This window comes from Balaenoptera acutorostrata, chromosome 18 (genome assembly GCF_949987535.1).
Source record: "Balaenoptera acutorostrata chromosome 18, mBalAcu1.1, whole genome shotgun sequence".
Classification (NCBI taxonomy): Eukaryota; Metazoa; Chordata; class Mammalia; order Artiodactyla; family Balaenopteridae; genus Balaenoptera; species Balaenoptera acutorostrata.
Genome location: NC_080081.1, coordinates 24,679,997 through 24,824,175, shown reverse-complemented (window position 1 = coordinate 24,824,175; position 144,179 = coordinate 24,679,997). Strand labels below are relative to the sequence as shown.

At 34.3% G+C, this 144,179-nt stretch overlaps 1 pseudogene; it reads left to right on the top strand.

Annotated features, from left to right (window-relative positions):
- The first annotated feature begins 32,671 nt into the window (after positions 1-32,671).
- Positions 32,672-142,412, top strand: LOC103019739 (protein enabled homolog; annotated as a pseudogene).
- Positions 142,413-144,179: the final 1,767 nt, after the last annotated feature.

Below are 144,179 nucleotides of genomic sequence, written 5' to 3'. Positions count from 1 at the left end.
TCAGTAGTCACAGAAGCACTACTTCACACTTACAGGATTTGGTGGAACACAATTTATAAAACACTGTTTGTTCTAAGGCCAGTTGTGATTATCGATGATGATTTTTGTAATCATTAGTTCAGATGAGTGCTTCTCACCATTTAATATGCATTCAAATCACCTGGGGATCCTGATAAAATGTACATTTAGATTAAGTAAGTCTGGGTGGGTGCTGAGATTCTACATATAATGAGCTCTCAGGGTACTAATGTGGACCACTGAGAGAAACAAGGGTCTTTATCATTTAGATCAAAATTCCTTTGTTTTACATAAACATTATAACATTTTTTAGGCCAACCCCCATTTATATCACTAAATTACAATAGATTGTATTTTTACTTAAGGTACTTTTATACTTATCATTCCTTAAGCACATTAAGAACTGAATATTGGGGTAAGGAAGTCTGGTGTGTATGTGCTGGCAATCATTAGAGAACACTGTCTATAATACAAAGAAAGCTCTAGATAATATCTATAAAGAAGATTAATGATGGCCTACAAAGAATATGCTGTAATTATCACACATTAGTTGATTTATATGAGAATACACTTAAACACTGACTTGTATTACTAATTTTCAGAAAAAGGGAAAAAATGATACATTAAGTCAATATTAAATATTTCTCATCACTTGAATGTTGAAAATATGGTACTGCCACCTCTTGGTAAGAGGTATAGTAGCAAGATAAGGGCTGTTTAAATGATTAAAATTTTTTAAAGTAATATATTTTCATTGTTTTATGTACTCATAGTTGATGACATCAGATTTAAGTCAGTTCTCTAGAGATAAATCAAGAATTTAGACTCACTTGTGAATATCCTTCCTGGTGTTGACGTATTTTGGTAAACAGTTCCTTAGTGTAAAATATTTTGCTAACCTGTTCCTCTTTATTCTGATGTCACTAACACAAAAGATAATGGGAACTTATTTATTCAGTAAAAAGTAGTATCAGTACTCATTTTCATTATGAGCAAATTGAGACTATTTTCTTCTTTTCCCTTCACATAAAATTGAGTCATTTGGGGTCAATCTGGATAGCAAATGAAAGAAGAAAGAAATAACCAGTCACATTATTCTTAAAAGAGATGAGACTTTACTACTTGGTAACATCCTAGGATTCAGTAATCTTTTAATATGATATTCATATGACTTCATGGACTAATTCATCAATTTAGTTAGGCAAAACAAAACAAAAATCAGTTAAGTTTTTTTGTCTTTTTCAGAACAAGAATTGCAATTAAAACTGTCTACCAAAGGTGGAAAAGCCAAAGCATTGGCTACTGTAGGAATGTTGAGTCTCTGATACTCAAAACATATTTGTTTGAATAGTGGATGAGAAATAAAATGGAAAGATTATACCCTTGGTACAAACTGATACCATATGCAAATTTAGGGGGGAGTTGCCAGATCTTATTTTTTTAGAGAAATATAGCCATTTAATTTTTATGTAAAATTTTCTGTTTTGTAAATGATATGTTCCTGTTTTCTTTTTTTTAAACCTATAGGCTACTGGTTTGCAACCTACCATATAAAATACAGAATCTTAAAACAGGATGTTTTGTTAGAGATCATGTCTTCCTTCTAACAATTTTACAAATGAATATCCTAAAATCAAATTGATTTGACCACGGTGTCAGTCAAAGTTCCTGGATTAGAAGGTAAATCTAATGATCTTTAGTATGATATCCATTGATAAAGTATACTGAAAAACACTTCAAGGCTACCCTTACAGTACAAACTTTAGAATAAAATCTAATTAGATTATATCAGTTTTCTTCCTTTATCATATCCCATAATACTGTACCTAGTATACATTATAGAACACAGGTTATGTACACATCTATTCATGAATTCTTCAAAAGATTTTACAAACTTTCTTCTTTTCCTTAGATGTTTTTCATTATTCATGTCATATAGTGAATGACGGTGTTTGTTGAATATATTAAAATACTATAACATATTGATAATATTAACATGTCAATTCTTTGTTTATTTCTTACGAGGAACTCAATGTGTATTACGAAACTAGCACATTAATCTTGCATTATCTCTTTGAAGTAATGGAAAACCAGTATTATTTGACACATAATTTAACTTACAGATACAAGAGAGAAGCTGAAGTATATTTTCCAAGTAACAAATAGAAAGCTAGTGATAAAGTGATTACACTTGGTGATAGTTAATTTAATGCAGCAAATTCACTGGACCATGGGGTGCCCAGATGTTTGGTCAAATATTATTCTGGGGTTTCTGTGATTGTGTTTTGGGATGTGATTAACGTTTAAATAGGTAGACTGAGAAAAACAGATTGCTCTCTTCAATGTGGATGGGCCTCATCCAATCAGGTGAAGGCCAGAACAGAATAGTCCCCTGACCCACCCCCCCAGTAACAGTGAATTCTGCCCCAATGGCCTTATACTCTTGGTTCTGTTTCTCTGGAGAACACTGAACAAGACCTGCTTCTTAAAAACTGTGCCTTTTAACGGAATGAGTGATGTCTCACGTAATTTTAATTGTATTTTTTATAAGGTTGTGGTTAATACCACCTCAACCATTTATTCTTCCAATAAAAATATGGTGAGTGGTTATGATCACTGAAAGATACTGTTACCTGATTAATACTCTTCAACTTTCCAAGTAAATATTAATGAACAGTCAAAAGGGGTGTAAAATTCAAATAATTGTAGGGAATTTGGAATATGATCAGAAACACTGAGAAATTTCCACCTTTCTTACATTACAGCAAATTCTCTGGTAAAACACTGGACCACAGTGAGAAAGACAGTATATTAACATCTAGTCACTCCTTTGAATTTTCCTCAATTTAAACAATTGTTTCCTCAATTTAAACAATTGTTTAAATTCCTTAAGAAGTTTTCAAGTATTCTTTAAACTTCTTAAGGAATTTAAACCATTGTTTCTCAATATACTCCCTCGTCTCTCTATCTGTAACCTATTGCTCTTACTGAATTGAGCACTCATAACCAGGTACTTTAAAAATAATGCTTTTTCTTTAAAAAGAGATGTATTCATCAGATGTCATGAACTAAGAAGGCAAAAGAGGAAGTGCTTGAATCATCAGCTGGCCACCTACTCTATACTACAATACATTTACAACCAGAGATTTTCCCTTTGGACAGGTTTGGCTAGTGACAGATAAGATGGCAGTGACCAATTTGGTCAATAATCCTTGCTTGATATCTGTTTTCAGTTTTTTATTCTTAGGTGGGCAGTTATTGTAATAGAATTGGACAACAAAAGACCATACGTGCAGGAAATATGCATTTTTCCAACATTTTCATATCCTTGCTAGAGCTTAGTCATGTCCGTATCAACTGATACAAAATGTATTATTGAATAATCTCTTTTATATGTTAAACCAAAACATACTTAGTATTTGTACTATAGTTGACTTTATTTTCTGAGAAGTATTAATCATAATTATATTAATAATATTGTGTAGGAAATTTTCCATTATGTGATTGCTTTCCCTTATCTCTAAGGTGATTATAATCAGAATTCACACACAATGGACCATATTTATGAATTGAATATCTTCTGAGAAGGGTCAGGGGAGGTTGCTACCTTTCTATCACTCTACCTACATGCTTTTAGTCCTGAGTTTCTTTCCAAAATAGCTAGAATCACTTTACCTCCAACTTTATTCCATAGCTGTTTCCTACTGTACATTCACTATAGATTATTACTACCTATGACATGATATGGTGGGAGACAGAAGTGGAAAGCAGTGGGTCTATATAAATGAATAGGTGCACATATTACAAGAAAGTTAATAAACTCAGTATACTCTGAAGGTTATTATATTTTGTTCATTCTCAGGAGACAGAAAACCACAAAAACCTTTAGAATATTTAAAATAAACTACATGCTTCCATGTAAGAAGACCACGCATCAGGATCAAAGATCCTTACAGAGACTTGCACAGCTACAGATGTATATTAGTAAATATTCAAATTTAGGAAAAAGTTTGTGTACATCAATGTCCTACAGCTTACGGTTTAAAAGGAGGAATTAATATTAAACAGTTAGAAAATGTGGGGAAGCAAAAGCAATCTGTAGATGTTCACAAGATAAAACATATCTCTAATCATTCAAAAATATATCAACAGATAATCAAAAACAACAGTCTATGAAAAACATATTCAACTTCAAAGAATGCCCGTTGAACATGTAAGACATAGAAGATAAACATTCTTCAAAAATCCCCACTACAGACTGTGATTCAAATAGCAAACTGAACTTAGACAGATAACACTTGCCCCATTCCAAAAGCCAATTTTAAATATTCAATGCAACAATAAAAATAGTAAAAAAGTCTAACAACATCCACATTGCAGAGCCTTTTGCCATTTGCATACCCAGTCATTTGTAGAAAATTTTTGATATAAGCAAGAAAAGACAAGATGAAAATAAAAACACACTAATAAAACAGGGAAAGAAGCCCACATGGAAGAAAAATGCTCAAAGGGCAAAACATGGAAAGCACTAGGATCCCCCCCTGAAGATAAATAAACATGAGCAAGAAGAAAAGATGGGTTGTTGGTATCGATAACATATCTCAATCCTATGTTAGTGCAATAGAGTAATTGGCCATAGTAGTCCGTCCCAGGGTATTCTGTAGTAACAATCTTAAAATCTCATGGCTTAGCACTGCAAAAGTTTATTTCTCACTCAGACTAGGAGTATATCATGTTGGCAGCATGTTTAGCTCATTATGGTTATTCTGGGATCCCAGCTGATATAGCTTCATCTTAATATTCGCTTTCAAGATCACCTTGGCAGAAGAAAAAGAATATGATAATTTATTTTCAGGCTTTGAAAAATTCCAGTGGAAATGACACACGTCACTTCTGCTAACATTTCACTGAACAAAGTAATCATACTATTGTGCTCTATTTTATACCTTACGCTATTCTGTTTTTCTGTATTCCACCTTAGTTTGGAGTTAAGTTTCCAAATACACTTGTAGAACAGACATTATAGCAGTGGTCAGAGTGTTTGTTTTACATAACAATTGTCTCAGAGTATTTTAAGGCATATTTTAGAACCTGTTTTAGTTAAGTCTGAGTGTTGCCTGCAGACTGCACGTCTAAAAAGCACCACAGGTGGTATTTATGTAGGTGGTCTGGGTACCAAACTTTGAGTGAATGAAAAAACAAGTGACTAACCTTTAATGATATCTCAGAGATCCCATCCTCTTTGTCTCTCCTCACTTGCTCTACTTGCAGGGAGGAAGCCAGATAGGAATCAAGACAGAAAATTTCTGCATGGTAACGTTAATTGAAGCTTTTAAACAAAGGGGCTAAGGGGAGAAAACTTTTTGTTATTGGGACTCCTAAAACCCCTTTCTAAAAATTCTTTTCTCTCTTTGCTCTGAAAAGCTTTCAAGAAAATGGAATCTTATCCATCAAAAGTAGTTTCCTCTCCTACTTGTGAAGACTCAATGTTAGCAGGATGGAAGAGGAGATGAAGGAACTACTAGGAAGGTCAGTTAGCATGATTCTATAATAGGCAAAATATGTTTTTCAAACTTCTTGACGTTCTACATTATCTCAAAAGACACTGGTAAGGGATTAGGATCAAATTGCAAGCTCAGTATAAATAGCATCCATTCACTGATTTTTTTTTTTCTCATAACAAATAATGCAAATAACCTCAGAAGCTTAAACTGGTATGTTAGTTTAGTCTATTCAGGATGGTATGATAAAACTCTATAGACTGGGTGGCTTATAAATAACAGAAATTTATTTCTCATAGTTCTAGAGCCTGGAAGTCCAAGATCAAGGCACTGGCAGATCTACTGTCTGGTGGGAGCCCACTTCCTGGTTCACAGACTGCTCTCTTTTCACTATATCTTCACACTGAGGAAGGGACAAGGGAGCTCTCTGTGATCTCTTTCATAAGGGCACTAATTTCACTCTTAAGAGTTCTACCCTCATGACCTATCACTTCCCAAAGTCCCCACCTTCTAATAACATCACACTGGGTTTAGGAATTAACATGGATTTGGGGGGAACTGAAACATTCCATCTATAGCAACCAGTGGAAGTCTGACCATGCCAGATTTGTGAATGAGAATTCTCGGCTTTGAGATTCTAGTCATATTCATCTTAACTAAAATGCCTTCTTATTGATTTATAATTTAAGGGGCTCCACTATATTTTTATTCTTGTTTTCCTTCTCTTCTTAAAAAAAATCACCTATTTTAATTTCTCGGCAAGAGGGTCATCTTTCTGTCCATTCTCCAGCTAGTTATCTAGCTTTCCACCACATTATTAAATCAACTGTCTTTACATATTTTCTTTCCACTTCTTTCTATAGCAATCTATAGTCCTACCTCTCCTAGGCTTTTATCAAGCTCTTTGTCCTTAGTTGGTTAATTTTTTCCTACTGAACTGTTTATTTTCTCATATTTTTAGGTGTTTAAAGCATTCCCATTGTACTACTATCTTAATGAGTACTTCTGGATTTTTACATAGGCATATTTTACACTAAACTTATATAAAATTATATTTACATCAGTATCATGTTCCATACTGAATACATCTTTGATGCACATTTTACTCTACAATACTGTAAGAAATTAGTCATCTCCAAATATCAAGTATGAATTTTTTCACACAACTGAATGAAAAGAAACTGTTGGTCTATTTGCTCCTTCATCCATGCTTCTCTAACCCACTGTATTCATACATTTACCTGTTTGTCTAACAATCATTCATTGACCACTCACAATGCTAGGTGCTGAATAGATAGAGTAAAATAATATGAGTTATGCAAGCAGTTCAGAATTACTAAAGTTTAACTTTCTTTTTTTAAAATTTTTATTGAAGTATAGTTGATTTAAAACATCATTTTAGTTTCAGGTGTACAGCATAGCTACTCAACATTTTTATAGCTTATCCTCCATTTAAAATCACCACAAAATAATGGTTATATTTCACTGTACTCCTCCCCCCTGTAGCCTGTCCATTTTATGCACAGTAGTTTGTACCTCTCAATTAAATTTAAACACTATTTAGAGAATAGCACTGTTTAAGTATGAACAGCACATAGGGTTTAGGAGATGAAATGATAAGTGACTGAAAAGTAGTTACAGCCTAGAATAGAAATGTTCTTAATTTCTCAGTAATGAGCTTATTATCCCCAAAGTATTTTAACATTGAACTACTTCAAAGAGACACCATGATCATATCTGAATTTTAATAAAAATCACCCTAGTAACTCTATGAAAAATAGGTTCAAGAGGATTAAATCAAGATAGAAAATAAATTGAGAAAAATATTAATTAACCATGATAGAAATTATGAGCTCCTGAACAAAGAAGTAGAAATGATTCACGTAAGTTTATAAATTCGAAGGGAGCAAGAAATGACCCAGATTGGTAACAAATTGGATGAGGAATGCAGAAAGAATAAGGACTCTTAGTGGCATGCCTCCTAATTCTCTAGTTCCTCAGACTGCATAGCTTAAGTCATAAGAGTGAAATGAAGAAAGAGAACTGAATACACACATTTCAGGCTGTGTGAGATAATGTACTAGGAATTCTGTGTGTACGTGTATGTGGGTATATATATGTTATCATATCTATTACTCATAGAGCTGCAACAGCTACCTAATGAGCCTCTCTTCCCCCCTTCCCAAAGGTGGCATGGGGCGGAGGGACGGGAAGGCACGTTTATGGATCACCGTATGGTGAAAAATGCTACTAAGATGCTTCTGAAAATATATTCTCTGTGGTGTTGGGGGAAGCCATCCACAGAGAGGACTGTCACCTCAGAATGCAAAACAGTCACCTGAGAGCCAGGTGAGGAGCCTCACTTGTGGCAATCTTTTGTGAAGCCATTAAAGAAAGTGTTGGGGGGACTGCAGAAAATCAACTGCTTTTGGAACTAGGAGCTGGCGAATCTATCTTCTGTCAACAGCTGGGACTGGAAGAAGTCACACCGTACCTCAGCCCATAACTGAAGAAACATCCACAAGCAGGAGCTTAGCACAGAACTAACTGTACTATGGCGGATTCTAGCATTGGAGGAAGCTTTGCCCTTGAGGAGACTGGCAATTGAGACAAAATGGAGAGCAGAGAAGAAAAGCCTTTTTCCCCTCCAGTGTCCTTCCAGTACCCTCTACCAACAATATTAACATTGTGCCAGCGTCCATATGAAAAATACGGACAAAGGGTGACCCTGACTGAGGATGCAGTGCTGGAGTTGTCCACATTTAGGCAGTACCAGAATGTCAGGCAAACATATATGTAAACCAGGCTCGAGGGTCTTTTTAATCCTTAGTCAATTAGTCATAAGAAACACTCCAGGAAGCCACAGACATGGATTGTGGGAGAGGAGACTATACAACAGCAATTAGTATTGAAAATGTCTGAGTTACCTGCTCATGCAACTTGTAACTTCTGGACCTGCTTGAGCTTTGTCATAATTTGTTTTACTTTATATATTTGTTTATTATTTAGTCTAACCACCTTTTAGCAGCTTGTTGCATAGGAAGCTTCCAAGTCGGTTTTCCAAGAACTCCAGAAGGAGGCTTTCCAGCAAGTTTCCACAGCACTCCCATGCCGGTTTCCCAGTGAGTTGCAACTCTCACCTCAGCCAGCTTTTCAGTAAGTGTTTTTGACATTATGTGCTTATTTACTACTTGCCAGCTCCTGGCCTACAACATTATAGATAACTTCTTTGCCATCCAGTAAAAGATGTTCTCCTATTCTCTTATGAGATCCAAATTTCAGACTTGGGGGTAGAGGTCTTCCAAATTTGTTCCTTCCTTTGTACTCATCCTCAGTCATGGAGACTGTGTTTTTTCTCAATGACCACTACTCTTGTATATTTAAGAGTTTCTTTATTTCTTAATATTTAACCTGTTTTAAAGTAGATAATACATATTTAAACTTTCAATGTTCAAATTATGTGGTTATTTCATGATTGGACCCTAAATGATACATCATCTTTTCCCTTGAGGTCCTTTATCCTCTCTAGAATTTCCTGAAACATACCAAATTGTTACTGAATACCAAATATATAGCAGGAACTGTGTCCAGTGTTGTTGAGAGATCAGTAATAAACCAAAATTACATAGTTTTCCTCCTCTTTTTGTGTCAAGTATAGTGATAGAGGTGGTGGTGGTAAAGGAGGAGGAGAAAAACAAGGAGAAGGAGAAGAAGAGGAAGGAGAAGGAGGAGAAGGAGAAGGAGGAGAAGGAGAAGGAGAAGAAGGAGAAGGAGAAGAAGAAGAAGAAGAAGGAGAAGGAGGAGAAGGAGGAGAAGGAGAAGGAGGAGAAGGAGAAGAAAAAGAAGAAGGAGAAGGAGGAGAAGAAGAAGACAAAAAAGAAGGAGAAGGAGAAGGAGAAAAGAAGAAAAAGAAGAAGGAGAAGAAGAAGAAAATAACATTGTGTGACAAGAGGAATTACTATACACTTTATAGTGAGGAGATAAACTCCTAAGGTGTTAATATTAACTAGACTTGGAAACTCTATTATCATATAGATATCTGGAAGGAAAGCTATTATGAATCACCTTTTAACCAAAAAAACAAAAACCTTCTGAGTTTACTGCTTTTTAAAATCTGAAATCAGAAGACTTCTGTCTAAACCAATGAGCTATGTAAGATTCAAGAGTATTGTTTAATTTTATTTAGAATTGTGTCCCAGCAGCTGCACATCTAGGTGTAGACCATTCTTATCCAACAAGACATTGCTTTTGGTTTACCGTAATTTGGAGAAATTTTGATCCATTAGAAACCCTTCTGTGCTCCCTGTAGATAATATATATTTTTACCTCTACACCTTTCCCAGACATCAGAGTATATTTCCCCCCATCTGATTGTCTGGAGAAGTTCAATAATAACTAGCAAATATGCTCTTTCATATTACTGAATAAGATAAAGTATACACTAACCGGGGCTAATTGATGGGAGGAGATACATGAGGGAAAGTCATTATTTGGTCATGGAACCAAAACATCAGTTTTTTCAGATCGCAGTGGTTAAAGAGCAGATGGTCAACCAGTGCCTGAGATGATCAGGGACAATGGATAGCAGCTGAAGATATTAGCAGGGGCTTCTGTCTGATACTCTACTCTGGCCCACCTTCACTGACATAGTCTACTGAAACTGGATTACCCACCATAAACCAGCTTAATGAGAGATTCTACACATTCCATTAATTTAGGTGAATTCTCCATATACATTTACATTCATTAAGCTAAACTAGAATCCTAGAGAGTTTGGAGTTAACTAATTTAACCCACATAAAAGTATTACTGTAGCTATCATTTAGAATTTGGGCTACAACCCAGGTTTCATTGACTCCAAGGGCTATACTCTTTCTACTGCATTTCATTTGTAAAATAAGATTTTCAAGTATAATAGTGGGGATGGAATTAACAAATGCATGAATACCTTCATCCAAGAAGGGGCAGAAAAGAGGAAGGAGAGTATACAGATGACTTGGAAGTAGAGAGACGTGTTTGGAGAGACTCTATCATGTGTACTCATAAAGTACTTGAAAGCTCAAGATTGAATCAGACAGATTTAGAGTGCACAAGATTCTCTAGCCATGGGATCTAGAGAATGTTACTTAACTTCTTTAAATAGAATTACTAAACTTCTTTCAGCTTAAATTTATGTAAGGTGAGGATAATAACAATAACTATTTAATAAGGACATTGTAAGAATTATGTCATTGCTTCCTAACTTTTACTTTACTGCACACAGAGAAGATGATAATATGTTTATGTCCCAATGGGTAAAACACAGAAGCCTGCTCAGGTTCCTTCAGGTTCCTGTCACCTCAAAGGCTGAAAATAGTATTAACATAGAATACCTAGAACTTTCTATGACACCTTAATTGAGAAGGCATTATTTAGATAAAGAATGCATAGGCATATTACCATGTTTCAACACAGTAGGTTATCAGTGAATAATAGCTACTATTATAGAAAATTTTTCCCTGTGATTAAGTGGGTCAAAATTTTCTGCTTCATGTTAATATTCAGGATACTATAAAGTGTATTCAGTAAAGTGAAGAATTCCTCTCTCTTTGGAAGATCACATCAAACCCCATATTTATTGAGTTTAACTTAGGACAAACACATCCCTCAGGTACATTCAATTTTCAGTGACAATCTAAGTCCCAGTAATTTAGGTATTGGCATGATACCTGAATTCATCTTTGGGATACGTGGTCCTAGAAAAAAATTTTTTCCGTAAACATTTTCTCATCTTATTTCTTCATTTTGACTCCTATAATGATTTTTGATGATGAAACAACTAGAGCAGCAATATATCTTCCCTCCTTTTTTTTTTTTCCTTTTTAATGTATTTTCTATATATTTTTCTTTTTTCCTGCAGGAGTTCAGGATTTCTGCATGTTTTTAAAGAATTCTGAAACTCTCAATGCATCTGATGAAAGCTGTGTGTGTGTGTGTGTGTGTGTATTCTCTTCAGTTTTTTTTCTTTATAAAATGTTGAATGCATTAAGCAGACACCATGGTAACATAGTTGTTGAAAACTTCTGTTCTGACAATTTAACGAGCTTTAATACTTCTCTTAGTAAATCTTCTCTTCATCTTGATGTTCATCATTTATTTTAAAATGATGTTAAATATGATTCTATGATTCTCACATATTATACATTGGGATGATTATGGTAGATAAAATTGGTAAGGCAGATAAGGAGATGGAGGGTCATATAAGTATTGAGTAATATGCTTTTCGTTAGATCACTAAATGTTGATTATTACATACAGGATTAATCCTTGGATGGATAACCTTTCAATTCACACACAGCCCCCCAAATTAAATGTTCTACTTAATTCAAGTTCATCTCAATACTGTATTGAGATGAATACTGTAATCTCATGTAATTCTCACAATTACTTTATATGGCTTGAATTTATCTCATATGTTACTTGTCTGTTTGTTTGCAACATAAATTTAATATTCTATTTCCTCCACAAACAACACTTAAATAATGCCAATCTAAAATAGCATCACTCAATTTATTACACCACTTATAAAAACTCACATTTCATTTAACTTCAACTATAATGACTAATGAATCCATGAATCTCTTTTCCTTCCTCAATAAAAATAAGAAATTTTTAATTTTTAAGATTGCTATTTATTCATTTTCGCAGGAGTGGCAGGCTCCCTCCTGCACATTTGATAAAACACTTCTGTGAAATACAAAAACCTTCATGTCATGAAAAAAAATCTATAGAGACTTCATATTATCAGCATTTTAAAAGCAATTCCATAATAACCAACAGCTATTTCTGTTTAAAAAAGAAGGAAGATTGAAATACAGTAAATTAAAAGATTGATTGCAAGGTAAATTCCTGTTTGGGGAAATTAGTAGAGCAAATGCTTAAACTTGCTTTCAAAAGAAGATAAGGAAATGGAATGTTGGCACATGAATATAGACTTCTGCAACAAAAAGCTAATTGGTGTATCTTGAAAGCATCAGAAAACAGAAAACTCCACAAGTTAGGACTACTGACTAAATAATGCTTCTAGTTCTCTTTCCTGGAAAATAACAGACTTTTTCTTCCATGTGATGCTCTGATATCTGAATAATTTCTGTAAGGAAATCTCTCTACAAAATGATTATCTGAGTGTTAATTTTTTTTTCTTAACTTGAATGTTTCCATATTTCCTTCAAAAAGGTATATGTACTTGCCTTAGTAAAACTAAATAGTTTGAAGATTGTAAAAATCCAGAAGCACTGAATTTCTCTTCATGATTGTAATTCAGTCCTAAATATAAATATCAAATCCTTTTTTATTAATCAGACTTTGTAGGCATTGGCTGTTTTGAAATCTGGAGAGAATGGGCCTTATCTAGGGAATATCTGAAAAAAGTTCCCTTTGCAGTTGATGTGCACATTTGGTTTAGCAGATGTTCTTTGTTGAGTCACAAATGACTTAAATCCTAGCACTGCCTAACATTCTTCTTTCTTTCAGTCACTCTTTTCACAGCCTGGGTTAATACTAATAGATGCTTCAGAAGAAGTAAATAGATGGAGAGAAACTGATTAATGTTTAAAAATAAGACTGCTTGGGGCCTCATTATTTTATGTACAAACTAAAAATATTAGCACATGTATTTAAAATAAAGTATAAATCCAAACAGTTTAAGATTAAAGATTTAAAAGCAATTAATTCAAATCATTTTTTGTTGTTTAGATATGAGACTTTAGTTATATAATTTTTTGACATAAATTGATAAGAAGGTATTAAGTCACTTCCAAATGACACAGTTATAAAAATTTCAAATATTCAAAATAAAGAATGAAAAAACAATAACAATAAATGCAAACTCCATATAGAGTAAACACACAGTAAGGGCCAATATATTATTATTTAGGTAGTAACTACTCAATAGTAACTACTATGAACTGAATTGTATCTCCTCAAATTCATATGGTGAAGTCCTACCTCTCCACCCATGTGACTGTATCTAGAGGTAGGACTTTTAGGAGGTAATTACATAAGGTTAAATGAGGTAATAAGAGGGAACCCTAATCTGATAGGAGTGTGTCCTCTTATAAGAAGAGGACAAGAGCCATCTCTCCCTCCCTGTGCCATGGGAGGTCACAGTGAAAAGTTAGCCTTCTGCAAACCAGGAAGAGAGCCCTAACCAAAACCCAACCATGCTGACCCCAGATCTCAGACTTAACAGCCTCTGTAACTGAGAAAAAATAAATTTCTATTGATTAGGCCATCTAATCTATGGTATTTTGTTATGGCAATCAGAGCTGACTAACATAATGACAAATAAATTATTTAAATACTCATCAAGTACAGTATATAGTTATTAAAATCTTGTATAAAATAAATATTACCTTATTCAGATTGATATTTTTAATATACCATGTCATGTGAAAAAGAAAAGAAATATCACTCTTTTAAAAATAATTCCTGCATATTATCTTCAAAGTTTTATTTAAATGATGGCTTTTCTGAGACATATATAAACATTGTTATTTATCTATAGGTATCAAGAAAAAGTTACTAATTACAATATCAATGATTTGTCATGAAATATGGGGAAGGAATAAAGGAAGTTGAATTTCTCTACAGAATGAAAGAATAAAATATGAACCCCTAGGAAGGAAATTAAACAAGGATTCACAATGGAACTAACCTGAGAAGCCAAGAGAGACCAAGGTATTGGCAAGATAAATGGCAGATATCTGTTCTCTATATAGTGGTCAAGGAATTAGCTAAGCTTCTTGTTTGATTTTAAAGAAAGTGAGGATTATAATAGTAGGTCAAGAAGAAATAGTCACATAACTCACCAATGAGAGTACTACTGGGGAACATGAGAAATTAGGTTCCTGTGAATATTTAAGAAAAAAATCATTGAAGACAGTCTTGACTTTCATAATCCTCAGAATTCTGGGTGTGATACAAAGTTATATTTATCACCAAAAAATCGGAAAGCCCAAATGCTATCTAGGATACATGTTAAGTTATCCATTAAACATTCAAAATATATTTATTTTTTGAATCCAATAAAAAATTCTGTCTTTGCTGCTGAGTATATAAAGCATATACACATACATGCATTGAATTGTATGGTCTTGACTATCAACAGAACCTATATCTTCTCAACAGTGTGCCTTGAATAATTTATATAACCTAAGAAGATCAGAGAAATCACCTAAATAAATAAATTATATGGTTCTCTTCTATACTGGTGAAGAGATTGGAAGAAGATTAATATAGCGGCTGTAGTAGCTCATGTCAGTCAGTAAGCAGAAAATTCTCATCAGAATACCACCTCAATTTCCTCTACATTACTAAAGCCCCAGAAGTGAACACTAGTGAAAAATCATAGTAATATGTGCTGGGAGGCTAGGATTCAATTGGGAAGCATTAAATAGAACAATGCCGTCATGAATATGTTCTAAAAGTCATAAATGAACCAGTCAAAATTGATAGTTCTAGTGCCTTAAACATAACATTATAATAAATTAACACATTTTTCACCCAGAGTACTCATTTCAAGATCTAATCTATATTAAAATATATGACTTTATGTATACATATATAATAATCCCATTTTAAAACATATTGAATCTAGGAAACATTTATCAAGCACTAACTATAACAACTGCCTTTGATCCAAAACCTTAACACTTATTAAACCAATTTAATTTAACATCATACCCATAATGGCAAGAAAGCAATGAAGTTGTATGAACCTTTCCTTCCTACAGATAGCAATTATAAAAACTGAATACAATATGAAAAATAATTAAATACAACCATACAGTATCTAAATAAGACAGAAATTGGAGCTTCTAACAAAATTGCCAAATCTATATAGAATTCAATATTTAATATATACCTCATATTTTTTTAAAAAAATTTATTTTATATTGGAGTATAGTTGATTTACAATGTTGTGTTAGTTTCAGGTGTACAGCAAATTGATTCAGTTATACATATACATGTATCTATTCTTTTCCAGATTCTTTTATACCTCATATTAATATATAGGGTGACTAGACCAAAAAAAAAAAAGATATGCAAGATATGAATGACAATGCCAGCATCATAACCTAATTGATATATGTGAGACATTATACTTAACGACTACAGGTTAAACATTATTTCCAGCACATATGGAGTGTTCCCAAAAATAGACCACATATTGATTCATAAAACAAATCTCAATAGATATTAAAAAAGGGTTTCTTTCAAACTATGTTCCCTGATCAGAACATAAACTAGAAATAAAAAAAATACACATAGAAGAGCCCCAAATATATAGATATTAAATAGCTCATTTCTAAACAGCACATGTATCAACATATAACACAAAAGGGAATTACACAGTATTTTGAGTCAAATGATATTATAAGTCTAGCATATCAAACTATATGTGAAACTGCTAAAGAAATGTTTAAAGGGCAATTTTTACGTTAAATGTAAATATCAGAAAAGAAGAAATGTCTGAAATCAATGCTGTAAACCTACAACCATAGGAGAGTAGTAAAAGAACAGCAAACAAAAAATATCCTAAGTAGAAGAAAGGGTATTATAAAGATAAAGAGCAGAAACCAACAAAATAGAAAACAGGCAAAAATACAAAATATAGAGCTGCCCCATATAATTCAGAACACTCAGTTAAATTTGGATTTCAGATAAAGTACATTTTTAAGTATGTCGCAAATATTACATGAAACATAATTATGCATGCAAAATATTCATTATCACTCTGATTTCAAAATTAATTGGGTTCTTGTATTTTTATTTGTTAAATCTGACAACCTTAAGATAAAAATCAATAACACTAAAAGTTGTTTTTGAAAAAAATCAAAACTGATAAACCTCATAATCTATTGATCAAGAAAAGAGGCAAGTGACAAATCGCCATTACTAGCAATTATAGAGGGTATACTACTCAAGATCTTTTAGATATTAAGATAATAAAAAGGGGTCATTATAAATAACACCAATTACATGAAATGAAAAAGTTACTTGGAAGTTGCATATTACTGAAAGTGACAAAATAAAATATAGATACTCTTATAAGAAGAGGCCAGATAGCGTGCTAACTCTCTGCCATATGAGGACACAGAGAGAAGGCTGCCATCCTTAAAGCACGAAGAGGGCCCTCCCCAAGAACCTGACCACAGTGGCCAGATCTTGGATTTCTAGCCTCTAAGACTGTGAGAAATAAATGTTTCTTGTTTAAGCTACCCAGTCTGTGGTAATTTGTTACAGCTGCCTGAACTGACTAAGATACTTACCATTTCCATCATGATTGTCTAACTTGTGGCTTCAGGGACTTGGAGTGTGGAGAGCAAAATAATCGATTCCTTTTTATCCCTGTAGCTCCTTCCTGTTAAAATTAAATTCCGTCCAGGCCCTGCTGACTTATGTGGTTCTAGGTGTGAGTCCTTCACAGTCTCTTCTGTGGCCCTTTTGCTGCAAGGCTCCAGGAAGTGAGATTTCCCTTCTGGTTTAAATTCTTCCATAGCTGCTAAGGTTTCCTCCAAATTAGAAGCCCTTTTTGGTAAGGTAACTACAAAACAGTTCAGGTCTTGCTAGCATTTTCTCCTTGACCCAAAATAAACTCACAGAAAATATGCCCCAGACTTGAAAACAGAAATTCAGGCTGCCACATCTGCACCTCTCTCTAAATCTATCCATCTATCTGCCTATCCATCTCTCTATCTGTCTACTGCTGAGGTAGCAGGAGGAACAGCTTAGTCATTCACTATTTCAGCCATCATCCTATCAGGGTCTGAATGGTCTTTTCCCATCTTGCAGGCATCTTCGACCTCACTCAGATCTCTGGAGACCATTTCATTTAACTTAGGCAAGGAACAGGGGTTGGGTGTAGCATGCTGGATATACCATTCCTTTCCCTATGGCATGGGAAGAAATGACTTCATACCATGGCTACTAAACTTCCACCAGGTAGAAAACTCTAATGCTTCTGTGTCTCACTTCCTGTGCGGAGAATAAGCTTAAGGGGTAATAATTCATGTTCTTGTACCAATTCAATATTATTCTCCAATTTATACATATATAGACATACTTGTGCATCTTCATCTGATTATAGTAAACAACACAAAATATGCATCAAGTTGCAGAGTCTTAAGTGTTTAAATGCATGAGTAGTGCATTATAATGTTTTTGTTTTGTATTTTTTCATATTTTCTTTTCATTTTCAGAATTTTACAAATTCTCTACAATTATCACATAATAGTTTAGAATCAGAAAAAAAGTAAATAAAATGTAAGCACAATTTATTTACCCATTGTTAAATAAATTATTTAGCATATTGCCTCCCAATTATGATTTTAAGATATATTGGATTATATAATTAAATTTACATTATACTTGTATATAATTAATTATAATATCATATATACTTTTTACTCTCCAAATGGATACAAATAATATATGGTGGTCTTAAATCATGTAATTAGAAAGAATGTGTCCACTAGTTTTATCAGAAAGACTTTCACAGTCTAAGTGGCTTTTAGAGTAATTTACAGATGAAATTTTTACTTAAAAAAAAATACATTTCACAATTTAATCACAGATTAATACTTAGCAAAATGTCTTGTAAACACATCATGTTAAACTAATTTTTATTCCATGACTAAAAAAGTTAAAGTGTGTTTTGTTAATAAACATAGTAATAATGAGTAATGCTAGCTGTTCAGTGGTTCAAAGTATTCCCGAAAATTTACAATCAATTTGAATTCAAATGAAAGAACATCAAGAAAATGATGGCAAACTTAGTTTCAGTGGCACAATAAAATAATATTCTCTTTGTCTAATTTCAGATCACATGTCAAAATTATATATAACTCTACTCATTTTCTTACTCCTTATAATAAAATTTGCGGCATTGATGAATACAGAATTCAACCATTAAGATCTGACAGTTCCCAGGACAGATTACTCAGACTGCTTTTTTAACACATTAACTTTGATCTTTTGTTATTATTCTTTTTTTATGCATTTTTTTCAAGGATTTTTCTTCCTGCAAATTTCTTCTGCTGCATTTCTCTCAGCTGAATATATAAGTTTTTCCTTCCTTTAACCTAGTACAACCCATTGTTTTCAAAATGTCATGTACAATTAAAATTACCAAGAAGCATAATCCAGGCAATAAAAGGAATTGAATGCTCAGGAACATTGAAAAGATGGACAAAAATCCAAAAATCTGGTAGCATATATCCTGCTTAGTTTAATGGTCTTTGGTTTTCCTTTGTTTTTCCTTAACAATACTGGCTTTATGCCAAATATATATATTGTTGACTTCATGAAAATAATTTCAACTTTATTCTACTGGTAACATCAATATCAATAAATGCTTTAAATAAAATGGTAACTCCTTTAGAGGTATATTATAAAGTTTATATTAATTTATAATTGTGATTATGTTTCTTATTGGACAAAAGAATGTCCAAAGAAATCCAAAAGAAAATTAACAATACATGTTAATAAATAATAAAATATATGGGTATTGATTCATAAGAATATTTTAAGGAACATAATAATGTAAAATATAAAAATAGTGTCAAGATGCTCTTTTATACAAAAATCTAAATGCCATTGATTTTTTCCTTTTTCCAAAGTAGTGTAATTGTATCCAAGTATATAATCTAATTATTGAGGAAAATAAATATTGATGCCTCTTTCTGATAAAGCCAAGATGCTTGGTAAGTCTCACTGCCATGAGTAACTAAATGGAGGTGAATTTTTCCACATAACGATAATGAAATTTGACTTACTGAGGCACCTATGAATTCAGAAAGAAAATGAAGTACCTACAAATATATGGTGAAAAAAAAAAAAGCAATATTTAGTGGTAATCTGAGACCAAAGAGGTACGACCATCAACAAAGTCTTAACTTTATTTTGCTGAAAGTCTTATCATACCATGTATTTCTCCTCCATACTCAACATCTTGAGACAAATATGACATATAGAAGATTTTTGTTGATGTGATTTGTTTAGGGAAATGGAGAAACTGAGTATCTTCGTGGCTCTGGAAGATGAAAGCAGCTGTAAAAGAGTTCAGCTAGAGATTGGTAATTTAATGAAAAGAGCAAATTAGAGCTAGATGTGACAGATTAAATGTAAACATTCTCAGAGATTTTGATATGCAGGAGATATATATTTTCCAACAAGAGTGGAATTTAGGCTAAAGTGAAGATATTCAAGAAACACTGAGGTTATCTGTGTTGCAGGCTCAAACATTCAGTGACCATAAAATAAGTAACAAAGAATAGAGGCAATACAATGAAATGATAATAATGAAACCAGAATTTAAATGCATACATTCAGAGTGAACAATTCCAGTATATGTGAAAAGGAAAATTAAAAGCACCCTATGTATATATACATATACACAGACACACAGACACACACACACACACACACCTCTTTCACTTTCTTAGTACAGTACAGTATGCCAAAAACAGTAGCTTGATAATGGTCTATTTCTTCCATAAAATTTTAATTTGGCTGTTACCCAGATTTCTCTTCTCAAGGACAACTAGTCTATGTATACTTAATTTGAAAGAGTACCATTTAGATTCATGACCAAAACATCTCTTTCTGAGAGACCATTTAGTATATTTTTAATATTTCTAATCCATACTAGCCAAGAGAGATCTGGACACCATCCACCATTTAGTAAATGCAAAAGAACAGTTTGGATTGACCCTTAAATATCTGTTGTCCAGGTTACACGGCCAACAATGTTACCAAAATGAGAAATAATGCTTCTTTCAGTTCAGAATTGGTTATATTTCAAGTTTACTTCAATATTAAATTGAGGGAAGTTATGTTAAAAGTCTGTCCTATTTGGGGCATTTGTTCCATTGTTATTTTCCATAAATCTTGAAGTCATATTGACCTTATTCAGTGTCTAAGAGGGAACTCTCCAAGAGTCATCTTTGAATAGCTTTCTCTTCTTTTTGAGTATCTAGTGTTACTTATTAGGTTTTAGAAAGCTCTTCTTGTCTGCAAATATCCTTTCCTTTCTTTTTGTGGATAATACTTTAAATTCTTTTTATTCTCCTCTATCTGATATTAAGTATTAGTGTGAAGCCAAAAAAATTGAGTGATTAACTTTCATCAGAAATTAAAGTAGGCTTCAACATTAAGTTCCACATGTGAACTGAAAAATATCTCCAGTGAGTTCTAACAAATAACTAAGCCTTGTGCCCACAATGTGCCTTGAATGATTTGTTTTCCAAAGTAGCTGTGAAAATTTTATTTCTGAGTCTAAGCTTTTCTGGCTCAATTTTAAATTGTATTTTCTATTTTATTATTTATATTGGAAATACTTTTGATTTAGTTCATAATCTTCCTGCAAAAGATACACTGTACATTTGTACTTCTTCATACATTATACATAACAATAAGCAAAATTTACAGCAGTGTAAGCAAAAGAATAGTTCGCTTTACTGCAATATACAAAATTCAGCCAATTCAGCAAAAGCCTTGAAACTCTAGTGGAAACATTTTTACAGGCTGCATATGTGTTAAAATAAGATCTTCAAATATATGTGCATATACATTTTTTTTCCTTCAGAGAAAATTGAATAGTTTAATAAATTGAAAGTGGCAAGCAGAAACACAGTGCTTCTGTTTTGCAGTAATGGTATTTAGTATGGCAGCTCCAAGTCTAAGCTTCCACAGCATTTGTCCATATAAGGACTGGAGCTATTTCAGTTGAGTGTATAGTTGTCATACAAGGAAATTACTGAACAACAGACTAGTCAGTCTAAGAAAGCCTTATGTGTCCCTCAGCTTGTCTAAACTTTAGATAGGTTTCTTCCTGACAATAGTCCCCCGACCTTCCTTTCTTAGAGCATACATTTTAGAAAACTTGCAATTGTAAATTATTTGTTCACTCTTTATAGGTGTAAATCTTCTCACAACCTCTTGCCAGATTTATAAACACAGGCATATCTTTCTCAAGGATTTGGGAACCATCTCTTCGAAATCTAATCATCAAGAAAGCCCGTCCATCACCCAATTTCTAAGGGAGGGTAGGAGTCAAATTTAGATTAAGTACCAGTAAGCAAACACAGATGGCATAAGCACAGTGACCAACCTCCCTCTCCCCTAACATCCTCCTGTACTTTTCCATGAGCTCATCCCAGTGTAAAAATCCTCCTGCCTTTTGTGTTAGTAGAGTTGAGTTCAATCCCTCTGCCCTACTGCAACAGTATCAAATAAATTCTTCACTGCCTGTTTAACTCCATCCAGTGAAATTTTTCTTTAACAAGTCTTTGTTTAAAATCTCTATGTATAATAACCTGTGAGGAGTCTATTTCTATAAAACCTTAACTTCAGGAATGGTCTAGTCAGATTATATTTGAGTGTGATAATTTGGGGCTTTCCTAATTGCCTAAGCAATTAGTAATGATTAGGAACATTTTTTTCATTTATTTAAATATTTTATTTTCAACAGCCCTTGCCAGTCACTCCTTGGTTTTATTCTCCGACCAGAACAACAACAAAAGACATCTACAGTATAGTCAGCACTTGTATTCTGAAATATCATTCCACATGTAACAACTGTCTTGGGCTCCCTCCTTGGCAAATTTATGACAAGGGCTAGACTTCTGTCAGTTCTCCGCACAAAAGCCCCATTCAGATGTCCTTGGTCCTCTTTGCTCTTAAAGGGAGAAAGAGTCTCTAAAAAAGCGTAATTTAGTTTCAACAAGTTTTAGATCTTATACTTATTTGGGGTCATATATGCTGATGAGAATTTTATGTAAGCTCTAAAAATTATTCTCTGAAAAACGAGCCTATACCTAGACAACTGAAATTCTGTTTAAATTTCAGATGGTTGATGGAGCGCCTGGGCTGGGAAATACATGTTACCTAACACAATTCCACTTCCAACAGCAACTCCTCTCCATCCTGAATTAATGGAATAGTGTAGCTACTCTGTGCCCCAACACTGGCTCCTGTTCTCTCTGCTGTTACTGCTTCATGTTCCTCAACTTCTTATGTAACCGAAGATGTTATTTCTATACTAATCTGCTTAAAACCTCTCCTATAAATTCAGAGATAGTTTACCTGTAATCTTATATTCCCAAGTCAATGACATTTTCAACCAAAAGTGAGTTAAATTATACTTGGAATTACTAGAACTGTTGCTTTAAAAAATCTTCACCAGGTTTTTATCTCTACTTTAACTGAGTTCATTCTTAAATGGTCATTAAGTATTTTCTAATATCTTTTCTATGATTATCTTCTCTATTGCACCGTTTTTCCTCATATTCACTACCTCTTAAAGAATCTGCCAAGAGTTGCTTTATTCACATAGCTAGAATACTACTATTCCATAAAAAAAAACTGCTATTTTGTCTTTACCTTCTGCATTTAGTAAATTACTATCAACATTACCAAAAGATCCTCACCAAATTCCCACAAATTGTGTGGCCCGACAGTTTCTTTTCTCTTATCATCAAACCTGTCAGAGAGTTTGCTAAGTTCTTGCCTAAGTATTATATTTCAACCTCGTTAATCTTCGGCCAAGTGGTCACCTTTTACCCACAGATTCATTTCTAGGGATTTAAGACAGATCGCTAGAGAACTGACTGACAAAACTGGTTATGAGCATTCTGTGATAATGGTTATCTTATCCCTGGACTCAGGAAGAGAAAATATGTTCAGTGAATCCATTGGTTCAGAACTGACATCTATCTTCGTTTCCTTGCTCTTGTTTTATGTTAGTACATATCTTTGCAATTTAAAAATGTCTCTAGTCATGTTTCCTGAAAAGCATTTTTAAAACTCCACAGTCCAATTGATCTAAATGGGAAAATTTCTCTCCTTACTTGCATCATACTGGAAAATCAACTTATTCCAAAATAGAGAGATTGACATCAAGTTCTGTTTTCTTTTATATTCTAGAGATTTAACAGAAAGTGTAAACAGGTATTAAAATGCCATTTAAATATTTTATATTGGTAGCCTTAAATAATCATAAATCATGCTGCATTTTCTACTGCATTCTTGACAGAGACACACAGAAGATTCACAAATCCAGAACAACTTTTGCTTTCTATACTATGGAGGACAAACTTCAAGGTGATCCATATGATCCCTGTCTCCTGGTCTTCACACTACTGTATAAATCTTCCCCTTGAGTGTGGGAAGACATATGACTTGCTTTAACCAATGGCAAAGGTGATAAGATGCATATGATTACATTTACACGATTACAGATGATTGCTAAGATTGTGGTACCCATCTGGTTAGCATCTCTCTCTCTCTCTTTCTCTCTCTCCCTTTCGCTCTTTCACTTGCTTCCTATCTCCCTCTTCCTCTCTCTTTCTCTTACTGGTTTTGAACTAGGAAGCTGCCACGTGTCTTATAACTACAAGGAAATAAATTATGCCAACAATGTGAGAGAACTCAGAGGCGGACTTTTCATCACTAAAGCCTCCAAGTGAGAATGAAGTCCAGCTAATGCCTTGATTGCAGCCTTGTGAGTCCTGAAGGAGATAACGCAGTTAAGTCTCTCCTGGACTATGGAAACTGTGAAATAATAAATGTGTGTTGTGTTAAGCAGCTACAATTACCATAATTTATTACACAGCAATGGAAAATGAATACACCTATAAATGCTACTTTTTTTGTCGCTGTTGTTTTTCGATTTCACTTACTAACATCATCATACATTCATTTATGTGGGCTTAAAACATGTCACCCTAATTTCTTCTCTTCTACCATTACCATCAATACCCAGTCATTCTATAGATACTATTTATTACATCTCAGTGAGATTACTCCCTTGACTATCCAATCAAGTAATATAACATTTCCAGAACCCAGAAATTTTCCTTATGCAGATTTCTCTTCTAGAAAAACACTAATATGATTTCAATGACCATAGACTATCTTTGCTTCCAGAACTTCAAAACAATGGAATTCTACATTATGTACTCTTTTGTGTTTTATTTCTTTCTCTCAGCATGTTTTCAAGATTTACCTATATTTGCAGTTCGTTTTTTAATTTTACTCATTCACTCACTGATGTATTTTTTTTGTTATTCACAGTTTTCGACTAATACAGATAAAGCATTTTTGAACATTCATGCATTTGTGTTTTTGTGGACGATTGTGTTTTCATTACTCTTGGCCTCATATCTAGGAATAAGATTGATGAATCATATGTTAAATGTACGCTTAACGTTATAAAAAACTGACAATTTCCTAATATGGTGTAATATTTTACACGACAATCAGAAATGAATAAAATTTCCAGTTAAACTGATCATTGTCAGAACTTGATATTGTTATTGGATTTGATTTTAACATCCAGGTGGGATACCCTGTCTTGTTGCACACAGATTTTATTTGATGGTCATATATAAACTTCTAGTAAATCTACACTGCATATCTTTCTAGTTCTCCTTTCTACTAGCCAAATACATTCATTCATGGTCCAACCACACATTCTATACATGATTTCAATATTTGGTTTTATTATGTCTTTGATTGATTTATTTTCTTTCCATATGATTGCCTAATTTTCATCTTCCTGTCAAATGCAAATGAATTATCAAATAGCAAGTCCACGTTTCTTGGGAATTCTTCCTTTGTTGACCAAATAAAAATAAATAACTCCATCATAGCCTTAAAGCAGTAATTTTTAAAGTATCATACCAAGATCCGCAGCATAAGCATAACTTGAGACCATGTTAGAAATTCAAATTGAGAACTCTGAGGGTGGGGCCAATCAATCTAATTTAAACAATTCCTCCAGATAATTCCAATGCTTGTTAAAGTTTGACAGCCTCTTTCCTTTTTTTATAAAATTACTACCTGATATTTTGTATGGCAGTTTATGAATCTGTTTTATTCAATAGACAATGAGCTTATTAAAACTAGGGACTACAGTTATTCATTTTTGTACCTCTCATAACACCAAGGACGAAGCTTTGTACAGCATAGAAAATCAATGATTGCTTGCTGAATTAAATCATACTGAAAGGTGAAACAAATTATTTTTTTTCGCTTTATCGAGTACTGAATAAATGAAGTTTGTTTTAAAATCAATGTCCTTTGCTTAAACTTTATTCTTAGTTAATCCCTCAAAATAAATGCAATCAGGAATATCAAAAGACATATGTTTACTTTTGATATTTAACTGAGACATTTTAAAACTAGAAATTTCCTCTCTTTTTTATCTTTACTCATTAAGTCTGACTCTTTCGGAAGGGGAGGTACCTATATTCAGAGACAGTAAATATTAAAAAAAAAGAATTTTACTTTATAAAGAGCAATTTTATGTCCTTTTCTTTTTTTTTTTAAATTTATTTATATATATATATATATATATATATATATATTTTTTTTTTTTGGCTGTGTTGGGTCCTCGTCTCTGTGCGAGGGCTTTCTCCAGTTGCGGCCAGCGGGGGCCACTCCTCATCGCGGTGCGCGGGCCTCTCACCGTCGCGGCCTCTCCCGCTGCGGAGCACAGGCTCCAGACGCGCAGGCTCAGCAGTTGTGGCTCACGGGCCCAGCTGCTCCGCAGCATGTGGGATCTTCCCAGACCAGGGCTCGAACCCGTGTCCCCTGCATTGGCAGGCAGATCCTCAACCGCTGCGCCACCAGGGAAGCCCTGTCCTTTTCTTTTGAAGGCAATTGCTGTCTCCTCCTTGGAATAATTCTTTTAGTTAATCAGGGTTGTGGTGTTATTATATTCATCCTCTTCATTGTTGTTGATTAGTTGGTTGGTTTTCAGAAGGAATCCAATTTATCTGATTATTTACATAGGAGGAATAATTGGTATACCCTGACTCCACTGAAGGCTCAAGTGTATACTCTTTAATAATTCTCTTAGCCATAAAAAAGAATGAAATAATGCCATTTGCAGCAATATGGATGGACCTAGAGATTATCATGCTAAGTGAAGTACATCAGAAGGAAAAAGACAAATACCACATGGTATCGCTTATAGGTGGAATCTAAAATATGACACAAATGAACCTATCTATGAAACAGAAACAGACTCACAGACATAGAGAACAGACTTATGGTTGCCAAAAGGGAGGAGTTATCAGGGAGGGATGGATTGGGAGTCTGGGGTTAGCAGATGCAAACTATTATATATAGGATGAATAAACAACAAGGTCCTACTGTATAGCACAGGGAACTATATTTAACATCCTGTGATAAATCATAATGGAAAAGAATATGAAAAAGAATGTGTATATACATATATGCATAACTGAGTCACTTTGCTGTACAGCAGAAATTAACACAACATTGTAAATCAATGATACTTCAATAAAAATAAAAAACCTTCTTTCCCATTACTATTTGAAGACCACTTTTAAAGGTGCGTGATCTTGCCAGAGTTCTGAATTATTACAGTTATGATTCTACTGACATCTCCCATTACAGGAAAATGTCACACTCAAAATAACAAGGTCTTCTATTTTTTATGTACATGCTGTAGACAAGCAGTAATCAAAACACCTTTTAAGTTAATTTTTTTCTCATCACACCCCATTTTAGTTCAGATGTTATAGCACTATGTTAGTAAGCATATAGTTCCTATTAGATTTAAGTATTTCTGCACACAAACTCATATAATGTAAATTTGTTGACTCTTTCAATGGATTCTTCCAGCTGAGGCTAATTTTTAAAAGTGAAAATTAGAAAAAATGTTTAGTTTAGTAACAGACTGCATCTATGCACTGCTGTGATGAATCTCATTTACTTCTGAGGAATTTTTTTTTTTATCATTAAAAAAATCTACATAAGTGATTCATTTTATTCAAGTTCTTATTCTGGCCAAAAAGAAAAAAATTGAGGCTAAATCTGGCATCTCACTAAAGGTTGAAATAAACCATCTATGGTTCATGATGCTATAATTGGCACTAAAATTAGGTATGCATCAGAAGCACAGGGCTACAAGATGACCAGACTTACTGAGTCAATACCTAAGTAGATAATACCGCTACAAACAAGATAACTGATAATGAAATCAATATGTTCTGTAACAAAAAATACTGATACTAGGCTTCCCTGGTGGCGCAGTGGTTGAGAATCTGCCTGCTAATGTAGGGGACACGGGTTCGAGCCCTGGTCTGGGAAGATCCCACATGCCGCGGAGCAACTAGGCCCGTGAGCCACAACGACTGAGCCTGCACGTCTGGAGCCTGTGCTCCGCAACAAGAGAGGTCACGATAGTGAGAGGCCCGCGCACCGCGATGAAGAGTGGCCCCCGCTTGCCGCAACTAGAGAAAGCCCTCGCACAGAAACGAAGACTCAACACAGCCAAAAAAATAAATAAATAAATAAATAATAATTAAAGGTGCTAATAATTAAAAAAAACAAAAACAGTAGGCAGGTACCTAAGTTACCAAGCTCCACTAGACTCTGCCCAATAGAGTGTAGAATCAGACTTCATAAAAAAAAAAAAAATACTGATACAAATCAATATGCCAACAAAGCATTTGTGTGCACTGCATTTGGCACTGTTGCAATTAGAGTACTTATGATATATTAGAACTACTGTATTACTGTGATGGACTAATTTTTTTAAAGTTTCACATTATCTACATTTTACATGTATATAAAAATATTATATATATACACATATATATATTTGTTGATACACTCTTTAACTTAATCCTAATGTTAATAAGCCACTGGTTAAATAAATCTGAAATAAGTTTCTTTGTAACCAGTACCCACGAAACATGACAGGCAGTATTTCAACAATAAGTTCACAAGTCAATCATTCAATAGTTTGCAAATCAATCAAAAATGTTTGGTCATTTGATTATTTTATTTTTAAAGTACTGCTCCATAACTACCTCTTATGGGTGTTCTGGATGGCACTAAGGAAGCATTATGTGTTGTCCTAGACCTCAAGTATTTACACCTTGTCTTGGAGGTCCTAAGGAACAGAAACAAAGTAATAGAATGGATATATTTCAATTCCTAAGGCAACTGATTCAGAATTGAAAATGTGATGACAATAGATAAGTTAAACTTAGTTTCTAATCCTCAATAAAACCTTAAACATGTCTTATACTTTAATAAATATGTATCTTATTTTGGAAGTTTTTGTCTTCATCAATCAATGTAATGTTAAACACAGGTGCATCAATGTTTCAGAAAAAAACTGGAAATTTTAATTTTTAAAAATGTACTTTTTCAGCTTCTGTCTCAAGCTACCTCTTCAACAATAAAGCACACAACAAGGTGAGCTTTTCGTATGTCCTCAGTTCATATTTTCTAGCATTGTGTTTAGAACATACACAGTGATAATTATAGCCAGTTACCTGGTTTCCTACCTACACTGACTTGATCGAAGTAAGAGAAGCAACAGCTCTCAAACTTGTAGGCTTCACATAATGTGGTTACCAAATAAATGAACTGATACAGATATAAATAAAAATTTCCTTCCTTTGTTCACATCCTTGGCCCAACCCAGCTTAATACCCAGTGACCCCTCAAGCCCTGTGCTTTGGCTCTCGCCATCATCAGACCATTCAAATGTGGTGAACTGCATGGACTTTTTTATTATAGCTTAGTGAAGAAAGTTGCTGTCTGGCATTACTTTCTGGTTTTACTGTCCATGAACTTTTAGTTGGTTCTGTTGTTTCTATTTTTTGTTGTTGTTGTTTGTTTTTAACAGGCACCCTTTTAAAAATAAATATAATTATTTCTAAAACTCCCTTAGTCCCATTTTTATATTATACTTTATTCTGTCAAATATGCAATTATCAAGGCTTCAAGGAGCTTGTCAGGGTCCTGGGGAAGACAGACATCTGATTCTATGCTACGAGGTGGTTAAAATTATATGGAAGATCAAAAAAGGGACTATTAAATCTACTTATTGACATAGAAAAAATCAATATTTTCTTCTAAGGAAAGTATTTTTAAATAGCTGAGCTTTGCAAGTTTGTGTGTATGTGTTATAGTTGCCAATGTTGGGTTTGTGAAACAGTTACCAATGTTGTGACTTGAAGAAATAATTTTAATCCCATTCGAATATATATTACCCTCCACATCACAAGAAATTTGTATGTATTGATTACATAACATAGATATGCCATTTGTGAATGTGAATGTTTTCACAGTATTTTGTTTAGAATGTTGTAAATATGTAGAGTTTTAAAACATTTAAATGTATAGAATTTTTAGAAACTATTATAAAATATTTGTAGAGTATATCAGTGTTATTCTTACATGTGTAATTTATATTCATTCTTTAAACATATATTTATTGAGCAGGTACTTGTGTGAAGCACTATTTTATTTGTCTTGTGGGCATTAGATTTGGATATTGGGGTTTTGTGGGAGAAATACAGATAATGAATTTATGAATGCATTTCCATTTACGATCATCATAACTAGTTAAAAGAAAATAAATCAGTAAGAAGTAATAAAGAGTGGAGGGAATGTGTATTTATTCTAAATGTGATGCTGAGACAGGGACAACAGAAAGTAGTTACACAGAAACTTTGATATTATGCAAATTTAAAGCCTTGAGGCAGAGGAAATCTTAATATGTACAAGAAACTGAACATGGGCCATATGAGTAAGGAATGCAGAGACCAGGTGGCAGTAAAAAACAAGGCTGAACAAAGTCATTTAAGCAATGAAAAAATGGTCAAATTTTCTTCTAACTGCAACAGGAACCTTTCTGAGGGCTTAAGGAAGTGGGTGATATTACTCAATTTGTATTATAAAAAGACAATTTACTGGGCCATATGAATAAATTCAGCCTGATAAAACTTTATGTCCTTCTGCCATTATCTCTCTCTTAATATCCATTCTCACACATATGCCGCAGCTAAATGTCTGCATAAATTAGAAAAATCATGCAGTTGTTTTGGATTATGGGCACCTCTTCATAAGTCAATGTTTGTAGTTCACTTTTCGAGACCTGCTTGGGCTTGAGTCTCCTTACAGGTAGAAGCACAGAAGGGTGGTGAGGGTTGGTCCTGAAGAAAACCTGCAGTGTCTTGTTAGGCAGCTACCTCAGGGAAGGTCATTACAGATTATTCAGGCAAAAGTGAGTCAACAAACAGGGTTGAAAGAGCTGTTTCTACTGGCCAAGGAGACGCAGCAGAATTTAGGGGTCCAATGGTCCCAGCTTCATCAGAATCTGCCCATGTCTCTATTCTGACTTTCAGGATCCCATTTCTTCCCAATCAATGCCCTCAACTTAACAGAAGATACCCTGTATGGTTGGGAGATTCAAATTAGATTGTAATTCAGTCACTTTTATGATGAGACTCTAGATTTGGTTTTGAGAAACTTCAGCTCTGTGGCTATGGGAGATAAAGGTTTCTTTCGGGACAGATATAAAACCTTTCAGGTCATATATGTTGAGCTTGAACTGGGAATTTTAAGCCTTGAGTTCATTCTTTTCTTTCCCAACTTATCCCCGTACAATTATGAGCAACCAGCCAATCTCATTATACTAGTTAGTTTGACAAAATTGTTCTAAGATATCAGATATATGGTCAACCAGAACCTCACTTGCATAAGTACTGATATTTGATTAAGAGTATTCAATGATGATACAACACAAAACAGAAAACACACACACACACACACACACACACACACCCCACAAAAACTCTCTTTTAAATACACAATGCTAGGTCAACTGAATATCCACACTGGACAAAAAAGATAAGAGAAAAAATCTGAGATGAGTGTTTGATCACTGCCTTAAATCATATGTATAAACGAATTCCAGTAAGACTGTAGACCTAGATGTGAAAGGCAAAACAATAAAGCTATTAGAAGACAGCATAGCTAAATATCTTCAGGACTGTGGTGCAGTCTCCCAACGACACAAAGGAACTACCCATAAGAGGAAAGACGGATAAACCAGACTACATTAATTCTAAGAACTGTTCATTTATAGCCACTGTTAAAATGCTGGGAACAGAAACCACAGAAATAGGAAGAATCTATTTTTCAGTACATTAGTATTCAAAATATATAGAGAACTACAAAGCAGTAAGAAAAATAGGGACAAAAAGAAATATCTAAATGACTAACAAATCTATGAAGTGGTGCTCAACCTAAATAGTCATAGGGGTACTGCAAATTAAAACCACAGTGAGAGAGTTCTGCACAACCAGAATGCCTAAAATTGAGAGAAGCAGTAAAAAGCTAAAACAAAAGAAAACTGACAATACGAAATATTGTAAAGGATGGAATTTTCATACACTGCTCTTGAGAGTGTAAATTAGTACAATCTCCATAAAAAGTCTTTCACATATTCTACTAAAGATAAACATGCATTTATTTTATGAGCCAGCATATTCACCCTGAGAATGTGTCCATCAGAAAAGCCGTCACTCTCTACAAAATACATGCACGTGAATGTTTTTGAAATATTATTCAGAAGACTCCCAAAAGACATCTCTCATGTCCATTTGTAGAATGGATAAACAAATTGGGATATAGTTATATAATGAAATGTTGTAAAGCAATGAAAATAAATCAATTATACCTATACATAACAACATGAATACCTTTCACAAGCATAATGTTAACCCAAGAAGCCAGGTGTAAAAAGTACATCCTGCATGATTCCTTTTGTATATAATTCAAAACATGCATTAGCAGTGATGACAATGATTACTTTGGGGGATGGGGGAGGTAGTAGTGATGAGGAAGGGCACAAAAGGAGGTGTTTGACATACTGTAATATGCTTGGCCTAGGTAATATTTACATAAGCGTGCTCACTTTTTGATAATTCAATGAGCTATATACATGCGTGCCTTTTATCTTTTTCTGGATGTGTCTTGTACTTCAACTTAAAAAGTTAAATGAAAATACTCATGCTAACCATGGAAAAGAAATAGGTCCTTAACGCTTTAAAAGATAGTTCAGTGAAAACAATCAAGATTACATTTGCATGTATTTATCCAATAGAAAAAAGGGAAGATTTTGAAGAATACCTCATTCAAATCGTATTTTTGGGAAAAAAAAAAAAAAAAAAGAGAGAGAGAGAGAATTCAGTGATGATATTTTGCCTATCTCTGTTGCTGCTTCACATTATGGACTCTCAGTGCCTTCTTTACCACTGGAAATAGAATCATGAATGCCTTTAAATCTCATCAGAGTAGAGAACCAATTCCGGAAACCTTGGAACCAATTTAGAACACTCATCCTTAAGATTCTGTTCTCCAGAACCACTCTCAGTATCAAAATATGTGTCACCAGGGTTCTTGAGCGAGAAACAGAAGGGTATGTCTCTGTGTGTGCACGTGTTTGATACCTATTTATATATTCAATTATGTATCTTTAAATGTTTACCTTTTACAAATTCAAGCAGTATATACATGTTACATATATTAAATGTTATAAAGTGTATAAAATATATAGTATAAACATATATATAACAGTTAAAAGCCGCACCTTTACAGACGACTTGCACGGGCTGGTGGACCGACCGTGAGGCGCGCGCGACGGCAGCTGAGGCTTCACGAGCGGCGGAGACGCAGACGCTACGCTACGCAGGCCACGTCACGCAGTCGGGCCCGGATCCCGGCTCCGGGCGCGCGAGGAGACCGCTGTGAACGCGCCTTAGCCACAGGCGGGATAGTGCGTCTGGCCCCAGCACCAGCCCTCTGCCTGCCGTGGCCACTCCCGGGGCAGGAGCTGAGGGCCCTAGCCGAGCCCCGCCAGATCCAGAGAGTGCGAAGCCCTCGGAGCCCAGGTAGGCCGAGCCGACCCGGCGCCAGGCCGGTCTAACTGGGAGAGGGTCGCGATGGGAAGTGATGGGCCTGGGGGCCACGCGCGCCTCGTGTCCACTTCACGCTGTGTTGTAACAACCCTCTAAGCATTCTTTTCCGCATAGTTGGAAACACAAATGTAATGCAAGAATAAAAAAAAAAAAATTGGGGGCGAAGAAAAAAATATATATATACATGCATATACATATGTATGTGTTCATGTATGAATGTCTGCTTATACTTTTATTTTTGATAAAATATATATTGAGCCTTTTTGTCATGGGCACCGTGTACCAAGTGAAAACGTCAGGCCAGTACAATGTCTTTTGAATGCTTGCGTGAGAGTTGAAAAAACAGTCAGCAAGCAGGTGATTACATAAAGTGTATCAGTTTGTAGGCTGGGGGAATAGTATGCTCTGAAAGCTCAGTGGACAGCCATAAAAAACAGACCAAAGATGTCAGGATATAACGCATTGATCTCTGCTTTTCCTAGATCCCTACAACCTACTTTTACCTAAGGGCATCCTTACTCTAGTTGTTCTATCACCTTGGAAACTGCTTCCCCTAAATAATTGCATAATTCACTCCTTTAGTTCATGCAGGCTTCTGCTGAGATATTCATCTCATCAGAGTGCTTTTGCCGGCCACCCTATCTCTTCATGATTCTTTACTCACCTTACCCTAATTTTTTTTTCTTCATTACACATGATGTCACTTACTCCTTTGTATGCTTTTGTGTAAGACCCAATAGAGCATGAACCCTATCTGTATTATCTATTGATGTATTTATTCTTAGTTTCTGCAATAAATCTTGACACAGCGTTGGCACTCAAAACAAGTTTGTTGAACAGATGAATCAATATATATAATTTAAAATTTGGAATATGAGTATAAATTAACCTGAGGTGGAGAAAAGGGTGGAGTGAATTTCAGGCAGACAAAAAACTTGAGCCCATAGCCAGACATTCTAGAAAATGTACTTTGAAGCAACTGAACAATATTGAGTAACTGGAGTACTGAATGTAAAGCTAAGGATGGAGGCAACAGGCAAGAGGCAAGGCTGAAGTAATCATCGGTATTAGTTTGGGCAGAAGGGATTGGAAGGGAAAAGACTGAGGCAGATAGGCCAGTTGGGAGATGTGGCAGTAATCTGCATGGCAGATGATGGGAGTTGACAGGGAGGTATGGTAAGGTGGAAATTGCACATATAACAATGTTCAGGAAATAGAATTACATACTTTGAAATTAATTTGATTTGGAGGTAAGGAAGAGAACCAGATCAAGAATAAAATTTAAATTTCTTGTGTGCAAAATGATGTTATAAAGAGGAGAAGAAACAGGGCAAGAGGTGTGGATTGTGAGTAGTGATTAGAATAGTGGACATTATGAGTTTGAGGTGCCTGTGGAATATCTAACTGGACTCGTCCAGTAAGAAATTTGCTATATGAAGCCGAAGATTGTGCAAGACCTTGGAGCTGGAGATAGACATTTGAAAGCCCGGAAGTGATCATCGATGCCATAGAAATGAATGAGATATATCAGAGAGAATGAATGGAATAAAGTGGACGTGGAGACTCTGGAGATGGGGAGGGAAATAGGCTCCACAGTATGAGTGAAGATTGATTTTATCATAGAGTGAGGAATGTCTCATTATTCATGGGAACTGAAGATATTTTTATCTTATGGCTTCTATTTTTTTAATATTGGCACTATTCTATATAGTTATGTGATATGCACTAGTCTCACTTAAAATTTTCCTTCTGTCATAACACATTCATATAAAGCACATTCATATAAACCCAGGTGTTTAATGTAGACTTCTTATTATTGAAAATTATGTGACTAAGGACAGGCATCCTTGTATTATTTGTGTCTTGATTTGGCTTTTCCCAGAACCAGACCCAGAGAAAAGAAAATGTGTGAAAGTAGTTTATTTGGGGGGGGGGGTGTGCAGGTGACATCAGTATGGGAGTGAAGAAGTTAGTAAGGAGAGGAGCTACAGTTAATAATGGGTGCACTGTCCATCCTGTTACCATTATGCCTGTCTGAAACTTAATTTCAAGGGGGAAATTCTGGAAAATGGTGTAAAACACATTCCTCAAAATTATACCATCTTAAGAGAGATGTTGTATGTACATAAAAACTCCCATCAGACATTAGTTGAGAGATGATCTTGGAGGTGTTAATTTCTTAACTACCACCAGTCTGCAGTGCACATGGGCAGAGGACCTAAGAGTGGAGAATGCCTCTAGGCAAAGAGATGCTGATGTCAGCACAACACAAGCAAGTGGCAAGACCTAAACTGTCTGGACTGGTCACTGAAGAGCTACAAATAGTTTAAGTCTTTCAGTATTTTGTAATTCATAAGTAGAACCATCCTACTAGCCTGTCACAAATATTTTGTATATAATTGGTTGAATATTTTCAAAATTAATTTTAGATTCAGTAATTATTAAGGCCAATTTTATGCTTTTCTTATGTCTTCAAGCGTGCAAGAGTGACTGTGTATTATATAACCAAAACACTCTCCAGAATGCATATTACCCTTTAAAATTTAGTTGAAATATTAGTGAAATAATAGCACATCTTAGGTTAATTATTCTAAAGAAACACATTTTATACATCTTAGGTTAATTATTCTAAGGAAACACATTTTACACATTTTACAGCAATAACCAACATATAAATTCCCTTATACTTGAAATGTTTTGACTACTTTAGAATTACTAAAATGAAGTAAAATTTAGAATAAATTTGCTGTTTCCATAGTTGTTTTATTCCGAGTGTGCCTATTAGCCTAATTTTCTACCCTTCTCAAATCTTCTATGAATTTGACTAATCACAAATATAGTTATTGAATGTATTTTTAAAAATTCTTTATTTATTTTATTTAATTTTTTTGGCTGCCTTGGGTCTTCATTGCTGTGCGTGGGCTTTCTCTAGTTGTGGTGAGTGGGCACTACTCTTTGCTGCGGTGCGCAGTGTATTTTCAGTTGATTATATAAAAGGGATCTCATATAGTGCCTGTATATTTTATATTTGCTTTCTGCTGCTGTGTTCATTTATCGGTTCTATTTTTAGCATAAATTTCTATTATATTTAGTTTGTTTCCTAAAAGCATCTTGCCACATGGTTTTTGTTTATGTTGTTATATCTTATTTGATCAACCTCATTTTGTACAGGAAATATAAAAATTATTGGGAAAGTGTGGAAACAAATCTTTAACAGCAATTTCCTAAAAACCAGTTTTTCATCTACAATCAATATGGAACTAATCGTTTTATGTTTTATACCCTTTAAGGTATGTTTATATTTAAAAAGTATACATTTGAACATAGCCTTGAAAAAGCTCCATCTCCTAAAATATGGAGTAATTTTTATGTTTATTATTTTACCTAATATACAATAGATTCTGTAAAACATTTATTAAGATGATAATCAAAAATTTTATATTTATTTAGGTACTAAGATTGTCTTTAAATTATTTGTATTTGGAATCTTTAGAACTATATTATACAGAAAAAGAGTATTATTTTAGGTTTATAAATTTTCCTGTGTACCACCAAAATTTTGGTAAGGGATCATTACTGTAAAAAAAATTTTTTTTATTGAGGTCTAATTGATATACCAAAAAATGTACATATTTAATGCATGCAATTTGATGAGTTTGGACACATGCATACACCCTTGTGACAATCATTACAATCAAGGTAATAAGCATATCCATCACCTCCAACTGTTTCCTCTTGCCGTGTGTGTGTGTGTGTGTGTGTGTGTGTGTGTGTGTGTATTAAGAATACCTACTATGAGATCTACCCTACTGACAAATGTTTCAGGCCCACAATAGATTACCATTAACTGTAGGCACTACATTGTACAGTAGATCTCCAGAATCACTCATTTACATAATTGAAACTTTATACCCATTTAACAGCAACTCCTTGTTCCCCCTACCCCAGCCTCTGGCAACCAGCATTCTACTCTATGCTTCTATGAGTTTGGTTACTTTAGATTCCTCATATACATGGAATCATGCAGCGTTTGTCCTTCCTTCTGTTACTGGCTTATTTTACTTAACATAATGCCAAGTTCATCCATGTTGTCTCAAATGGCAGGGTTTCCTTCTCTTAAGGATGAATAACACTCCATTGTACATATATGCCACGTGTACTTTATCCGTTCACCCATCAATGGACATTTAGGTTGTTTCCTAAATTTGGCTCTTGTGACTAATGCTCCAGTGAACATGGAGTGCAGATATCTCCTCAAATCCTAATTTCAATTATTTTGGATATGTAGTCGGAAATGTGATTTGTGGATCAAATGGTGATTCTATTTTTATTTTTTTTTGAGGGACCTCTATGCACCACAGCAACTGCACCAATTTACATTCCCTCCAAGAGTTCCAGTTTCTCCATATCCTTGTCAATACTTCTTATCTTTTGTCTTTTTGATAATAGCCATCCCGATAGGTGTGAGGTGATAGCTCATTTTGGTTTTAATTTGCATTTCCCTGATGATTACTGATGTTGAATATCTTTTCATATACCTGTTGGCCATTTGTGTGTCTTCTTTGGTGAAATATCTGTTCTGGTCCTTTACCCATTTTTCAATCAGTTTATTTGGTTTTTTTTTGTTTGCTATTGAGTTGTCTAAGTTTTATACATTTTTTGATATAAATCGCTTATCAGATAATATGGTTAGCAAATACTGTCTTCTATTCCATAGGTTGCTTTTTCATTCTGTTGATTGTTTCCTTGATGCTGCAGAAGCTTTTTAGTTGATGCCGTCCCACTTATTAATTTTTGCTTTTGTTTCCTGTGCTGTTGGCGTCATATCCAAGAAAGTATTGCCAAGACCAGTGTCCAAAAGCTTTTCCCCTATGTTTCCTTCTAGGAGTTTTACAGTTTCAGGTCTTACATTGCAAGTCTGTAATGCAAATTGAACTTATTTTTGTGTATGGTGTAAAATAAGGTTCCAATTTTTTTCTTTTTTTTGCATGTGGATACCCAGTTTTCCCAACACTATTTGTTGAAGAGACTATCCTTTTCCCATTGTGTATTCCTGGCACGCTTTTTGAGGATCAGTTGACTGTACATATGGTTTTATTTCTGGGGTCTGTATTCTATTCCATTGGCCTCTATGTCTGTCTTTATGCCAGTACCATACTTTTAAAATTACTGTAGCACTGTAATATATTTTGAAATCAGGAAATGTGATGCCTCTAGCTTTGTTCTTCTTTCTCAAGATTTCTTTGGCTATTTGAGGTCTTTTGTGGTTCTGTATGAATTTTAGAATTGTTTTTCTGTTTCTATAAAAAATGTCATTGGGATTTTGATGGCTATAGCACTGAACCTATAGATTCAATATGATAACCACATTAACAGACCAAAGGATAAAAATTACACAGTCATCTCAATAGATGCAGAAAAAGCATTTGACAAAATTCAGTATCAATTCATGATAAAAACTCTCAATAAATTAGGTGTAGAAGGAATTTACCTCAACATAATTGAGTCATGTATAACAGGTCCACAGCTAACAGAATATTCAGCCATGAAATATCTTTGAAAATTTGAAATCTTTTCCTCTAAGATCTGGAGCAACTCATGGATGCATACTCTACAGCTTCTAATCAACATAGTACTGGATGTCCTAGGTAGAGTAAGAAAAAAAAGGCATGCAAATTGGAAAGGAAAAAGTAGAATTTTGTCTGTTTGCATGTAGCATGATCTTATATATAGAAAACCCTGAAGACTCCACACACACACACACACACACACACACACACACACACACACACACACACACACAAACTGCTAGAACTAACAGATGAATTCAGTAAAGTTTCAGGATAAAAAATCAACATAGAAAAATGCTTTGCATTTCAAATACTGTAACAGTGAACTATCTGTAAAGAAATTTAAGAGGTCAGTTCAAAATATGATCATACTAATACTGAGAAGTCAGTAAGCTATTAAACTGTAAACTGAATTTTTAAAAATATACTTAAGAATATATTCATTAATTAATATTATGCTGGGCAATTTTTGCTATGATTATATTATAGCAAAATGCTGTTGCCTTCAGAAAGTCATAATTAAGGAATGAACCATACAACTGAGTGAATCACACAAATAATCTTACATAATTAGACATGCTTCTTGTGGTTAAGTGTCAGTTTTTCAGTTCAGTCTGTTTTCTTAGCCTATGGTTCCATCATAGACTTCTTAAACATAGTTCTGATCATTCGGAAATTCCTTGTGATTTATATTTCATTGGATTTGACTCATGAGTATTAGCTGTAGATGTTCAGAATGGAAATGAAACATAACGAAATATAGAGAACTTTCATAATATAGCAATTACAATTCTATATATTAATAATTAAAATATCAAATTATATTCAAACCGTTGAACTAGAGAAGACATAAGAAAGGAGTGTATTTATAGTAATCATCAGAATATGGTATGTTTTTGTTATTAATTGTAGAGTGGTATTTTCCATCTTGGACATCAATTGAATGGATATAAATTGTAGCATTGTTTATAATAGGTTAATAAACAAAGACCTCTGTTGAACATTGAGCACTTAAATAAGGCGTGAATAGAAGACATGGAATCTTCAATTTAGGTTATAGTTAGAAATGTTAACAATTTCCATATATGTGGATAGTTTAAATAGAATATGAAGTTAAACAATGCCTGAGATGTTCCTCAAATATTTTTTTAGCACTGTACCAGATAATTTTAAGATTATAACATTAAAGATGTTTCTCAAGTTTGCCATGAGTCTACTCCTCTTACTACTTCTCACTCCTTGGGGCTGTGGCTGGTAGCTTTTGACATCACTTCCAATGACCCCACCTCTTCGAACTCATGTTCTTCTTTAAGCTTAGTCCATTATTTGTGAGCTGGGCCTAGTGATTTGGTTCTAATGAATAGAGTATGGAAATTAATGGGTTATCATTTCTGGTATGAGCTTAACTGTGACTTTCAACTTGCTTGCACTCATTTTCTCTTGCTGGTATTCTTTCTTGCTCTCTTGCTTGATCACTTGATGAAGCAAGCCATGTTGTAAGGTAGTGTATGTAGACGAAAATGAGTCAAGAAACTGAGAGACAGTTATAGCCAAACCGCATGAAGAACTGAGGTCTCAGTTTAACAGCCTGTGAGTGACTGAAAGCTGCCAACAACCACATGAGTGAGTTAGGAAGTGAATCCTTCCCAGGGGAGACTTGAAGTGAATGTACATTTGTGAGAGACCTAGAGCCAAATGTATCAACTATACCACTTCAGATTCCTAACTTACAAACATTGTGAAATAATAAATGTTGTAAGCCACTATGCTTTGGGATAATTTGTTATTGTAGCAATCAACAACTAATATATAGGCATGGGCTAATTTATTTATTCCCAAGGATTAATTTCGCATCAGTTTATTTATAAACTAAAATTCAAGTTATACGACTCTGATGTCTGTTGAAATTCACACCCATATTTCAAAATTCTCATTTTATGTCTACATTTGATACCTCTTAGGAGCCACAATACCAATCTAAACAAAATTGAACTCATCCTTTTTTCACAAAATTTATTTTCTCTCTTAAACCTTAGTTCATGAAATGATACCTTAATCAAACCAGTTTCCCATTATAGTGTTTCAGATTTAGAAGTCATTCTTAGACCTCTCCCACCCTCTCATGAATCTACCATATGATTTTAAAAAATATATTGTTTATTTTATTCTACTTTAAAATGCTTCTGGAGTCCTTTTTATAACTCCTGTTTATACCTGAGTTTAAAATATTGTCAATTTGAAAATGAATTGCTATACAAGTTGCATGAGGAGTATCCATTTTTGGTATGGCAATGAAAATTATATTTTAAAAATAAACATCTGCTCACAATTTGTTTCCTAACACTTAAAAAACCTCTCATTTCTTTCAGGTAAAAGTTAGACCTTTAATTTGGATTTAAAGGATCTGATAAAAATGTCCTTGTTAACTCTAATGTATCAATTTATTGTTTGTTTTAGACATAAGCTCATTGAAACTGCCACAGTTTTCTATATTATTTATTTCTTTATCCTCAGGCATAATTCTATTTCTTTTCAATAAATTCATGAAAGAATGAACAAATGAATGATTAAACATAGTATTGCACATTATAGCCTTCTTAATATTAGGATTATGTTAAGAAACACTCTACTCTGTAAAACACATTGACTTGTAAGGACAGAAATGTGTGAATTTTAGTCGCAACTTTGCTGTTAATCTCATGTCTTTGACATTCAGAAAAATATTCTATAGATAATCACACTGGTTCACTACACTGATATTTCACTGTAATTGAACCTGGTGAGCTAGAAGAATAAGCATTCCAGATTCATTAGTAAGACACATGAATGCAAGAGGGTGGAGAGACACAAAAATGAAAAAACAACAAGAAGGGAGTTAAAACAAGAGAGTACACAGTAAGAACGTTTAACATACGTTAACATTGAGGATGAGTCAATATTTGACCATATGCTTCAGGCAACTGGCCACAGGTCAAACTGTGTATTCTAATATATGACAGTCTCTCCAGGTAACTCTGTGTATCAGCTTACTTAATGAGTTGAACATCATGTGGCCACCACTGCTAAGAGAAAAATCCTGAGATCTCAATACTCCACTAATGTTTGCAAGTGCTATTGCTTGGCAGAGGGAAAAAAAAATCAATAACTCACTCACTGGATTAGCTTTCCTGCACCATTATGCCAAAGTCTGGAGTGCAGTGAGGTTCTGCCACATTCTCCATCTACCTTTATGATACATTGCACAGTCAAAAAGAGCCATGGAGATAGATCTTTATGCTTCTCTTCAGTATCTTTTTGTATAAATCCAACGAGAAGAAATTTTGAGGGCTTTTGTAATGTGAGTAAGAGCAAAATATTTTTACCACCAAATTATCTTCTATTTTAATGGAAATAGGGTGAATGATATATAGGTGGATATTAATTTGTCACCTCTACTCTGCTTAGATTTACATTTTGTCTACTATACCTTTACATATCACCAAGATACGTACCCTGACAAATATAGAAGATCATTTTAAAATCATTAATATAGATTATACTAATTTATTTGAAAAACCTTTGCATTCAAAATACGAAAAGAAATACACAAATTGTATGATATCAACTTACAAGTTTAAATTTGGCAATGTTGTCTTTAAATTTATGAATTATCAACTCGCATTAATTTTCCACCATTGCTAATTAAATTCCTTTTAAAATGTAACAATCAGGAAGAAAATCGCCAACTTTTCATGCTGGTTGGAGTTTAACATATTCGGAAAGCTAAAGTAGAGGAAACACACAGATGGAAGCTGCAGGTGTAGCCATCTTCCTAGCCTTATTTTGTGATAATCATGGGATTGATTTCTAAACTGGATGGTGTCAAGAATGGTAAAGGGCCTGAGATTTACCTGGTTTGCAAACTAGCAAATAAGCCTGCCATGGTTTTATGTTTGCTGACAGAAAACATGAGACACCCATAACAGAGAAAAAGGACTTTGTTACTCGGATACAGCAAGAAGCATAAACTTCATAATTATATCAGTTCCTCTCCCCGTCCCCAATCCACTTCCTGAGCACATAACGCAGGTGGGTAGAGCTGGGTGCAGCAGTGGGCTTGTGTCGCAGATGGAAACCCCAAGATTATAAAACCTCAGTCTTTCATAATGAACTGCAAGCAAACCTACCCAATCTGTTACCCAGAGGGAGAGCTTATCTTTATTAAACTGAATAGCAAACACTTCTGCCCTCATTATCTCTATCTTCCAAAGCTGTTCACTATGCTACACCCTTAAAAGTAATCCAGGAAGAAAAATTAAAAGGTTGTCAGTGTCTCTACTTTGCAGTGTCTCTACATGCAGGTTTTGATGAAGTATGAGAGACACCATGAACAGGAAGGAACAGCGAAAAAGGCAGTTGACTGTGTCGTGTGAATGCATGGTGAGAGATGGGGATAGAGGTAGGGCTTGGCCAAAAATGTATCTGTATTTTCAACTGCCAATCTTTGAATTTCTGTCATAAACTAATCAGTTATTAAACATTTACTGACCACACACTATGTAAAATTACCTTAAATTATAATTTCTTACTTTAAAGAAAGCATATTTTGTTAAAAATTAACAAAATTCAGCGAACTGGTGCCTGCCGTTAACACACGTGTTTTAGTTGTCATTTTATCTTCTAATGTGGTTCTAAGCTGAGAACAAGTTTTAAAAATGGGGATAATGAAAGGAGAGATTCTGACAGAGGTGACTTCTCAGAGAGTCCAAGTGTCTCCAAGGAGTAGTGAGCAGTCAAAAAAGTATTACACCTGAGAGAAAGTGTTGTATGAACTCAGAAGAACATTGGAATGAAGGTAGGAAAATGTTCCAATCAAGCCTCTAATTTGAATTGTCCTGTGGTTTGCCCTCATCACTTAAGCTGGTTGCTTTCTTAAGAAAGGCTAGGCTAACAAATCACTTTAATTGCATTTTGGTTGAAATTACATTACTGTAACTTCACATATGTAATTGATTACGTCATCTAAGAAGACTATTCTCACTAAAAATCAAAAGAACAATTTCTCCAAGCAACAGTGATAATGTATTTATGGCATAATTATTCAGACCTCAGTCTCTGGAATTAGATATTCTTGGCTTTAACCCATTACCACTTACTAGCTCTATAACTTAGATAAGTAGCCTAATTTTTGAGTCTCATTTTGTTCCTTTGTAAAACAGGAATTTGTACTTAATGCAAAAATTCGTTGTGAATATTTAACAAGTTTATGCATGCAAAGAACACGGTGTTATACTGGAATGATTCTATAATTCTATTCTCTTAATAAATAAGCAGTACTTCCATAATTAGCATTATTATTATTTTAAAGAGCAGAGGAGTAACGCTGGGTTAACTACCTCTGAGAAAAATAGAACAAACGAATATTATAAAGTAAAAATAATACTTACAGAAACTAGAGAGAAACCTGGAAGGATGAAATATATACTGTATAGATAATTCCATAGATTTGGAGGTAAGGTAGTAAAATTTCTGAGAATAAAAATGCTAAGATCTTGTTTCAGTTACCTAATTGAAATCAGTTGCATCAAAAGGCATCCACAAGAAAGTATATATAACAGGGAACTGGAAATACGTTATTCAGGATGACAAAGTTTTTGAAACATGTCTGGCTTAGGATCCTAAAGAAATGAAATATGAAAAGTAAGAAGATGAGGGTTATGTCTCCCAAAATAAAAATATAGTCTCCTTTACTGTTATTTATGAGGCCATATCTGATCTTCACCCAGTTTCAGTGTCCACACCATTTCAAGTTTGTTGCAAATCCATAGGATTTGGATTAGAAGAGCCCACTGCAAAGTACTCTGCTTTCCTTCCCTCAGCTGTCTAAATTTTAGGCAGAGTTTTAGCAACAATATTGTTAAAGGATTAAATAGTTAGAGATCTTATGTGACTTAATACTCATTATCAACATCAGAAAAGCTTTGGATATGTCAATGTGTGATCTTAAAGATAAGTAATATTAATAATCACTTTACACATTGAGAAAATTCAATTCAGAAATCACAACCATTGCATGTGTGAACCCTAGATCTAAAAAGACTCTGCGTCCATGCTGCAGTCCTTCTATTATTCCATAATCACCCCTCATCAGAATACTTAAAATGACATGGTCAAGTATACCAGTGATGGAGGAAGTTCTGAGAGAATCAATGTATAGCCAAAAAGAGCCATAATGAGAAGTGTTCATGGACTCAGAGGACCCTGCTGTAGCCACCTAGACAATCAGCAGCATGTGTGCTTTATTCACCTTTGTGCCTCCACACATACTATCACAGGGCTTTGCCTATCTAGGTGTTCAATAAAATGCTCACTGAATTGATTTGCTCTGTTTGAAATTCCAATTAAGTTGTCAACACCACTTATATTTCTTTATCTCAGAACCTCCAGAGGTTCCTCAGAATCAGATAGCAATGAAACTGATTCTGGTTGGAAAGGAAGTTATATGCCTTGCTTTAAGATGTTTGTTCTAATATCTGTTCATCTGTGTCTCATGAAATCAAACAAAAGAGCTTTGTATTCCCTGTTGCCAGTATTCAGCATTAGTGCTCTCAGAAAAATAGTACAGAGTGAAGATCCAGTTTTTAAGTAATGGTAATTATAATGGAGGTTCCTGGAAGAACTCTGTATATGTTCCCATTTTGTAAAATTTTTATTTCATTTATAATCTCACTTGTGCTCCCCACCAATCTACTGCTGATTGGTTGATTGACTCATTTATTCCACAAACACTATTGAGTATTTACTCATTACTAGCTAGTCAGCTTGGGTGCTGGGAATTAAGTGATTAACAGTCTTTGGCTTCAAGAAGCTGGGGATCTCATAAAAGAGATATACTTTAAAATTTGTGCCATTAGATTATAGCTATAACAAAGAGACTTACCTAGTGTGAGATTTATGGAAGACTTCCTAGGAAAGCAAATTTAAGGAGCTAAGATGAGGAGAAATTAACCCATAAAAAAAAGAAGAGAAAGCATGCCTGACAGAGGAGGACTTGAAATCCTGAGAATGTGAATAAGCCTATGTAGTATTTGTTAGGAAAAGATAGTAGCTGACTGAAAAGAGTGAAGTAAATTTAGAGATGAAGTCATAGCCAGTTGATGCAAGGTTTTGTAGTCTAAAGGAGAAGGCATTGGAAAGTTTCAAGCAGGAAAGCTCCCTTATCCAAATCATATTTTAAAATACTTCTCTGATATTTAGTGATGAACCAAATGAAGGGCTGCAGGAGAGGAAAGAGCAGATGAGTTAACAGGGTACTGCAGGGATTTTTTTGTTGTCTTTTATTGAAATATATTTGATACATAACATTGTGTAAGTTTAAGTTGTACAACATGTTGATTTGATACATTTATATACTGCAGTATGATTGTCATTGTAGTGTGTTAAATAGCACCTCTATCAGGTCACATAATAATCATCTCTTTTTTGTGGTGGGAATGATTAAGATCTAGTTTCTCATCAAGTTTAATTTTTATAATATAATATTGTTATCTATAATCACTATACTGTGCATTAGATCACCAGGACTTATATATCTACTAGTTGCAAGTTTGTACCCTTAAACAACATCTCTCTTATTTCCCCACCTGGTAACCACCATTTTATTCTGTTTTTAGAGTTCAGTTGTTTTTTTTTTTTTAATTCATACATAAGTCATATCATACAGTATTTGTCTATCTCTGGCTTATCTCACTTAGCATAGTATCTGTCCTCAAGTCCCATCCATGCTGTCACAAATGGCAAGTTGTTCTTTTTTCTCATGAATACTATTTCACTGTATGTATATATACAACATCTTTTTTATCCATGTATCTGCTGATGGACACTTAGGTTTTCCCATATTGTGAGTAATAATAATATTGCAGTAAACATGTGAATGCATATATTTCTTCAATACCCTGTTTTTATTTCCTTTGGGTATATACGTAGAAGTAAAATTGCTGGATCATACGGTAGCTCTATTTTTAATTTTTTGAAGAATCTTCATATTGTTTTCCATAGTTGCCGAGGTTTAAGCTGAAGAGAATGGTGACTCTCACTAATGTCATGGCGCTGTAGATGAATAACAGAGATTTGATCAATATTTCAGGAGTGGAATCAAACAGTTGGTGATTGATTTTGAGGAGGGAGAGAGACAGACAGACACACACAGAAAGTCACTCTCAGATTGTAGGTACAAATATCTAAGTGGAGAGTACTCTTGCCTGAGATTTGGATGGTTTTTCAGGTATGTGTGTGTGGGGGGGGGGTAGGGAATGGGCAGGAGAAAATCAGTGGTGTCCCATGAATTGATTTAAGGATTCTGCCTTTGTATTTCTATTGGGAACAAAGAAGCTCATAGTAAGTGAATAACTGAATATATGAGAAAGGAATTTAGAAGAGCAGGCAGGATAGGAGATTTAAAATTGAGCATTGTCAAAAAATAAGTCAATGCATGTTCCAGATAATTTGAAAATTTAAAGTGCTTTTCTTTTTTCTTCAATTATTAATTTTTGATCCTAATATTAAGCATGTTAAATTGCTCAAATTTCCAAATTCCTTTGACAGATCAATCAGTTAATACTTATTTAAGCTACCTAATAAATATTATGTATAACAGGAACAAAAGAGGAGTAAGATTCAAAGATAAAGAAGTTATTCTGTCTGGCCTCCTAAATTTATATATATGTGTTTGTGTGTGTGTGTGTGTGTGTGTGTGTGTGTGTTTGTGTGTTGGTGTGTGATATCTATATCTATGCATATATCTATATATCTATATCTGTATATCTAAGTATGTAATCTATATATTTCTATCTATAAAGATATTGGTGAATCCCAGTGTATAGAAAATATGATAAATTCAAGCTTTTCACATTTAATGTGTAGAATTCAGATGAAGGAACTTGAGTGGGCTGATTTCAACTGCAAAGCCTTTATGTTTTCTGTGATTTATCGGTGTGGAATTGGTTTTGAAGAAAAAAAGTGCTCAAGTTGTTTTGAAAAAGCTATTTTTACCCTGTATGCTCTTTTGACAAAAAAAGAGAAAGAAAGTGATTTAAAACCTTTTAAATGATGCATCTATTGCAATATAATAAGAGGCATCATACTGTTAAGAATAGCATCAAATCCCATATCAGGTCAGCTATTACCTTTTCATTCAGTTCTAAATGACCTTATGGAATGGGCTACCATACTGTGCAGAGTCACATACAGTAATCTAGCTTTAAAATGCTGATTGTATTTCACTCTCCTTGAATTAAATGTCACTTGTATGCCATTGAATTGCTAAAAAATGATTGCTAACAAAAATATTCATATTAATGAGAAATTAATATGTTAATGAGAAAAGGATATGTTATAATTTGTGTCTGGGATAAACTTTTCATTACCATGCAGTGTATTTCTCATGTCGTTATCACTTATTTGTACATAATGTATTGTAAATATCATGCCATTTTTGGTTTCTAAAAATGACTCTTTTAAGGAAACATTTTAAAGTTCTTTAAATCCTGCAACCTTTTGGGGGGCACTATATAGTTCAATCATTATATCTTCTAAGGGAAGAAAAATAATACAATGTCAGGTGGGAAATTATTATATATAAGTATGTTTCACTGTAGTGATTTTTCTTTTATTTCAAGTATATTTTCTTAGAGTTTCAGGTTTGAGTCTCTTGTATGTGCTTTAATATCAATAACTATGGCAACAAGATTTTAAATGCTGTATGTAGTATAAGTAAAGGGAAAAATGGAGAGAATAAAACCTTAAAAGAACATATCAGTCCTTTTACTGCCATTGTGAATCACAAAAATAATTTTCAGAATTGCGCTGTCACTTACGCAGGTGATGTATCTTGTACGTCACAAAGAAGTTTTGTTTTAGTTTTAACTTTAGTTTTTATTTTTTACTATATAAGTTTCCAGTTTACAGGATTATAATTCAGCATCTGTATACACTACAAAGTAATCACCACCACCAAGTCTAGTTTCCATCTATTACCATACAGTTGACCCCTTTCACCTATTTTGCCCACTCCCAACCCCTCCAATTTGTTTATAATTATCTGTACTTCTTTTTGACCTTTATGTTTCATGTTACAATTTTGTGTGATGACTGGCATTAAATACATACACACACAGATTCCATTTCCTGAATAGTGATAGGAGGAGATCTGTGAAACCAATTCCCAGTAGAACAAATATAACTGAGGAAAGTTATATTAAAGAAATTAAAATCACTGGAAATTATCCTAAAGATATAAAGCAAATGAATAAATATTCAAGAAAATCTACTAGGGAATTCCCTGGTGGTCCTGTGGTTAGGACTCAACGCTTTCACTGCCATGGGCACGGGTTCAATCCCTGGTCTAAGATCCCGCAAGCTGCTCGAGGCAGCAATAAGTAAGTAAGTAAATAAATAAATAATTTTGATTTAAAAAAAAAAGAAAATCTACTAAATATCAGGAAGAAAAAAAGAAAGACTGTATAACTTGAGCCATGGTCTGTTCCCAGTCTCCAGGCTGAACCCCTGTTCCATTCTGGGCAGCTGTGGCCAAAATGGAAGGTCTCTCTTTCCACCCAGATCCTAGTTAAGAGCTATAGAATCTCTCCAGAAGTGTGCTATCACCAGCATTTTCTCACAACCCTAGCTTCTTGTTGCTTAAGCAAACCCCAGACAAAACCTTGCCCCAGTGCAAAAACCTGCCACTGTACCTCATTCAGGTGAGGAAGACTCAAAGTACTTCAGCTACCCTCACTTGGGCTTACAGGTTGGAGGTACCACACAGAGAGAGTCAAGCTGAGAAGACCAGAGGCTATAGCCACTTTCTAGCATCCATTTATATCCTAGGCATGTCATTTTAAGAGAAGCAAGCAAGTGTTCCCAACCCCATCTTCAGAGCTCAGAATTTTTTCCCAGTGAAAGATTTAGGCCATAAGAACAGAGGTCACCAGAGTTCTCCCAAAAGGAACTGGCTTTATTTTGAACAGCACGTGGGCAATATTTAGCCTAGGGCCCCTTCAAAAACAAGAGAGCTTTTAATGGTAAACAACCAAGGAAAAGGTTAATATCTTCATGAGAATGAGCTAAGCTTTAGATCAACTAGTTTACCACAGACAACAAGGTAAAAAGACAGCCTCCTGGAACCAGGAAAAACAAAAAAACTTTCAAACTTTCAAGATAGCCTCAAAAACTACCTCTGCAAAGGAACCCAAGTGAAGTTGGATCGCTGTGTATTAATTTTATGCTCCAGGGAATTGATAGAAACAATATAACAATCAGCTATCAGTTTTGCTCTCTCACCCACCTCTTACCTCCTGCTGTGTGGCTGGGTTCCTAACAGGCCCCGGGCTGGTACTGGTCCACGGCCCAGGGGTTGGGGACCCTTGAGTTACAAGGCAGAGGAAACAGGTGCCACAAAAAGAGATCAGCCAGTTCACTAAACAAATGAACAGGTAAACAACAGCAAAATTAGCAAGTCCCAGAGGCACCGTAAAAATATTAAAGGAAACTTATCAGGCTGAAAGCAATAAACCCAAAGGGGGAAATTCAAATCCACAGCAAATAGTGAACACCAGTGAAAGTAATTATGTAACACAAAAGACAAACAAATGTATAATGTTTCTCCTTTCTTCTCTTAGCTGATTTTTAAAAAGAATCGTGTGCAACAATTTGTATATAATTATATGGATCCATAGTACATACAAATATAATATATTTTATAATAAGAACATAAAGGAGGAGGTAGAAGCAAAGCTGTACTGGAGTAAGGAAATGATACCATATGATAAGTCAAGCCATAGATACAAATGAAAAGAACCAAAATGATATATGAGCAGGTTAATGCAACAACCTCTATAAATATGTACTTACTCTCGATTTTCTATATAAACTTCTGTCAGTGATATACAATTATATAAAATAATAACTGCCATAATGTATGGCAGACAAATCCAGCTATATCAGTTAATACCATTAAATTTTGAATGGATTAAACAATCTAATTAAAGGCAGATTTTCAGGCTGAATAGAAAACAAACAGGATCCATATATAGGAGATCCTCCTAAAGTGTGTCTCTCCATAGGAGACACACTTTAAATCCAAATATACAATTAGGTTGAAAGTAAAAGGATATAAAAAGATGTCATAGCAAGCAGAAACCATAAGAAAGCTGGAATGGCTATACTAGTATCAGATAATATAGACTTTAAAATAAACATTTCATCTTTGTGCAAAGCTTTTTTAAAAATTAAGTTTGAAAGAGTATATTACATCAGAAAGAATACTGTAGCAAAAGTCTCATTGTAGGGATAATTTAAACCCCAAACATTAGATACATGGAGTGTTTTTTTTTCTGGTTTACTGTAAGTCATCATTTAGTTTTCTTCCTTCCTTCCTTTACTTTTTTCTTTCTTCCTTCTTTTACTTTTTTCTTTCTTTCTCTCTCTCCCACTCCCTCCCCCTCCCCCCTCCCCACTTCCCTTTCCCTTCCCTTCCCCTTCCCTTCCCTTCCCCTCCCTCCCTCCTTCCCTCCCTCCCTCCCTTCCTTCCTTCTTTCTCTCTTTTTTCTTTCTTTTTCTTCTGCCTTACATTTTTATGCTTAAACCTATATATCTAAAATTCAAAATTCTGAATCTCAGCTTTGAAAATACATATTTTATCATTTTATATAAAGACTTTTAATACATTACTTTTCATATCTTCATGAATTTTATATATTTGAATATCAAATATATAAACATTTTTCATATAAAAGTCTAATCTAGTATTGTTCACATATGAGTAGAACATTGATTAATCAATAAAAATGATTATTTTGTTCAGTATATCATTTAAAAATACTTTATGCATATATGTTAATTTGAAGAAAAATTAAAAACAAGTTAGCAATTACTATGTTTCAAGTATTGTCACAATAGTTTAACATTAATTCATTTAATTTTTACAGCAATCTTGTATGTTAGTTTACTTTTATTTCACAAATGAGGAGCCTGTAGTATGGTGAAATTAAATTACACACCTGTGGTCACAGAATTAGCAGCTGGTAGAACTAGAATTTGAACTCAGAGGTCTGGTTTCAAAATCTGAGATCTAATTTAAAAGTGCTAATTTTCTCAATAAGTAGTCACATTATTTTAAGATGGCATTACATTGCTCTAGAAATATAACCTTTTTGGCCTATTAGAGGAAAGGTTGTGTTACATGATCTAAATAGTTTTTAATCCAGATGGCTTCTTTTTCACCATGTGAAAACTATAATCACTATAAGTGGTTTATCATTTATAAACATTAAACTGTGTCTTTTTTTTAACATCTATATAAACTGTGTCTTTTCATTTAATTCTGCAATATAAGTTTGATTTTGACCTGACATACTGTCACAGAGGATTAATAAATAACAGTAGTAAATGTATGTTGAATGCCTACTATCCTCAAGCCACCAATATGGTTTGAACCAAAAGATACCAAATTTTATGATGAAATTTAAATCATTTCATTGCAATAAAGTCAACTGTTCATTTAGAAATATAAAATTTGAAGAGTATTGCGTGTCTATATCAAGGAAGTTATTTTAAAATTAGTTATCAAAGAAATATTAATTTAAATTGTCATTTCTTTTTATTACATAGTTAGAAATAAATACCCAATTCCATAAAATCAGTGGTCCATGCTCTAAAAAAAAAGACTAGGTAGAAAAAAAAATGCATTGTCATTTTTGGATGGCACTGAGGTATACATTGACTGTTACACAAAAGCACTCATGAAATAGAATTGTATCTTCTTATTCTAGCATTAAATAACTTCTTTTGATGAATGCCAAAATCAAGTTAGAAGAAAATATTAGACTTCTTTTAGAAGATGAGGTAGAATTAAACAAAATCCACTTAAGGATTTTACAGTATCTAATTTCTTCTTAATGTTCTTCTCCTATAATTATATACATGTAAAAAATATTATATAGTATATAAGATAAGGTGTTGAATTTCAGATTAGTAAAAAATAATCTGTAAATTTGCTAACTTCATATTTGAAATTTAAATGAAATTTTCTAAGACTATGGGTTTGACTAATTCATCAGAGGACTTATTTTAAAAGTAATGTTTTAATTTTTTGATTACACAGTTCAAGTGTTATATAGTATAAATTTTACTTTACCAGGGAACCCAATTTTACCAAAACATAGCCTGGTTAATTTTCTTTCCCAATTAGAATTCTCTAAGTATTCATTGTCAAGGATTCAAAAATTAATTATACCATTTTTACAATATTTGTTTTTCATATAGCTCTGTTACTTAGTATTCTCACAATGATATCAACTACTCATTTATCTAATTTATGTTTGTTCAATTTATTATAACATTTTATTAACATAATCACTCTATAAGTACACTAAATGACCAAGACTTTTATAATCTTAATTGGTGTATAATATGTTTCGTGTAGAAGCTTTAGTTTGCATTATTGGAAAAATGATATATTTTGTATTTCATAAATAATTTTACTTTTTATTTTAAATTAATAGCAACACTGGCATATCACTTCTATTCTGTTGTGATATTTTACTGTTTTTGTTTAAATAAATGTTTAGTAATTTAGCACTATCTCATAAAAATATCTTAGAAAAAATGTTCATCTATAATACAGTAAATACATCTAAAATAAATTTGTGTCCTCTAAAATGCATATTATATGGAAATTTAAAGCATATTGGAATGTTGAACAAAACAATGTCCACAAGCAGATTGAGTCAAAAGCCTTGAGGGTGAGAAAATTATTTTTATCTAGGTGTGACTGATGAAATAAGTTAATGAATAGATTTTAAAAACAGTTCATGACTACTTGTCGACATTATTCAAATTTATTTATTAATTAATTTACCATTTAGTATTAAAGGTAAGGACCTGGAGAAGAGAACTCAAATACACTTCTGTTAACTGGTACATGTTCATTACCTTCTAAAAATTTAAGGGGAAAGTAATGCTATATAAGGCCCAAAAATCAGGAGAAATAAAAAAGACAAATATGTGTGTGTGTGTGTATATATATACATATATATTTGACTTCTTTAATGACTTTTACTAGATGCTTTTGACTTCTTTTTTAGTTGATGTAAATTAATTTTTGAATAACTGCATTTACCAGTTCCTAACAAAGACTGATAAATTTACATTTGAGCTGTGAAAAAAAGTTCCAACTTTTACTAACAACAACAGCAGCAAAAAGCAAACAATACAAAATAGGACAAAACTATAGTTTTCAATGGTTGGGAAAATATAATCAATATGTTAAACCCCTGTAAAACATTTATCTATATTGATTATCTATATTGATATATCACAGTTGTTGAAAGGGGAGAAATGCTGGTGTGCAATGATATGAGTTTTATATTCAATATTAGAAGGTATAATATTATTTAAAGACAGACTATGTTAAGATAAAGATGCATATTGTAAATCTTAAGCAATCACTCACACACATGCACACCTGCCCATGCACGCACACAGACCCACATGCACACACACAAGCAGGTTTAGCCAGTAAAGATATTTAACCCAATACAAAGCAGAGAAGAAATACAAAAAGTACAAAGAACAAATTGATAAATAGAAAACAATTACCAAGATGGCATGTTTAAACCCAAATACATAGATAATTCAATTATAAGCACATTGTCCAAATGCACCATTTAAAAGGCATATATTGTCAACGGTATGCTGCATACAAGAAGTACATCTTAAGTACAAAGATATATATATATATATATATATACAGCTTAAAAGAAAAGGATGGAAAAGTAATTCATGCAAACACTTATCAGATAAATTCTCAATTGGCAGTATTACAAAAATAAAACTAAACTTTAGGAAAAGAACTGTTACCAGAGGGCTTCCCTGGTGGCACAGTGGTTAAGAATCCGCCTGTCAATGCAGGGGACACAGGTTCGATCCCTGGTCTGGAAAGATCCCACATGCCGTGGAGCAACTAAACCTGTGTGCCACAACTACTGAGCCTGCACTCTAGAGCCCGCGAGCCACACCTACTGAGCCTGCGTGCTGCAACTACTGAGCCCACGTGCCTAGAGCCCGTGCTCCACAACAAGAGAAGCCACCACAATGAGAAGCCCACGCACCACAACGAAGAGTAGCCCCCACTCGCCACAACTAGAGAAAGCCTGTGCGCAGCAATGAAGACCCAACGCAGCCAAAAAAAAAAAAACAAAAAAAAAAACTGTTACCAGAGATAAAGGGATATTTCATAATTACAAAAGGGTCAGTTCTTCAAGAAGATTTTAAAAGTCGTAAATGTATATGCATCTATTAATACAGCTTCAAAATATGTGAAGCAAGAACTGACAGAAAATGAAGTGGAAATGAATTTCAACAGGAATCTCTCAGTAATTGTTAGTATAAGAAGACAGAACATCTTTGAAAATATAAAAGACTTAAAGTAAGGTAATTGAAATAATGTAACCACTCCAAAACAGTAGAAAATCAGTTTTCTCAAGTTCATTTGGAACATTCAAATATGTCTGAATAGATTTGAGGGATGAAATCCTATAAATCATGTTCTTTGACCACAGTAGAATTGGATTTTAAAAAATACACTGTTAAATACCCCTCAGATTTAAAAAAGATAATAAAATGGGAAATTTTAAAAATTAAAAACATATCTTACCAAAATTTGGAAGATAGAGCTAAAACAATGCTTGGAGTGAAATGTATAGTTTTAAAGGCTTATATTGGAAAATAGTAAGGTCTAAAATGTATGATCTAAGTTTCTATCTAAAGATGCTAGTAAAGAAGTGCAAATTAAATCCAAAACATGTAGGAGAAGGATATAATAAGATAAAAAGAGCAAGCAATAAAGTAGAAAATAAGCAAAAGATGAAATCAATGAATCAAAAATCTGTTTTATGAAAAATTCTATAAAATTGATGAACATCTACCTAGATTGATTATGCAATAAAAGAGTGAATATGCAGATATCCAGTGTCAAGAATAAAGATGGATACATTATTAGGGATCCACAGATATTTTAGGAGAAGAAGAAATTATGAACAATTTTATGCCATACATTCAACTCAGAGATGAAATATAGTTTATTTGAAATATGCTAAAACTGACTTAAAAAAAATAAGATATCTCAGTAGACTATATGTACTAAGGAAAAGAAATTTATATTTGAAACCCTTCCCAACAAGAAAACTCCTGACTCAAGTGGCTTCTCTGATAAGCCCTTTCAAAAATTTAGGGAAAAGTAATATCAATCCTACACAAACTCTTCTAGAAATAAAAGATAGAAGAAGGCATTACCACTTATTTTATAAGGTCAGCATTATCCCGATAACCAAATCAGACAAGAGCATTGTGAAAAAAAAGAACTATATACCACCACTCTATGCCATGAGAACCTAGACTCAAAAATGAAAAAAAAAAATATATATATATATGTACATGTATATACATACCCACACATTAGCAAAGGGAATCCAAATGCATGTGCATATTTAAAAGATAATTTAAATGAAACATATTAAAGTATATTTTAAGACATCATGATCATGTGAGATTTATTCCAATAATGGATCACTGTTTTAGCATTCAAAACTCTGTCAATATAATTCACTACTAAACAGATTACCAGAGAAACATTTAAATAAATTTATCTTATTCATGATGAAAATGCTCAAACAGTGAGCAATAAAGGAAGCTTTCTCAATCCAACAATGAATATCACAAAAAAAAGAGAGGAAGAGAAAGACAGAAAGGAGGAGAGGGTTAGAGAGAGAAAAGAAGGGAGGAAGGAACACATAAAGGGAGGATGAAAGAAAAAAAGAAAGGAGGTGGGAGAAAGGAAGGGAGGAGAGAGGGAGGGAAAATGGAAAAAACTGTGTATAAGGCAAGGATGCACTCTCACCTCTTTTATTTAACACGGTATTAGGGATTCTCCCTAGAGCAACAAGGCAATCAAAGATGTAAAACATACACTGAACAAAAAACTAAGAAGTAAACATCTCTTTATTTGCATGTGGCATTATTGTATATGAAGAAAATCCTGAATAATATACAAAAAATAATAAAAATAATAACAGATTAGAGAAGTCATTTATAAATTATTTGTATTACCATATACTAGAAAATAACAATTGGAAACAATTGGGAAATGGAATCAAAATAAAATATACCATTCAAATTATCACCCCAAAATATGAAATATTTAGGGAAAAGTTTTAACAAAATATGTGCATGACCTCTGCACTGGTAACTGCAAAACTTGGCTTTGAGACATTTAAAAGTCCTAAATTAATATATGGAAAAATGTTATTCCTGGGTTGGCTGATTTGATACTATTAAGATGTTAATTCACACCATATTGCTGAATGAATTCAACATAATTCTAGTTAAAACCCCATCAGACTTTTATTTTGTAGAAATATACAAGCTGATTCTAAAATAAATGAGCAGTTGCAAAGGACGTGGAATAGCTAAAACAATTTGGAAAACGAAGAACCCAGTTGGAGGATGTACACTATGTGATTAAAACATAATAAATCTACAGTAGTTAAGATGCTGTGATATGGTTTGAGGATATACATGTAGATCAATAGGATAAATTAGAGTCCACAGATGGACTCATCATGTATCAGTGATATTCAACACTTTTGCCATGGTAATTCAGTGGAAGGAGTGGCTAGTTTTTTCAATCTTGCTGATGAAGCAACTTGATATCCACATGGGAGAAAAAAAAAAAACTTTGCTACCTCACAATATGAATGAAAATTAAATTTAAATGATTTATGGAACCTGAAAAGTGAAAGCTAAATCTATGATATTTCTAGATTGAAAGATAGAAGAAAATCTTTGTGATCCTGAGACAGGCAAAACACATGGCCAATTGGAAAAAAAATGATAAATTGGACTTCAAATAAACTAAAAATTTCTGATTTTCATAAATGCCATTAAAAAGGAAAAGGAACGTGCAGACTGGAAGACAATATTTGTAATACTGATACCTGATAAATGACTTGGATCTGAAATATATAAGGACTCATAACTATAATAAGAAGGCAAACTACCCAATTAAAAATGGGCAAAGAATTTGTACATCAAAGAACATGTGCTAATGGCAAGTAAGCACTGGAATGCTGCCTACCATAATTGGTCATTAGGGAAATGCAAGTTAAAATCACAGTTATCAGTAGATACCACCACACACTGCTAGAATAGAGAAATTTAAAAAGGCAGAAAACCAAGTGTTGGTAAGCATATAAATTAACTCAAACTCATACATTGCTGATGGAAATCTAAAACAGTGTGACCACTTTGAAAAGTATTTTGGCAATTCCTTATACAATTAAACATATACTTACCATAAGCCTAGTAATTGGAGTCTTGAATATTTACCTAAGATAAATGAAAGTATATATTCTTACAAATATCTGTATAAACATTTTATTGTCGTTTTTCTCATAATAGCTGAAAATTGTAAACAACGAAAATGTCAACAGATGAATGATCAACTTTCGATCTATCCATATAATGTAATAATACCAATACAAAGAATGATCTATTGATGCATGAAATTAGAAGAAAGATTCTCAAAATCATTGTTCTAAGTGACAAAACACAAATACAAAAGGCTATTTACTGTGTCTTTCCATTTATATAGAACACTTAAAAGAGGCAAATCTCATTTATAGGGACACAAAGCTCATTGTGCCATGGATGGAGAGAGAACCACCAACAGTAATAGATGGCTGTATTCTGTATCTTGATTGTGGTGATAGTTACTTGAGTGTATATATGTGTGTTAAAATTCATTGATGTGTATTCTTAAAATGGATGCATTTAGTTGTGTTGCAATTCATAGTAATATTTATTTCAATAAAAGGCAGTTATAAAAATGAGAAGGAAAACTCAAGAAGTATTTGTCTACTTTTTTTCCGAGCTCCACCAGCAGAGGTTTCTCCAAATAATCTCTAGGGTCTTCTTAAAGTATGTAAAGGATAGACTTTACCACATTTGAAAGTTTCCATTTTAAGGTTGCACCCAGAGAGGCAAAATGTACTGCATGCTGACTTACTTTTCTTTCTTATCTTTCTTTTTAATTTAATTTAAGTTTTATTTTATATTGGAGTATAGTTGATTTACAATGTTGTGTTCGTTTCAGGTGTACAACAAAGTGATTCAGTTATATATATACATATATCCATTCTTTTTCAGATTCTTTTCCCATATAGTTTATTACAGAATATAGAGTTCCCTGTGCTATACAGTAGATCCTTGTTGATTATCTATTTTATATATGTAGTGTGTGTATGTTAATCTCAAACTCTTAATTTATCCTGCCCCCCCCAACCTTTCACCTTTAGTAACCATAAGTTTGTTTTCAAACTCTGTGAGTCTGTTTCTGGTTTGTAAATAAGTTCATTTGTATCATTTTCTTTTTTTAGATTCCACATATAAGTGATATCCTTATCTCTCTTTAGTTCAGCTTCCTTATTCTCTGCAGGAGCCAGAAGACAAACAAACTAAAAAGCAAATAAAGCAAAATAAAAACATGTAAGAGAAAAAGAAAATTCACAGTACCATGGCCTAGTATAACACATTTGTTAAAGGGACTTTCAAGTTGATACATAAGAATATAATTTTGCTCTAAAGTTACTCTCTGAACCAGGTTTTTCTTGCCACTAGATGGAGTTCCATAATCTCCACTTCCTGGCATTTGAGCTCCAATCACATGCTCATTTAAGCAATTACAATAACTACTCCATTGTCATAATCATAACAAATCAAAAGCTTTTTTCCTTGAGGCTCAAACTGCAAAGACTGCACTGGAGAGTGACATAGGAGGAAAGAAACTGGGCTTGGATAGAGGGTTTCACTCTGTTTTCTCTAACTTTATGTATTTCTCCCCTCCCTTCAAGGGCTGCTTCTGTTCTCTACAAATATAGAACAAGAAGGAGAACAGAGATGTAAGTGTAGCAAATATCTTTGTGCAAGGACATATGTGATGATTCCTTCTGAATTGCATTTCAGTTATTCTTAATCCCTTAGAACACTTGTGTGGTTTTCTCAAATGTGTCTCTTTAAGATCTCCCAACTCCAATTTGATAGGGGCAGTACCTCTCATCCAGCTGGGAGCTAATGATTTCCCATTCAACTCTGGACATCCAGTGGACCACCTTCTGCTAGGGTTACAAAACCCTCTCTTGTCTGATGTTTTAATAAGGTCTAAGGAAACTTCAGTTATATTCTTTTATGTATACCTCGTTTTGCCCAGACAGAGGTGAGGGTACATTTCCAGTCTTACCTTCTAAGCTTTCATGGGTCACTTAAGTCAGCGTCTTGCCTGTAGAATTTCATGGCAATACCCACTAAAATTGCAGGGCTCACATAAGTTTTCCAATGATCCCCTGAAAGTCCTCCCATTTGGTTGACAGTAAAAAGAAAGCACCTGTATTAGGGTTGCCCAGAGAAGCAGAACCAATAAAATAAATATGGATCTATAGAAGGAGATTTATTATGAGGTTTCACAATTTGGAGGCTGAGAAGTCCCATGATATGCTATCTGGAAGCTGGATGGCCAGGAAAACTGGTAGTATAAATCCAGTCAAATCTCAAAGGCCTGAGAACCATCAAAGCCAATGACGTCAGTCCTGTCCTGTGTTCAAAGGCCCAGGAGCGCTGAAGTCTGAGGGCAGCAGAAAATGGATGTCCCAGCTCAAGCAGAGAGCAAATTTTCCCTTCTTCTGCCTTTTTGTTCTGTTAAGGCCCTCAGAGAATTGGCTGAGGCACACCTGCACTGGTGAGGGCAGTCTTCTTCATTCTATCTGTCCAAATGCTAATCCCTTCCAGAAACACCCTCACAGACACTCCAGCAATAATTTTTTATCTGCTGTCTGGATATCCCTTACTCCAGTCAAGTTGATACATAAAATTAACAATCAGAACATCCCTACAGCTTCCCCATCTAAGTGGGGTAAGAAGAGATCTAGAGGACAGTGACAATGTTACTTAAAAAGAATGAACCCCCAAATAAATGCACACATACATAGGCAATTAATTTATGACAGAGGAGCTAAGAGTATACCATGGGGAAGGATAGTCTTTTCAATAAATGATGCTGATAAAACTGGACAACCACATGCAAATGAACGAAACTGCATCCCTATCTTACACCATACACAACAATCAAAATGGATTAAAACAAACCCACAGCCAGCATCGTTCTCAATGGTAAAAAACTGAAACCATTTCCACTAAGATCAGGAGCAAGGCAAGGTTGCCCACTCTCACCACTATTATTCAACATAGTTTTGGAAGTTTTAGCCACAGCAGTCAGAGAAGAAAAAAATAAAAGAAATCCAAATCCGAAAAGAAGTAAAACTGTCACTGTTTGCAGATGACATGATACTATACATAGAGAATCCTAAAGACACTACCAGAAAACTACTAGAGCTAATCAATAAATTTGGTAAAGTACCAGGACACAAAATTAATGCACAGAAATCTCTTGCATTCCTATACACTAATGATGAAAAATCTGAAGGAGATATTAAGGAAACACTCCCATTTACCATTGCAACAAAAAGAATAAAATACCTAGGAATAAACCTACCTAAGGAGACAAAAGACCTGTATGCAGAAAAGTATAAGACACTATGAAAGAAATTAAAGATGATGCAAACAGATGGAGAGATATACCATGTTCTTGGATTGGAAGAATCAACATTGTGAAAATGACTATTCTACCCAAAGCAATCTGCAGATTCAATGCAATCCCTATCAAACTACCAATGGCATTTTTCACAGAACTAGAACAAAAAATTTCACGATTTGTAGGGAAACACAAAAGACCCTGAATAGCCAAAGCAATCTTGAGAAAGAAAAACAGAGCTGGAGGAATCAGACTCCCAGACTTCAGACTATACTACAAAGCTACAGTAATCAAGACAGTATGGTACTGGCACAAAAACAGAAATATAGATCAATGGAACAGGATAGAAAGCCCAGAGATAAATCCACACACATATGGTCACCTTATTTTTGATAAAGGAGGCAAGAATATGCAATGGAGGAAAGACAGCCTCTTCAATAAGTGGTGCTGGGACAACTGGAAAGCTACATGTAAAAGAATGAGATTAGAACACCCCCTAACATCATAAAAAATAAACTCAAAGTGGATTAAAGACCTAAATGTAAGGCCAGACACTATAAAACTCTTAGAGGAAAACATAGACAGAACACTCTATGACATAAATCACAGCAAGATCCTTTTTGACCCACCTCCTAGAGAAATGGAAATAAAAAAAATAAACAAATGGGACCTAATGAAACTTAAAAGTTTTTGCACAGCAAAGGAAACCATAAACAAGATGAAAAGACAACCCTCAGAATGGGAGAAAATATTTGCAAAAGAAGCAACTGACAGAGGATTAATCTCCAAAATTTACAAGCAGCTCATGCAGCTCAATATCAAAAAAACAAACAACCCAATCCAAGGCAGAAGACCTAAATAGACATTTCCCCAAAGAAGTATACAGATTGCCAACAAATACATGAAAGGATGCTCAACATCACTAATCATTAGAGAAATGCAAATCAAAACTACAACGAGGTATCTCCTCACACCAGTAAGAATGGCCATCATCACAAAATCTACAAACAGTAAATGCTGGAGAGGGTGTGGAGGAAAGGGAACCCTCTTGCACTGTTGGTGGGAATGTAAACTGATACAGCCACTATGGAGAACTGTATGGAGGTTCCTTAAAAAACTAAAAATAGAACTACTATACGACCCGGCAATCCCACTACTGGGCATATACCCTGAGAAAACCATAATTCAAAAATCGTCATGTGCCACAATGTTCATTGCAGCTCTATTTTCACTAGCCAGGACATGGAAGCAACCTACGTGTTCATTGACAGATGAATGGATAAAGAAGATGTGGCACATATATACAATGGAATATTACTCAGCCATAAAAAGAAACGAAACTGAGTTATTTGTTGTGAGATGGATGGACCTAGAGTCTGTCATACAGAGTGAAGTAAGTCAGAAAGAGAAAAACAAATACCATATGCTAACACATATATATGGAATCTAAAAAAAAAAAAAAAAATGGTTCTGAAGAACCTAGGGACAGGACAGGAATAAAGATGCAGACGTAGAGAATGGACTTGAGGACATGAGGAGGGGGAAGGGTAATCTGGGACAAAGAGAGAGAGTGGCATGGACTTATATATACTACCAAATGTAAAATAGATAGCTAGTGGGAAGCAGCTGCATCACACAGGGAGATTAGCTTGGTGCTTTGTGACCACCTAGAGGTGTGGGATAGGGAGGGTGGGAGGGAGACGCAAGAGTGAGGAGATATGGGGATATATGTATATGTATAGCTGATTCACTTTGTTATACAGCAGAAACTAACACACCAATGTAAAGCAATTATACTCCAATAAAGATGTTAAAAAAAAAAGATTAAAGACTTGAAAATAAGATTTGAAAACATAAAACCCCTAGAAGAAAACATAGTGGGTAAGCTTCTTGACATTGGTCTTGGCAGTGTTTTGTTTTGTTTTTTCTTTTTAGATTTGGAACCAAAAGTAAAGGCATCAAAAGCAAAAATAAACAAGTGGGACTACATCAAACTAAAAAGTTTTTTCACGGGAAAGAAAACTATAAACAGAATGAAAAGGCAACCTCTGGAATGGGAGAAAATATTTGCAATTCATGTATCTAAGATATTAATATCCAAAATGTATACAGAACTCATACAATTCAATAACAACAAAAATATTTGATTAAAAAATTGGCAGAGGAAGTGAGTAGAAATTTTTACAAATAATACATACAGATGGCCAACAGGTACACGAAAAGGTGATCCATATTACTAATCATCAAGAATATGCAAATCAAAACCACAGTGAGTTATCTTCTCACACCTGTTAGAATGACTGTCTTCAAAAAGACAAGAGATAATAAGTGTTGGTGAGGACGTGGTGTGCACTGTTGGTAGGAATGTAAATTGGTGCAGCCACAATGGAAAACAGTATGGAGGTTCCTCAGAAAGTTAAATACAGAACTTCCATATGATCCAGCAATTCCACTTCAGCGTAGATATCCAAAGAAAATGAAATCACTGTATCAAAGAGATTTCTGCACTTCCATGTTCATTGCAGCATTATTTGCAATAAAAGACACGGAAACAACCTAAATGTCCATCAGTGGATGAATGGATAAAGAATACGTGGCACATACACACACACACACACACACACATACACACACACTGGAATGTTATTCATCCATAAAAAAGAAGGAAATCCTACCATTTGTGACAACATGAATGAACACTGAGGGCATTATACTCAGTGAAATCAGTCAGACAGAGAAAGACAAATACTGTATGATCTCATTTATATGTGGAATCTAAAAATAAAATGTGTTGGGTGTTAACTGGACTTATTGTGATCATTTCACAATATATACATATATCAAATCATTGCATTGTACACCTTAAACTAATAAGTCAGTTATATCTCAATAAAACTCGGTCGGGGGAGCCTCACAGGATTTTTAAAAAAATGCTATGGAAAGAAAAAAATGATCTTGTTCAATTTACTCAGTTTTCACACTTCTATACCTTCAATAAGGGTCACGGAACCGGTTTTCCACATTTCTCTTTGTAAGTCAATCAATTGGTCATCTGGCAGGTCAGTTTGGAACTAAAGGTGTGTTGTTTGTTTTTTTTTTTTCCTCTGCAACTTTTAATATCTCACATGAAATAGAATAAGCTCACTTTCTGGAGAAAGAGCCTCATGAAGAGTTTGTGCTACTACCACTCAAGTTATAATAAAGGACCTATTGGTATAGGACTAGCCATAGTGCACATGATGACATGCTGTTATCATTTTTAAATGGTGACTGTTCTGAACAGCTAAATTGTTTTAATTTGGGGTACATTAGGCAAAGAAAGGATTTCTTTTCCTGGAACATATAACAGCAATATAATAAATAAGTGATGCAAAAATCAATATCAAATCGATAGAATCATAATATGCTTATTGTAGCTACTTTTATTTTAAATAATTCAAAATATTTTAATCACTCTAAAATGATTTCTGTTTGGATAATAGAGTTTACCGACCCCTGTCTAGTATATCTAATGCAATCAAGTATCCTTTGGGAGATAGTTTACAGTTGAATACTGGTAATTTACAGATGAATAAATGATCTCAAAGATGTTAAATGACTTGTACCAAGCTACAAAGCTAGTAAGTGTAAGTGGTGGGCCTGGATATCAACTCTAATGACTCTTAGTCCAATATCCTATTCACAAGATTGCAGATGACAATGTTTATTAGCACAATTTCTTTAAACATGAAAATTTGAAATAGAAAAAAATCCTGCAAATAACAAATACATATTTTAAGAGGCCATCAATATTTTCAGATACTCAGAAAATAGAACTGACACTTACAATATGAAATTAAAATGGACATTATCTGGCCTGCAAGTAACTGGCAGTTTAACTATTTAGTAAGGAAGAAAAAAGGTATATGATCACTTAAGGAGATATGAATTTTATTAAGATATGCATTAGTTAGAACTGTGAAAGTCCTTTGAGATTTGAGTTTAAAAATTGTAGTTACAACTGCTAATGTGTTTTTTTCTTGCTAATATTTTGAGATCTTATCTTCTCAAATTTAAAATGGTACATGCTTCAGTTTTTATTTAAAAGTTCCCTTATTTTGTAATTTCTTAAAACCTAAATTCAAATGAGTTTATTTCTCCATTTAGCAATTTCATAAAAGAAATGTTATATTAATTTCTCCATAACACAACATAATATTGAGTAATAAGAGATTTTTCATTAATTAGGAAAGCACTGTAGTAGTTCTAGTATGGAATTAGAAAATGTTTGTCATATCATTTTAAAATGACATGAAGTGATAGTAATTAGATAACACAGACTTTGTTATAATTTTTCATTAAGAAATAATAATTATTCATGTTAACAGAAGCCAAATTGCATAGAAGATACTGTGTTTTGACAGCTGTATTTGTTTGCTAGCATTCCCATAATGAAATACCACAGACTGGATGACTTAAACAACAGAAATTTATTTTCTCACAGTTGTAGAATCTGAAAGTTTAAGATTAAAGTGTTGGCAGGTTTGGTTCCTCCCGAGGCCTCTTTTCTTGGCTAGTAGATGGTGGTTTTCTTGCTGTGTTCATGCACAGCCTTTTCTCTGTGCATATGTGTCCCTATTGTCTCTTCCACTTATAAGAAAACCAGTCTTATTGGTTAGGGCCCCATCCTTAAGATTTCATTTAACCTAATTTCCTCTTTAAAGGCCTCATCTCCAAGTACATTCACATTTGAGGTACTAAGGATTAGAACTTTAGCATTTGAATTTGAGGGGGGGCACAATTCAGTCCATAACAGTAAACTTTATATTTTACTGTCTTCACTTTAGGCTGTGATACACCCCAATTAATAGGTTATTTTATTTTTTATTATAATCCCAACATGATTCTTAAAAGGTTCCCTTTGTCAAATCAATTGATTTACTCTAAAAAAAAATTCATTCAGCCATTTATTAAGCATTAATTTGGTGCCTAACTCAATGTTATTAATTATTATGACAATATAAATCATAGATCACCTCCATTGGAAGACATTCCTAAATGATGACAAAAAATATACAAGTTTTTAAGAATTATTTCAGGCAAGATATGATGTGTAGAAAATTGATGATATTGTTTTACTGTCTGTAAAATTCAGCAAAGATGAAGATGAACAGAGTCAAAGGCCATTCTGAAGAATAAATAATGGCAGATGTGATCATTAAATTGTATTTCAAATCTAATAAACTGTTTGGCTTGATGAAGCCTGGAATCTGATTATAAATGTTAGGCTTTTCACCTTCTGCTGTCTAATGCTGCTAGAAAGTTCATGTAAGAATATATGGTGTTTATCTTAGTGAAGAACTGTAGAATTCAGTTTTGGGGAAATTACTGGGAAGCAAAAGATTAAGGAAGATTGAATTATATATATTTAATTATTTGAAATGCATTGAGGTTCAAATTTAAGACTCGCCATTCTGAAGAGAAAAACTAAGATAGAGGTTTCTGTACTAATTCTTGATGATAGCTTTGGGATTGGCTAAAATGAATATTGAAATTTGTAGGAGAGAGGACCAGAATAGAATATCATCTTATGCAGACATATGTGGTTGTATTTTTTTTTCTTTTATCAAGCCTTTACTATACTTTCAGTATTATTACAAGAGATTTAAATTCATATATTCAAAAATTTGTAAGGAAATTTTGTCTTACATTGGTAAATAGATAAATCTCTTTTAAGCTTTTTTTTCTTTTGTCTGTGGAATATTTATAACTGTTTTTAGAAATAAGATATTTTTTGATATCTCCACTTATTTGTGACTTGCAATTTATTCTAGACAGGTAATATAGATAAGTGATGTTCATTGTTTAATAACGTGAGGACTTTTGTGGCCCAGCTTGTGTTCATTTTATTGTGAGTATTCCATATCAAAAATAATAAGTTTTTACCTTCAAAACATGATAAATATTAATCCATTAATTTTATGTATCCAGTGTTACTCTGAAGAAGGCCATTTCTTAATTTTTAATAATTGCTTTTCATTTCTATAAGTCCTCAGAACTGTTTCTTGATGCTTTAGAAACTGACTCTACCAAGTTTCTGTTTGGACTTTTTTCTTCTTTATTCTGTTTGACACTATAGGTGCCTTTTCAAGCTGATGTTTTGTATATTTTTAAAATTAAATTTGGGCGACTTTGAGTTTTCATTTCTTCAAATATTTCTGCCAGAATATCTATCAAGGATGAGGATGACATAAATATCTAGAGATTTGAAGAGATTTACATGAGTATGATACTCTGATGCCTCTTGGAGAATTCTTTAAGGCTTCAGGTTTGGGTTTTTTTTGTTTTTTTTTAAATTAAACTAGTGGAAAATCTGGCTTCCAGAAAACAGATGCCAAATCCAGGAGAACAAGGAAATGAAGTCTGAGAGTAAAAGCTAAGAAGTAGGCCTGGAAAGCAAAAGAACGAATCAGAACAGGAATCCAGAGAATTAGGAGAATAGTGTGTTCAAAAAGCAACTGCATTCTATATAACTACTAGTATGATAAAGAACTTAGGTTAGATTATTTCAGACATTAATTTTATTACTGTTCTTACTCTACATTTTTCCCCATGCAGTAATACTTCCCTTCCCAGCTTTCAGTTCCTCCCGGTAGGTTTAAAAAAAAACAACAGGAAACCTGCCAAGTTGAGTCCTGCCTCTCCCTTTGAGCCAACAAAATTCCTTCTCTTTTACATGAGATTAAAAATTATTTCAAAATTATTAGTGTCTAATACACATGAATTAATAAATATCTTAATGGTTCATTTAGGAAATGATTTACGTCTGTGATTACCAGTAACTTCAATGTAGATCATTGACACTCTATACTATATTTTTTATGTAATATATGTACATATTCATATGCATAATTATTGAAGTTTTTGCAGGCCACAGACTTCAAGGTACAATATTGCCTCAAAAAATTTTTTGTAATGAATTAACAGATGTGAATATGTGAATAAACATTGCATGCTCATACTTGGGGCATACTCAACAATATCTAGGATAAGTATTGGGGCTTTATTTCTCAGAATTACAAACTCAGTAGCCTCAACTTTTTATAGGTCAAGAAAAAAGTTATGATTATAGAATATTGATTTTTAGAAGATAATGCTTTCTCTAATAAGTACAATTGAAAGCAAGTCTGTCGGAAATTGGCCAGCTTCTTTTTACTTCTAATTTTGTGCTGTTTAAATTTTTTTGTGCTATATGCTTATGGCCATAATTGAGGTAAAAAATTACTGAGAAAATTTCTGGTGGTGTCCTTTTCATTTCTGACATTTTGTAGTTAACTGAAATAAATGATGTAAAATTCAGGGGAGGATGTCTTTGTCATGTTTCCAAGGCTGTGGAACTCTCTGTTCCTGCAGTTCTAAGGCTTAATATAAGAGCATTTAGGAAGAAATTCAAAAGATAGCTCTTCATCAGTATTCTGCATCTACTAAGCCAAGCTAATTCTTATTTTGGCTTAGACTTTGTCTATATAAAGACACAGGATCTAAAAACTGAATTTATGTGGAAGTAAAACATATATCCATTTACAATGATATATATATATACACACACATAAATATGTACATATCATATGTATATATTTATATATAATAAAGAAGATATGTTTAAATATTTATACATTTCTAGTATAACACATTCAAATTTACAAAACATGATGCTCATTTAACTGGGATTGATAGATTCTAGACTTTTAAATTGAAGGCATATATTCGTCTCTTAGATGTTCTTATTAGTGTCAACTGATTCATATGGACCATGCTGATTAATAAGCAAACCAAACAGCTGAGAAGATGATCATTAAAATCGTTTTCACTTCTCTCCTGAATTTGGATAAACCTGTATTATTTTTCACATTTCTTTTATTTTGGGCAAAGGACAGTAGAAAAAATGTAATCTAATATTAAAAATTCAAAGAGTACTCATTTATTTTTGCTTAAAGTAGTAATGATCTCAATACACAAACAAATACAAACAAAACAGAAAACATACTTCTTATCCTGCTTTAAGAGGCAATAAAAGGCAATGGAATGGGTGTGGGTTTCAGAGACAGATGTTCAAGTACAAATCCCAGGTTCACTATTTTACGAGATATGACTTTGAGCCATATAACTAACTCTTATGCCTCAGTATCCTACACAGTAAAGCAAAGAATAACATCTACCTCAAGGGATGGGGTTAGGAGTAAATAAATTCATTTCTGCAAAGCATGTTGCAAAGAGCTACACCCAAAATAAGCACTTGATGAATGTTAACATTTGTTACATTGTTCATCTTTAAGGATGAAACATATTCATTCATTTATACAGTCTGCAAATATAAATTAAGCTTCAATGATGTAAGCATATTATTTGGTATTGAGAGTATAAGGGCAGTTCAGTCAAGGTTCTTTTTTTTGTCCTAGTAAAATTTAGCTAAACTAACTACAAATATACATGAATGTATATAAAGTAGATGTGTAAGTATTTGAAGGTGCATGATATAGCAGCTATTCTAGGAGGTAACTGAAAAAACTGTTTAGGTTTGGGGAGTGTGGATGAAATGCATTGCACCTGAGGTTATCACTGTGACCAGCTGCTGAGGCTAGTGCTGTATAAGCCCGTGCTGCTGCAGTGTCAGTACTACCATCTCTGGGGGACTTGTAACAACAAAAGCCCTGAATAATTTATTTTAACTATCCTTTTTTTTTTTACTCCATCAAATTTCACAGTTTCAGAATGGAACATCTGATTGGCTGAGGTAATGAGCCCAAGATTTAACAACCAGGGTATTGGGAAAGATACTATTATTTTCTGCTTAATTGGAAGAGATAGAAATAAAACTAGTATTTGTAAGAAAGTGCTAGAGGTATAAATATAGAAGTGTGAATTCTTTTGAGGCATCAAGAATAAGTGAGATAATTCTAACTGGGACAAAGAATGTTTCATATGAAGCAAGTCGAGCCAATTACATTTATAGATGTTTAGAAGAAGTGGGTTTGGGACTTCCCTGGCAGTCCAGTGGTTAAGACTCCGTGCTCCTAATGCAAGAGGGCACGGGTTCCATCCCTGGTCTGGGGACTAAGATCCCGCATGCCACACTGTGCGGCCAAAAAAAAAAAAAAAAAAAAGAAAAAGTGGGTTCAAAGTGTGTTCTATGCAAGAGAGAGAGGGTGATCAAAGCAAGGGTTAGATGCAAACTATGCTGTGTATGCCTAAAATTGAATAGAACTATTTCCACTGGATCCCAATGTGGCCTGTGTGTGTGTGTGTGTGTGTACACTAAGGATGGGGATGTGTGTATGATGACGGTTGAGCATGAAGTGTTAGCAAAACCAAAAAATAATGAGTTATATGTGTAAATAAAAGACAGACTTTATCCCAGACTATTGAGAAGCAACTGAAGATTTTATAGATGACATACATCAAAATAGTTAAATTTTAATAGGGCCATTCAGTTAGTAAGTTGGAGAACAAATTTAGGCACAGAAGGCTAGAGGAACAGTTCAAAGGAAGAGATGACATGTGTCTATGAAAGACAGTAAAGGAGAAAAATTAAAGAAAATTTTAGTAAAAATATTTTTGGATTTTATTAATATGACTTTAATAACTAGTATATGCTGGTAGTTAGAAAATCAGATGTATTCATAGGTTTGAGATTCAGGAATTTACAGAATTGTAGTGTGATTCAAGAGAGAAACAAGAAGGCAAGCATGTTTCCAGAGAATGTTCAGTATGGAACATTTTGAGTTTAGATATTTATTGTATAGGCACATTTCATATATAGACACGAAAAGGAGAATAACTTTTTTCCCTAGAAAAATATATGTTTATAAATCAATAGCATTTAGGAGATCATTTAAATCCTCCTCCAATTGACTGAACCCAATGAGAATTCTACTGGCAAGTGAGCCCAAAGGAGGCTGTCCTCAAATGTCAGCTTCCCTCCTGGATCAGCCCCCCTTGGCTCAGTGCAGAGAAAAGAAGCATTGAGAATGGCTTGTGACCAAGGACAAAAGCAAATGGGCTTGCCCAAATATCCATGTGGCATCCAGATGAGTTACTACCCATACAATCACCAATTACATACTATCTAAGGATACAATTTCAGAGTAATCCAAGGTTCTCTTTTCCTCATTATCTCCCTTATCTGTATACCAGTTATCTATGAACACAACATATCCAGAAGCCGGACACTTCTTGTTATCGCCACAACAAACACTGATTTCAAGGAATCATAATCCTTCATCTGTGTTACTAATGTAACATCCTAACTGGTCAGCCTGCAAACACTATTGCCAGTCAAGCAGTGTGTTTGTTCCTTACCCTTCCCCCAGGGCAATTCAAAGCAGTATCTTTCATTTTAAAAATCCCTCAGTAGCTTTAAATCACATCTACAGAAAAAGCCAAAGTCCTATGTTTGTTTGTTTGTTTGTTTGTTTATCAACCTATTTATTTTTGGCGGTCTACCTGCTATCTACTTCTACAGTATCATTCAGTACCATTCTCCTCCTTGTCAACTACAGTTCAGCCACATTCTTCTTTCTTTCCTTCAACTATTCTGATCCCTTCCTGGCTCAGTATCTCTAAGCTTGCTGGTTGTTTTCTTCCTGGAATTCCCTCCCTGTATCTTCATAGGGGGCACTCCTCATTCAGCTGGTCTCTGTTCAGAGGTCTCTTTCTTGAGAAGTTTCTCTAAATCCCCTTCCAAAACAATCCCATCCCATTCCATTTACTCCTATTTTTTTGACCCTGATTATTTTCTTCATAGTACAGCAGTATATGAAATATTATGTATGATATGCTTACTGGTTTAATGTGTGTTATACTCTGCATTGCTCCCTGCTGAATCACAAAATTTACAACGTTTGGAACGTAATAGGGGCTTATTTAATAATTATTATGGTAAATGAATGTATGATAATCATCACAGTTACTTTACTGGCAGGCAGGTAGAAGCTAAACCAGTGACTATGTGCTAGATGCTATTTGATATTAAACATAAATAGATCACCATCTGAATATTTTTTTTAATGAAATAGTAGAGAGAAGTAACTCTCTACTATTGAAATACTAATGAAATAACTAGAGGGTAGAAAGAGCAGAGTACACACTTGTCTGATCTTGCTCTCTTCCATACCTGATTACTCACTCTTTCCTCCTGATTTACTCAGTATTTTGTGCGACCTGCTTACACTGTTAAGTTCCTTGAGCCAGGGGCCCTATCTACCTACCTATCTATCTAGAATGACCTGAATAACAAGTTATAGCCAATAAATAAATTCACATTTGATTATATCATATAAACATAATCTACATTTATATCTGAGTTTCCTTTGAGTGGCTAAAATTACATTTAAAAATGAAGAGCTAAGAAAAATTTACCTAAATCACTTTTACACTATGATCAGACCAACTACCTTGAGGATCTATTAATTTATAGTTTAAAAGGGAGCATGGAATTAGGAATGTAAGATGGAATAAGGTTTAGGAATATAAAATGATGGAAGATACAGAGGTCACCAGAATCTGTGATTTGTTCTCTATTTACTGCTCCTAAAATGGATTTCCTACATGTGTTCAGCACTTATGTTCAGAAATGTTCTTGTGTCAGTTATCACCATGTAGCCACTGGAATGCTCCCAGGAGAGAGATGATAATTTCTAACTTTGATGTGTGGACCTTCATGAGGAAGCAAATGTGTCTGTTTGATGTGTAATTTTTAGGACTAGAGTCAGTTGAAATTACTGATAAGTCTGTTTTCAAAAGACAGTAGTATACATTTTTGTTGCAGAAAATTTTAGAAAATATGTTCTTGTGGAAGGAAGAAAATAAAAACTACTAACCATGAAACAAGGTATTTTGAATGCACATTTCAGAGCATTGTAGGTAATGAGTTCCGACTGGGAAAACTCTGTAAGACTGTGAAGTTTCAGTGCAAACAGCTAAGAGAAATTATCTGAACATTTACAGGATTTTAAGCAGAGCTATCAATACTTTGGCTTTCTCCTATGAAGCAGAATATTCTCACCCCAAATGCTATTTTCATATCTGATTTTGGTCTTGGAATAGAAGTTGCCTTCTAATTGATTGGGCATTGAACAGTCTGTTACTTCACGGGTAACTATTTTTGACCTGAAACAGACTGCCAGATATTTTCCCAGCAAAGATGGGTTTATTCAGGATCAGCAGAGAATGACAGTTTGGGGCCAACAACCATGATGAGCCATGTGCAAGTCCCCAGAAGGCAACAAAAAGAGAACACTTTTATTGGGAGAAAGAGAAAGTTGGGAGAGCTCTAGTAAACAGAGTTCATGGCTTTTCATTGGCTGAGTCTCTGCCAGGAAGGAGAGGTCTTTCTTTTCCCTTTTGGGCTCTGCTGTCATCCTAGGGCATGAGAGCTCCCCCTTCTGGTCTCTCAACTCTAATTAATTGAGGTCTCTTAATTTTTTACATTTTCTTCTTTTGATCAAGTTCTTTCTTGGAAACCTCGCTGATTAGGTGTCAGGTTTTCTAGTTTCAGCTGCTTTCTGTCCCTCAAAAGGGAAGGATCTTCCCTGGGTGTAGTGTCTCACTTCAGAGAGAAAGTTCACAGATTGGAAACCTATTAAGGTCACATTCAGGTAACAATGAGGGGCAGGAGAGAGAACTCTCTGGCACTTTTTATCTGAAGTTCATATGTTCTCAGGATCAAAGACATTTGAAATCATCTGAATTATGTCATCATCAAAGATTTGGTGACAAACATCCAGCTAGTATTGGGAAAGCTGTCTCATCAGATGTCATTTGCTTCAGTTTGGGAAATCTTTACTTTTAGGTTACCAGATAATGTGCAGGTCTAGTCAAGGTTTGGTGCTTTCTTTTGGTGTGTCACGTGAATCCAAGAGTCTGTTTCTTAGAATTGGGTGGCACAAGGGTTTGTTAGCAGTACTTCAACCAGCAAGGTTGAAGGGGTTTTTCCAATAGATAAAATCTCCAGGTTGCAAGGGATGAAGCTCAAGGCCTTCATCTCCTGAGGGCACACTGTGAAAAGACTGCTGTACCAAAACATGGTTATTTTTAATAGAAGCCATTAGGTCTTTGCAGTATTGGAGTCTCTCTCCTTTTATTCGTGTGGGTCAAAAGAAGCAGGTGCCAAGTACAGTGGGTATCCTCTATCTCAAAGGGTGAGAGTTTATGAGTTCCAAAAAGGTAGACCTGAGATTTAGAAGGACCAACAGCAATGATTTTGGCCAAAGTATTTGAGGGCCTCTACAAAGTATGCCAAATGAGTCTTAATAATGCCATTATTGCATTAGGTTAAAGCAAAGGATCGAGAATGGTTGGCACAATGAAAGTGTGTAAAACTAGCCAAACAGTGCAGACTTGTCAGAGCACCTGGCCAGTAAAATGGGTTCCTTGATCTATGGAGTTTGAGAGGAGTTACCCAGGTAGGAATAATCTTTACCAATGGGACCTTAGCCACAGAAGAGGCAGTAGCCTGTCTGCAAGGGAAGGCTTCAGTCCAGTGTGGAAACATACAGACCATGACTAAAGCATATTTATATCCATGAAACAGAGGAAGTTGTGTGAATACATTTGCCAGACCTTCAGTGGTCCATTAGGCAGTTTAAAATGACTGGAAGCAGTTTTCCCTGGGTTGTAGTTCGGACAAGTGGGACAAGTGAGGTAGGCACTTTTTCCAGCTTTGTTAATGTTTCCCCATCATATTGATTCATGAAGGCTACCATTTTGTCAGTAGACTAATTGTTTAATGCATGGACAGTAGTGAAGAGTGGGAATTTTAGTCTCTGATAAGACTGGGTTGTTATTTGGTCCAAACCAGAGCTTCCTCTTTCTATCAGACCAACAATTGTTGAATTCCCAATCTTGTTTTTCCTTTTCTGAGGCCAATTATTGGGCTTCTTTAGCCAGTTTTTCTAAATTATTATTTGGGGAAATAGCCCTTTGGACCATGACAGAGGTTTGGCTGCTGTTGATCCCTTAAAGGGTAGCATTCCTTGCAGAAATATCAGCAAGGTGTGATTACCCTTAGCTTCCATAGAATCAAGTTTAGAATGCCCTGGAATCTTAATGATAGCTAAAGCAGTGATTTAAAGTATTGCATCCAATAATTCCTGAACATAGGGACCATTTTTAATTGTATTTCCACTGGAAGTAAGGAAGACACATTGCTTCCACAATATTCCAAAATCATGAACTACTCCAAAAGCATATATACTATTACTATAAATATTGGCAGTTTTGTTCTTGACTAAAATATAAGCTCATAAAAGACTGTATAATTCAGCCTGTTGTGCTGAAGTAGCAATATGTAGAGATGATTCCTTAACAACATCCAAAGGATTTGTAATAGCATTTCCAGGACAATATTTACCATTGTCACTTTTAAATAAGAACCATCAGTGGGCCATGAGAAGTCAACATTACCCAGTGGAATTTCCTGTAGATCATCACAAGGAGTCAGGAGGTAGTTTGTTAGTGTTAATGAGTCGTAAGGGACTTCATCAGTGATGTGGAGGGAAGTAGCCAGATTAAGGTTATTATGAAGTAAAAGAGTTATGTGAGGAACAGTTAGTAAAAGACCTTTGTAAGAGATGAGGCAGCTGGCTGAGAAATGCTGACTGTGATGAGAAATCAGGAGAGCTTCTACTGCATGAGGTACAAAAATGGTTAGAAGAGATCCCATGATTTTCTCTGTGGCTTTAACTAAAAGGGCAGTGGCTGTAATGGCTCTAAGGCAAGGGTATATCCCCATGCCATAGGGTCCAGTTGCTGCCTATAATACCCTATCGGTTGATAGTGGTCCCTGTGTTTTTGGGTGAGTACCCCAAGGGCATTCCCTTCCTTTTCATGTACTAGAAGGAAAAAGGGAATCTGATCATTGGGATGCCAGAGGGCAGGTGAGTTCATCAGACTCTCCTTTAAGGTCTTGAAGCTGTGTTATCTGGTTTTTCCCATAAAATTGGGTTGGGATTGTTATTGTTGAGTAAAACATATAGAGGTTTGCCCATAAGAGAGAAATTTGGAATCCAATTTCAGCAATAACCAACTGGCCTGAGAAAACCCCACAGTTGGCACTTAGTTTTGGGTTTTAAGACACCATGAAATCTATTTGGATGTAGGTGTAGCACTTGTTCTGATATCCAATGCCCTAAATATTGAACCTGAGTTTGGGCAAACTGCAGTTTTCTTGGCATCCTTATGTCCCTTTAAGGCTAAAAGCTTTAGCAACTGGACGCTGTCCTCCTGTGAGGAAGCTTGAGAAGGAGAGCAAAGAAGCAAATCATCCACATACTGCAGCAAAGCATCCAGATCAGCCTTCAGGATTTTCAGGAAATAGGGACTCACAGTGTAACACTGAGGAATTACTGTTCAGGTGAATTGTTTTTCTTCCCAAGTGAAGGCAGGAAAGGTATTGGCTATCTTCATCAACTGGAATACTTAAGGATATACTGCATAAATCAGTTATAGTAGAGAATTTGCTTTCAGTGAAGATGGATGTCAGTAACCTGTGAAGGTTAGGAACAACAGGGTATCGAGGGATAACAGTTGTTTATTGCTGTGAGGTACTGGACAAACCTCCACCCTGGGCCCTTAGATTTTTTTCACTGGTTTAATGGAGGTGTTACAGGGCTAGTACAGGGGATAATGAAACCTTGGGACTTCTATTATGGGCGTTATGCCTCACAGGGCTTCTTGACCTACAGGATATTGATTAATTTTGGGAAGAGGTTTTGAGGGGTCTATTTAAATTTTGCTGGGAGTTGGCTGTGAATTTTGCCCACATCAGTTGGAGATTTTGCCCATAAGGAAAGTGGTAGCTGATTCAAAAGGGACAAATGATCAGTGTTGCCAGAATCTGCTCTAGTACCATCAGAAATGGAACTAATGAAAAATGTCAAAGGGTCATTTAATTCACCTGGTTGGTTACTTTGATGACTACTATCAATTTCTAGAATTAGAAGCATGAGGCTTCTCTAAGAAGTCTCAGCCTAATAAACGTATAGGGGCAGAGGAACTAAGGAGAAAAGGGTGAGTATCTCTCAAAGGGCCTAAACAAAAAGGAATAGGTTCGGGGACAGGAACCTCTTGAGGTTCATTAGAGATGCCCACTAGTTGAACTGTTTTAGTACTCCGAAGCAGGAGCTGTTTCATAGTAGCAGGGCTGAGCACTGAGAGTGCGGATCCAGTGTCAGTTAGGACTGGAAGAGATTGATCCCTAATATGGAGAAAAGTTCCTCCAAGCCAGTCAAGAGGGAGGATTGGGAGGAACCCCTGTAGTTCCTTGTAGCCCCATCATTAGGGAGGACTTTCGAAAGGCTGGCTAGAGAGCTGAAGGTATCTAAAGTGCTTAAATTTGTAAAGATCTCCTTTCCAATGTTTTTCCTCTTTCCAATAGTAGCAGAAACTAGGTGGGGTTTGGTTTCATTTAGGAGCCTTCATTTGCTGGAGTTTAAGAGTACGAAGTTTGGTGGTCTTCCTTAGCGGTGACTCATCTGGAGTGCAAGACAGCTGGTTGCCAGATTAATTAAATGTGGAGTGGACATAGTTTCCCATTCCATCCTGGTCCTTTTTACTAGAAGGGAAAGGTCCTGGTTCAGCCCAATTAATAAGCATAGAGTTAAAAGCTACTCAGGTGGAATCAACATCTGAAGGAAGACTAGAATTTTCTTTTTTTTTTTTTTTTTTAAATAGAATTTTCTTTTAAAACATTCTGAAGTTGACTGTAAAAATTATGAATAGGTTCTTCAGATTTTTGTGTGCACACTTGAGTTTTGTTCTAATCAACAGGCTTTCGAATAGCCCTAAGAATTGCTCAATGAAATTGCCTAGCAACTGCCTGAATGTGATCGTAAGTTAGCAGGCTGGTCTCCCAGTTGTAATTCTAGAGACCTTTCAAGACTCTCCCAATTAGCAGTTTTCATCCAGTGCTGGCCCTGGCCTTTACCAGCAAGCATAAGAACTAGGTGATGTAAGTCAGAGAAACCAGGTTGATAAGTGTGGATGACTATATTAAATTCCTCAGCAAATCTATGAGGATCTTTGATTACTTTAGGAAAATCTTTGACTATGGCTCACAGTTCAGCTTTAATCCAGAAAGTATAAAAAATTAAAAATTTAGCCTCTGGACCCTCAGAAGGCTTAATTTTAAAGAGACAGGTTCTGACAAGTCAGAGAAAAAGGGAGTGGGGAGAGTTTCAGAGAAAACGGGAAGTTTGGCAAGAGAATTAGTATGGGAAATTTGGGAGTATGGTGGAGGTGTAGGTGGTGTAGAAGGGAAGAAGGAAGATAGCTCTGGAGGCTGAGTCTGGCCAGGAGGTGCTGAGAGAGACAAGATAGTGCCAGTGACAGAGTCTGAGAGGAAGCCAAGGAAGAAGATCCTGAGGCTACGGGAGCCATTTTATCTTTCTTTAGTCATTTGTTTGCCTCAGTTAATCTTTAAAACTTTATTATACAGAGGCAATTTTCGATTCCTGATAATGCTAGGAAGCTTCAAAATATTAATTGAAATAAGCATTCCACTCAGTTCTGGAAACTTTCAAGCTATTGTAGTCCAGTACAGTTTTAAGTAAATTAAGTTTGGGTATTTCAAAAGTTCCCCATAATGGCAATTGATATTCTAAATTGCCTTTGGTCAGGTTGGTCCATTCAGTTAGAAATGTACCTGAGGAAGGACCATGTTTTTAAACATAAAATTGGCCAGATTCCTTGGGGGGAGGGAGTGAGACTCCCTCAAGACACTTAGATACTGGGATGCCATTTCCTAGAGGTTTTTCTTCTAGAGTAAAGAACAATTTTCAAATAGCTTAAATAAGTTTACAGCACAAATGGCTTAATTTGAACAGCTTACAAGCCATCTTAGCCAGTCTTAAGACAGTTTGGTCCCAGAGGAGCCAGGCCAAATGCTTTTCTTTTAGGCACTCTCCAGAAGATAGTCCATCCAAAGGAATTGGCCAAAGGCTGAAAAAATTGGCATTGTTTCAGAGAAACAACCCCTGTACCGGAAGGAATGGTTTGAAGACTAGCCAGCTTCAGTGAAACAGTCTGATCTCCAGTCAGACCAAAGTGCCAAAGGAGTATGCATATACAAAACAAGGCCTTAACCAGAAAGATGAAACCTTTAAAAAGATCCTAAGTAAAGACGGGAGAGCTTCAAACACAAAGAGCATGTAAGCCCAGATCCAAGAAAAAGAAATACCTTCAAACTCCAAGGTTTTGTGAGATAAGCAGTGAGTACAATGGGCTCAATCATGGATATCTCACCTGTTTTCTCACCAACCCTGGAGCCACTGAGTTCTCCAGCAAAATGGGTTTATTCGGGATAAGCAGAAAATTGCAGTTTGGGGTCTGCAGCCATGGCGAGCCATGTGCAAGCCACCACATGGTAAGGGAAAAAGAACACTTTTATTTATTTATTTATTTTTAAATATTTATTTTATTTATTTTTTTGGCTGAGTCGGGTCTTGGTTGCAGCATGCAGGATCTTTTGTTGCGGCGCACAGGCTTGTCTCCAGTTGTGGCACTCGGGCTTCTCTCTAGTTGTGGCGTGCAGGTTTTCTCTAGTTGTGGCGCTCGGGCTCCAGAGCGCGTGGGCTCTGTATTTGTGGTGCTCAGGCTTAGTTGCCCCAAGGTATGTGGAATCTCAGTTCCCCAACCAGGGATCGAACCTGCCTCCCCTGCATTGGAAGGCAGATTCTTAACCACTGGACCACCAGGGAAGTCCCAAGAAGAACACTTTTATAGAAGGGAAAAGGAAATTGGAGGGAATCGGAAACAAACAGGCCATGGCTTTTTGTTGGCTGAGTCCTTGACAGGAAAGAAGAGGAATCTCTTCTGCCTGTTGGGCTCTGCTGTCTTTGCAGGGTGTGAGAGCTCTAACTTCTGGTAACCCAAATCTACTTGACCGAGATCTCTGTTTATTAATTTTTAAAAAATTAATAATAACACTATCTTAAAAATCAAGTTGACATTCCTTGTTATTTATTTTTCCACTTTCTGGTAGATATTTACATTATAGTCGGCCATCTCCTCCACCCGACCCCCATCTCTCTCTTGTGCAAATGGCACCCTGTCTAGTGACAGGCCTGGGACACACAGAGGCTTTGTAGCCTTGGCCACCTCAGTGCTAAACTCAGAAGCTATCATGCTGCTTCTTGCTGTTCATCTGATTCTATTTGTCTGCCATTTTCTCCTTATTCCAGCTACTTGTTCTTGCAATAATTTATGTAAATATTCTCTGAGATTCAAGGAAAAAGAGATAAGAAACAAAAAGATTTGGGTTTCCTGGTCTGAGACATTTGTCAGTAATAGTGTAAGTGGAGTTGATATGTTTTCATAGAATTTTTTCCTTCCTGTCAACCTCTGTAGATATATTTTTGACAATATCTAGATTCAGAATGCAGAGTTGCTAAAATCTAGCTTTGGCCCAGGAACCTTGCACTATTATCACAGATAAAACTTCAACTAATAAAAATGACTAATATTAATTGTGTGTTGTCTTCACTCAGCAGAGGACTTCAAAATGCAAAAGGAATTTGTGGTGCTGCGATCCTCTGATATATACATCTCAAATTAAGCAACCGTTCAGTTTTTATTGGACTTACTTTACCAGTGAAGGCTGGCAGCATATACCACCCCCAAATTCGCTGCTCTGGCACGTTGACTATTTTGAGTTAAAGGCACTTGCAAAACAGAAAATGCAAGAAAAACACTGTGACCTTCCTTCTTTTTCTTAAGAGCAGAAGATGAATTGCCCATGCAAAAGATGTCCTTCCTATGTGGGCAGGACCCGATGGGGCCATCCGGAAACAGAACCCCCACCCCCCACCATGTCCTCCACCTGCTTTTATCTGTAGAAAATCTTTAGCCTCCTAGGTTTTCCCCAGGTTCCAAAGAATACATTTAGTCAGAGAAGTGAGAAAATGCAGAAAGAAAGGAAAACAGCCAAGCAAGACAGAATAATAATAGTGTAGCCATTAAACAAAGTCAAGGACCTTTAGTTCCTTCTCAAGGGCTACAGATAATATTCTGAGCCATATCCTTTGAGCTGTTTTTCAGATACTAAAACCCCTGCCAGGTGGAAGAAGTTAACTGTATGCTGCCCACAAGCATATAGACCCCAGACTTCTTGGAACCAGAAGGTTGATGATGTTGACTCCCAATTACCTCACCACCAACCAATCAGAAGAGTGTCCATGAGCTGATCATACACCCTACAACCCTTCTCCCTCACCCTTTAAACCGGGGAAAGGTTTAAAAACCTTTCCCTGAAAGCCACTGGGGAGTTTGGGTCTTTTGAGCACTAGCTGCCTGGACTCCTTGCTTGGTGCCCTGCAATAAAGGCTACACTTTCCTTCACCACAACCTGATGTCAGTAGATTGGCTTTACTGTGCACAGGCGAGCAGACCCAAGTTTGGTTTGGTAACTCCTGTACCAGAAGGAAAGTAACATTCTTATCATCAAGGACAAGAAGCTGAAACCAAAAGAATTCTGTACAAACAGATCTTGTTAAAATAATTCTTATTTTCTTTTAGCTTTAACACATAATTCAGTTATTTTTCCACTATTGTCTCTCTTCGTTCAACCTAATAGCCTTCATCACTTATTTGGGTGTTCATTCCTCATGAAGGTTTCCATGTCACATAAAACTTATATATCTGTATGCTTTTCTCCTGTTAATCTGTTTTATGTCAGTTTAATTCTCAGGGCCAGAGGAAAACCTTAAGAGTATAGAGGTGAAAGTTTTGCCCCCTGTACCGTGACAAGGCACTGTTCTTCTCAATGGAGAATTAAAAGAGGTATAAGGCTTGGCACATTCTATTAAGATTTTTATATGATATTTGGGGGAGACAAGGCAAAATGAGATATGATACACTGTGTAATTCATATCAGTGTATTGTTAAATATAAAGGGCTATTAAAATATAAAAAGACATCAATTATGGTAAGAAAGAATGATTTGTTTTTACACTTCAAAGCTCTTTCAAAATAGAAGATTATAGAATATAGGAACAAATGAGTTCAGAAGAGAGGAACAGTGTAAGAAAATGCCATAACCAAAATGCCATAACCAAAGTTGAAAACTCTTGTGAAGGAAATCGTTATTTATTCACCAACAAACAGCAGCACTTGACTGATTGAACAGCGGAATAAAGATATCCTATATTCAGGAGAAGGGGATTGTTTTTAAGACAGTGTAATAGTTCTAGGAGTGGCTTAAGGAAATGTGTTTGGTAAAAGTGGGAAAGTTTGAGAGCCTATAGGAAGGGTTCATATAGGGAGATCTTATCAAGTATCTTCTGTAAGTAACATTTATTATGTGTACCAGCTATTGTGCTAAACCAGATTTAGTCCCAGTTTATCATTACACAAACCACATGGGTTTCATATTACTATTTAAATAATAATGGTAGAACACTGAGGCTCTAAGACATTAAATTACCAATTCAAATAGTTAAATAACAGACTTGGGGTTCAATTTCACATTTTTCTGAATCAAAAGCTAGTAACTATTTCTAGTAAGGTATGTTAGTAATGAACTATTCTATCTCCTTAAAGTGTTATTGTTTAGTATTTCATGTAATTCTTAATGGTTTATATAATATCCTTAGTAAGGATATATTATAAGAATATCAAAACAAGTATTTTAACATACTGATCATTTAGTTAGTCTGACCTTAGCAAAGCAGTATCTAAATCTCTAAAATGATTAGGTCACAGGAACCTTGGGAGCAAGTGCACATCTAATGCATCTCATTTGTCTTAAACTGTGGTTAGTCAGCATTCTGACCTTCTAGTCACAGGGTGGGTAATTGACTGAGTTGAGAAAATCATTTGTTTGACCTCTGTGGGAGGGAGTTCCATCAGACTTCTGGCACCAGAAGGAACAAAGTTATGATTAAATAACCACAACCTCCAACAGCTCTGAACATATTCCTCTCACTTCATATGCTGCAGTTTTGTTCCAGTATCTCTGCTCCTGGCCAGGCACATCCTGTTCTCCCTTCCAGCCATAACTCAATCCTGTAAGGGACACCAGCACCCTCACAGCTCGACCTGGCTCACAACCCAATATCTACTCTCCTTCTGGCACCAAAAGCACCTTCTCATTCCAACCTCATTCCCTTTCTATGCCTAGTTTTTGCTTTTATCTTGGTACCCTTCCAACTGCCCATTCCAATTCTTTTTCCTACTCTGTCTTAAATTTTCCTCATTTTTCTTCTGACTCCAAGGCCATAATCTTTTCTTCCTCCTTCCTTTTTTTCTCTCAATTTCTTCTCTTTCCTCTAATTATCTATTATTGTCTGCTTTGTTTTTATTCATATAATTTGCCTAAACCCAAATATTTAATGTTTCTGCAGACTAAAACCCAGTGCAACATTTGTTGATAAAATATTTGCAGACCATATAAAGGCAGCACTTTGGGGGGTATTTCTGTAAACTATATATTAGCAGATTACAGCACCTCAGTATAGAACCTAAAGAAAAAAAAAATGAAATGTACTAGATATATGAATATTGCCATATAAGTTTAGCATCTGAAGGGCATATTGTAATATCATATATATCTTGAATTAGAGTTTTCAAAACATATAAAAATTTACTGTAACCTGAAGAGTTTCACATTTAACTTCAATTAGTATAGATTAATTAGATGCATACATTAATGTAATGAAAATACTTTATGAAGGACAGGATTCATGCTGGAATTTCTGATCTGTACTTCACATTATAATTATATACTCTGACACTAAACTCTAATTGCATTATTACACACACACACAAACTAAAAGCTGTGTATTCAGATTTTTTTTTTTCTCTCTATAACTCTTAAGCACGTGTCCACATGGGACTTAGTCCTACTGACTTAATAAACTTCGATGATCTCTTTTACACTTCTGCAGCATTCCTTGGAAATTACATGTTTTAATTCTTCTATCCCTAAAACCCAAAAGGCTCTGAGCGTAATTTTTCCTCTGTTCGATATATTCTTGCCCTCAGAAGTATAGGTTATTTTCTTGGTATTTTATTTTTCAATATGCGTATGGGTAAGGGATTTAAAACTGTATTATTTTTCATATATAATATTCTGTAACTTCTAAATGCTAAACATATAAATGTGTGAATATAAGTAGGTTGACATACTCATGTAGTGGAGGAAACTACACTGAGAAAACTAATGTTGAGTACTAAATTCTTTGTTGAAAATCAGGTAACAAAGTGGGGGAAACCACATGGATAGTGTTTATTTATTCATTAGCTCTTTAATTCCATAAATATTTATTGTGTTTTTTCATATTATTCAAATCTCTGAGACAAATAGCATTTGAATCTCAAACAGGTATTGTGTTTTATGGTCTTTGTTCGAGATGATAAAATAAATGACTGCAAAATAAAATAGTGAGTAATAACTGTTGTGAGACATTCTTAAATAAAATACTACAGGAATTCAAAGGAAGGAGGTATTATTTCTACTTGCATGAAGAAGATCAGGAAGATCAAGTCTCATATTTGTATGTGATTTTTTTATTTGAACAATAAAGTGCAGATACAATTAAAAGTTAGGAAAACAAAGGGTAAATACTCTGGTTATCTTTTTCTGGTTGTTTTTGTTTTCTTATTTTTTTTTTAATTGAAGTACAGTTGATATACAGTGTTTTGTTAGTTTCACGTGTGTACAGCATAGTGATTTGAGGGATTTTTCTTCAGATTATATTCCATTATAGGTTATTACAAAATATTGGGTGTTAATTCCCTGTGCTATAAAGTAAATCCTTGTTGCTTTTCTATTTTATGTATAGTAATTTGTATCTGTTAATCCCATACTCCTAATCTGTCGCTTCCCCACTTCCCTCTCCCCTTTAGTAACCATAAATTCTTTTTCTATGTCTGTGAGTCTGTTTCTGTTTTGTATGTAGATTCATTTGCATGATAAAGTGATATCACATAATATTTGTCTTTCTCTGTCTAACTTACTTCACTGGGTATGATATTCTCTAGGTTCATTCATGTTGCTGCAAATTTATGGGTAATATTCCATTGTGTGTGTGTGTACATGGATATATGCCCAGGAGTGAGATTGCTAGATCCTATAGTAGCTCTATTTTTAGTTTTTTAAGGAACTTCCATACTGTTCTCCATAGTGGCTGAACCAATTTACATTCCCACCAACAGTGCAAGAGGGTTCCCTTTTCTCCACACCCTCTCCAGCATTTATTGTTTGTAGATTTTTTGATGATGGCCATTCTGACCAGTGTGAGGTGATAACTCATTGTAGTTTTGATTTGCATTTCTCTAATAATTAGTGATGTTGAGCATCTTTTCATGTGCTTTTAAAGCATCTATATATCTTCTTTGGAGCAATGTTTATTTAGATCTTCCACCCATTTTTTGATTGGGTTGTTTGTTTTTTTTTGATATTGAGTTGCATGAGCTGTTTGTATGTTTTAGGGATTAATCCCTCATTGATTGCTTCATTTGCAAATATTTTCTCCCATTCTGAGGGTTGTCTTTTCATTTTGTTTATGGCTTCCTTTGCTGTGCAAAAGCTTTTAAGTTTAATTAGGTCCCATTTTTTTATTTTTGTTTTTATTTTCATTACTCTAGGAAGTGGATCAAAAAAAATCTTGCTATATGATTTATGTCAGAGAGTGTTCTGCCCATGTTTTCCTCTAACAGTTTTATACTATCTGGTCTTACATTTAGGTCTTTAATCCATTTTGAGTTTATTTTTGTGTATAGTGTTAGAGTGTGTTCTAATTTCATTCTTTTATATGTAGCTGTCCAGTTTTCCCAGCACCACTTATTGAAGAGACTGTCTTTTCTCCATTTCATATTCTTGCCTCCTTTTTAAGGCATTAAATTTTTTAAAGTATGAAATTTTATTTGAGGAAAAAGTAAAAATAAGTTTTCATAATTTTATTAAGCATGTTGTTTGGCTTTCCAAACATTTGCTAATGAAGGAATGCCCTTAAAATGATCTGAACATATTTGTATGTTCTCCAAATACTTATGCTTAATAAAAAATGAATAAATAATATTGATATAATTTCTACCATTTTTAGTGGAGAGAAAAGGAACTAAAATGTACTGTTGAATAAATAATAAAGATCTTCAGTCCCAACATGTTGAAAGATAAAATAGTATTTATATCTTTATACAATATACAAGCTGAAGTTATTGGAGTATAAAAATATGAATTCCTGTGATTTTTCTGAATTGACCTTCTAATATTTTTAATAATGGAGCACCTTTCTAGGATTAAAGGTATATGCACACACACACACACACTACAATGTTAGACATATGGTTAAAATAAATATATAAATATAAAATAAAATAAATACAAATGAAAATAAATAAATATAAGGTTAAAATATATGGAATCATTCCCGAATTCAGGAATCCTATCTGTTATATGGCCATGAGTGAAAAGTTGCGTAATATTTCTGATACTGTTTCTTTATTCATAAAACCAAGAATACTAATATTTTAAAGTACACAATACTTAAATATACACATTACATATTTTCTGCTTTCTTTTCACCTATTCACTCCAAATGACAGTGACATAGCTTCTGTCAAAGCACTCCATTGAAATTACTTTTGTTAATTACATTGAAACCCTCCATATTTTGAAAGCTGATTTTTTTCCCAACACTTCTCTTAATTGAACTTTTTGACGAAATTTACCATTATTGTTCCCAAAGTTTTTTCCTCAGAATTTTGTATGCTTTTGTTTCAAGAAGAGTGGTATCTCTGTATTTCTACTCTAGCATGTTGTGCTACCTATTCTTCTTGAGTTTCATTTCTGGTTTCTTTTCCTTACTCACTCATAAATGGTGGTGTTACCAAAATTTTATCTTCATGTATTGTCTCTTCTTTTACCGCACTATGTTTTTCAGGGCCATTTCATTGACTCCCAGAGTTTTATCCAAGAATTATATAGTGTTGAGTTCCAAACTTTTTTTTTCTACCCCATAGTTTCTTTTTTTTAGATTTTATTTTATTTTTATTTTTTTTAATGTTCAGAAGCTGATTTTACTTTTTTACTTCCCTCAACAATTGAACAGCTTGATCTGAGATGACACTCTTTTTTTTTTTAATTAATTAATTAATTTATGTATGGCTGTGTTGGGTCTTCGTTTCTGTGTGAGGGCTTTCTCTTGTTGTGGCAAGCGGGGGCCACCCTTCATCGTGGTGCGCGGGCCTCTCACTATCGCGGCCTCTCTTGTTGAGGAACAGGCTCCAGACGCGCAGGCTCAGTAACTGTGGCTCACGGGCCCAGTTGCTCCGCGGCCTGTGGGATCCTCCCAGACCAGGGCTTGAACCCGTGTCCCCTGCATTGGCAGGCAGATTCTCAACCACTGCACCACCAGGGAAGCCCTACCCCATAGTTTCTTAATCACTAATTCCATGACATTGTTTTCTATTTCTCTATATCTGAAACTCAACATTTTGAAAATGACCAATCTTTCTTCAAACCTGTATCTTCTCAAAATTTCAATCTCAATGTATGGCATCATTTTCTACAGACAATTAATTTTGGAGAAGTTGCTAATTTTTGTTTTCTTTCATTAATTTTACATTTTAAAAAGTATGTTTTATTTCATTATATTTCACATTTGTATTTTTAATTATTGCTCTAGTTCCTAAAAATGGGTGGGAATGTGTGGCTTTTGTCAGGAAATGTTTATGTGCATGTCTTTCATGATTAGTCTGCTAGAAATCAGTGCATTCAAGAAAGTAGACTTGGGTTTCTCTTTGGCCCAGGAATGAGTGTCTATTATTTGTTGTCATTATTTTTTTAATTTTTACTATCAATTCTTTTTTACCTGGGTTTTTAATATTTAGTTATTAATTCTCAATATCTGAACTCCAGGTTTTTTGTCTCTTTCCTTATAATTTTCATAATTTTAGTCTCTTTCCTTTTATTCTGTTTATGTTTTAGGATATTTCCTTTACTTTGTCCATAATTTAGGACTCAGGGGCAGCTGTTCTTTCCTTTAATTGACTTATCGATTTTTTAACTAGAAAGCAAACCTTTTAGTTCAAGAAACTTTGGTGTTCCACTGAGTCATTTCATTTTAAAAAATACATTTTACTTCTAGATACTTTTTGATTTTGCATTGAAAACACCTGTGTTATTCTTAATCATGTATAAGTAATTGGTTTTTTTTAGAATTTTAGTAATCTTTCTTCTGTAGCTGATAAATCATGTTGGACCTTTTCCTTCTGATTACCTTCCTCCTGAGCTCATAGCACAGCTTAGATGCATTGTTACTTATTTTTGTCAGGCCTTTTCTGTCTATATCTGATTGTCATGGTGACCTAAATCAGGGGTTGGCAAACTATTGCCAGCTGGCCAAATCTAGCCTGCCTCTTATTTTTTTGGTTCACAAAAAAATAGTTTTTATATTCCTAAACATTTCTTAATCAATGGCATAAAATGCAAAAATTAAATTAAATATTTAAAGTCCATCAATAAAATTTTATTAGAATGGAATCACATTCATCTATATATATTTTATGCCTGCCTTTATGCTACAACTGTAGGTTTGAATTGTTGTGAAAGAGATCATATGGCCCACAAATCGTAAAATATTTACTGTCTGGCCTTTCACAGAAAGTTTGTTGATCATCAAACATCAGATAGAATGTATTGTCCTCCCATTGGCAGAAGGAGTCTTGAAGCCACAAGAACAAGCATAACATTGTCAGCGGGGCCATCTTGGAGCTCTAGCAAGCTTTCAAGCTTAGGTCTAGTGTTGCAGTTTTTTTTTTTTAATGAATCCTTAGTGAATTTGTGGCCTGGGAAGATAGGAGCCTTCATGTGGCTTCTTCTGTCTCTGGATAGAAGAAAGGGAAGACATTGGGTTAGGGCCAGATTCTCAGTATTCTCCATTTTTTCCAGTATGTGAAAGGTACTAGCCAATCTCCATTATCTTTAGCAATACTGTTACTGTGCACACAGTGTGATTCAGAGTACAACTGTGGCTCTACTGGCTTTAAACCTTGAATTGTATATCATGAAGATCATTTGCTATTGATCACTGAATTTATTCTCAACTTTTATATGATAAACTTCATTTTCCTGTGTGTCATGGGCATGATACTGACTAATGAATATGAGATTACAAGCTATGAATGCCATAATATTATTATGCTACTTATGGTCACACTCCCAAACATTTTGCTTTCAAAAATATTTAAATATTTTCTAAATTATAACATATACATGTAATTATATTCAGTGATTATTAAAAGTCCAAGGTAATAATTCTGATGACCTTTAAAAACTATCAAAATATTTGTTACTTTAGACAAATATTTTCTTAATAATTCTGGTATGTTCCTAAATATTTGGGACTTTTTGGTGATAGTAATTTTTTTGTTGTTTTTTTTTTCCTTTACTTTCTCTATGAATATACTTTGTCCAAATTATTAAGTCAGGTTTTTTCATTTTTTCTAAGTGTATGTTAAGAATGTCTTGGCAGAAATTCTAACTGGATTCACTTACACTCTTCTGATTTTTTTTCAAGTGTTATGATTTGACAAATAACCATTTCTTTTTAGGTATTCAAAAGTATTTATTCTACCTTTATGAGTCATATCAAAAAATTTCCCTGTTCCTTTTTCTATTATAATGATTCATACATAGTCAACTTATTAAATTATTTACTAGAAAATAAATCTTATATAATCCTTTATAGCAAGCTTAGGGCTTTTATTGCAAAAAAAAAAATCCCTAAACAAATTTGACACAGAAAAAAATGTTTCTAAACTCATACAAACAACCAAATGAAACTGGAATCTGATTTAGAAACAAGTGAATAAAGAGAAAATTACCATGGAGAATCTGAGAAAAGCTAGGAGAATATACAGACAATTTAATCACACACAGACACACACACACACAGAGGAATATAAGTTTAAATTGTTTGTATACAAAGCATGATTTTTCCCAACCTTAATAATATTTAGGTATATTGATATTTTTCTCAAAAATTAGAACTTTCCAGAAAAAAGGAAAAATGTCGAAGTGAGTCTTGTGATAAAAATCAGCTATGAAATTATAAAATAATTGTTGGAAAACTTACTCTAGTAGCCATCATTTAATGAGGACTTTGTGTCAGATACAGTGCTACAGACTTAACATACAATTTTTATATATTTTTCCAAAATGAGATAAATATTATACATGTTTTATACCTCTTTTGAGGAAACCAAGTATCAGATCTAATTACACTTGTTTATAAGCTAAACATTTGGAGGGACTGGAAAACTTAGGGCTATTTGACACCAAACTTTTGGAACTTTCCTACTATAGGCAATATTTCTTACCTAGGTCTTTTGTTAAAAGTGATATTGTTATATATGCAGGAGAAAAACTCACTAGTTAGCAATTCAGTACTGTGAAAACTGTTGACTTTGCCATTTTCTGACACTTAAAATAGCTCCTTTTATCTTTGTTAAGCAAACTGTATAAGATTGCATAATCTTCATATTCTATAAAAAAATTAAATATAGAAAAAACATTAGGTTAATCAAATGAAAAGCAAACCGTATTTCTTACCAAGTGGGGAAATAGAAAATATTCTAGTCATCAAAAATGCATTGCATAGCTTCTACATAGCAAGTAAAACAGGTTCAATTTCTACATTTAACTTATGTGAGAATAATTAGCATAGATTCAGGGGATTTATTTCATCTATAATTATGGTACAATTTTCATACATTAGAAAATTCAGCCCTTGTTGTCCCTAACACTGGACATCTGAGAGTGCTCGTTCCTTAGATACTACATATGGTACATCTTAGCATTATAAATGCATCATTAAGTGTTCATCAAAATAGTATAGCTATATTAAAATATTTTAATTTAACCTCATAATATAGAAAGTTAGTTTTATGATTTGGTAGTTAAACATTCTGTTTCTATCATTATTTCACATACCCTTTAGCATACACAGTTATCATTGTCTCTTTCCTCCTTCCAAGTATGCCAAGATTCTGTGAAAGCCTTAATTCTGGTCACACCTTTGTGTCTTTCCATTACTGTTATCCAGTATTTCAGTTCTATTTTTATTTACAGTTTCATTATTGCTACTTTCATTGTTTTAAGCATTCAGATTTTTTACATAATTGCCATTACCTTTTTTAACTATTCCTATTTGCAGCTCAGTCTTCTAGGTTCAAATTCTTTCTTCTGTAAGTACAGACTTTATAGTCTCTTATATTGAGGACATGTTTGTTATAAGTTATCTATCTATTTATTTATTTATTTTTACTTAAAAATGTATTTCTTTTTTCAGTGTGGAGTCATAGATTAGGTGACTAAAATAGTTTCTGTTGCAAATTTTTCTCCCCGCATTTTGAAGCTATTACTTTGCATTTATTGTTACAGTTGAAGCGTCATCTTTCAGTCCACTATTTATTACTTTTCTTTTCAACTTCTTTTTTTTTAATAAATTTATTTACTTATTTATTTTATTTTATTTTTGGCTGTGTTGGGTCTTTGTTGCTGTGCGCGGACTTTCTCTAGTTGCGTCGAGCAAGGGCTACTCTTCATTGCAGTGCGTGGGCTTCTCATTGCAGTGCCATCTCTTGTTGCAGAGCACTGGCTCTAGGCGCATGGGCTTCAATAGTTGTGGCATGTGTGCTCAGTAGTTGTGGCTCATGGGCTCTAGAGCGCAGGCTCAGCAGTTTTGGCGTGTGGGCTTAGTTGCTCCGCAGCATATGGGATCTTCCTGGACCAGGGCTCAAACCCATGTCCCCTGCATTGGCAGGCGGATTCTTAACCACTGTGCCACCAGGGAAGCCCCTCCAACTTCTTTTAAGATACTCTATTTGTCATTAGGGTTATGTTTCCATACTTCTCTTGGGTTTTGTTGGAATTCCTAAATCTGAATTCATGTTTTCATCAGTTCTGAAAAAATCTTGGTCATTATTACTTCATTATTTTCCTCATTCTTTTCTGTTTGCATCTTCCATAACTCATGCTCAGTTGTTTTAGTGTATTCCCCATGTCTCTTTCTCTCCTTCATATTTTCCATATCTTTCTTTCTCTGACCTGTTCTCTTATCTGTATCTATATCTATAAATCCATACAAATATATATGCACATACATGTAACTTAAAATATATACTCGGGTACACAAATTCTCTAAGTGGCTGTGCTAACTTGTTTTATATCCATCACTGAGCTTATATTTTAGTTGTATTGTTATTCTTCTAATTGCAAGGATTTCTAGTTAGATCTTTCTCAAATATGTCTAGACTACTTTGAAAGTATATTGTTCATTTAATCATAGTAAGCATGCTTATATTATTTTATACTGTATTATTCATAATTAAGTTTCCTGTAAATCTACCCTTGCCACTTACTGTTTTAGCTTATTCTCATGATAAATTATTTCCTTTTGTGCATTATAATTTAGAATTAGCAATTCATTTTTGGTGGAGCTTTACCTATGGACATCATTGTTGCCTGACATGAGGGTGTGTTCCTTGAAAGATATTTTACTCTCAGATTCGGATGGCACTATCTAGTGTTATCAACAAGGATTGACATTAATGTGTATTTTGTTGCTTGTGGTTACTTGAATCATACATGTTTTAAAATTCAAATCTCAATACCACCTAAAGTCAGAACAGGGCATATTAATTCTCATGTAAAATTGTGTGTTTTTTTTTTTTCAAACCAAAATAAGCTTTCCTATTTCCCTGATTGAAAGTAAATGTATTTTTGTAATTCTCACTTTCATGGATGATATAATTTTGCATCTTTCTACATATGCTTGTTAAGTAACAGGTTTTGGTTTACAAGTATTGGCAAATATAAGGCAAATATGTGCATTTCTGGTTTTCAATTATGTTTTCAATATTGAATCATGGGTATTTTTCTAAAATTCTTCTGATTTTATTTTTTTTATTGAATATATTTATTTATCATCACATTGTATTTTTCTGAGAGATTTTCATAAACCATAGTCTACAAAATTCTTGAAAAGAGAATGGCTTAACTTCACCAATCTTAATAACCATTCAGTCATTCACAACCAATTCACCATTCAGTCATATCATCTCTTAGATGGATAACACTATAAAATATTCTGGAAATATGAAGTGTGATGAAAAAATGGGTAACTAAATGACTGTATCATATAAAACTCACAACATCTGACACAGTAGATGATATAATTATTCTTTCCCTTTACATATGTGTAGATACTTAGTTTCATATGAATGTATTTTGAATATATATGGTTATTTATTTACACATTTGAATTTTATTTCATACACACAAACCCACGCAAAAGAGAGGAGATATTAATAGATGGATAGCATTGTCTATGACTGAGATTTCATTGTGATGGGGCTCACTGTACATTGTCAGTTGTTTTATTTATTTTTGCTTTCCAAAAATATAAAATATAATTGTTGTCTAACAATAATTTTGTTTTACATTTTCAAAGACTTGTTATATTTGCTTTAAAGAAAACATTAAATTGAGACTAATCCATAGTTTAAGTTTTATTTGAGAGTAGAAAATGTATATATTGAGTAATAGTACCAAAAGATGACACAAATGGATGGAAAGATATACCATGTTCTTGATTTGAAAGAATCAGTATTGTTAGGATGATCATATACCCAAAGCAATCTACAGATTCAATACAATCTCTATCAAATTACCAATGACATTTTTTACAGAACTAGGACAAAAAATTTTAAAATTTGTATGGAAACACAAAAGACCCCAAATAGCCAAAGCAACATTGAGAAAGAAGAACGGAGCTGGAGGAATCAGGCTCCCTGCCTTCAAACTGTACTGCAAAGCTACAGTCATCAAAACAGTACAGTACTGACACAAAACAGACATATAGGTCAATGGAGCAGATTAGAAAGCCCAGAAATAAACACACACACATATGGTCAGTTAATGTACAACAAATGAGGCAAGAATATACAATGGAGAAAAGACAGTCTCTTCAATAAGTGGTGCTGGGAAAACTGAACAGCTACATGTAAAAGAATGAAATTAGAACATTCTCTAAATACAAAAATAAACTCAAAATGGATTAAAGACCTAAATGTAAGACCAGATACTGTAAAACTCCTAGAGGAAAGCATAGGCAGAACACTCTTTGACATAAATCGCAGCAATAATTTTTTTGGATCCATCTCCTTTAGCAAAGGAAACAAAAGCAAAAATAGGCAAATGTGACCTAATTAAACTTAAAAGCTTTTGAACAGCAAAGAAAACTCTAAAGAAAACAAAAAGACAACCTATGGAATGGGAGAAGGTATTTGCAAATGATATGACCAGTGAGAGGTTAATATCCAACATATATAACAGTTCATACAACTCAACATCAAAAAAACAAAACAAACAACCCGGTTAAAAAAGGGCAGAACTGAATAGACATTTTTCCAAAGAGGAAATGCAGATGGCTAACAGATACATGAAAAGATGCTTAACATTGTTAATTGTCAGGGAAATGTAAATCCAAACCACAGTGAGGTATCACCTCACACCTGTCAGAATGGCTATCATCAAAAAGAGCACAAATAACAAATGTTGGTGAGGATGTGGAGAAAAGGGAGCCCTACTACACTGTTGGTGGGAATGTAAATTGGTACAGCCACTCTGGAAAACAGTATGGAGATTTCTCAAAAAACTAAAGCTAGAACTACCATATGATCCAGAAATTCCACTCCTGGGTACATATCCAAAAAAACCCAAAAACACTAATGTGAAAAGATACATTCACCCGAGTGTTCATAGCAGCATTATTTACAATTGCCAAGGTATGGAAGCAAACTAATTGTCCATCAGCAAATGAATGGGTAAAGAAGATATAGTACATATATACAATGGAATACTACTCAGCCATAGAAAAAAATGAAATTTTGCCATTTGCAGCAATATGGATGGAATTGGAGGGCATTATGCTAAGTGAAATAAGTCAGAAAGAGAAAGACAAATACTATATGATACCACTTCTATATGGAATCTAAAAAATACAACAAACTAGTCAATAAAACAAAAAGGAAGCAGAGTAACAGATAAAGAGAACAGATTAGTGATTACCAGTGGATAGAGGAAAAAGAAGAGGGGCAATACGGGGATTAAAAAAAAAAAGGGTTATGGGATTATATGAAGTCATGTGTGTGAAACTTTTGGAAATTTTAAAGCAGTATAAAACTTAAAGAATCTTTCATTCATTAAAAATTTAAAAAATTAAAAATAAAAATAAATAATACATTAGTATGATGTTATAAATTATAATACAGGAACAATTTTTAAAATTTCAGGGAGTATGTCACTTAGCTTCTGGTTATTTGGTAATTAGGATCAGGAGTCATGTCTGGGTGAAAGATTAACTAAAGTTAATCAGTCAGAGTGGTAGAGTGGCCTAGCTATTTATGGATTTTAGACCCCTGGTAAGAAGATAATCACTTCCTCCCCATCCTAAGGAATAAATGCTGCTATGCTTTTAAGAACCTGCAGTTCATTCTGATTTCCTGTTGCCAGATTAGATCATATTCCACCAATTTAGTACTTTTGCTTACAGCCTGGGTTGTATTTCTAACCAGGAGATTAAAAAATGAGTTATATTAACATAATAAAATGAATATTAGAAAGGGATATTTTAGTAAGAGGAATATGGCCTTATTACTGTTAACTTGTTATTTTTCACAAAATGCACAAACATGCTTATTAAATACAGTGGACCTTTAACAACATCAGTTTGAACTGCATGGGTCCATGTATATGTGAACTTTTTTCACTAAATAAACACTACCATACTACAGGATCCCCAGTTAGTTGAATCTGTGGATGCAGAACCATTTATACAGAGGGCCAGCTATGAAGTTATACATGAAGTTTCTATTTCCTGGACGGTCTGCACCCCTAACTCCCATGTTGTTCAAGGGTCACCTGTATACTGCTATGTACTTTCCTTTGTAATATATTCAATAAATAGAGGGAACGAATCTGATATAGAAAGAAGCAAGAGTTGCTGAACTCAAGGCAAAGAGACAGCAGGATACCTACTGAGACACAAGTGGAAAAAGAAGATGAATATTGGCCCCCAAATGACTCTCTGGCAAAATAACAATTAATAAAAGATCTGCACAGAGTGATCTGTGACTCTCTGGGAAAAAAAAAATGTTTTTCTTCAACCTGAGCAAATAATATGAGGGTTTTAAGCAGGTTGAACCACTACCAATGAATCAAGCATTGTCTTGTGTGGGATGGTGAATCCCAGGGGTGGAAGGAAGTTAACATAAACTTCAGGAATGTGTGGCACTGAAGAGTTCCTATGAAGAGTTTATTAAGGCATTGTAAGGAAAATGATAGATATGCATAAATCTAGAAATATTCCTGTAGTAAACAGAAAGTTTGCCAGTTTTAGCAAGCTAGCTATCTAGATAGATGACAGACAGAAGACAGTTTCTGGTAAAACAAAGTGAATAATAAAATTCTTGTGCCATGAATGAGATAATCTCAACAGGATTTACAAAAGGCAAGTCGGTTAACATAATCATGAACCAAGGGACTTCCCTGGTGGCGCAGTGGTTAAGAATCCACCTGCCAATGTAGGAGACACAGGTTTGAGCCCTGGTCCGGGAAGATCCCACGTGCCACAGAGCAACCTAGCCCGTGTGCCACAACTACTGAGCCCGTGCTCCTAGAGCCCCTGCTCAACAACAAGAGAAGCCACCTCAATGAGAAGCCCTCACACCGCACTGAAGAGTAGCCCCTGCTCGCCACAACTAGAGAAAGCCTGCACGCAGCAACGAAGACCCAACGCAGACAAAAATAAATAAATAAATAAATTTATATTTTAAAAAAAGTACCAAGAATCAATTACATGAAATTAATCTAAATATTAAATGGTATGGATTATGCCTGTTATTGCCGTTGGTATAAGAACTTTTAGAGGTATAATAATAATTTGCATAATATTCAATTCTCCTATTACACACAAATACAAACTGAATTGCAGAGACTTAAAATCGTATCGTTCACTTGAAAAATAACCAGAAACAAAGCACAGAATGTTTCATCATTTTTGCTATGTATTCTTACTTATTGAGTGACTTGTGGGACCTTCATCTGTGTTTACTTGTGAGATCAGAATGTTTGTATTAATCTTGATGGTTCCTATGTGTTCATTAGCCCTTGGAAGAGCTTGATCTGAGACAAGATTTAAAAGATAAGACGTAAATCCTTTATTTCAGCTCATTCCAAATGTAAATAAACAAGCTTTATTTCAGAAATCATAAATATATATTAATAATATCACAATTTGAAAAAAAAACAAAATAGACAAACCTTTAGCTAGATTCATCAAGAAAATGAGAGAAAAGACTCAAATAAATAAATTTATAAACGAAAAATGAGACATTATGACTGCTACCACACACACAAATACAAAGGAACATAAGATATGAGGATGAACAACTATATACCAACAAACTGGACAACCTAGAAGCAATAGATAAATTGCTAGAAACATATAACCTACCAACACCGAATCATAAAGAAACAGAAAATCCTAACAGACGGATTACTAGTAAGGAGATTAAATCAGTAATCAATAAGCTCCCAACAAACAAAATTCCAGGACATTTTAAATATCTTAAAATTTTATTTGTCATTTATACCTTAATAAAGCTGAAAAAAACATTACAAGTCAACAGTTATTAATTTCTGAAATCCAGTTGACAATCCAAACTCCTAGACATCTTAAAGTGAGTATTAAGCAGGTGGTATGTGCAATAAAGTCTACGAACTACAGGGAGGCAGAACAATCATGTCTGTGCCATGAATGAGTTTTAATTCATTAACTGAGCTAAAATTCCTTCCAATTAAGTTATAAAGAAAACATTTTTAATGTATGTTTAAATTGAGTATTAGAGTACTGCTGAGTGGACCTTAAGGTAATCCAAGTAATAAACTATTGGTGACTCCTCTATGACATAAATTTCCAATGCATATTAAAGAAAAGAGGGATTTAATTAGTCAGGATGAAGAAGAAAATTGTTTCAATTAGTGGGACTGCCATATGTTTTAAGGCCTGAAATGAAATATACAGCAATTTCATAAAATGATTAAAAAGAAAGTACTACCCTAATTTGACTTCGAAGGGGAGAATAGCACAGTTTTGACCTTTTAAAATAAGGCTTATGAGTTTTTTTTCAGACTTGCATGCCATAAATCTCAGTTATTCTATACAAATACACACATAAACTTTAAATATTAACTTATGCATTTATACTTATCTGGCTTTGAGCTTTCTAAGCACTAGAATCTTGATTTTAATACTCAATATCTATTCAATTACATCTTGGTATTTTGTAATTCTTTAAATCAAGAAGTCTATGAAATATGAAAATGATTTCGTTCAGAACTACGTCACCCACATTTTTGTATTAACTTATCAATAGTCAATTTTAAATGTCCTTTCCCTACATTGTGTTCATTCATTTCACATAAAATATTTATTTAGCAATTGCCCACCTAGATAATCCAGGCTACTGGCCCTATTTTAAGGTCAGTTTATTAGCAACCGTAATTCCATCTGTAACCTTAATTTCCTCTAACTAGAATCTCTTTTCTTGCCTTCTTCAGCATCTAGAGACTGCCTACATTCTTTGGTTTGGGGCCTCTTTCCTCTATGTTCAAAGCCAGAAATGGTTGGTCAAGTTCTTCTCATACCCCTTCACTCTTACTCAACTTCCTTTCATCTTTACATCTCTTTCTCTGATTCTCTTCTTCTGCCTCCCTCTTGTATTCAATATTTTTAAGGACCTTTGTGCTTATATTGGGCTCACCTGGAATATCCAGGATCATTTCTCCATGTTAAGGTCAGCTGATTAGCAGCGTTAATTCCATCTGCAACTGTAATTCTTCTTATTTTACCCAGCATATTCACTTTGAGGAATAAGACTGTTATTTTTTTATTTTATTGGGGGGGGGCATTGTTCTGCCTACCACATTGTTGTTACCAAAACATGAAACCTATACGTAGTTGTAAAGCACAGTAGTTTTCTGAATTTTAAGGGAAAAAATGATCTTTTAACTTTTTCTGTATGATTTTTTTCCTGATGCATGAATCTTTCTGCAGTATTCTTGACATATGAACACGGTTCATATTATGGTTCAGAATATGGTTATCCTGAGGGAAACCTTTTGCAAATGTGCTTATGCATCATGGTAATACTATTTAGATAAAATTTAGATTCATATAATAAATTTTACAAAATATCTTTTCTACCTCTACTGTGAGTTTGTGTGTATTATCCCTGCTTTATTCCCTCTGGCATCATTTCTTGTTCTTGTCAAATTATTTACATAGAAATATTTATTTAAGTAGCTCTATATCATCATTAATCCATGAAAAGTTGCAATGCAATTTTACTAGTTCATAAAATTGTAAAATATGTATTGTCTGAACTACTTTTCTGCTAGTGGGAATGGCAGTCTTCAATATGCAAAGATACCTTCTCAGCAACCAGTCAAAGGTGGTCCTGCTCAGATAGATCTCTAGCTTCATTACATATGATTCTGCTAACTTGGTCCAAGTTGATTGAATTAGAGACGATACCCTTCCAATGTTGAATTAGAGATGGAATCCTTCCAATGTCATCCATCCTTAGCCTGCTTAGTGTCACTTATGAGGAAGAACACTTAGCTTGAAGAGTTTGCCTATATATGTGATTATATATGCCTATATATAGTGATTATCCAGCCAGAAAAACCGTGCTTCCTGGGATGTCTGTAATTGAGAAACAAGGATAGGGACAGAGTCTAGGTTGATAAAAGAGGTGGAGTAGACAAGAAGTGATGACAAAGAAAACCTGTATCAGAAGGGCAGTGGCATCTATAGGATAAATCTAAATAAATATTCTACAGTAACAACTTGCCTATATGCCCTTAAAATAACCCCCCCAATCTATGGTAATCTGTATATGTTTCTTCTTAAAAACAGAAGGATTTGAATTTACTTACAGAATGAAAACTTAAGAATTTAAAGTCACAGAATAGGGACAAGAATTCTACAATCAGAAACTTGGGGTAATAGCTTTAAAATTATTTGCAACTAAAGATCTATAATTACTAAATTTTAATGAATATTTACAGTGTATAAGTCCATCTTCTAGAAGTGTTCATATATATCAAACTTTATTCCTACAACTGTGTGAAATAGGCTATAAATATTTATTTAACTGTTCCTCACTTTTAAGTAATCTGTCTGGTATCATATACTTTAGAGCTGTATAGAGCCAGAATTTGAACATAATCTGTTGATATCTAGTTCAATGGTCATTTTATATTTTAAAAATATTATCATATTTCTTCATCAAAGGGGGAAAAGCAAAATTAGAACAACAAAATCCTAGGAAAAAGTGAGGGAAGAAGCTTCCTAACTTTGTAATAAATTCCCAAAATAACCATATGCAGAAATTAGTTATTCAGTATCAGGAAATAAATGAATAAGAAAGTTAATTTGTTTTATGAGGAATAGCTTAGAAATATCCCAGTATCCAAGAAAGCCAAGGAAATATCCACAAACTTATAGATACTTTTTTCTATAACCTTCTCCTTTCTTGTGCATATGGTTATTAGGGAATTGTATTGCAAGGTTAGGAAGCTTCTTCCTTCACTTCTTTCCTAGGATTTTGTTGTTCTTCTTTCAATTAAAAGGATTTTAATTCCAACACCACTAGAAAGAAACTAACATGGATGTTATTCCTTATCCAAGGAATAAAGTGGAAATGGTCTCATTTGTCTATGGCTAGGAAAGATCTCTGTCTCACTGGTTGAACTTCAAAAACCAGGCACCTACCTAGTGGCAGCTGATTGTAGGTCTAATCAGACTACATTGGAGAAAGTAAACAAGCTTACAGCATATAGTTACTTAACTAGTGTCTCAAATGCAACACTTCCAACATGTAGTTTATTATATTGTTCTTTGAATCTTTTCTTTTTGTCTGGTATGTCTTATTTAGGTAGCCTTATCACCCAATGACCCAAGCTAGAAATCTCAATAGAAGTCATTTTAATGACCCCATTAATGAAACTACCCAAATCAGTCTCATTCATATTTGTAAATATGTCCCCTTAACTCCATCTGTAGATTGGGTCTTTATCATTTATTTCCTAACTTAATACAATAATACCCTCAATAGTTTTGCCTTCTGTTCCCACCTTGTACAAATTTATCATGTATAATATCATCAGAGTGATCAAAACAAAAATCTACATCTATACATTTGATTCCTAAGCTTAAAAACTTTCAATGAATGAGTTAATTTATAGGATAAAATTCAGTGTAATTTCATGACATTCATAGTCCTCTATGCTTTTTCTTTCCATTCTCATCTGCAGACAATTTCTGCCTCATAGTTCATTCTTTAATGAATTTTCTTTGTTATTGACTCTTTCTTCTCCATATTTTGAACCCTGTTATCTCTGTATTTAAATATACTACTATCTATTTCAATGATTTTTTTATAAATATTTCTCATTACAAAATTTTCAAGTCATCTCAAAGTATAACTCATGTCTTATTTATCTTTTTTTTTTCATCCACACCTAACACAGTACCTGGCATGTAGTACATGGATGAAGTTGACTAGAATGACAAATGTTTCACCCCCAAAATATTTTCTAAATAAATGCACAAAGCTTAGTTGGTGTTTTAGTCAGGATTTCCCAGAGACACAGAACCAATAGGACTGTGTGTGTGTGGGTGGGGGTGCAGATTATTTTAAGAAATTGGTTTATAAGATTATGGAAACTGGCAAGTCCTAAATCTGCAAGGTAAGTTGGCAGGCTAGAGACCTAAGGAAGAGGTGATCTTGCAGTTTAAGTCTAAATGCAAACTTCTGGAAGATGTCCTTCCTCCTTGGAGAAGGTCAGTCTTTTTCTTAATGCCTTCAACAGTTTGGATGAGGCCCACCCACGTTATGAAGGTCAATCTGCTTTACTCGAAGTCTACTGATTCAGGTTTTAGTTTCATCTAAATAAATACCTAAACAGCAACATCCAGACATTTTTGACCAAATATCAATGTACTGTGGCCTAGCTAAGTTGATGTAAAGTTAATCATCTCAGTTGGTTAGCACAGTGTACAATTAAGAACAGAAAGTAGAGACCAGGTCAGACATATCACAGGCAAATTCTTTGTTCCACTTCCACAGGGTAACTCCCTACCACAACCCATAGAGGCAAGAAAATGTAATTCAAATCAATGAATAGATGACTCTGGGGCCTGCACATGATTATACAAGTAATTTGGAGCAGATACACTACCACTAGAGAATTACAAAGAAATCTGTTCATTTCACTCAGGATGAATCTGCAAGTTACCTAAATATAAAAACAGAAAGTAGTTTTATAGCATCTTATACAGTCTCAAGCATTTATTATAGTGTCATTAAAAAACACAGGGTGCCCATATTTGTGAAAACCTTATAAGGATGGATTAAATATCATCAGATAATAGATAAAGCAACAAACAGAGTCTCACAAAGGATAATTTTCTTAAGTTTTTATGACTCCAAAATCCATACAAATAACACTCAGTTGTGAAATTAATGGACTCTGCAGTTGTTCCCCTTCCAATTAGAGTTAAGTCAATGTTTCTAGACATGTTGAGTAAACTATCACTATATTTCTGTTGAAAAATGGTCAGAATTTACTTAACATGTTACTAAATATTTAATAAGTATTTGACATATTTTGAATAGTTTTAGAGAATTTAGAGATATTTGTCACTTTGAGAAAAAAATTTCACATCAGTCTCACTTGATAAATCACAAATAGAGTAAGCATTTGTTATCACAAACTAGTATCTCTTCTTTTCCTGAGAAAGCCTTTAAGCTTTTGGTTGCCACGCCATTATAGCTGTCCTATAATTTTGTCACAGAATAATGAACAGGAAAACTGAAAAAAGAACAAACAAAAAATATTTTGGCAGAATATGGTGTTTTATATAACACAGATGTCATTCCATTATAACAAAATGATTTAACTACTTGAGCTGTTTATGTACATTTACCATGTGCTGAATTATATATAAATACCATTACAATTGCTTATATCCATGTGCATTTTTCTTTTTATAGTAAATAGTCTTGCAGAAACATTCTCCTAAACTAAATGTGCATGGCTACTTATGTATACATTGTTTCTGTGAATTCAAATCTTTAATGAATGCTGGTTAATTACAGGTTCTAGCTATTAAGGTTTTATAGTAATAGTTATTTTTCTGCTGCAGATGTTGTTGCCTCAATTCATTTCAAGGTTCTGTGATTTAGGAGTTTCTGTACAAATGTGTTTGCCAGTAATAAAAAAAATCATAGCATTATTTTTACATGATTATATTTTTACTGGATTTAAAATGACATATAAAAATACGTGTTATGGCAAAAAAAATTTCTTAGGTCAGTAAATGAGGGTAAAAGGAAAATAAAGGTGTAAAATTAGCTAAACTCAGCAAAGAACTTAACACTCAAAATGCTTTCTCTGGTTTTTCTATAGGTGGTGGATAATTTTGGCTTTTTCAGAAGTGTCACATAGGAGAAGTATGATTCACATAGTGCTCAACATGTGGCAAATGTTTAGTAAGTGAAATTAACATGAAGTAATTATTTTTCATGTTTCCATGTTGATTTTTCCACATACTAACATAGGTTGAATTTTATACAGAAGAGGAAGGACAATGGCGAGAATAAAATAAACTATTTTAAGATAGGGTAAATTATTATCATATAGTTAAATGACTTCCCTCAAACAGAATTAGCCACACTGCATTGCTGTTCCTGTTGCATGATGGAGCCAAAAAATATTCCCTACAAAACAATTAGCCATATAGAGGTGATGCAAACTTAATCTATTCCGGCCTGTTAGCGATAAAAGTGATTGGTTTAAATTCTTCTTTTCTCAGTTTATGTTTATCACAAATTATATATCCTTCATAGAGTCATTGAAAAAGTGGGTAGTGATCATTTGACTCTGCAGAGCTTAAATTCATGTGTTTTACTCATTACCCTTGAGGAGTTTCCTTTTGGAAAATAAAAGAGCAAATGCAGTAAAGTATGAAAAGAGACTGAGCTAGAATACTTTGGGAAGAACCTAAGGCATGCATACTGGAGTTGAGTTGTGGGGCTTAAGATTCACTGGGGGGACTGAGGATATGACACAGATACTCTCCTCCAGGGACCAATTGTGGAGCCTCATTCATATGGTAAACTATAAGGGACATATCTAACTGATATTTTTTTTCTCAATTGCAACAGAATTCTTTTAGATGTACCTTTAGTCCTCCTCAATCTTCAATTAAAAAAAAAAACTACTAAAAGCAAGACCTTCATACAAATTTTCGTATTGATTTCTTCTAAGAAAAATTAGATCATAACCCTAAATTTACATCAGTTTTTTACCACATTCTGAAGGGAGTAATTCTGAACTGATAAGAGAAAAAAAATGCTATAGACTTTGAGACTAATTAACAATATATTTAATGGGAAAATAAAATGCAATCTGGGTTTCAAGTTCTAAATGAAACAAAGTTCAAAGTTATTTGTGACCTTGTTAAAATGTATACACTAAAACTGAACTTGTACCTTAAATGTATCAAGTAGGGAATGCAAACTCCAGCTTTGGATAAATGTCAGTGTGGGGTTGTGTATCTATAATTGTGGTTTTGGTTTAAATATAGCAAACTGGATTCAAGGTTTTCTCATATGGTTGGTGAGTTTGTGCAGGGCACATAGATGCCCTGCTGAGAGGTGAACTAAAATGCAGCCGGGATTCCATTCATCAAGTCTCGTGTCCTCCTCTGCAAGGACAAGGGACCATTTTTCTAAACAAAAATACCTCGTGGTTAATATTTTGTTCCAACTGAGCCATAACACCCAGGGGAGGGGCAATTTCTAATTTACCATCCCAGATCTGCCACCTTTCTCTAATTTGCTCAAAGACAAAGGCTAGCCTTGACCCAGGCTTAAATGTAGGTAGCTTCTTACATCTATTCTCTTCCACATTCTTTTCAAGACTTCCATCTTGCCCTTCACTTGATGTGGAAAGACTAATGAGAAACTAACAAACTAGCACATCAACTAGTAACAGAGAACTTGACCCAGTCAGAAAAGAGCAGGTCTAGTACCATTTCTTAAATGAAAGCAGTCTACAGACTCAACGTGGATGAGATGGGGTAAGACACAAATGAACCAAAGAGAAGAAGGCATAGCCACACCTTCTCTCTAGCAAGGGCAGTTTTGCAAGGATTTGCTCATTCAGTTTTCTGAGCAAGTTATGGGTTCCAGCATTCAAAAAGTCTCACTGCCCAGAGCTAGGTACATTTATGCGACATGGCTGAGTCTTCAGTCTCAACTGCAATAGTGCTTTGAATTTTACTCACCCGGAACAGTCTTCTTTAGCCTTGGAGCAGAAAAAACATGTGATAGAAACATTTACCAACATGGAGGTTGCTTTCTCTAGAACTCATTGCAGTGAGGGACTGAGGGAGAACATTACCTTAACAGAGACTTAGCAGTGTCTCATAAAGGGAAGTCAGAAGAGGCTTTTATAATAGGATTTTGGGATCTAGGTTTAAAAAATCCAATTTAGATATTCCAATTTGTAATTAGCCATAGATATGATGTGTGGTGATGGTCTTGAAGTAGGTCTTGATATTGTGTGATAAGTGAATGCTTTGTCTAGCTGAGCAGGCTACCGTTTCAGATAAATTTCTCTGCCAGAGATTCCTGAAGCAAAAAGTAAAGTTCAGTATAGATTTACAGTTTTATCTTCCTGAGCGAAGAGCATAGGGAACAAACTGACTCATCTTGGCACACGTAGTCTGAGTCCAGAAAAATATTCCAGGTATGTCAGAGTCATATTTTCTTTTATTTTCAGATCTTTGTAAAAGTCCCAATATATAAATATTTTCTAAAATATAATGTGGTAACTCACATTTTCCTGATATTTTCATAAACAAAATGAGCCCCATTTGACAATTCTATATTTCACATTTTTAACCTGCTTGAAAAGGCAAATAACTTGAATTACATAGAAAATGGTTTACTCAACACCTACAAAATTCAGTTTAAAAAAAAACTTATTTCACAGGTAAAAGTGCAGTGCTATCTAAGATTGTGCTTTATAGTCACATTTTTCTGTGTCAAACTTTAACAAAAATATGTGAAAAAACTTTTTGTGAAAAAATGATTTTTTGCTAAACAGTAGATATTTAAAAAGTAAGAAATCTATTTTTCTACACCTTCAGACTAAACTTACTAACGGATATATATATGCCAAGGTATTTATGTGGATTTAACTTTGAAAATGAATTTTCTGCTCCTTTGTTTTCAAGTGTTTAAATGAATTTACTCAAATAAAAAGCAAGCATAATAGCACATTTCTTTTTAGTGCTGAATAATATTCCATTGTCTGGATGCACCACAGTTTATCCATTCACCTTCTGAAAGACATCTTGGTTATTACCTACGCATTTTGGCCATTATGGGTAAAGCTGCCAAAAACATTTGTGTGCAGGTTTTTGTGCGGACATAAGATTTCAGCTCATTTGAGTAAATACCAAGGAACACAACTGTGTCTTATGGTAAGAGTATGTTATGTTTTGTGAGAAACTGCCAAAGCGTCTTCCAGAATGCCTGTAGTATTTTGCATTCCCACTAACAATGAAAGAAAGTTCCTATTGCTCAATATCTTCGTCAGCATTTGGTGTAGTCAGCGTTCTGTATTTTGGCCGTTTTAATAGATGTGTAGTGATATCTCATTGTTGTTTTAATTTCCATTTCCCTGGTGGCATGTATAGTGGAGCATCTTTTCATATGTTCATTTGCCCTCTGTGTATCTTCTTCAGTGAGGTGTCTAAGGTCTTTGGCCCATCTTTAAATTGGGGTGTTTGTTTTCTTACTGTTAAGTTTTAAATGTTCTTTTATATCTTGGATAACAGTCTTTTATCAGATATATCTTTTGCAAAAATGGGCTATCTAGCCATGAAAAGACATGGAGGAAACTTAAATGCATGTTAAGTGAAAGACACCAATCTGAAAAAGGCTACATACTGCATGATTCTAACTATGTGATGTTCTGGAATAGGCAAAACTATGGAGCAGTAAAAAAAAAAAAAAAAATCAGTGATTGCCATGAGTTTGGCAGGAGGGAGGAATGGATAAATGGAACACATAGGATTTTTAGGGTAGTGAAAATACTCTATGATACTATAATTGTGGATACATGTCATTATACATTTGATCAGACCCATAAAATGTACAGCATCAAGAGTGAACCGTAATATACACTATGGACTTTGGCTGATGATGATGTGTCAATGTAGATTACAGTATCATTGTAACAAATGTATCACTCTGATGGATGTTGATAATGGTGTGGGAGGGGTATGGATGTGTGGGGGGGTATATGAAAGTTTTCTGTACCCTCCTTTCCATTTTGCTGTGAACTTAAAACTTCTCTAAAGAAATGAAATCTTTATAAAAAACTTAGCTAGATACTGCTTGCTACCAAACAGGAAATATAAACTATGGCAATTTATTTTGTTCTTAAGATATAATAGTAAATATTCTAAAGGATACAGAAAAAAGCAAGTATAAATTGTTATTATTTCTGCCTACTTGTATTGATGAAACAGTTTCTTTTCTTCAGTGTTACTGAAACCAATAATAGGGTTAAGACCTATGGCTGATATAAAATGATGACCCAGTTTCAAATACTGGATTAGTTGAAGCAGCCTCAGGTTCTCTTTCATCAACTTTTTAAAGAAATGTTTATTCCAAATTTGCATGTAAAATGAATATGTCCAAATCAAATGTTTTTAGATATTTTAGGTATTACTATATTAACATATGATCTAAACTTGAACGTAGATATTTTCTGTTTTAGAAAAACAAAAAACAAAAATCAAGAATTACAACAAAAATAACAAACTAAAATGAATAACAATGTGCAAAGGATAAGAAAGAAATAAAGAGGCAGGAAGGAAGGAAATGATAAAGCAGTTCATTAGGTAATTTCTTTAAAATAAAAGAAAATTGCAAGATATGGACCACAAAAAAATATGACTAAGAAAAAACTTAAAATACATTACAAGTTGGAATTCTGTATGCTGTTGAATCCTTTGAGAATTCTTTTTATCCAGGAATTTTATCTTTTGCCTGCATTTGTGATTTGATTTTCTGTTCATTTTCTCTAAGATCTGAAATTAACACTTATTGTATCCTGTTTTATTTCTAAGTGCATAAACATGCCTTCTTTAAAGCAGTATTTTCCCTTTATATATATTCCATAATTAAAATTTAGGTTCAGTCAAGGGCAAATAAATTATTTTGTTTTTCTAAAGTGAAATTTTGGAAGATTACGTATAGGAGAATGCCTACCTTCTCTCTCATAAAGGTTAATAAACCTTTTTGTAATTTATGAGTTTTCAAACACAAAGTCATTAATATTTTTTTTAATGTTGAAATGAGTTAGGATGGTACTGGATAATTATTTCAAGGTTTTGATAAATGTATTGATACATTGTATCTAACATTAATACAAGGCAAAGACTATTCTCCTGGTTGAGCTAAACTATAAAATTAACTGATTTTCTGACTTTATTTAAACCTCAGTCTCTTTTATAGTGGTGATTAAGTAAGAATAGTGTACCATTGACAGTAAAGGACAAACACAACATATATTTTCATTCAAGTTTGTTAATTCTCTACAGTTTTTGGACAATGAAGCGTTCTTATTAAAAGAAAAAAAGCATTTACTCTCAAACCATTATGGTCAAAGTATAGAAAATGTGCTTTTATCAAGAATTACATCAGAATGGATTCCCAAATATTTTAGATAAGAGGCCTGTATTTTTTTTTAAATGACACAGTTTGAAAACCATTTAATCAAGTGTACAAATAGCTAATAAAATCTAGGGTAAAAAAATCTGCGTTCTTTTAATTTTGTACTCCCATTTTCTAAAGTGTAATGGGAAAAGTGCATAAGTAGAGGTTGGGAAAATTTAATGTAATTTTAGTTTCGTTTTTAAAACTGCTAATGCACTATTCACTAAATCGCTTCCACAGTCTGTCTTAGTTAATGTATTTGTAAAATATAGGTGAAAATTAGATGCTTAGTACATTCTTGGCAGTAAATATTATAATTTTAATGTAATGAGTGCCTGGATGCTTATCTTGACCAAAGAATAGAGTCAGGATTTCTTGTTAACTTGGAAAGAAATCTGTTATAATTCATTTTATCCCTCACTTCTTAGTGTCATAGGAATTCACTCCATTGTCTTGCATATTTTTTTGATTGAGTAAGCAGGGACTAGGAGACAAAAATAAGATAGATAACAATTCCTTATGCTATACCAGAGGTTCCAAGGATTCATCATTAGCATCATTTTATTAATTATTTTTCATAAGAAATTTACTTTTTTGCAGGGTTTATATTTTAAAGGATAGATATACTACACATTTTATTCTGCTGAAGAAATGCCATTGCCCTGAGGGAAAGTTTGCATAGCACACTGTCTGGGATGTCATGGTAATTGAGAAATTAAGATATTAAGCAACTTGGGAAATGGCTTGGAAAAATAGAGCATTCTCCAAAAGGAGGCAGATACAGACATCGAACACTGTATAATAAAGGGGGAAAAAAGTGAAAGTTAACATCATTTGATGTATTCAGTTGAAGACTATTATTGAGGTACTTCAGTTTTCTAGAACTATACTTTTCCTGGTAATATTAAAATACATGTGGAAAGTTCATGCAAAAAAGATCATAACCTATTAGGTAGTTTATAGTCTAGTGTCATAGGATTAAAAAAATAAAAACAGAGATATAAAAAGTCATATTGTAAAGTCAAGGCAAAATAAAATAACTGTGGTTATTTATGGACTAATGAACTACTCTGTGAACTAGGTCTTATGCGTTTCTAAATAACAATTCATCCCCATAAGTTAGTTAAATATAATTAAAACCAGACATATGCTGATAAAACAATTTGCCAATAAATATATCAAGCCATGAATGGAAAGCACAGCCACTACTCAAAATAATTAACAACTAATTGCGTTATTGCATCTTTTTAATGTAAATGCTGAAATAAAATACTACTATTTGGTATAAAATGGACATTTACAGCTCAATTTTAAACAGAATGAAGATATATGATATAGCTGTCTTATTTTCCTTATCTTGAGTGAATACCCTGTATGTACATTTACATAGATGATTTGTAATTTTTTTTCCCTTCTGAAAATCATTTCTTGGCCTAGGTTAAAACATCAATGAGATCAGAAGTTATTTTGTAGATTGCATTAATTAATTAATTAATTAATTTGAGGCTTAACAAAGGAATTTCTAAGATGCAAAAATAGACACTATTGACATTACCTTTCCATGTTTCTTACATACTTTAGAAAATAGCAATGTTAATAGTAGGTTAACAAGGTTTCTATTAATTGATTATCAACTAAAAATAAAAATGTACATACATTTTACTGTATTGTGATGTTAGATTTTTACAGCAGTTACCATGTTTATTCCAGACATCTTTTTAAAATCACTATCTCTGCAGTGAAGCTAAATGATGTTTATTGGAATATCTCATTTTTATATATTCAGAGTTGAAAATACTCGCTTTTTAATCAATGTGAACTGTCATGGAACATTATATTCTTTATTAGTATATGTATACTGAATTATTCATAAATTTCTAATATATCAAAATATCTCTTAATGCATAAGAGAGGCCATTACTATCATGGTATGATCTGTGGACCACTGGCTTTGTGAAGGAGCTAAAAATTCAGAATCTCAAGTCCTATCTCAGAACTACTGAATCAGAATCTGTATTTTTTGATAATATATTTTTATTAGTTTTTGGGTACATTAAAGTTTGAGAAGCAGTGGTTTTGGCTGTTATAAGTAAAAGAATCAACATATTTTATGTAATATAAATATTACTATATGTAATAATATATGAAGAAATGTTTTTGATTCCCAATTATTATGATTATTGTCAATAAAGTAATTAATTTACATCCCTGAATTAACACTGTACTATTTCAGTATTGACAGACTAATTTAAGATACATCATTTAATCAAGGTTCCAAGAAATATGAGACATAGAAAGGAAAGAAAACAAAGGAAAGGAAAGAAGAGAATAAAAATCAGCCTAATCTTTCTTTTAATTATATATTATTGGGGATTTTTGATGTTAACAGATTCCAAATTACCTAATAAGCGAAAAAAAAAAGCTTCAGACAATGTCCTCATTTATGTCTCAAAAGATGTCCAATATCTATAAGACTTGCATACCAACATTAGGTAAATGAGAAGCAAAACTCGCTTGTAAGCAATTTTACTTACTGATCTAAATTAAATGATTAATGGCTATTCTTTAGGAAAACCATTTTGATTATATTTAATATGAAATAAGTTAGATGTAGTTGTCATACCTGCGCTGCCATAAAAATATTTTTCCAGGGACTTCCCTGGTGGTGCAGTGGTTAAGAATCCACCTGTCAGTGCAGGGGATACAGGTTCAATCCCTGGTGTGGGAAGATTCCACATGCCACGGAGCAGCTAAGCCCATGCGCCACAACTACTGAGCCTGTGCTCTAGAGCCTGTGAGCCACAGCTGCTGAAGCCCGTGCACCTTGAGCCCATGCTCCACAACAAGAGAAGCCACCGCAATGAGAAGCCCGAGCACTGCAACTAGAGAAAGCCCACATGCAGCAATGAAGACCCAATGCAGCCAAAAAATAAATAAATAAATGAATAAAATTTTTTTAAGGTATGTTTTTCCACAAATTGAACTGCACTTGAAAAAGTCTGCAACAATTCCGTAACATACCAGGCAAATTTTAGCAATTTTGCATTAATTTTATCCTTTTTAGAATATTTTTTTCTCTCCAACATCCCCATGACAAAATTCCTCACTTTTTTCCAGTAATCTCAAATATCATCTGCCTTTGAGGCCTATCCTAACAAGATTATTTAAAATTGAAAATGCCGCCAGCCCCTGTTTTCCCCTCTTACACTCCGTGTCTTCCTTAACCTGTGCTAAGCTATACACATTAACCTAGTAGAATTGCACATTAACCTTCTACAGTACTGTGTGATTGACTTATTTCTGTTATTAATTGTTAATTATATGTCTCCTGCAGAACTCTTATCTCACATGCACCCTAATCCATCCCATGTACCTCAAAGACTCTGGCACATAGTAAGCCCTCAATAAATAGGTGTTGAAGGAATGAAACAGTAAAGAGCCTTCTATTTATTAAAAACTTAATGGATACTAGGTTCTATGCTATGTCGCTAGACATTTTATTCCTCTCATGACCTGTGTAAATTGTTTGAGTTACAATTAAAACAATGAAAATGATATTAAAATATGTTAATAATTTTTACTGACAAACACTGTGTTAAGGGATTTGCATATATTTTCTTTTAATCCTCACTAGAACCCTTAAGGTTTGTAGTATATGAGCCCTCTATTAAATGTGAGGAAAATAAATAATTTGCATAGGTTTCTTACCTCTAAGCAACTGAAACTGACTTTAGGTTACTTTAATATGTGTGTGTGTGTGTGTGTGTGTCTGTGTGTCTGTGTGTCTGTGTGTTTATTTATTTATTTATTTATATATTGGATATCTCATAGAATCAGTTGAATAATTTGGAATTAACTGTAAAGTTACCTGGAGAATCTTTCTAAGAAAATGGTAAGGAATCACAGGAATTCAGATTGTGGGAAACTGTGCCAAAATGATGCCACAGAGTCTGCTGAACACATTCTTCTCCTGCTGATCGCTGCTCATGGCATTGCCCTATCATGGTTATTGGACTGAAATCCACTTTTCATTCTTGGCTACTACTACTGGTGAACATCAGATGCAGGTGCTACAGGACAGATTCTGGCAGCACTACAACAATGCTATAAACTGCTATTTTGAGTTACTTTGACTTCAAAGTCTTAGAAATTCTTATTTAAATGCATTTAATTATGTAAATTTTCCTTCCTCACTAGTTAATAGAGAAAAGTAAATTAAAACAATGAAATATTTTTCAGTAATTAAATTGAGAAAAAATAAAATTTAGAATCATTCAATTTTATTAAGTGTGTAGCAAAGGCATGTTAAGGTAGAGGTGGAAATGTATACTGCCATAGTCATTTGGGAGAACTATTTGTCTGGATCCAGTGATAACATTAGCTTAATTTTTCATCAGTTGATTGCACTTAAAGTAGAATTCTATAAACTGTGTCTCAGAAAAGTATATATACATGTTTGACTAAGGAAAGATGTATAAGGATATTTATTGTACCCTTGATTGCAAAAAGAAAAAAAAACTGGAAAATATAAAATCTTATCAATACAGAAATGATTAAATAAATTTTGTTTCACTTTTAGTATTGAAAATATGATGGCAGCTCTGTTTATTAACATGGAAAATTCATAGTATGATGTTAATTAGACAAACATGAAAGATAAAGTATAATAGACATTCAGAGGAGAATTATTTTAATAGATCTCTATTTAGCAGATTTTGCAGATCAATAACACTCTCATTTCCCTCTTTAAAACTTTTCTACTGATGCTTAAAGCATGGTTACCACTGGACACTTGCAGGTTACTCTCTACTGAACAATACCTGGGTGTACTTTTGTTCCTAAGAGATGAAATGTATGGTCAGTATGGTAGACAGAGTAATGCCTCCAAAGATGTCCATATTCTATTCCCCAGAACTTTTGAATATATTGTATTACGTGGCAAAAGGACTTCACAGATTTAAGGATTTTGAGATAAGAGGATTTATCCTGGATTATCCAAATGGGTGAAGTCTAATCACCAGGACCTTTATAAAATGGAATTCAGAGGGCCAGAGTGAGAGAGATAAAGGATAAGAAGAAAAAGGTCAGAGATTAGAGAAGATGCTGCCCTGCTGACCTTGTAATTTGAAACAGCAGCAATAGGAAAATAATTCAGTCAGTTTTCTTGGTTTTTACACTTTTTAATGTCATTTATTTTATAGCTTTAATTATATTATTTCATTAAGCACTGCATAAACCAATAAAATGTGTATGCAAAGAGAGTTTCAGTTTTTATGCTTTTGATGGCCTTGATAAGTGTAAGGGAAGGAAAATCTATTGTCTTAGTTAGGAATTAGCAGGGCAACTATAAAACTAGGCAAAACTCATAATAACCTAGAAGAGTCCTGGTTTCAGATGTTTTAAAAAAATACCTTAGTATAAAACTGTTGAAAAAAATTGTGTAACTAAAAGAATGGAATAGGCAGTTGGAGAAGGTGGCTCAGAAAATATTGAAAAACCATGATTTCATAGGTGGCAGAAAACACTGCCAATGATGCAACTGAAATAGGTCTAACTCTTCTTTAAGGAACCTGAAAGAGAAACTCATAGATAACGCATCTTAGACATGGTTAGGAAGTTCATATGGGACTCCAATTAATGAAATCATATTTAAAATAGTCTTGGCTCTACATCAAATGATTTATGAATAAATAAATGATGAATAAAGACCATCAATACCAATTATTAACCAGTAATTACTTGTCATAACTAGCTATTGACAATCATAAATAATTAATACTTTCAATGAATAATATATAAATAATAAGTTGATGAGTATTTAACTAAGTTTACATTTCCAGCAGGTGGATTATTAATAACAGGGCTTCAGGGGCTTCCCTGGTGGCGCAGTGGTTGAGAATCTGCCTGCCAATGCAGCGGACACGGGTTCGAGCCCTGGTCTGGGAAGATCCCACATGCCGCGGAGCAGCTAGGCCCGTAAGCCACAACTACTGAGCCTGTGCGTCTGGAGCCTGTGCTCCGCAACAAGAGAGGCCGCGATAGTGAGAGGCCCGCGCGCCGCGATGAGGAGTGGCCCCCACTTGCCGCAACTAGAGAAAGCCCTCACACAGAAACGAAGACCCACCACAGCCATAAATAAATAAATAAATAATTAAAAAAAAAAAATAACAGGGCTTCAGAATTAGAACATAAGCAAGGTCTTAAAGTGCAGATATAGAAGTTATTTATATGGATAAGTACTTCAACAAATATTTATTGAGGGTCAGTATGAGCTAGGCACTATTCGAGGCACTGGGAGATAGAGCAAATGGGGACAAACTATAAACAACACAAATAAGTAAATTATTCATTATGATAGAAAGTCATGAAAATGCTATAAAAACAAAAAGACAGGGTAAGGCTATGAAAAGTACCATGAATGAGGATGATACAATTTAATAAAAATGAATATTGGTGACCTTGGGAGACCTGGGTGGTGGTTTGAGATTTCGAAAGTTCTCTTTTGATTGATTTTTCCCAGTAAGGTAGAGATCAATATTGTAAGGTGAGAGTGAAGTTTGGGGAGAAAGTATAGGATGTTTTAGGACAGCACAAGTGTGTGGACTGGGGAGGAGTTTTGTGATCACTCCATTCCACTGGAAGCTTGTGATCATTAATTTAAAGTGAGAACAGTTTAAATAATTCTGTGTGTTTTCCCAGCCTTGTTGATCAGCCTGGGTGTAGGTAGAGTCAGAATTGGATTAAAATACCACACTTGTATGTGTGTAGTTGATTAAGATGGGGTTTCATAATGCCCCTAGGAATAGAGAGAGAAAAAATGAAGAGAAGATGGAAGAAAACAGATACCTGAAATCATCCATAGTGATGGGGAACCAAGATTAAAAGAGCAGGAATAAGAAACAGAGAAACAGCAGTCAGTACAGTGAATAAGGGTAGTACATGCTCAAGAATAGCAAGAAATCTCTGGTCACTGGAAAAAGAAACATTAAATTTTTAAAGTAATTTCAACTGATGAGTAACCTTTGAATAGATTTTATTGTTGTAATTGCTGTTTAATTTTAAGTACTAGGTTGGTTTGTTTGGAAAGCATAAAGAACCTGCATCATTTATTTTTTGTATTCACTACAAAATCAATCATCATAAGGCTTCCAAGAATGTTAGGAAGCAAGGCTAAAAATTGTCTGTCAATTCTAAGACAAAGGGTCATGTCAGCATTTTAAAAATATTAGTTCGATTAATGTAAATGATTAATAGAAAAAAATGATATTTCAGTACTATTTTTACTCTTTTTATATGTGAGTGGATTAATTTTTTAAATAGCTAAAGTTGCTAAAATACTAATATGTTCATTACTTTCTGAGTCGCCTATGAAGCACTGTACTTATTAAAGTTTTACAAGCTTGTATTAATATAGATATTTCAAATTTATTTCAGACTATAAGTTTAGAATATTTCAAATATATATTTATTAATTTTAAGTTTTAAAAACAATTAATGATAAATCCAAACATAACTGGTTTAATTAATAAAATATTTGAGTTCTCCATCTGTATTCAGAGCTTATAAGTATAATAAATAAAAACAAATTAATTTTTTCTCCATACATTTTATTTTTCTAAGAACACATTTGTGTGACATTTTTCCATGAAAGAGTTTTACCAAGAGGCAATGCTTCCAGCTTGTGTCAAGTTTTAAACTCTATTATGTCTGAGGCCAATTTTACTTGATATAATTTGATAAGCACTTAAATTAAATTTCTAATGTATCCAGAAATTTTAATAAAACTTTAAACAGAAAACATTCTTTCAAATAAAGGGTGAATTCAAGTATTTAGCTGTAATGGAGCATTTGGGAAATATTCATTTCAACACTGACCATGTTTCAAAGATTAACTCTTTTAGCTTTGAGCTGTGGAAATAATTTTTTTTCTTTTGTAATTTAATTACATTTGAAGCCACTGTTTTCAGTGATATGAAGTGGCAAAATGGAAAATAACAATCGTTTTAAAAATGGATGCAAAAGCCCCAAAACTTTTAAATACAGAGATAAAAGCATCTCTCTCCCTAGGAATTCATTTTGCTGAATTTTAAACTTTTTCCTGTGGGGGCAAATGGACTTCCTACAAATTGGGAGCATTTAATAACCTAGTTGGTTATTCTTGGCATCATTATGAGGCAGCTGCTGTACTCATCTATTGCTGCTTCTTTTAGGGATGTGTGTGTTGCAGAAGCTTTTGTCCTTCTCCTGAGACAAGGCTCTCTCTATTATATTACCTTTATTCTCATGGCCCTTAGGTCTAAACCCTGCCCACTCATCCCTGATTGACAGATCTCAGAGGCTCTGTCAAGGCTGCTAGTCTCCAAGGCCATCAAACTGTCATTCAACCTCCCAGTGCCATGACTAAATCCAAAAAATGTTCTTCATTGCTATTAGCTCAGCTGGGTAGCATGTTCTCCTTCTTTAGTACTTGTTTTTTTTGTTTTTTGTTTTTATACTGAAAGTGGCTTTATCTTTAATATAGTCAAAGTATGTTTTAACAAAAAATAGCTTCCATATAAATTTTGTTTTAAAATTTTTTACCAAAATTTATATGTTGTTCAAAACTAAACTATAACAAATAGCAAGTCTATTAGAGAAATAAGTACCATTATAAGAATAGTTGGTTTATACTACAATTCTTTATTATGTTGATCTTTGACGTTTTCCAAGATTATAGAGTGTGCCTCGGGTTAAAAAAGAACATATAAAGGGTAATGATTTTTTCAGATAAAGTGTTATATATAAATATTCAGAAGTTGATGAATAAGGATGACTAGTTGCAATATTTTCCAAAGATTGTTCTACAAAAATAAATATATTTTGGGGTGATCAGCAAAATACAAAATGCATTAATGGATCTCAGTCGGATATTGATTATCCCTGTGGTGTCTTCAATAGGTGGATCCAAACTAATACTCAGTGTTAGAGGTTAGGTAAGCTTTGTTATCTAAATCATATCACTTCCTTTTGCTATAAATGCAAGTAAAGTAGGTTGTTTATCTTTTGGAAATTAACCTATAGTTTAGTTACCCATGCTAAAATACCCTGTGACTGCTAATATAAGACTTTTCTGATAACTGTTCCTGTAGCATGAGGTTTAGGTCTGGAAGTCTAAAGTATTTAATTCAAAGACTATTAATCAGTTACCTACTCTGTACAAGGCAGTCTTCCAGTGCTGAGGATATATCCAGAAATAGAACAAAGGGGAGTTTTTTTTTTTACTCTAAATGAATAAAAATATAATCCATCTTCAGCACAAACTTTTGACTTATACCCATAGCCCCAAGGACAAGGAATTAAAACAGAGCGAGTTAGATGAAGGATAGTCAGAATAAAGTATTAGCAAAAGAACTTGAGCTTCTTATCGATCAGTGAAGCAGAAGATTGAAATCATAAAATTATATTTCCTATGCTTTACCGTAATTAATTCTTTAAACAAATATTCAACCCTTCCTAAGTACTAAAGTAGTAGGGGAAAATTTTTTTAATTATATTTTAATTGTTGTAAATATCATCAGAATTAATCCTATGATATTTACAGGATATTAGTAATCTGAACTCATATACAAACATTAAAAATGGACACACTTTTTCATAAGTAGGTTGACTTGTGTATATATATTAAATTAAACAAAACTGACACATTTGATATTGTTTTAATTAGAGTTTAATTTTGAAATTTTAAGTCATTTAATGTAAAACCTCATATGGCTTAAATCAGGGGAACGTTTTCAACTGGAATGTTACAGAGTATTTAAGAAGTAGAAAAATATCTTGACTCTTTACTAACAACCAAAATATGAGAGAAAAAGAAAATATATCCTGGAATAGTTTATGTTTTATCTTCCTAATGTCTAACTTCTGAATTCCTCTTCTCTCTTCAATTGAGACCATTAATAACCCCATCCCAATTCCATCTCTCATCGTTAGGACTAGTCTTGACAATAGACATGTGTATTTAAAACAGTTTGAGTCACACTACAGAACTTGCTCTGGTACTATAGTCTACTAGATTGTAAGCCTTCTGACAACAAGTACAGGTCTTGATTATCACTATACCTCCAACAGATATCACAGTCTGGCACATGGTAGGCAGTTGACAATGATTTGATGGATGTATAATTTATTCCTGTTTTGTGTCATTTCCTGCCATTCTCAAGCCATGAAGCAAAATTAGAAATACTTACTGTGTTGTGGTGGAGTTCTGAGGTTAAAGCATGCCAGTGTCTCTTTCTATCATGATTCTGTAAATATCTGCATTTGTTGTTTGGAGCCAATCTAAAGATACAGATTGTCAAAACAGAACAAAAAATCATGACTCAACTGTATGTTACTTACAAGAATTTCTATTCAAATTCAATAGCATAGATAGGTTGAAATAAAATAATGGAAACAGATATACCATGCAAACATTAATAAAAAATAAGAAAGCAAGAGTGGCTGTATTAATATCTAATAAAATACACTTTCGAGCAAAGAAAATTCTCAACACAATGTGATGGTTTCTAACTTCAACTGTATATTTCTCCTGAGAAAAACATACCTTTTGTTCCTTTGTCCACCTTTAGAATGTTTACTTTTTTCATTCTCACATCTTCTGTCCCCAAAATTTTATTTTTGAAGATAATTATGACATTCCCATGAAGACAAAATGTCCCCTCTGATTTTCCATCTGTATACCGTCATTACAGACTTGTCTTGTTTCTGTGAACTTACAACCATATATCTGCTCTCTATGCTATATTGACAGTAGTTCAGAATGGTATCTGTATAGCTTTGTGCCACCAACACTCACTACAGTGTCACAATTGATAAATAATTGATCACTTAATAGCTACATATATGATTAAAGCAAGTCTTTCAGTGTTCTAAATAAACATTGTTTTGGTAAAAGAGCACGTATTCCTAGAAATCATATCCATCCTTATACAATATTGTTTTCTACTCTGAGACCATCTGTTACCTATAGCTGCTACCCAATATGTTTTGCACTCCATCTCTGTATTTTGATAATTTTTGACACTATGAGTCCTACCTTCTCAAACAGAATTAAGAAGCCTGCATCCACAGGATCCCTTTCAAGTAGAGAACAGTTATTTAATCCAGTTACAGTTATTTAATCCAGTTATTTAATGCAACCAAGCAAGATTTAGATATAGAAGTGGTCAACACCTAAAAGGAAATCAGTCTTCTGGCAACCTATGAGACAGGGTGTCCTGCTCCTCAAGGGTGGCAGTAGTAGAGTTTCTGATACCAATCCTTGAATGTCATAGGAGCCACTGATAGTGGCAGTGATGTTTAGGTAGAGAAATCACTGCAGTGTGTGGAACGTTGTTGCTACCTTTTTCTTGCTTGTTTTGGCCTTACCAGAGATTCTGTAAACTGGCAAATATCCATTAATGAATTCTGTTTCTGCTTAAGTGACTCATTGCATTGTTTGCAGCCAGGAATCCTGAACAATAACCACTCTGATGTTACAGTATGTTTGTTCTTAGAACAGTTATTTTTGATGGTAATGATAATAAACTTTTACAAAAATCTTCAATTTTTAGCCCATATGCTGCAATAGGAAAATGAGCTTACCTGGGACGATTTGCTCTTTTGGGGGTTTACTGTATGATTCTCTCATGACTCATAGATTTGCTTTGGGTACATAATTTACATTAAACAAATTGCTAGCAGCTCAGGCAAAGAGGGTTGACTATATGTAGTTGACTTTCTCAGACAGACAAATTCATTTGTCTTAGACTTAGGCTAAACATAAAGACAGATTCCTGCTAAGAGTATGAAGAAGTAATGTTAATGCTCTGAGTCAATCTGGGGTTTTAAATAGTGTGAGTGCTCAGGTGAGGTTTGCATCTGTTCCTAATATCTATGACAAACGCTGTGAAAATTGCATTTCTTGCCAGCTGGGCCTCCATAAGCAACTGTAGATTTATAAGTGAGTATGCAAATGAAGTAGAAAAATAGTTATAACTTGTATAAAACAAACAGAACAAATATTCATCTTTATTTCATGAATAAAAATTAAAATTCCATAAACATGCATTTTAGTAATGTTATTATTGGCTACATATTTTATTTCTATATTAATAATTTTTTTAACTCTCTGCCACCCCCATTTTACAATCAATCACTTTAGCAAATATTGTTTGGAGAGCTACTATATATATTATAATGTATATAGTGAGCTATATATTCTATGAATGTAGAAATGGAAAAGACAAGTCTATACCCTGATAAAATTACACTTGAGAAGCAAAAGGAAAGAATGAAAGAAGTAACATTTTATTATGTACTTGATGCTATGGACTCTGAAGAAATTTTTACCAATGTTAACAGACTTTGTTCATAATAGCCTTATAAGTGAGGTTTCATATAAATAGTGGATTCTGTTGTGGTTTAATGAGGGAACAGACATTCAGTCCATGTTTAGCTGATTTTTAAAATTAGGTGTTTTCTCCTCATATATAGTTCTTACCCTTTTTATAAAAATGAAGTGTAATAGGTAGTCTTACATGATTTTAATTGTATTTTAACATTTATGTAATACTAAATGGCTATATATTAAATAGCATGTTATTATGAGTATATTATTAGTAATAAAAGCAGGTATATATATTTGAAAATTAGTTCATATATTCCAGCTGTTATCTGTTCCATCACACAGACAATATTTGATGCTCATCTGCAGTAACTCCATTGCCCCAAAATCACATGAATATCTTAGAATTCCTTGCCTTACACTCTGAGAAAAAATTATTAATTCAAGATAGAACAACTGTAGTGTTTTTATAACATGCTCCTCAGAACAGTAGTTAATAATAGTAATACTATTTCTTAGTTGGAACAAAGTTGCTGAAATAAACTTGTCAAATTTATGAGTTAAACAAAATTTAACTGCAGTACTCCCCAGGAGCTGTATTTTGCTAAAATTCCTATGGAGCTCCAAAATGACCATGTAAAACAGTGGGCTTTCTGAACATAAACTACATATTACTTTTCTCACATGATACACCAAAAAAGACCAAGATTTAATGGAATATATTTTGGAAAATATTCTTTTACACGGTAATCTGACATCACTGGACAACTGATTGATCAGACACCAGGCAATAATTGGGAGGTTACTGCAATAATTCAGGAAGATTTTTTGAGGGTTATTCTCATTTTATGAGAAATAAGCAGGAGGCCTGGCACAGTGACAGACTGTAAAATATAGGTTAGACAGGCAACCAACTGTACTTAAAGACAGACATAAGAATGTACAAATATAAAAATAATACCTATTATTTATTGATAATTTATTGATACATGCTCTCCGCTCATCTTAGTATTTTCATGGGTTGGTTTATTTAATCATTATCCTACAGCCCCATTTACAGATGGAGTCTCTAAGCAGAGAGGTTCAATCAGTACTTTACCCAAGGTAACTCATTTATTTATCTTTTTTTTTTTGAATTTTATTTTATTTTATTTTTTATACAGCAGGTTCTTATTAGTTATCTATTTTATACATATTAGTGTATATATGTCAATCCCAATCTCCCAATTCATCCTACCACCACCCCTCCCACCCCCGCTTCCCCCTTTGTTGTCCATACGTTTGTTCTCTACATTTGTGCCTCTATTTCTGCCTTGCAAACCAGTTCATCTGTACCATTTTTCTAGATTCCACATACATGCGTTAATATACCATATATACCATATTTGTTTTTCTCTTTCTGACTTACTTCACTCTGCATGACAGTCTCTAGGTCCATCCACGTCTCTACAAATGACCCAATTTCGTTCCTTTTCATATCTGAGTAATATTCCATTCTATATATGTACCACATCTTCATTATCCATTCATCTGTCAATGGGCATTTAGGCTGCTTCCATGACCTGCCTATTGTAAATAGTGCTGCAGTGAACATTGGGGTGCATGTGTCTTTTTGAATTATGGTTTTCTGTGGGTACCAAGGTAACTCATTTAGTAAGGGCCAGGACAGACTTACAATCCCAGAGTCTACGTTCAGGCCTATGTTCTTAAACGCTATAATACCCAGAAACTTATCTGATGTATCCTAAAAATAACATTTGGTTAGACAGTTCTCCCAAAACACCAGTAGAAAAGAATGTACATAAGGAGGACACTGAGAAATCATGTAAAAAGAAATAACAAAATAAATTTAACCTTAGATATAAGGAAATAACTTAGTTAAATATAGCATTAAAAAAATCTCAGAATTTCTGTATAACTAAATGTATAAAAAATGAAGAGAAATTTTGAATGAAACAAAACATAAATTGGTCTCTATGCAACATAGATTTTTTTAACTTAGAAATAAGGATTTGGACATTATGGTCAGAACTTCGCTGGATTTGTCCTTTGAAGAAAATCCAGGGCTAAGTTAGGAGAACACATAATTTTGGACATCTATTCTTGCCCTACCTCTGTATTCTAATCAAATAGATCTCTTTGCCCAAAAGATATTACCACCTTAACCTGAACTCCTACTGGCTGGAAAGATTTTTGGCAGTTTCGTCTGTTAATTTATTTATAATTTTGGAATGTTGAACCAAAGTCAAGTAATTCCTTGATTGCATAGCTTTTAGCAAAATATGACTTTTACCAGATATCCGGTGAGCTAAATTTTGCTAATAATATTTCTGAAAGGAATTTCTGATGTTCATCACAAATGCAAGATTAGCTTTTCCATTTGTTGAGATGTTCTTTACTATAGTGAAATATTTTTTTTTTTCAAATCTTTCCTTAACATTTTATACAGATGAAATCCATGCTGCTTGCTCCTTCAGGTTATCTCTGATAGTACTTTGGGTATTTCAAGTGTTAACCTGAAAAGTAAAATAATAGAATTTATCAACAGGCAGTATAGATGATGGAACTACTTCCACTGAAATGGCTTTCAGAAACTCCTTCAACACGTTTTATTAAGGGATAAATTGTCCATATATACTGAATCCTGCAAAGAAAGAAGAGTTATGGGTATCAGAAGGAAGGGCCTTATATTAAAACATTGTAATGTGTTATATACAAAGTAAACAGTATTTAAAGCCCTTATGTGTTAGCTTAAAAAACTTATTCTTCCAGTATAATGTAACTATAATTCTATCTGTAATAGAAGGCTGTTTAAATACCTTACAGGTAAATTACTTCAGTTATTGAATTGAAGCACTTGTGAAAATTCCAATTTAAGATGACTGTTTTTTCATAATTCAGTTTTTTTGTTTTAACATAATTTTATTACGATTGTACCACACTCACCAGAATTGGATGTCTCTGATATTTTTAATCCATTATTTGGTATGGGATAAATGTTTTAATTTGCATGTTGATAATGGCTAATGATCCTACCCAGTGTTTCAATGCTTATTGGTTATTTAGATGTTACTTTTGTGAAGTGTTTGTTCATGTGCTCTAATTTTCTATTTTTTTTTGCTTTTAATAATGGGTTTTAAACATGTCATATTAATAAATTAATCTGCAAAACAGATATAATTATAACAAAATTGTAGATATCTGTGGACTTTTTAGCAATGTCATATTGCAAAATTATGTTTTCAAGATACTAATGAGTGGGATTTATCCCTTTTAGAATGGAGTTTGGATTGAAAGTATGATAATAATTAAAAAGAAAGCCAGATATTGATTATTACCAAGACTCTCTGGTTGTCTGAGTTGAAATGGGTCTGTTGATGATTTACACAATATCCCACTATTATTGAAAATAAAATAAATTGTGGTTGATTAAAAAAAAAACTAATTCAATTTGCAACTTACTGTTACTTGCAATATTTACTTTGAATTTCCACAAAACATGATAAATAAGCATTGGATTTAAATCAGGTGTGACTTAATCATCGTTTTATTTTAATTTCTTAAAACTTTATTTTCTAGAGCAGCTTTTGATTTGCAGAAGAATTGAGAGGAAAGTGCAGTGATTCCTCATATACTTCCTGACAAACACGTGCACATCTTCCCCCATTATGAACCATGCCTCCCCCTTCCCAGAGTGGTGCAGTTGTTACAGTTGAATAACCTATACTGCCACATTAGAATCACACAAAGTTCATAGTTTACATAGGGTTCACTCTTAGTGTTGTACATTTTATGAGTTTGGAAAGATGTACAATGACATGTATACATCATTACAGTATCACACAGCGTATTTTCACAGCCCTGAAAATCCTCTTTGTCCTTTGTTAACTAAGGTAGTACTATTCCATTTAGAATTTTTCAAGATAAATCTTTAGCAAAGTATCTAATCTGATTCAATCTTTAGTTTAAATATAACACTTACATCTATTTAATCTCTTTCTACATAACAGAGTCTATGTGGAGTTCAGCTGCTACATACTTTATAAAATCATTTAAAAGTGTGTGTGGGAGTGGGTGGATGTGTTAATAAAACAAATGTTCTGCAGGTGCATTGTGGTGTATACAGTATTTGATATTGTTTTAAACTGATCGCCCCCCATAATATCACCCCAAATACTTTGCCTTTGAAATATAATAAATTGATAACCATATTATAGTTGGGTAGACATTATTCACTTATAATAATTTCAAAACACAGTCAAGTTTTGATAGAATTTTAAAAATTATACATGATACTTGTCAAACAAACTTGTTTTAAAAATATTTTATCATTTTTCCTGCCTTATATGTGTGTTGCATTAAAATTATAAATGGAGCATTTATCTAGTTAAGAGATTATACACATATATACACATGCACACCCACATACACACACTTTAACTATCATATGTTGACTTTCTTCTGCTAACATTGACATTTTATCAAGGTCTCTGTAACATTTATCTTAAGCTAACAAATGACTTCTGTGACTCTTGTTTGCTTATAAAAATATTAAAATTAAACATAAAAGTGAAAGAACTTTCCTGTCTCCTCATATTTGGTCTGGTAAAATGACACTAGAAGAATATTATACCTTAGAGGCATTAATATATATTTAATAATTTCAAAAATATAATTTTAACACAACTTTGCAGAATATTTCAGGTTATCACACATTTAAGTAAGTTTGTTATCTTCTGTATTTGAACAAAAACTTTTTTTCTTTAAAGTAACTGTGGAACATTTTTAATATATTTTAGTTTCCTCTGTAATTTATGTAAGTTGTTCTTCAGATTTAAATAAGAACATATATAAAAATATAACAAGTACAAAACTTAATTTCCCCATCTTCTATTGAGGTTGAAATGTGAGCTTTATTTGTAAATAGCTATATTTAGCAATATAACTGCTTTGTAGTAATAGCAAAAAACAAAGCACATATTAGCTCCAGAAACCATAAACCCAGTATGAGGGACATGAGTGAGAAAATAAACATAAATGGAACTAATGTTTATACCATTTTTCTTAATGCGGGGGCAGATATCCTTGAAACTACTTTGTGAGTAATGCTTTTCAATTCCCTATACATAGTTCAAAACCTCTAAAAATACAGTTTTAGAGGAGGCCCTGAACCAAGAAGGTGGAGTAGAAGGACGTGTTCTCACTCCCTCTTGTGAGAACACCAGAATCACAATTAGCTGCTGGACAGTCATCGACAGGAAGACACTGGAACTCACCAAAAAAGATACCCCACATCCAAAGGCAAAGGAGAAGCCACAATGAGACAGTAGGAGGGGCACAATCACAGTAAAATCAAATCCCATAACTGGTGGGTGGGTGACTCACAGACTGGAGAACACTTACATCACAGAAGTCCACCCACTGGAGTGAAGTTTCTGAGCCCCACGTCAGGCTTCCCAACTTGGGGGTCCGGCAACAGGAGGAGGAATTCCTACAGAATCACACTTTGAAGCATAGTGGGAATTGATTGCAGGACTTTGACAGGACTGGGGGAAACAGAGACTCTACTCTTGGAGGGCACACACAAAGTAGTGTGCGCATCGGGACCCAGGGGAAGGAGCAGTGTTCCCAGGGGAGACTGTACCAGACCTACCTGCTAGTGTTGGAGGGTCTCCTGCAGAGGCGGAGGGGGGGGGTGGCTGTGGCTCACCATGGGGACAAGGACACTGGCAGCAGAAGTTCTGGGAAGTACTCCTTGGCGTGAGCCCTCCCAGAGTCCGCCATTAGCCCCACCAAAGAGCCCAGGTAGTCTCCAGTGTTGGGTTGCCTCATGCCAAACAACCAACAGGGAGGGAACACAGCCCCACCCATTAGCAGTCAAGCGGATTAAAGTTTTACTGAGCTCTGCCCACCAGAGCAACAGCTTTACCCACCACCAGTCCCTCCCATCAGGAAACTTGCACAATCCTCTTAGATAGCTGCATCCACCAGAGGGAAGACAGCAGAAGCAAGAACTACAATCCTGCAGCCTGTGGAACAAAAACCACATTCACAGAGAGACAAGATGAAAAGGCAGAGGGCTATGTACCAGATGAAGGAACAAGATAAAGCCCCAGAAAAACAACTAAATGAAGTGGAGATAGGCAACCTTCCAGAAAAAGAATTCAGAATAATGATAGTGAAGATGATCCAGGACCTCAGAAAAATATTAGAGGCAAAGATAGAGAAGATGCAAGAAATGTTTAATAAAGACCTAGAAGAATTAAAGAACAAACAAACAGAGATGAGCAATACAATAGCTGAAATGAAAACTACACTAGAAGGAATCAATAGCAGAATAACTGAGGCAGAAGAACGGATCAGTGACCTGGAAGACAGAATGGTGGAATTCACTGCTGCAGAACAGAATCTTTAAAAAAGAAAGAAAAGAAATGAAGACAGCCTAAGAGACCTCTGGGACAACATTAACACAACATTCACGTTATACGGATCACAGAAGAAGAAGAGAGAGAGAAAGGATCAGAGAAAATATTTGAAGAGATTATAGTCAAAAACTTCCCTAACATGGGAAAGGAAATAGCCACCCAAGTCCAGGAAGCACAGAGAGTCCCATACAGGATAAACCCAAGGAGAAACAGCTGAGACACATAGTAATCAAATTGGCAAAAGTTAAAGACAAAGAGGGGCTTCCCTGGTGGCGCAGTGGTTGAGAATCTGCCTGCTAATGCAGGAAACACGGGTTCGAGCCCTGGTCTGGGAAGATCCCACATGCCGTGGAGCAACTAGGCCCGTGAGCCACAACTACTGAGCCTGCGCGTCTGGAGCCTGTGCTCCGCAACAAGAGAGGCCACAATAGTGAGAGGCCCGCGCACCGCGATGAAGAGTGGCCCCCACTTGCCACAACTGGAGAAAGCCCTAGCACAGAAACGAAGACCCAACATAGCAATCAATCAATCAATAAAGAAATCTTAAAAAAAAAAAAAAAGTTGCTTATATTTAAAAAAAAAATGTTAAAGACAAAGAAAAATTATTGAAAGCAACAAGGGAAAAATGACAAATAACATACAAGGGAACTCTCATAAGGTTAACAGCTGCTTTCTCAGCAGAAACTCTACAAGCCAGAAGGGAGTGGCATGATATACTTAAAGTGATGAAAGGGAAGAACCTACAACCAAGATTACTCTACCCGGCAAGAATCTCATTCAGATTCGATGGAGAACTCAAAAGCTTTACAGACAAGCAAAAGCTAAGAGAATTCAGCACCACCAAACCAGCTCTACAACAAATGCTAAAGGAACTTCTCTAAGTGGGAAACACAAGAGAAGAAAAGGACCTAAAAAAAACCCCAAAACAATTAAGAAAATGGTCATAGGAACATATATATGGATAATTACCTTAAACGTGAATGGATTAAATGCCCAACCAAAAGACACAGGCTTGCTGAATGGATACAAAAACAAGACCCATCTATATGCTGTCTACAAGAGACCCACTTCAGACCTAGGGACACATAAGGACTGAAAGTGAGGGGATGGAAAAAGATATTCCAGGCAAATGTAAACCAAAAGAAAGTTGCAGTAGCAATACTCATATCAGATAAAAAAGACTTTAAAATAAAGAATGTTACAAGAGACAAGGAAAGACACTACATAATGATCAAGGGATCAATCCAAGAAGAAGATGTAACAATTGTAAATATATATGCACCCAACATAGGAGCACCTCAACATATAAGGCAACTGCTAACAGCTATAAAAGAGGAAATCGACAGTAACACAATAAAAGAGGGGAACTTTAGCACCTCACTTACACCAATGGACAGATCATCCAAAATGAAAATAAATAAGGAAACAGAAGCTTTAAATGACACAATAAACCAGATAGATTTAATTGATATTTATAGGACATTCCATCCAAAAACAGCAGATTACACTTTCTTCTCAAATGCGCACGGATCATTCTCCAGGATAGATCACATCTTAGGTCACAAATCAAGCCTCAGTAAATTTAAGAAAATTGAAATCATATCAAGCAACTTTTCTGACCACAACGCTGTGAGATTAGAAATGAATTACAGGGGAAAAAACGTAAAAAACACAAACACATGGAGGCTAAACAATACGTGACTAAATAACCAAGAGATCACTGAAGAAATCAAAGAGGAAATGAAAAAACACCTAGAGACAAATGACAATGAAAATATGATGATCCAGAACCTATGGGATGCAGCAAAAGCAGTTCTAAGAGGGAAGTTTATAGCTATACAAGCCTACCTCAAGAAACAAGAAGAATCTCAAGTAAACAATCTAACCTTACACCTAAAGGAACTAGAGAAAGAACAAACAACACGCAAAGTTTGCAGAAGGAAAGAAATAATAAATATCAGAGCAAAAATAAATGAAATAGAAACAGATAAAACAATAGCAAAGATCAATAAAGCTAAAAGCTGGTTCTTTGAGAACATAAACAAAATTGATAAACCATTAGCCAGACTCATCAAGAAAAGAGGGAGAGGACTCAAATCAATAAAATGAAAAATGAAAAAGGAGAAGTTACAACAGACACAGCAGAAATACAAAGCATTCTAAGAGACTACTACAGGCAACTCTATGCCAATAAAATGGACAACCTGGAAGAAAAGGACAAATTCTTAGAAAGGTATATCCTTCCAAGACTGAAGCAGGAAGAAATAGAAAATATGAACAGACCAATCACAAGTAATGACATGGAAACTGTGATTAAAAATCTTCCAACAAACAAAAGTCCAGGACCAGATGGCTTCACAGGTGAATTCTATCAAACATTTAGAGAAGAGCTAACACCCATCCTTCTCAAACTCATCCAAAAACTTGTGGAGGAAGCAGCACTCCCAAACTCATTCCATGAGGCCACCATCACCCTGATACCAAAACCAGACAAAGATACTACAATAAAAGAAAATTACAGACCAATATCACTGATGAATATAGATGCAAAAATCCTCAACAAAATACTAGCAAACAGAGTCCAACAACACATTAAAAGGATCATACACCACGATCAAGTGGGATTTATCCCAAGGATGCAAGTATTCTTCAACATACGCAAATCAATCAATGTGATACACCATAGTAACAAACTGAAGAGTAAAAACCATATGATCATCTCAAGAGATGCAGAAAAAGCTTCTGACAAAATTCAACACCCATTTTTTAAAAAAATCTTATTAAGACTTTATTTTGATTTTTATCTTTCTTTCTTTTGTTTTTTTTTAACATCTTCATTGGAGTACAATTGCTTCACAATGGTGTGTCAGTTTCTACCCCACAACAAAGTGAACCAGCCACACACATACATACGCCCCCACATCTCCTCCCTCCCATGCCTCCCCCCTCCCATCCTCCCCATCCCACCCCTCCAGGCGGTCACAAACCACCCAGCTGATCTCCCTGTGCTATGCGGCTGCCCCCCACCACCTATCTATTTTACGTTTGGTATTGTATATATGTCCATGCCACTCTCTCACTTTTTCACAGCTTACCCTTCCCCCTCCCCATATCCTCAAGTCGATGCTCTAGTAGGTCTGTGTCTTTATTCCTGTCTTACCCGTAGGTTCTTCATGACCCTTTTTTTTCTTATATTCCATATATATGTGTTAGCATACTGTATTTGTTTTTCTCTTTCTGACTTACTTCACTCTGTATGACAGACTGTAGGTCCATCCACCTCACTACAAATAACTCAGTTTCGTTTCTTTTTATGGCTGAGTAATATTCCATAGTATATGTGCCACATCTTCTTTATCCATTCATCTGTTGGTGGACACTTAGGATGCTTCCATGTTCAACACCCATTTTTGATAAAACCTCTCCAGAAAATGGGCATAAAGGGAACCTACCTCAACATAATAAAGGCCATATACGACAAACCCACAGCAAACATAATTCTCAGTGGTGAAAAATTGAAAGCTTTTCCTCTAAGATCAGGAAAAAGACAAGGATGTCCACTCTCACCACTATTATTCAACACAGTTTTGGAAGTCCTGGCCATGGCAATCAGAGAAGAAAAAGAAATAAAAGGAATACAAACTGGAAAAGAAGAAGTAAAACTGTCACTGTTTGCAGATGACATGATACTATACATAGAGAATCCTAAAGATGCCACCAGAAAACTACTAGAGCTAATCAGTGAATTTGGTAAAGTAGCAGGATACAAAATTAATGCACAGAAATCTCTTGCATTCCTATACACTAATGATGAAAAATCTGAACGAGAAATTAAGGAAACACTCCCATTTACTATTGCAACAAAAAGAATAAAATACCTAGGAATAAACCTACCTAGGGAGACAAAAGACCTGTATGCAGAAAACTATGAGACACTGATGAAAGAAATTAAAGATGATACCAACAGATGGAGAGATATACCATGTTCTTGGATTGGAAGAATTAATATTGTGAAAATGATTCTACTACCCAAAGCAATCTACAGATTCAATGCAAACCCTATCAAATTACCAATGGCATTTTTTACGGAACTAGAACAAAAAATCTTAAAATTTGTATGGAGACACAAAAGACCCTGAATAGCCTAAAGCAGTCTTGAGGGAAATAAACAGAGCTGGAGGAATCAAACTCCCTGACTTCAAACTATACTGCAAAGCTACAAAAATCAAGACAATATGGTACTGGCACAAAAACAGAAACATAGATCAATGGAACAAGACGGAAAGCCCAGAGATAAACCCACAAACCTATGGTCAACTAATCTATGACAAAGGAGGCAAGGATATACAATGGAGAAAGGACAGTCTCTTCAATAAGTGGTGCTGGGAAAACTGGACAGCTACATGTAAAAGAATGAAATTAGAACACTCCCTAACACCATACACAAAAATAAACTCAAAATGGATTATAGACGTAAATGTAAGACCAGACACTATAAAACTCTTAGAGGAAAACATAGGAAGAACACTCTTTGCCATAAATCACAGCAGAATCTTTTTTGATCCACCTCCTAGAGTAATGGAAATAAAAACAAAAATTAACAAATGGGAACTAATGAAACTTAAAAGCTTTTGCACAGCAAAGGAAACCATAAATAAGACGAAAAGACAACCCTCAGAATGGGAGAAAATATTTGCAAAGGAATCAATGGACAAAGGATTAATCTCCAAAATATATAAACAGCTTATGCACCTCAATATTAAAGAAACAACCAAATCCAAAAATTGGCAGAAGACCTAAATAGACATTTCTCCAAATAAGACATGCAGATGGCCAAGCAGCACATGAAAAGCTGCTCAACATCACTAATATTAGAGAAATTCAAATCAAAACTACAATGAGGTATCACCTCACACCAGTTAGAAATGGCATCATCCGAAAATCTACAAACAACAAATGCTGGAGAGGGTGTGGAGAAAACAGAACCCTCTTGCACTGTTGGTGGGAATGTAAATTGATGCAGCCAGTATGGAGAACAGTATGGAGGTTCCTTAAAAAACTAAAAATAGAATTACCATATGATCCAGCAATCCCACTACTGGGCATATACCCAGAGAAAACCATAATTCAAAAAGACACATGCACCCCAATGTTCATTGCAGCACTATTTACAATAGCCAGGTCATGGAAGCAACCTAAATGCCCATCGACAGACGAATGGATAAAGAAGCTGTGGTACATATATACAATGGAATATTACTCAGCCATAAAAAGGAATGAAATTGGGTCATTTGTAGAGACGTGGATGGACGTAGAGACTGTCATACAGAGTGAAGTAAGTCAGAAAAAGAAAAACAAATATCATATATTAACACATATATGTGGAACCTAGAAAATGGTATAGGTGAACTGGTTTGCAGGGCAGAAGTTGAGACACAGATGTAGAGAACAAACCTATGGACACCAAGGGGGGAAAGTGGCAGAGGGTGGGGGTGATGATGAGATGAATTGGGCGATTGGGATTGACATGTATACACTGATGTGTATAATATTGATGGCTAATAAGAACCTGCTGTATAAAAAAAATTAAATAAAATTCAAAAATAAAGACAAAACAAAAGAAAACAAAAATACAATTTTATTCCTTTATCTTTAAATCTTATAAATAGTGCAATGCTGTGGAATTGGAAAATTTATTTCATACTACAATGCTGATGTGCCTAGAAAACATAATAGTTAATCTGTAATTAATTTGGTCTGACTCAAGAGCATTTATGCATGGATGAGGGAGAAAAGTAACTTTCTGTTATATAAAGTTTGAAAATTGTATGATACATTATTTTTGTAGTCCTTTTAAATAATGTTTGGTGTCTATTAGATAAAATTTTCTAGTTACTCAGCATCCCTTTCCTCTTTCTACTTCTATAATTTCAATGGCAAAGCCCTTGGAGAATATACAGTATCTGTAGTGACCATGTGACTTATTGTTGAAAATGGAATACTTTGACAGTAAAGAGTTGCTGTTAATAATAATCACATCCAGACAGTCAGCATAGGCTGGGACACTCTTTGATATACATAGCTCAGCTTCTCTTATTCTTGGTGAAAACAAACCTTAAATCCCACAAAATTTTCCATCTGACTCACTACAATAAACCCACTAGTTTTTCTTGCTCAGCATTTTTATCACAGCTATATTTTAGTTCTTAATTCTAAGCCTACAGATTCTGAAAGGCTCATGACTCATACCTAAGCACACTGCCAAGGTTCTATGGTGGTATCTGTGTACTAGATTATTATATGGAAGCCTTCTAGATATCCACTTTGCTCAATCTAGCTTAGAGAGCCAGGTGAGTCACTATCCCTCCTATCTCTGCCCTTGTAGCATCTTGCCTGATATAACATAAATCCCCCTCTTTATGTTAAAGACTATGCAGGTGGAAAATGGGACTCTTTCAAATCTGATTCTCTCTCTCTCTCTTTACTTTTTTCCTTCTCACCCCTCAAATATCACTAGGTCAGAAAAGGACTCAATCTCATTCTACCATAATCAGAGATGATGAAACCTGTAGATGATGCTTACCCTCCACCACACAGGACAATGTACTTATGTGTTTCCTTTAGGTGCATTATTGACATTCTAATGGGAATGGTGGTAGAAAATTAGAAAATCCTCTCTCATAATAACATCATGATTAACGCAGTTATCCTTCCCACAATGTATAATGCTTTTTATATTAGAACATGAATATTATCTCTCTATTCAATGTATATCCCTCGATAATACATCTCAGTCTCCATATTCCTTTTAGAATTTATCTTACTCTTCTCTGAGATGAAAATTTTAGGTAAGGTAGGCAAAAGAGAAAAGCAAATTTATAATAAATAATCTTGTATTAATAAGATATGTAGCTTTTTAACTTTTGCAGAGAGTAAACAAGAAAACTAAGCTGCAGAGGAAGTGCTGTATTTGTCATATACTACATGTTTAAAGAAAGGAATATAATTCCCATATTTTTCCATAATAATTCCATATTTTCCATAATAATTTCACAAAATCATTTATGTAATTTATGAGTATTTTCCTAAAATGTAAAATGAATGTAATTTCCTAATATACAAAATATTTCCTGACATTTGATAATGTACAAAAGGAATATAATTTCCAGAATTTTGTTCCTCATTGCATTATTTTAAGAAGAAATCCACATTCCAGTTAAATCCATTTTTTAAAAAACAACGGTCAGTACAGTACTAGCAACTCTAGTTTTCACTCTTGGCAAGAAATTTTGTCATTGGTTTCAAGAGAAGCTTAAAAATGATATGGAATGAACTTTTAAATCTACTGCTTTCCAAATTGATCTTTCTTGGAAATTATGTTCTGGAAATTATGTTTTGGTGGATCTGTTTTCCACAGAAACAAATGAACAGTCAATGTTAGTAGCAGTAGAAATTATCAGTAGTAGAAGATCAAAATATTTATGCACTTTCAAAATTTTAATCCTTCCTGAGTAGATTAAGTTTTTTTGATTAAGTACACAATAAATGTTAATGTTGATAATGCTGAAAATTTTCAGCTTAAAAAATAGTGTCCGTATAAAGATAGCACAAAAGTGATTAAGTATCAGAGAGAAGTGGATAATCTTTGTTGATAAAACAGCCAAATTTTAAGTTATATTCTGGACATTTATTTTGTTTAATTTTCAGAATAAGTATTTTTGGAAAGTAATTTGTGTGTTGTTTTGCAATATGACACTTGCCAACTCTCTGCATTACTACTCTGATATATACCTTGCCATGTGATTAATGGGGAAAATATCATATAACCAGGTTTGGAAGAATATAAATGCTGTTAAATTTCTAATATATGCCACAGATGCTCCTACTCCTTCACAAACAAAATACTTGCCTTTAATTCACTGTATATCTTCATCAAGAGTAGTCCTTTCAGGAGGAGAGAATCAAGATGGTGGAGTAGGAAGATCCTCAGCTCACCTCCTCCCATAGACACACAAAAACTATGCTATGTGTAGAAGTTTTTCTGAGAACAACCTGAAGACTAGCAGAATGCCTCTTTTACAACTAAGGATATAAAGAAAAATCCAAATTGAGATGGCTAGGAGGGGCAGAGATGCAGTCTAGTCAGGACCCACATCCCTGGCACAGTGACCCACAGTGGGAGGGGATATCACAAACGCAGATGTTCTCCCTAAGGAGCAAAGGGTTTGAGCTCTACATCAGGCAGCCCAGCCCTGGGGACCTGCACCTGGAAGATGATCCCATATAATGTCTGGCTTTGAAAACCACTGAGGCTTATGGCTGGGAGAGCTGGAGGGCTATAGCATACAGACTCTGCTCTTAAATGGATTGTGCACAAACTCACTCACTCTGAGTTCCAGCAAAGAGACCTATGTTTGAAAAGTGCCTGGGCTATATGTGAAGGAGATTCATTGACAAACTTTAGGGTGAGTCCCAAAGGAGCAGGGATCTATTGGAACTTTATCAAGGTACCAAAGCAGTGGTAGATGCCATTTTTCTAATTCTCCTTTTACCTAGCTGGCCAGGCACTGGTGGGCATTATTTCTGACATTTGCTAACTACCCTGCTAGTATTTCCTGCCCTGTCCTAGCAGTCCCCTGAGGACCCACCCTGTCCAATCCATCCACCCTGGTCAGTGCCTTTCCAAAGCAAGCCCTATCCCACCTCACCTGGCAGGCAGCCTCAGGTGGGTCTGGCATGCCTCCCCCACAAAATGGCTCCTGTGCCAGGGGACCAACCCCATAAAACCACCATACCCACAACTGTTGCAGTCAGGCCCTGAATCCAGCCTCACTGGGGCAGCAGTTATGAATCCAGCAGTTATGACCAGGCCTTGCAAACAGCTGGGCCAGGGAACAGCCCCACCAGTCAGTACACCAGTAGCAAACATGACCCCACCACAACAGGAGGATTCAAACAGCCCACAGAAGGAATACTCATGAAGTGCCTGGCTCTGGTGACCATAGGGGATTGCTCTTCTGGGCCTCACAGGAAACCTTCTACAATGGACCACCCCTTCAAGACCAGGAGATATATCTGATCTACCTAATACATAGGGATAAACACAGAGAATTAGCAAAATGAGGAGACAAAGGAATATGTTCCAAAAGAAAGAAAAAGACAATACCTCAGAAAAAGAACTAAACTAAATGGAGATAAGTAATCTACCTGGTAAAGAGTTCAGGTAATAATAATAAAGTTGCTTACCAAATTCAGAAGAAGAATTGAAGAACTCACTGAGAACTTGATAAAAGAATATATATATATATATAAACAAGAGCTGAAGATTACAATAACTGAAATTAAAAATACATTATATGGAATCAGAAGCAAATCAGATAAGACAGAAGAAAGGATCAGTGATCTAGAAGACAAGGTATTGGAAATAATCCAATTGGAACAGAAAAAAAAAAAAAGACAAAAAGAAAATGAAGATAGTTGGATCTCTAGGACAAGTGTACTAACATTCACATTATAGGGGTCCCAGAAGCAGAAGAGAGCAAGGGACAGAAAACTTATTTGAAAAAATAATGGCTGAAACATTTCCTAACCTGGTGAAGGAAACAGACATCCAAGTCCATAAGCACAGAGAATCCTAAACAAGATGAACCAAAAGAGACTCACACCAAGAGAGATTATTATTAAAATGTTAAAAGTTAAATATAAAGAGAGAATCTTATAGGTAGCAAGAGAAAAACAATTTAAAAACAATAGAAAAGATCAATGAAACTAAGAGCTTGTTCTTTGAAAAGATAAACAAAATTGATAAACATTTAGCCAGACTCATCAAGAAAAAAATAGAAAGGTCTCAAATAAATAAAATTAGAATTAAAAGAGGAGAATTTACAATTGATACCATAGAAATAAAAAGATTCATAAGAGACTACTATGAACAATTATATGCCAACAAATTGGAAAACATAGAAGAAATGGATAAATTCCTAAAAACATACAGTCTTCCAAGACTATATCAGGAAGAAATAGAAAATCTGATTAGACCAAATAGTAGTAATGAAATTGAATCAATAATCACAGAACTCCCAACAAACAAAACCCTAGAACCAGATAGCTTCATAGGTGAATTCTACCAAACATTGAAAGAAGGGTTATACTGATTTTTCTCAAACTATTCAAAAAAAAAAAAAAAAAAGTCAAGAGGAAGGAAAGCTTCCAAAATCATTCTACAAGGTCAGCATTACCCTGACACCAAAAGCAGCCAAAGACTCTATGGAAAAAGAAAATTACAGGCCAACATCTTTGATGAACATAGATGCAAAAATCCTCAACAAAAATATTAGCAAACAAAATTCAGCAGTACATTGAAAGGATCGTATACCATGATAGAGTGGGGTTTATTCCAGGGATGCAAGAATGGCTCAACATCTGCAATTAACATGACAGAGCACATTAACAAAACAAAGGGTAAACATCATATGATCATCTCAGTAGATGCAGAAAAAAGTGTTTGACAAAATTCAACACCCATGCATGACAAAAACTCTCAACAAAGTGGTTATAGAGGTAATTAATGTACCTCTAAGTAGTAAACAATACATATGACAAACCAACAGCTTACATTGTACTCAATGGTGTAAAGCTAGAAACTTTTCTCCTGATCTTAGGATGAGGAAAAAGACAAGAATGTGCACTCTTGCCATTCTCTTATTTAACATAGTATTGGAAGTTCTAGCCACAGCAACTAGACAAGAAAAGGAAATAAAAGTAAGCCAAATTGGAAGGGAAGAAATAAAATGGTCACTATTTGCAAATTACATGATACTATATATAGGAAATGCTAAATACTCCACCAAAAAATATTAGAACTAATAAATGAATTCAGTAGAGTTGCAGGATACAAAATTAATATACAGAAACCTGTTGTATTTCTATACACTAATAATGAACTATCAGAAAGAGAAATTAAGAAAACCATCCTATTTACAGTTGCATCAAAAAGAATAAAATACCTAGGAATAATATAACCACGGAGGTGAAAGACCTGTACTCTGAAAACTATAAGATATTTGATGAAAGAAATTAAAGATGACACAAATAAATGGAAAGATATCCCAGGCTCATGGATTGGAAGAATTAGTATTAAAATGTCTATACTACCCCCCCAAATCTACAGATTCAGTGTAATCCTTTTCAAAATACCCATGACATTTTCCAAATGACTGGAAGAAATAATCCAAATATTTGTATGGAACAACAAAAGACCCCCAAATAGCCAAAACAATCTTGAGAAAGAACAAAAGCTATAGTAATTAAAAGAGTGTGTTACTGGAACAGAAACAGACGCATAGATCAATGGAACAGAATAGATAGCCCAGAAATAAACCCACACACATATGGTCAATTACTCTGTAACAATGTAGGCAAGAATATACAATGGGTAAAATCCAGTCTCCTCAGTAAATGGTTCTGGGAAAACTGGATAGCTACCTGCAAAATAATGAATCTGGACCATTATCTTAAACTATATACAAAAAAGTAAGCTCAAAATGAATTAAAGGCTTGAATATAAGACCATAAGCTATAGAACTTCTAGAAGAAAACAGACATTCAGCTCTTAAACTTTAGTCTTAGTAATTTTTTTTTTTTTTTTTTTGGATAGGTCAGCTCATTCAAGGGAAACAAAAGCAAAAATAAACAAATGGGACTACATCTAACTAAAAAGCTTTTGCACAATGAAGGGAAACAAAAAACAAAAAGGCAACCTATTGAATGGGAGAAGATATTTGCAAATCTTATATCTAATAAGGGGTTAATATTCAGAGTATTTAAAGAACTCGTACAACTTAACATATGAAAAAAGAAAATCCAAACAATCTGATTAAAAAATGGGCAGAGGACCTGAATAGACATTTTTCCAAAGAAGACATACAAATGGCCAACAGGCACATGAAAAATGCTTAACATCACTAATCATCAGAGAAATGCAAATCAGTACCACCTCACACCTGTCAGAATGGCTATTATCAAAAACTCAAGAAATAAGTGTTGGCAAGGATGTGGAAAAAAAGGAACCCTTGTGCACTGTTGGTGGGAATGTAAATTGTTGCAGCCGCTATCGAAAACAGTATGTAGGTTCCTAAAAAACTAAAAATAGAACTATCATATGATCCAGCAATTCCACTCCTGGATATATATCTAAAGAAAACAAAGAAACACTAATTTGAGAAGATATATGCACCCCTATTTTCATAGTAGCATTATTTATAATAGCCAAGAGATGGAAGCAACCTAAATGTCTTCGATGAATAAGTGGATAGTGAAGATAGTTAAATGGATAGTGAAGATGTTGCAACAACATGGATGGACCTAGAAGGTATTATGCTAAATGAAATAAGTCAGAGAAAGACAAATATAATACGATTTCACTTATATGTGGAATCTAAACGAAGTGAACAACAAAAAAAGCAGAAATTGATTTATAGATACCTAGAACAAATTGATGATTGTCAGAGAGGAGGGTGGAGGGATGTATTTTATCAGCAAAGCAGATTAAAGAGCACAAACTTACAAATATAAATGTTATGGTGCTGTAATATATAAAATAGGGAATGTAGTCAATAATATTGTAATAATACTAAACTGTGACAGATGGTAGCTGGATTTATCATGGTGATCATCTTGTAATGTATGTAATGTATATAAAAGTCAGATCACTATGTTATTCACCTGAAACTAATGTAACATTGTATGTCAATCGTACTTCATTAAAAAAATAAAGGGTTGAAGTACAATCAAGCTACACAGACCTTCTACCAATGGTGGAACGCTAGACAGGTGTATGGTCTCAACTTTGGCAGCAAAGAAGATGCCAGTGTCTTCGCAAGTGCTGTGATACATGCCTTCCATGTGTTGAATTCACAGGAAACAGGGCCAACATTGCCTAGACAAAATTCACAGCTACCTGCCCAAGTTCAGAATGGCCCATCACAAGAAGAATCGGAAATTCAAAGGCAACTAAAAGAACAGCAAAGACAACAGGAGCTGGAGCGGGAAAGGCTGGAGGGCGAAAGAATGAAAAGGGAGAGATTGGAGGGGGAGAGGTTAGAAAGAGAAAGGCTGGAGAGGGAGTGACTGGACCAGGAGCAGCTGGAGAGAGAGAGACAAGAAAGTCAGGATTGCCTGGAGCGGGAGAGACAAGAACGGGAGAGACTGGAGAGACTGGACCGAGAAAGGCAAGAAAGAGAGCAGCAAGAGCAGCTAGAAAGGGAGCCGCTGGAATGGGAGCGAGAGCGAAGAATGTCAACTGTGCTGCCCCTGCCTCTTCGGAGACTCCTCTAAGCTCTGTGCTGGGAGTCTCCTCTGCTGCTGAGCCAGGCTTGCATTGTCTTGGGACCACCTGCACCTCCACCCCCTCCTTCACTCCCACCAGGTCCTGCCCAGGCATCAGTCACACTTCCTCCTCCCCCAGGACTCCCTCCATCCCATCCACTTCCATCCTCAGGGCCTCCACCTCCTCTACCACCTCTTCCTAATCAAGTACCCCCTCCTCCTCCACCACCTCCTGCTTCTCCCCTCCCTGCATCTGGATTTTTTTGGGATCCATGTCTGAAGACAGTCACCCTTTAACTGGATTTGCAGCTGCAATTTCTGGATCAAAACTTAGGAAAGTGTCACGGATGGAGGATGCCTGTTTCCCAAGCTGAGGGAAGATCACTGGTGTGAATTTGGCCTCATCTAAAACTACGGGTAGTGGAAAAGGACCCCTTCCATTAGGGGTGGTGGTTTAATGGAAGAAATGAGCACCCTGCTGGCCAGGAGGAAGAGAATTGCTGAAAAGGGATCAACAATAGGAACAGAACAAAAAGAAGACAAAAATGAAGATTCAGAGCCTGTAACTTCTAAGGCCTCTTCAACAAGTACACCTGAACCAACAAGAAAACCTTGGGAAAGAACAAATACAATGAATGGCAGCAAGTCACCTGTTATTTACAGACCAAAATCTGCGCCCTCATCACAGCCCAGTGCCAGAGGAGTCCAGACAGAAGGACTGGACTCTGACAGGCTGAAGCCAAACATTTTAGATGAAATGAGAAAAGAATTAACTAAGCTAAAAGAAGAGCTCATCGATGCAATCAGGCAGGAACTGAGCAAGTGAAATGCCACATAGAGAAACAAACTAAGAAGAGATAGGACTTTAATCTGGAGAAAGAAGAAAAAAAAACAAAACCCTGCAAAGAACAACTGTTAACAACAACAAAACCCCTACCTTCTGTGAGCTGTAAAAAGAAAATGGAGACAAACAGTCAGAAGGAGGGAAAAGACAACATACTTTGAAAGCCTTCAGACATTACTACTCTGGCAATAAGCTAGTACCCTCCCAGTTTGATGCTTTTTTCTGACCTTTACAACAGGATGGAAGAGAGTTGTATAGGAGTTCCTGTATCAGTTATGCAGAAAATACTAAACCAGTCAGGCAAGAACACCGTGCCTTGAAATATTTTCATGTCAAGAGAAAATCACACATTTTCCACAATCCATTGCTAAAATAAAGAGGAGAAAGGCTTTGAGAAGTGTTTTTCAGAGGATGCTGATGAAGAATTTAGCAACTTATGCTATTGTATTGTAAATGTTTCTCTCAGGTTTGTCTTCCTATCACATTTGATATCCCATGAATAATTGAGATCAGCCCTATGTAGGTTAAGATCATAAAATGTGGAACAGATGGAATTGTATGTGCTTTCAAAGGGTGATATTTATAAGAAAGTGTCCTAAAAAATGATTTGCCCAGAGTGAGGAATTTTAGAATGATAGGAAGTCTCTCGAGTATAGCCTTCAAGCAATTTTGTAGATTTGAACATAAATTCATCCAGAATTTAAAGGTTTAGATGCCTTCCTAAATTATTAGTGATTTACCAAATCTATGATTCCTACATAACACAAACCAGTGGTCAAATGTAAAACAATATATTGTAGATTCACTGTAGGTTTTCAACCGTTTTTAGATTGATGAATGTGGACATTTTTATAATATAATTACAACCACCACAAAATTAGCTTTTTAAATTGCAGACAGTAATGCATGTCAAACTAATATGTAGTGGCCTTTTTAAGGCCTAGTCCCAGGGAAAACATTTTGTAGAGTATAGGGAAGTGGGAGGAAGGGAAGGAATAATGTTTAATTTAAACTTAATTTCTGCACTATCTTTTTCTCAATTATCTGCATAAATAATAATGAGGAATATTTTGTGACTTTACTTGGTAAATATGTTAACAGAACCAAGTATTTAATCTTTTACATCATGTCTTCAGCTATTTGTATTTTAACTTCAGTAAGTTCAATGGTCTGAAACATGATTCAGACCATTTATAATTCACATGAATTATATCTTACTGTGGAACTCAAAAGTTCGATCCCTGAATTTGGCAGTTATTATTACCTAGGTGCTCTGCAGTTATACAGTTGTTCAGGTACACGTTCCTGACTATAAAGCTGCTTTTGAATCTTATGTTGAAATACTAGAAAAGTAACCATGATGGCAGCAATTAAGGTCATAGAAATCATTAGACAAAAGGAAAACAACGAGGGGTCCTGCATAATTTTCTTTTAATAAATAAAGTGAGACTTAGGTGGTGGGAAGAAGGAGCTAAATACTCTACTTACCACCAAGTGTGTGTGTGTGAGCGTGCGTGTGTGCGGGCACTCACGTGTGAGTATGTAATCCACTCCCTTTCCTTTGAAACTTCTAAGATTAAAATAGGGGAGAAATCCTGTATGTTGCAATGATAGAATTTTTTGAAAATTTAGGAAATCAAAAATTCTCCAGGCTCTCCATCTTGATTTATGCTTGGGTTGTTATGTGCCACATTTGCTTTGAAATCTTTGATTATCAGTAATTTGACTAAAATTGTGAAGGAATAATCC